Source organism: Saccopteryx leptura, chromosome 3 (assembly GCF_036850995.1).
Source record: "Saccopteryx leptura isolate mSacLep1 chromosome 3, mSacLep1_pri_phased_curated, whole genome shotgun sequence".
Taxonomy (NCBI): Eukaryota; Metazoa; Chordata; class Mammalia; order Chiroptera; family Emballonuridae; genus Saccopteryx; species Saccopteryx leptura.
The window spans coordinates 309,572,887-309,717,065 of NC_089505.1; the positions used below are offsets into that span (position 1 = coordinate 309,572,887).

A 144,179-nucleotide genomic window follows, 5' to 3' on the forward strand; every position below is an offset into this window, starting at 1 on the left:
CAAGGCACATATGGGAGTTGATGCTTCCAGCTCCTCCCCCCCCGTCTCTCTCTCCTCTCTCTCTCTTTCTCTCTCCTCTCTAAAATGAGTAAATAAAAAAAATTTTAAAAAAAAAAGCATCTCTACAGCTCGACAGACCTGGGTTTGGGTCTTTTGTCACTTATTAGCTGTGGGTCCTTGAGCAAGTTACCTAATCTTTTGAGTGGCTTCCTAACCTGTAAAATGCATTTCTTAAAAGTAAAATAACGTATTAACACATAAGTGCTGAATCAACAACCTGATTCATTTTCTCATAATCTGTCTTGTATGAACTGCTCAATTGCACTTATTTGAGCTCCAGTTACCAAATGCCCCTCCCTGTCCAGGTTCCCTGTACAGATTCCTGAGGGAGACTGATTGGACCAGCTTAACAAGGCTGTGTCCTTGGTCACTGACCAGTCTGCATTCCCTTGCTGCAGGGAAGGCAGAGGTTCCGGTGCTGGGCAGTTTGCTGTCAAGTTGGGTGAAGGAGGGAGTATACATCCTGACCCCCAAGATTAGGCTCATGTACTCCCCTGCTGTGTGGGTGACACAAACATTTCAGAAGACATCCCAGCCAGAGTCTAGCTCTCACTCATTTTCAGCCTTTGAGAAAAAGCATGACTGGCCAATGAATAGGGATGGCCATTAGGCAACAGAAACAGCAGACTTTTCATACCTCCAGTAAAAATCCTGTTACGAAGAGTTTGGCCCTTCTCCCACATTAAGGCTTCTCCAGCTATGCCCTCTAAACAGCCGTAGTTGATTGGGGTGAAATGGGAGATGCTATCTGGGTCATCTTATTCACCCTTCTGAGATGGTCCGAATTACACTCCTGTTCCACTCTGACCTGATAGAAAGAGCTCTCCGTGACCTTTAAAAGAGGCTGGAGAATCTACGGAAGAGAAAAGTTTGGAAAGCTCCAGCTGTAGAACATGAAGGTATCTAGCACATCTGAAGTGGATTAAGGAAGAAAGTCTTAGAGAGAAACATACATGATTTCTGGATCCTTATTAGCCATCCTATTTTTATTATCTTGTCTGTTCTCAAGTGATTGCACTAGTACCAACAAAGAACTAACCTGCTTGCCTAGCCTGTGGTGGCACGTCGACCTGGAACGCTGAGGTCACCAGTTCAAAACCCTGGGCTTGCCTGGTCAAAGCACATATCAGAGTTGATGCTTCCTTCCTCCCTTCTCTCTCTCCCTCCCTCCCCACCCTCTCTAAAAGAATGAATAAACAAAATTATTTTTTAAAAAAAGCCTGCTTACAAGGTTTACATGGAAAATCTAAACATTTTAAAGAAATGGTTCAGTGGGGTAGCTCAGAAGAATGTTGACTCTAGGATGAGAAGGGGAAAGGACTCAGAAATGGCTGAAAGCTCATGAGAAATGTTGTGACAACAGACATAATTGATACTTCATTAAACCTCGTGTTGTTCTGCCTGACAATCCCAGAGCTAACTATTGGGTTAACTCCTGCAAGTTTAAACTTCATCAGCCAGATTCTGACCCAGAGAGAACATCTGTTTTTGGGTAAGTTACCAGATGGATGATTTTCCTCAAGTATTTGTTTTTGGTAGTTGTTACCTGGTGTTGTCTTCTTTACCACTTATTCATAACAATTCTTAATACAGCAAGAGGGCAGGATTCTTCCACAGAAGAGACCCTGAGTGGGGAGACAACCAGAACTAAAGACTGAGTTCTGCTGCTCCACCCCAAGCCTGTGATGGTGCCAGGGACCCAACCACATTATCACAGGAGAAATTAAGTGTAGTGGAAACTACAGTGACCTCATATAAAATGATATAACTTAGTTCTTACTCTCCTATTCGTAGAATGCGTTCAAAATCATTATTTCATTTAATCTTTAACAATTTTTTTGAGCTGAGCATTATTGCTGTTTTAAATAGAGGTGAGACTTGCCAGGATCACATACATGGTCCATGCACAACTCCAAATCTCGTGTTCTGACTCACATTACGTGTGTATAGCGAGCCCCTGGATTAGTTAGAATCAGAGTAGACAAAACATTATATAAGTTACTTAACTTTTTAAGCCTTAACTATAAAATGCAGTTAAACTACTCAAGATCTTTCACTTCAGGTATTGTGTTGGGAAGCGAGAAGCAGAAACTGAATGAGATGAGTATGGAGGAAGACAGGTGTCACCAATCCTAGCAGCAGGTGACAGGCGTGAACACTGAGGCAAGTCATCCACGGACTGCCCTTCTGAGTTAGTGCCGAAATCCTTCTAAGGGAAAGGTGAATGACACAACATGATTTCTTTTGAGGAATAGACATTTTGACTTGAAAAATGTACAAAACAAATTACTCTTGAAGAAGCTACATGTATAATATAAAAGAATCTTACCCATTGTAAAAAAAAAAAAAAAAAAAAAAAAAAAATTTTTATATATATATATATATATATATATATATATATATATATATATAGAGAGAGAGAGAGAGAGAGAGAGAGAGAGAGAGAGAGAGACGCTTTATGGTCCAAAGAAAATAAGTTTGCTTTATTCCAAAACAGTAACTTCCATTGGCGCACTGGCCAAAATTCAATAGACACAAATGTAAATTTTTTAGGAGATCATAATATGTGTGTGTCAGGTGAACTTTCTGAATTTCTCTTAAAGGCAGAATTTTTAAACCATATAAAACAAACAATGCATGTCAACATGTGTAAAATAAGCCACAGTTCAGATTTAAGCTGGATAACCAAATTGTGTAAATTACCTCAACTCATTTGCTAACACCTAGAATATTGCACATTTTCAATAACTTAAAAGTTAAGGTCTATCTACTACTTATGCCCCACCCCTCAGAGGAAATAAAACTTTTTAAAATTAGACTTAAATAATACAACTGTTGACTCATGGTAGGAGGTTCTGGCTGCAAGTCCTCCTTATTATTAACTTAGCTAAGTTTAACAAATAAAGATAATTATGAGGACTTATCAAGTATAGTATTTAAAAATGAAAATGACCACTTAAAGCAATTCATGAGACGCCCGAGACGAGAAGGCAGCTCTGCACTTTCTAACAGCAGCTCGTGTTCGTGTCGCATAACGCAATTCTGCAGACACATTCTGACCAATGATGAACTCCATGGAGGAAATCTTTTCACCTATTCAGTGTTTCGTTTTAAAGGTACTATTTTGACCAATAATTAAAATTTTAAACTCCATCATACTGACAATTTCCAACAGTGTTAACTTAGCAACAAGTCCCTTTTATGATGCCATTTATTAAACAGAGAAAGATGGTACATTCTGGTTTTTACTTAAAAAGATTTAATTCAATACTTTGATTCCTCCTTATTTGAAAACTGCATTTTCTTCCTCAGACTGGACTTCCCTTTTTAAAGGACAGCATCATGAAATTTTAGTGAGCATTACCCAGCTCCTACTCAACTCCCATCTCTAAGAAAATGTGAGAGAAAAATCTTAAAGTTCGGTTTGAGGTAAGAAGATTCCAATCTCAAATACTTCATTCCATCAAACTGCTAGGCCAGCTCTTCTGTCAGTCACTGAGTAGAAAATGCTTGCTGAAAGCATGACAGCACCCTCACCATTTTACAGACTTCTTCATATCCAAGTATATGCACATAGAGCATTTACACAGATAAATTAGTGTTGAGAATGCCCATCTACAAATGTCCATTCTTCCTTTTGAAATCTATATTATTTTTTTCAAAACTGGAACATGTTATATCAGAAAGTAAGTATGTTCTGGAAAACTTCAGAACTGCCTTCTGATACAGCAAACACAGACTTAGAGTGCTTTTGCTACTGCTTATTCCTCTAGCTGATTTAAAAGGAGACTACTTACATAAACTTCAGGTATTTACTAAATACAGCATTGATGTGTCTACTTAGGCAAACAGACCTAACAAACCAATGTGTCTTTCTCAGGTCCTTGTCTATTAGGAATTTGAAACGTTTTCAATTAAGGCCTTCATTTTTCCTGTAGACTTCAACATGTGTGGCCCAAACTAGAAAAGAAAGAAACAAAAGGTATAAAGATAGATATTGGTTCCCAGTCATGGATCAGAGGGCTGGTATATATGAAAACCAAGCAGCCATATATTAACCACATTGCTTCCTAGAAAACTGTGATCACCTTAGCAAAGACCTGGCTTAGTCCAACTACTTCTGTGAGTACAAGTACCACAGTTTCCCTTTCAATGTCTAAAGAGTTTCAAAGATGATAGAATTTGTAAGCTATCTGTCTCTCTGGAGTAGAAGGGCACATAGCCTCCCATGCCAGTAACTTGAATAGAGGGAGTGTATGCGTTAGGAACAGAACAGATTCCAGGGAAGCTCCTGTCTCCACCTGTGACATGGTGCATGTCTGCAAGGCCAGTGCAGAACTCTCCCTGCTCAGAAGACTTTAATAGGGTGCCCTAAGAGAAATTGATCTTTCTTTACTTTGAATTTCTATATCACAACATATAGTCCTAAAATAGAAAATTATAATTTTTTTTAGGTGAAAGGAGGGGAAACAGTGAGGCATGCACTCTGACCAGGATCCACCTGGCAACCTAGTCTGTGGCTGATGCTCAAGTACGGAGCTATTTTTAGCACTTGAGGCTGATGCGTTCCAGTGGAGCTATCCTAAGCACCTGGGACATGCTGGCACCAATCAAACTAGTGGATGTGGGAGGGGAAGAAGGAGAAGCAGATGGTCACCTCTTCTGTGTTCCCTGACTAGGAATTGAACTGGGGACATCCACACATTAGATTGAAGCTCTACCACTGAGCCACCAGCCAGGTCCAATAATAATAAATTTGACTTCATTATTCTTAAATATAAATAAAACACAGCATGAAAAAATTACCATGGGAGATGTCAAGTAGTATACACCAGGGGTTAACTTTTGCTTCCTCCTCTACACTCCTCTGTAAGCAATCTGCTTGTATGTGAGGACTACCTGAATCTTGCAGAGGACAGAGCTGCCTGCCTCCTACAGCAGAGGTGCTCAGCAGTGGTGTGCACCACCACGCTGCACCGGGACAGGAAGCTGGCCTTGTACTCACCAGCACCGTTTCTGAGGTGGCCTCTGACGCAGACTTTGGAAGCCCCTTTTCAGCCTCACCTTGGCTATCACTGCGGTACCGGTAAGCAAATTTCTTTTTCAGAGCCTCTGCTATGAGGGCAGCAGGGTCAGTAGCATCCACAGGTTTAGGCTTCATATCTTGTTCTGACCTTAGAAAAGTGAGCAGAAACCAAGGGAACAGTTGAGTATGTTGTCCTCCCTCCAGGAAGAGCTCTGTGTGCCTGCTGAAGAGCCACCCTTCTCCAGAAGCCTGGTCACAACCACAGTGGGTACACACATAGCTTTACTGACAAAGAAGACCTCTCATGAAAGGGCTTTAAATGCAATGGGAGAAAAAAAAAATAATCTGAAAGTGTTTATTAGTTCACTGTGTGTAGAAGCCACCAGGGCCCATCTTCTGTAAATAAGAAACTTGGAATTGTTCATGGTGAGAAGGAAAGGAAATGGACCCTCACCTCTTTACTGACCGAAGTTTCACCCTGTTCATGTCCTTAAGGATCTCAAGCATGTTGGGCACGTCAGGTTTCCTCGGGCTGTGCTTCTCCAGCACCTCCCCGGCACTGGCTTTTCTCTCCCTTCGCGCTCTGATCAGATCCAGAGCAGATGCACTTTGGTGGAGCGCCGGTGGGGGGAGGGGCGGGGGAGGGGGCGGTGGCGGGACAGGGGGTGGCGCTGTGTTAACAGATGTGGTAGAATCTAAAACACCTGCAGAAATAAGGGGAAAATCAGTTTTAATCCTGATGGTAACAGGCAAATAAAAACTTTTAATCATGTTAAGGACTTCTGTATACCTGAAAACAGTATCCTTAAAAAGAATCTCAGTTATGTAAGCAGAAAGAAAGTTTCAGTTACTCGGTTGAAATCTAAATGCCTGAATCTCAGTCACTATCATTTAATCCCAAACTCTCCAGATGGAAAAGTTCCATTTAATTTAACAGGAGTGTTTTTGTGGTATCAAATGCTCAAGGCTGACTGTGGCACAGTTTGGAATGACCTTTAGATAAAATATAGTCTGTACTGCATAAATAACTACCGTACTACCCCATGTATAAGACACACCCCTTTTCAAAAAATTTAGTGTCTAAAAACTGGGTGCGTCTTATACAGTGGCTGTAGTTTTTTACCTGCATTTCCTGCTTTTTCATGCTTGTTGAGGAGTATGAATTTTAGTATGAATTTTATAGTTAATAAAACTATAAAATTTTTTTACTATAAACTAAAATTTATAGTAGTATGAATTTTATAATTAATAAAACTTGAGTTCAATAATGCTTTTGGGGGGGCTCCAAAGGTTGCGTCTTATACACGGGAGCATCTTATACATGAGGAAATACGGTATCTTCATTATATACAGTTAGATAATTTAGTATATAACTTTGAAAAACTATTGGGTAAATTTGTGGTTTAAGTATAATTCGTCACAAAAATGATTTTATATGCCCTGGCCAGGTAGCTCAGTTGGTTAGAGCCTTATCCCACCCAATACACCAAGATTGCGGGTTCAATCTCCAGTCAGGGCACATACAAGAGTCAACCAATGAATCCATAAATTAGAGGAACAACAAATTCATGTTTCTCTCTCTCTAAAAATTAATGAATAAAAATTAAAAGTAATTTCTTTTTTGAATTATATGCCTGCATTGAAAGAAAAGGTTTAGATTTATTGAACAAATTTCTGGAAGAAAAAAAATGCTATACTTAATTTCCAGAGCGAAAGCTTAACTAAATAAGGACCTAAAAATTCATCTCTCTGCATAACCAGAGGTTAGAGAGTTTTCTGTGGGTGAACTACACTGATTAGGGGATGTCAAAGTTTTACTTAAGGATTTAGATTACAAACAGAACACCGGCCATAAATCCCCCAGTTATGTCACTATTTATGGTACTTCCTAGTCAAAAGAGAACTGCAACTTAGAAGAAAAGGGCAGGACTTTGGTTTTTTAAAGTTATAAATGTCTTTTAATAAGCAATGATGATTCCTCAAGCATTTAGTGCCCAGAGTGTGTCCCCCCACCCCCTGTGGTGCACCCAGGTTGGATGTAGGTCACATAAACTCAGGAACAACACTAGGAAAAACAACTGCTACCTGCCAGCAGGTTAATGGACTAGGATTTCAAGGCTGTGGTTTCTTCACCAAAGTGTCAATGCCACACAAACAAAAGCAACAGTACTAGACCAGGAGACAGAGGACCTGAATTCAGGTTCTACTCTAGGCAAGAGAAAAGGACTGAAGCAACTCGTATATGCTGAAGGCATTTTATGTCATTTATTCCGACAATAACTCTATAACAGTAGTACTTTTAGTTCCATTTCAAAGCAGGAAAGGGAGGTAGAAAGGCCAAGATCTTGTCTCGAGTCTTGCAGGTAAGTACTGTATATAGTGCTCAACCTTGTCAGGACTGTTTTGAGACAGACAACCTCATGTCTAATGGGACTGGTGCAATTAAGCTCTCATAGCATTCACCTATGTTCAAGTGCAGGAATTTGTGTTTTCCAAATATACTCATCTGTCATCCTCTCTGATAGCACCAAAACAAAACCAGTTAAACTTGACTGGATTCTGGATTAGACTATGCTGAGAGTCTTAATTTTGACTTGGTTTTCTAACCACAATAGCTGTTAACTTGCTATTTTATTTTATTTTTATTTTTTTAGTTGAGAGGAGGACACGTAGAGACAGACTCTCGCATGCACTCCGACTAGGATCCACCTGGCAAGCCCACTAGGGAGGCGATGCTCTGCCAATCTTGGGCCCTTACTCCTCTGCAACTGGAGCCATTTCTTAGCACCTGAGGCAGAAGCCATGGAGCTATCCTCAGCGCCTGGGCCAACTCGCTCTAGTAGAGCCATGGTTGAAGGAAGGGAGGAGGAGAGAAAAAAGTGAGAGGGGGAGGGGTGGAGAAGCAGATGGGCGCTTCCCCTGTGTGCCCTGACTAGGAATCAACCTATGACATCCACAGTCTGGGCTGACGCTCTACCACTGAGCCAACTGGCCAGGGTCATTACTTGCTTATTTAAAAATTAGTGACATTCATCTCATTTCCAGTTTGCTGGTTAAAACAAATGTTGGACTTACAGACCTGAAGTGAGACTTTGCTGTTCTTGCAGGGTCACAATTTTGGCAATTTGAGCTCGGAGAGCAGCAAGTTCATTTTCAAGTGCACAGATCTTCTGCAGTGCTTCCTCATTGGCCAGTGGTGTCTTGGGTTGAGGTCCCTCTGGAGAGAGGTTTGGTAAGGAAAACTGCCTGCTTGGAGGCTTCTCAAAGAAAGGAAGATCATGAGGGGGCTGCCTTGACCTGACCTCTGTCCTGCAAGGAAGACATAAGATTGGCTGTCACCAGCTTTGTAAGAATATATAACAAAACATTGTCAATCACTCAGAAAGTATCAGGTCACATCATCCGAGAGCCAGTCTTCAGGCTAATCTCACATAATAAAATACTGGTCAACCTACCAGTAGACACATACCAGGCCTAGACTTGTTGCCATCGTTCTTCTGAATCGCCAGATAATATGCACAAGGCACCACAGATTCCAATTAATGTTTTTGTTTGCTTTTTGACAGAGACAGAGAGAGGTATAGATTGGGACAGACAGGAAGAGAGATGAGAAGCATCAATTTTTCGTTGTGGCACCTTAGTTGTTCATTGATTGCTTTCTTATATGTGCCTTGACCATGGGGCTACAGCAGACCGAGTAACCCCTTGCTCGAGCCAGCAACCTTGGGTCCAAGCTGGTGAGCTTTGCTCAAACCAGATGAGCCCGCGCTCAAGCTGGTGACCTCGGGGTCTCGAACCTAGGTCCTCCGCATCCCAGTCCGATGCTCTATCCACTGCGCCACCGCCCGGTCAGGCCAATTAATGTTTTGATTTGAACTAAGTGAAGACACATTTTAATGCTCTTAAAAGTAGTTAACTACTAGTTGTATTTGACAAAATAAAATCAGTAACGTATTAGCCCTTCCTCGGGGGTCTTGGCTTTTGCATGTCAATGTATTTTCTGTGTATGATAGAATACATCAAATTCCAAGATATGTTGTAACAATATGGGCCAAACACAGCATCAGAAACTGAAAAGGAGAAAATAAAATTATTTTAATTGAATTATTTAATTGAATCCATTCAGTAACTAATAATCACCTGAGTGTAAAAAATTCAATGTGCACTACTCCACAGCTCCAAATGGAAGTCTTGGGGTTAAGAATAAAATTCAGATTTCTTTTGAACTGTCAATTTATATACTTATCCATTTTTTCCTATTTGCTACAATCAGGTTTTCCTGGCCACTAAGCCCCTATTTCCCCCACCCCCACCCCTTTATTGAGGTATAATTGACAACTAAATAGTGTTCATATTTAAGGTGATTTGATATGTGTATACATTTTGAAATAATCACCACAATCCAGTTAATTAACATATCTCAGCTTCCCTCAAAGTGTCATGCAGTCATATTCTGGCTGATAAGATGTAGGCAGACTGTTGTGAGCCATCTAGGAAGGCTAAAAAGGTCCTTTCATCTCTAGCCTGACCCCTTCATTGAGTGCAAGGTGAGGACTGAGATGGAGTCAAAGAGGGCCAGAAGCTAACCTTGACACGGAAGCCGATACTAAGGCCTGCAGAGAACCTAGCTGGGTCCCTGAGGACACGGTGGAACCACTGTCAGCCCCAGACTAGCTATTTTGATTGTCTGTAAGAGAGAAACAAACTACATGGAGAGAAAAATGAACTCCTATTCTGCTGAAGTCACTATTATTTTCGGCTTCTATGTTACATGTAGTCAAAGTAAATCCTAACTGTTATACAATATATAACATTAAATTGTTTTAGTTTTCTTTTAACTGGATATTGGTATTTTATTTCTGCTTGAGAGCTGTGATAATTCATTCTACCTATATTTTGGATTCTTAGCTTTTGGTATTATGCACTGAATTCAGGTGTTTAATCTAATTTTGTTTATGCTCTATTAACTACCATGCACAGGGGATGCTTGGAGATTGTGTTTCACCTGTAACATTATCAAATCTTGCCTAGTAACCAATTTTAGTAATACTAACTTTATTAACTTTATTTGGAATATGTGTGGGATAGGGAAATGTGTTTGACTTGCAAAGCGTCATTGCCACTTTCTATACCTACCAGGGGAGAAACAGGTGGTAACACTTCTAAAAACAGTACATGAAGAACCTGACTAATGGTGGTGTTGTGGATAAAGTGTCGACCAGGAACTCTGAAGTCATAGTTCAAAACCCCAAGGTCACTGGCTTGATCAGAGGATCATCCACACGAACCCAAGGCTTGGGGGCTTGGCTTAAGCCCAAGGTCTGATCCCTGATCCAGGCATGTACGAGAAGCAGTCAATGTCAAACTAAAGTTAAAGCAACTACGAATTGTAGCTTCTTTCTCTCCAAAATAAATAAGTACATAAGGATTAAGTACAGAAGGAATAAGTATAAGTACATAAGTATAAGGAATGGTACGAAAGCTCTGTTAAATATCTGTTCTTTGAAAGATATCAATCTTTCAAATAAAGAAATTTTAATAAGATTAAAATTTTGAAAAAAAAGTGTGGCTCTTTGTTGATGCAATAAGTTAAATTCTGATTTCTACCTACCTTTCATAGGGTAGGTCAGATAATTTTGTTGAACAGCTCTATACAATAACTATATTAAGTTATAAGTCAGTCTATTAAAGTTCTGGGATATATACATGGAGTATATATTTAATATCAAATATTCAATGTTTCCTCAACTATATTCTTTTTTTTTTTTTTTGCATTTTTCTGAAGCCGGAAACGGGAAGAGACAGTCAGACAGGCGCCCAACTGGGATCCACCCGGCATGCCCACCGGGGGCAATGCTCTGCCCACCAGGGGGCGATGCTCTGCCACGACCAGAGCCAATCTAGCGCCTGGGGCAGAGGCCAAGGAGTCATCCCCAGCACCCAGGCCATCTTTGCTCCAATGGAGCCTTGGCTGCGGGAGGGGAAGAGAGAGACAGAGAGGAAGGAGGGGGTGGGGGTGGAGAAGCAAATGGGTGCTTCTCCTATGTGCCCTGGCCGGGAATCGAACCCGGGTCCCCCGCACGCCAGGCCGACGCTCTACCGCTGAGCCAACCGGCCAGGGCCCTCAACTATATTCTTGATAACAAAACTGAACACCATAATGATTTTTTAAAAATAATTCTTTGAAAGAACCAGGGGAAGTGTGGGTAGATAGGATAGTGGTGGTGACAATTCCAGGCATAAGAACAATCTAGGTAAAGTATACAAATCACAAATGCAGAATTAAAGTATGCTTATTCGAAATAACAGTGCTGAGGAGTAGTCGTAACTGAGCCTGAATTTAGAGGAAGACACCAGTCAAAAGCAGAGCTCTCAGGACAGAGGAGGGACACCACCACCATGGGCCTCGGGTGAGGGCACGTGACGGCTGACAGCGGGATGGAAGTGGGCCTGCGCAGGGAGGAGAAACACAGGACCTACAGACAGGCTCCTTCCTTTCTATCCACTCTTCATTTCCACACACCTAAACTAATATATTCCTATCTGAGGGTGGAAGTGAGATGATGGTTTGTTTTTAACAAATAAAGTGAAGTTTGGGTACTAGAATCTACAGTTCTACTAAATGGAAGTTATAATTCTGTTTATTCAAGAATTAGTGGTCACTTGAGTAGAGAGCTTTTCCCCACCTACAATTCTCCAGGACGTCACTGGGACCAAAGTTAATAAAGGCCGGTAAGTCTGTTTTTAACTTATCATTGAAGTAAGGTGATTTTCATATCCCATTATGAACATTCACTCAGAGATACCCAAAAATGGAATTTGGATGAAGATCAACTTCAGGGCATGTTTGAACATCTTTATCTTTTACCCAAAATAAAAAAGTAATAAATAATGAACATAATTACAATGTTTTAAAAAAAATAATCTTTATCTTCCTATAACATTTACAGGTGAATTTTATCCTTTTGTTTTTCCATCTACTGAAAATTAAGGACAAAGCAACTCATTAATCTTGAATATCAAGAAAAAAAGCTTAGGGCATTGAGCAAAGTGATTTAAGCAACAGTGTCAGATCACCTGTTTTTACATGTATGCTATTTTTATAACTTTATGTATTATGCATTTCTCTATGTTAATACTGTTGATGGTTATAAGTTCAAAAAAAAGTTATAAATAAGGTATAAGTTTAAATGTGGATTTTTATAAGCTGAAAAAGGAAAGCAATCCTGAAATGATCGCTTCTTCTCAGAGACACAAAGAAATCAACATCTCCAGGAGCCTGAGAACCAAAAATGAACAGAAATAAGAGTTGCCCTGTAACAGTCTTCCTTGTAATGGAAGAAATTTAGAATTTTATGAAAATTAACACACGTGCCCCTTGCTTTAAAAACATACACACCCCTTTCCCACAGACATCTGTTTGTTTTTAAGACAGTCAATTCATTCTCAGAACCAATCTGTTTTGCCATCCTTCAGAGAGCTAGTAAGAGCTAGACTGACTACAAGAGGGACAAATATAAGGTGACAGAAAATGATTTGACTTGAAGTGATTGGCATATAACACAATCGACTGTTCAAATGCTGTGGAGATGTTCACCTGAAATCTGTGTACTCTTGTTGATCAATGTTGCCCTGTTAAATTTAATTTTCTAATTTTTTAAAATTCATTTTAGAGAGGGGAGAGAGAGTGAGCAAGAGAGAGAAGGGGGAGGAGCAGGAAGCATCAACTCCCATATGTGCCTTGACCAGGCAAGTTCAGGGTTTTGAAAATTTTAATTTTCTAAAAAAAAAACAAAACAAAACTTGGACTCCAGAGGCAGAATTAATCTAAACTAAGAGAAATGCTCTTTAAATTCTTTTGTGTGTGTAATTCAGACAAATTTTAATAAATAACAAAAAACAAAAAGAGGTTTCGAGTATGCATGTCCCCAAAGCAGAAGACAAACAGCCAAAACATGATTGTTTTTTAAAACCATTTTCTTCATAACAACTTTTTTTTAAAATGGTGTTGCTAATGCTAAGGTTTTTTTTAAATTATTTTTTTAATTTATTCATTTTAGAGAAGAGAGACAGAGAGAGATGGAGAAGGGGGGGAGGAGCAAGAAGCATCAACACCCATATGTGCCTTGGTCCGGCAAGCCCAGGTCTTCGAACCGGCGACCCCAGCATTCCAGGTCCATGCCCGATCCATTGCGCCACCACAGGTCAGGGTCATACCAACTTTTTTTATTTTTTTTATTTATTCCTTTTTAGAGAGGAGAGAGAGAGAGAGAAACAGAGAGAGAGAAGAGGGAGAAACAGGAAGCATCAACTCCCATATGTGCCTTGACTAGGCAAGCCCAGGGTTTCGAACCAGCGACCTCAGCATTTCCAGGTCGACGCTTTATCCACTGCGCCACCACAGGTAAGGCAGGTCATACCAACTTCTAATGAGATTTCTATTTTTTTTTTTTTTTGTCTGATTTTGGCTCCAAGTGCTTACAGTAGAACAGTACAGGCTCCTATTCAGAGTGCTGTTACACACAATTGATCAAGCTCTCATCTTTTTTTTTTTTTTTTTTTTTTTTTTTTACAGAGACAGAGAGTCAGAGAGAGGGATAGACAGGGACAGACAAACAGGAAGGAGAGAGATGAGAAGCATCAATCATTAGTTTTTCATTGTGCCTTGCCTGTGGGCCTTCAGCAGACTAAGTAACCCCTTGCTCAAGCCAGCGACCTTGGGTCCAAGTTGATGAGCTTTTGCTCAAACCAGAAGAGCCCGCCTGCGCTCAAGCTGGCGACCTTGGGGTCTTGAACCTGGGTTCTCGGCATCCCAGTCCACTGCGCCACCGCCTGGTCAGGCTCTTATCTTTTCAATGTTAGTATCAAGAACTGCCTCTTCTGGAATACAATTTTCATAAACAAGACTTTTTTTTTAAGCTCCAATGATCATTTCAAAAAAATTCTAAATTAAGTATACTGCACCTCTAGGGTCCTTTCCCCTTATCTCATGGTTAATGAAAACTCAAACTATGAGAATGTTTTAAATTAGCCCAGTGTCATAGGAAAAGTGGATTCCCAAAATGATTTTTAGTTTAGAGAATAGAAAGGTATAAAAATATACCATGTTAACAGGATCCAATTAGTTCCCTACAAACATGAGCTGGGTAGAAAACCAACAATCTTTCCAAAGTGAGCAACATGACTGGGGACATTTCCATGAAAGGACTTATATAGGGGAGTTGGCAGGACTGTTGAGGCAACTGACCCAAAGCACTAGTGGAATTTGTTATATCAGCTGTTCTAGGCTTTGTTCAGCAAGTCTCTTGTATTTTAAAAGCCAGATCTTACTAAAAATGACATTTCTACCTTGAATGCAATATTCTATTGATATAAATGATCAGTTATGTCTAGTGTCAAGTAATTGCAATTAAAATGAGAACTAACACCTGCTGTTTGCTGTGAGTAGGAAACTCTTGCTCTGATCCACTGGGCCAGTCTCCAGGTCCACACTCACACCTACTGAACTGTGGTGAGCCTGCCTGCTTGCTGAATCATTTCCTTTGGAGTCTAGTTACTCACTGTCATGCTTTCCGAGGTTGGGGTTCTTCCCCAACACTCCGTGAAAAACAGCACATTCCATTTCATATTTAATATTCAATTTGAAATATTAAAAGCTGCTTATCTTAAAGTCCTTATCTCAACCTTAGTCACTAGCCTTATATTACAGGTTATGTAAATATGTTCCATCTTAGCAATTAGATTACAAACATTCTGGTGTAAGAAAAAGGGCTATCTGTAATACTTTCAATCCTATGAATCTATAAACGTTTATTACAAAAGTTACTCAAATATTCATGACAATATCTATCATGTCTACTAGAAGCCGCATTGATTTATAGTATCATCTTTAAGTTCATCATACTTAGTGCAAGTATGCTGTGTATATATATCAAAAGATTATACATTCCCCTTAGGCTTCTATTATGAAATAGAATAAATTAATTATCTTAGATAAGATTATCAGTTTTATCAATTCTTTCAAGGAATTTCAATGCTTCTTATAAAAAGTTAGATTTCTAATTCTGGGGCCATTCTGTTAATTCAAAGGGAAATGAAAATGTGCCTTTTCATTTCACACACACACGTGCCTTACTGTGCGCATACTACTTTGCTAAGATTTTTCTTAGGCAATCTTTAAAAATTCTGCATTCAAGGTAGGGATTAATAGTTACAATTTAGAGATGAAAAGACTGAACTTCAATGCATTTGAAAACAAAGATTCATATATATGCATATTTTCCCAGAGACGGAATACTATGACTTTCATATCACAGTGACAGATACTCAAATTACTTGGTAATATAGTACTAGTATTCAGTAATTGTCAAGACAAAATGCCATCAACTCTCACCTTTCTTTCTACTTTGTCCTATTTTAAATATATAGTAAATTTGCCACCTCTTCAATCTGTACAATATAAAATATTTTCTGGCCCTGGCCAGATAGCTCAGTTGCTTTAGAGCAGGGGTAGTCAACCTTTTTATACCTACCGCCCACTTTTGTATCTCTGTTAGTAGTAAAATTTTCTTTTTTTTTTTTTTTTTTTTTTTTTTTTAGTAGTAAAATTTTCTAACCGCCCACCGGTTCCATGGTAATGGTGATTTATAAAGTATGGAAGTAATTTCACTTTATAAAATTTATAAAGCAGAGTTATAGCAACTTAAAGCATATAATAATAATTACTTACCAAGTACTTTATGTCGGATTTTCGCTAAGTTTGGCAGAATAAATCTTTATAAAACAACTTACTATAGTTAAATCTTTTTATTTATATTTTGGTTGCTCCGCTACTGCCCACCATGAAAGCTGGAATGCCCACTAGAGGGCGGTAGGGACCAGGTTGACTACCACTAGGTTAGAGCATCATCCTGAAGAGCACAGGTTGCCAGTTTGATCCCTGGTTAGGGCACATATAGGAACAGATGCTCCTATCTCTTTCCTGCTCTCTCCCTTTCTCTCAAATCAGTAAAATAAACATTAAAAAATTTTTTTCTGGTATGTAAAACCAATAAAATAGAGCTTTCTTAAACTCCTTTCCATGGAACTTAGAGGTATCAGTCTGTCTACTGGGTGTTCGCCAGAGGGGAAATATACTGAGAGCACCATTCCCAGTCACCTAGATTTATGTGTTTCTACAGTTCAATACAATCAATGCAAAGAGTAATATACCATCATGCTGTAGAAGAGAAAGTCTCCCCAATTTTTCTAATCACATGTGCCATGTCACTAACCTTGGAACTCTGGGGAACCTGACCTGTCAACTCTCCTGCAGAGCACCACTCAGATGCAACTGTGTCTCCTGTTTCCTTCTCACTTGGCTCATGTTCAGATTATCTTTACCTAGGGTACTTCCAGGCACCTTTTCAAAGACTGCCTCAGCCAATTATTTTTGACATCACAGACACAATCCATTATCCAGAGCCATTATGCCAACTCAATTACTCTATAATCGGTCCCCATGACAACTCCATGATGTCATATCCAGTGTACACATGGCATTTGTGTTAAAAACCCTTTAGATACTTATTTCTCCAGGAAGATGAAGATGTTCTGTTACATCTAACTATTTTAACTCCCTGCTAACTATAAAAATACTGGACATTTTATATAAAATATAAGACTGAAAGGTAGAGAAGACAGACTTGGCTAGAACCTTGGAAACCGAAAAAATAACATAGGAGTGTACTCTCTGAGTTTTCCTTTTGCCTCATATATCCCAAGCTGGGTGCAAGAGTCACTCACAAGCCAAAAATGCCAGTGGGTGTGGGGGCAGGGGAAGCCCCAACAAAGCCTGCTCTCTCAAGGTAAAGGACCAAGAAAGGAGCAGCCTTCATAGATAGATAATTCCAGCCAATATCACAGGAAATACTGTGGCCCCCACTCTACCAACGCAGCAAAGGCCAACTTCCACCCTTTCTAGACTATAACGGGCCTCAGACCCTGGAGGGTTGCGTCAGAGAAGACAGGGAGCAGGGACTTGAACAAGGCACCTCACCCCCCTGTGCTATCAGTGAACACAGTTGGAGCCTGGAATTCTATCCCACTCAGTGGTAACAAGGCACACTTCTCCCACTGGTCCGGTGTCACAGGAGGCCTGTGGGGAGCCAGAGTTCCCACCTGCCCAGCAGTAATAAGGAGCTTGCCAGAGGGGGTGAAAAGAGGCCAAGTGAGAAACCTGGACTTCTGCTCCCTCCTGGAAATAACATGAGTCCACTCTTCTCCAACAAGAGTGCTATCAGAGAAAGCCAGCTGAAAGAAAAGGCTTAAGAGGCAGTTTCACATTTCCAAAATATCTAGGTTTCAATTAAATCAAGAATCAGAACTGGGACTTCCGGTTAAGATGGCACACTAGGTAAATTCTGAACTACCTTATGACCCAGCAGTTCCACTTCTGGGTATGTATCTGAAGTAATCCAGAACATCAATTTGGAAAGATATGTGCGCCCCTATGTTTACTACAGCATTATGTACAAAAGCCAAGATATGGAAAGAACTCAAGTGTCCATCAATAGATAAATGGATAAAGATGTGGTTCGTATGTATACAATAGAATATCACCCATAAAAAAGAATGAAATCTTACCATTTGCAACAATAAGAATGGGCCTAGGGGTAATTATGCTAAGTGAAGTCAGACAAGGAAAGACAAATATTGTATGATTTCACCTACCTGTGGAACAAACAAAATAAACAAAAACAAACTCACAGATACAGAGAAAATATGATGGTCCCCAGATGGGAGGGGAATGGGTGAAAAAGTGAAAGAAATTAAACAAGTACAAATTAATTACCAGTTATAAAAACAGTCACGGAGATGGAAAGTACAGCATAGGGAATGTAGTAAATAATACTGTAATAACTGCATATGATGTCAGTTGGGTACTAGTTTTTTTGGGGGTGATCACTTATTAAGGTGTATAAGTATCTAATCACTATGTTTGTACACCTGAAACTAATATTGTATGTCAAGTGTGAAAAAAACTTAATGTATATATTATTGTTTAGGAAAAAACTGAAGGCCCTGGCTTAGCAGTAGAGTGTCAGCCTGGCGTGTGGAAGTCCCAGGTACGATTCCTGGTCAGGGCACACAGAAGCAATCATCTGCTTCTTCACCCCCCCCCCCCCCACTCTCTTCCCCTCCTGCAGCAATGGCTCAAATGGTATGAGCAAGTTAGCCTTGGGTGCTAAAGATAGCTCCATGGTCATACCACAGGTGCTGAAATAGCTCAGTTGCCAAGCAACAGAGCATCGCCCCCTAGTGGGCTTGCCAGGTCAGGGCCCACATGCCACATGCAGGAAGTCTGTCTCTCAGCCTCCCCACCTCTCACTTAAAAAAAAAAAAATAGAAAAAGATAATCAATACATGCGAATTCTGGGATTACAGAGATGTTAGAATTATCTGAGAGATTTCAGAGCAATATGATAAAAAGAATTCAAAGAGCAATGACCATCACTTTTCAAGTTAATGAAAAAAGTCTCAGTAAAGAAACAGACACTGTAAAGGACAACCAAAGTATTTTCAAACTGAAAAGTAATAAATGAGCCTTACCAGGCACTGGCGCAGTGGATAGAGCATTAGACTGGGACACACAGGACGAGGTTGCTGGCTTGAGCACAGGGTCGCTGGCTTGAAGCCAAGGCCACAAAGGGTCACTTGCTCTGCCGGAGCCCCCCAGTCAAGGCACATATGAGAAAGCAATCAATGAACAACTAAGGTGCTGCAACAAAGAATTGATGCTTCTCAAAAAAAAAGTTATAACTGAGATAACACAATAGATGGGATAAGAAGTAGAATGGAGAAGACAGTAAAGAATCAGTGAATCTGGACATAGAGCAACAGAAATTACCCATTCTAAAAAACAGAAAGCAAAGAGACCAGGGAAAAATTAATCGTAGTGACCGGTGGGACAATAGCAGATCTAGTATTTGTGTCATCTGGGATCCCAGAAGGTAAGGAGAAAGAGGACAAGAAAGCGGGCAAGACTGAGAAATACAGGCAGGATCAACCCAAAGAATTCCATGTTGAGATACATAGACTTTTCAAAACTAAAGACAAAGAAAAATTTGAAGAATCTAGAGAGAAAGGATACCTTATCTATAGTGGAAATCTATTTGAATGACAGGATTTCTTATCTGAAACATGAAGGCTTGCAGAAACTGATACATTTTTAAAGTGCTAAGGAACAAATTATGAACTCATAACCTTATATCCTGCAAAAATATCTCTTAAAATTTGGGAAGTCAAGAATTCTCAGCCCTGGCCAGTTGGCTCAGTGGTAGAGCACTGGCCAAGTGTGTGATGTCCCGGGGTTCCATTCCGGTCAGGGCACACAGAAGAAGCATCCATCTGCTTCTCCACCCTTCCCCTCTCACTTCCCCCTGCAGGCATGGCTTGATTGGAGCATGTTGGCCCTGGGCACTAAGGATAGCTCCATGGCCTCTGCCTCAGGTGTTAATAAGAGCTCAGTTCCTGAGCAATGGAGCAACAACCCCAGATGAACAGAGCATCTCCCCCTAGTGGGTTTTCTGGGTGGATCCTGGTTGGGGCACATGTGGAAGTCTGTCCTCTGCCTCCCCTCCTCTCACTGAATTAAAAAAATAATTTTCAAATGAGAAAAACTAAAAGAATTTATTGTCAGGAGACTCAATCTAATACAATGAGTAAAGGAAACTAAACAGAAAGACAGAAAAAAAAAAAAAAGGAACCTTATATCAGAAGAAAAAACATAGCAAAAATATGGGTAAACACTTTCTCCTCTTGAGTTTTCTAAATTGTTTGATGACTGAAGCAAATATTTTACTGTTGTCTGATATGATTCTAAATGTCTGTAGAAAATTATTCAGGAAATTATATTATAAAAAGGAGGGTACAGGGACATAAAGGAAGACAAACTGCTAAAAAGACACCACCAATAGAATGTGGCAAGTTATGTGTATACAGTGGAACTCACTAAGTCCTCACTTAAAGTCCTTGATAGATTCTGTGATTTTAAGTGAAATGACATATAATTAAACCAATTTTACCACAGGCTAATTGGTATAAAAAGTTAAGTACCTATGGCATCTTAACCACCTATAATGAAACAATGTTATACAAAGCCATGTTATCTGAGGACCTGCTATTCCTAGATTAACAACCAAAAAACCTATACAGGCCCTGGCCAGTTGTCTCAGCGGTAGAGCGTCGGCCTGGCGTGCGGGGGACCAGGGTTCGATTTCTGGCCAGGGCACATAGGAGAAGCGCCCATTTGCTTCTCCACCCCCCCCTTCCTCTCTGTCTCTCTCTTCCCCTCCTGCAGCCAAGGCTCCATTGGAGCAAAGATGGCCCAGGCGCTGGGGATGGCTCCTTGGCCTCTGCCCCAGGCGCTAGAATGGCTCTGGTTGCAACAGAGCAACGCCCCAGATGGGCAGAGCGTCGCCCCCTGGTGGGCGTGCTGGGTGGATCCCGGCCGGGCGCATGCGGGAGTCTGTCTGACTGTCTCTCCCCGTTTCCAGCTTCAGAAAAATACAAAAAAAAAAAAAAAACTATACAAAGATACCTCAAAACAGATAAATCAACATGAAAGTCCAAAAAAATGTTTAAGTATCCCACAGGAAAGCAGGAAAAAAGAAAACAGGCCTGGCCTGTGATGGCACAGTAGATAGAGTGTCAACCTGGAACACTGAGGTCTCTGGTTCAAAATCCTGGGCTTGCCCAGTCAAGACACATACAACAAGCAATCAATAAACAACTAAAAGTGAAGCAACTATGAGTTGATACTTCTTGTTCTCTACCCCCTGGAAAATCAATAAAAATCTTAGAAAAAAAGAAAATGGAACACAGGGAAAAGCCAGACTGAAGCCCTAACATAATTACATAATATAGTTTACATTTATCAATTAACAGACAGACTGCCAAAGTGGATTAAAAAATATGACCCAACAATATGCTGTCTAGAAAAATCTCAGTTTAAATGTAATATAAGCAGGATGAAAGTAAAAAGAACTAAAAAAAGATATTGTACAAATGCTAACCAAAAGACAACTGTGACTATAATAATTTAGATAAAGTAGACTTGAGAACCAAGAAAATTATCAGGAAGGGACCTTGTATAAAAGTAAAACAATAAAAAAAAAAAAAAAAAGTAAAACGATAAAAGAGAAATACTAAATGTGTATGCACTAAACAACAGACCTCCAAAATATGAAAAGCAGAAACTGGTAGAACAGAAAGGAAAAAGACACAGATCTACATAATACAGTTGAAGACCTTAACAACCCTCTTTTCAACAGTATTGAAAGTAGAAAATCAGGAAGAACATAGAATTCAACAACAGCATCAACCAATGGGATCTAATACTTGATATGTATTAAAACATTCCATTCACAACAGAAAATACATTCTTTTCAAGCACCCACATTATAGATATTAAAATGTCCCATATCTGGGCCAATAAAAAAACACCAATAAATTTAAAAGAATGGAAATATACAGTGTGTGTTCTCCAACCACAACAGAACCAAACAGGAAATCAGTAACAGAAAGGTAATAAGAAAATTTTCAAACATTTAGAAACCAAACCACAAACTTCTAAATTATGCATGGGTCAAAGAAGATGTCAAGGGAAATTTAAAAATACAATTAACTGAATCAAAATAAAAATACAACAATATCAAAATTCATGGGACATAGCTAAAGTAGTGTTGAGAGGAAAATTATAGTACTAAGTACTTAAAGTAGAAAAAAGGTCTCAAATAATATAATTTCCCACCTAAAAATCCTAGATAAAGAAGAGCAAAATAAACTCTAGTCAAGTAAAAGGGGAAAAAAGCAGAAATCTGTAACACTGAACAGAGAGACAATAAAAAAATGAAATAGAAAATGGCTCTTCAAAAAAACTTAATAAAACTGACATAAAAAAGAAAAAAGAAGACAAATTACTAGTATCAGGTAGAAACAAATATCACTATGCACCTTCCAGTCATCAAAAAGGACAGTAAGAGAATACTGTAAGTTATCATTTAATGTCCTCAATGGGTTTTGGAAACTGCAGCTTTAAGCAAAAGGCCATATAATGAAACCTATTTTTACCACAGGCTTATTGACATAAATAAGAGTTAAGTTCTTTTTTTTTTCCCCCACACCAGATTTATTGATTTTAGTGAGAGAGAGGAGGAAGGGGAATAGAGAAGAAAGAGAGAGAGAAAGAGTCAGGAACAATGAGCTGTTCACACTGTGTGTGCCCTGACCGGTGATCAAAATGGCAACTCTGATGTAAGAGTTAAGTTCTTAATAGCATATTTCTTGTCCCAAAAACATCACCAAACTTCTAAATAAAGACCCCAAACACTTCTAATATTAAACACGGGAATAAATGCAAGGTATATATATATATTTAAGAAAGATTGATAAACAAGTAAAATAACTATTTCCCAACCTGCTTATCCCAGTTCATGGTCGAGAGGACTGAAACCTGTCTCGGCAGCTCAGGAACAGGGCAGAAAGCAACCCTGGCCAGCGTGCTATTCCACTGCAGGGCACACTCACACTCACCTCACTCATAATGGTACAATTGAGACACACCTCACCTGACATGCACATCTTTGGGATGAGTGAAGAACCCGGAGTACCTGGAGGAAACGCATGAAGACATGGGGAGGATGTGCAAACTACACACAGACAATGGCCCTGCTGGGAATTGATTTTTTTTTTCTCATCAATGTTATAACAAAACGATATCATCTGAGGACCTGCTGTACTAAGAACATTAATATACACATAAATCTCACCATCTAGGAGAAATGGACCAATTCCATCTTCAAAGCAGAAACTACAAAATAGTCAAATAACTTTATTAAGGAAATTGAACTCATAATTTTAACCCTCTCCCCCAAAAATCTCCAGGCCCATATGGTTTCACTGGAGAATTCTACCAAATGTTTACAGAACACCAGTTCTACACAAGCTGTTCAGAAAATAGAAAAGGGACACCTTCCAATTCATTTTATGAAGCTAATATTACCCTGACAACAAAAGCAATAACTATTAAAGGAAAAATTGATAAAGTGGATTTATTGAAGTAAAAAATGTTCTGTGAACGACCCTGTTAAATAGATGAAAAGACAAGATACAAAGTGGGAGAAAATATTTACAAACCTCATATCTGAAAAGGATTCATATCTAGAACAAAGAACTCCTAAGAAAAAAGAGTGACAATACAAATGTGAGTGAGAATGCAAGAAAACCAATCAGCCCCACACTGCTGTTGGGATTGTAAAATGGTACAGCCATTCTGGAAAACGGTCAGTTTCTTCAAATCTAAACATGCAACTACCTTATGACTCATATGACCCAAAAAATGTATTTAGCACAGAGACATGAAAACTTATGTTCACTCAAAAACCTGTATGCAAATGTTTCTAGCAACTTTATTCCAAAAATGAGAAACAAGCCAGATCTCCATCAGCTGCTGCATGTTAAACAAACTGGTCCCTCCATACCCAGGAATACCGAGTTCCAGTTCAAGATGGCAACATAGGAAGAATAGGAAATCCTGAACTCACCTGCTCCCACGAACACATCAAATCTACTGCTACAAGTGGAATAATTTCCTCTGGAAAATAAACCAAAACCTAGCTGAGCGATGACTATACATCAAAAGAAAAAAAGCACACTGAAGATGGAGCAGCTGAGACACAGTCTTGTCATAAACCCCACCCCAGGCACAGTGGCCCACTCTTGGGAGGGAACTCAAAACTCAGAGCTTTTTCTTGTGGAGCCAAGTCTGAATACATTGGGTACCCCATCATTTAAGACCTGTATCTCAGAGATGAGCACCCAATACATCTAGCCATGAAAACCATCAGGGCTCTCATCCAAGAGACCCACAAGGCTCTAGTGATCTGAGAAACAGCTCTCAAAGGTGCTCTCCCGCTGAGGCTCATGACCCAGTGTCTGGCACAGAAGCAGCTGATCCTGCCCAGACTTCATGTAAGAGTCTCATTTGCTAATTTTAAAGCATAAACCTGAGGGGCATGCATCTAACTTACCCATCAAGGGGGCTGCTGGGATAAATTTTGGGGATAGACGCTGGTAGATGCCAACTTTAAGTGCTATCTTTTTTCCTTCAAAACTCTAGGCCTAGTCTACGGCCATACCACCCTGAACACGCCCGATCTTGTCTGATCTCGGAAGCTAAGCAGGGTCGGGCCTGGTTAGTACTTGGATGGGAAAACTCTAGGCCTTCTGGGGAGGGGGTGGAAGAAAAGGTGTAAAGAGGGACAAATATGGCCAGGGGAATAGCAAGGTTACCAAGAATAATTTGCAGGTTGCCAAGGACTTTGTTTTAAATGTTTTCAAGTCTGACCAAGCACTCTGACATTTAGAAAAAAAAAAAAGAGGGACAAATAGGTGATTGAAAATGATCTGACTTTGGGTGATGGGTATACAACATAATAAACAGTTCAAATGCTACAGAAATGTTTACCTGAAACCTATGTACTCTTATTGACAATGTCACCCTGTTAAATTTAATTTCCTTAAAACACACACACACACACACACAAATTCTAGGCCTTCAACCCCACCTACTCTCACAGGCACCATCTTTACCCTCTGCCTTGCTCCAGGGCACCAGTATCTTCCAGAAGGGACCTTTCACATGTATCTGCACCCCCAGTTTTTATGTCTGGTGCCCCAATTCTTGTGGCTGCACCCCCAGTTTTTATGTCTGGTGCCCCAATTCTTGTGGCTGCCACTCAGGGGACAACCCTTCATCACGTGGCACTGAATGCAAGGAAGTTTTGCATTCCTGGTTCCCATGGGGCTGTGACAAAGAGACAGTTCTTGGCAGACTACCACCCCCAGAGCACTTGCACAGAGACTGAATTCCCTTGCCTTTCTGAGAAGAGCTGTTTGCTCACCCAGGAGCTTTGGTCTGAGGGGCAGGCTTTAGGTCTGGCACACTTCTAGAGGTCTACACATAGACCCTTAGGGAACAGAGGCCAGCAGAGACAGTCTTTGCACTTCTCCTCTGCCTCGCTTCAGCTAGTTGGAATCTCATCCAAAAGCTGTGGATACTTTTGCCAGGCACCCTGATTTTTGAGCTGCCACCAGGGGACACTTGCACACCACCTTGCTCTATTGACCAGTGATACTTACACTCACGGGTCCCAAAGGAGTAGAACCAAAAGAGAAAGAGTTCTAAATAACTACCATTCTCAGGGCATAGCAAGAGGCAACAGCCCCAGGAACTCAATATTTCTGTGAAAAGAGGCCTCTATTAGTTTATCATTGTAGCTGCAGTCTGAAGGGCAGGATTCTAAATGCAATCCCCCTGCTGCTCTCCCTCTGCCACACCCAGAACATCAGGGTCTCTGAGGAGAGCTTTAACAAGTGTCGGCGCTCTGGTTTTTGAGGCTGTGCCCCTTGATTCCCTAACTCTGGAGGCAAGGGAGGCCTGCACTACAGGTCCCACAGGAATGTTGTAATAGCCTGAGAAACAGTTCTAGGCAGGCTATTCCTCCCATCACGTGACAGCAGACTGAACTACACCCCCACGTGTTCTGTGAAAAAGGCCTATATGTGCTTGTCCTGGAGCTCTGACCTGAGTGGCAGACTTCAGGCTGGTCTACAGTGCTCTGACGGGAATGCAGGCTGGAGGCCAGCATCTTTGCACTCCCCCTTTGTCTCACCACAGCTCACCGGTGTCTCCTAGAAAGCTTCCACACTCACCTGAAGCCCCAGTTTCTGTGACTGCTACCCAGGGATATTTACAGATTGTCTGGCTCTGGCGGCCAGCAGGGCTTCTACTTGGGGTCCCACAAGATTGTACATAGTTATCTACTTTAGAAGTGCTGCCTTAGGCCCTGGCCGGTTGGCTCAGCGGTAGAGTGTTGGCCTGGCGTGCGGGGGACCCGGGTTCGATTCCCGGCCAGGGCACATAGGAGAAGCGCCCATTTGCTTCTCCACCCCCCCTCCTCCTTCCTCTCTGTCTCTCTCTTCCCCTCCCGCAGCCAAGGCTCCATTGAAGCAAAGATGGCCCGGGCGCTGGGGATGGCTCCTTGGCCTCTGCCCCAGGCGCTAGAGTGGCTCTGGTCACGGCAGAGCGACGCCCCGGAGGGGCAGAGCATCGCCCCCTGGTGGGCAGAGCGTCGCCCCTGGTGGGCATGCCGGGTAGATCCCGGTCGGGCGCATGCGGGAGTCTGTCTGACTGTCTCTCCCCATTTCCAACTTCAGAAAAATACAAAAAAAAAAAAAAAGTGCTGCCTTAGGGTTTGGCCTTAATCTAGGTGCTAAGATCTTCCCCTTTAGAACCCTGACAAGTCTTAGCTCACCCTCAACTATTGGGAACTATTAAAAATAAAATAGGCTGCTTGGACAATCACAGAAGTTTGAGGAACAACCAAGGCTAGGCCAGGGTTGAATGAGAAGGTTCATCTCCTACACAAGGCTACTCCTTCAACACTGGGAGAGGTGGCTGTTTCATCTAATGCACAAAAACTAACACAGAGAGTCAATAAAATGAAAAAATAAAAGACACTATTTGCAGGGGAATTTTACTAAAATACAGATATAATAATACTATAGTGCAGTGGTTCTCAACCTGTGGGTCGCAACCCCGGCAGGGGTCAAACGACCAAAACACAGGGGTCGCCTAAAGCCTTTGGACCCTGTGTGTTTTGCTCGTTCGACCCCCACCGGGGTCGCGACCCACAGGTTGAGAACCGCTGCTATAGTGCTTAAAAATCTTCCAGGGCTAGCTACACAGTGCTTTCAGGAAAAAGTCTATAAATTTTTAGCCTAACACGTATAACCTTTAAACCTCTACCTATTTTGTAATCATCCTGTACAGCTTAAACTTCTCTGCTACTCCCTAGCCTCACTGAGCCATTTGAAGTTCCCTAAACATGTCATGTGGCCTCCTAATTAGTACCTTTAAACATATTGTTCACTTTTCCTGGAATACAGATTTCCTATTTAATTGGCTCCTTCTGACCAACCTTATCACTCAGCTCTAACAACTCCTGCTTGGAGAAGCCTTGCCAAACTCCTCTCATCTACAGCAGCCTTCTGTATTTACTTAGTAGACTTTATAGTATCAGTATCATTGATTTCCTCTAGCACACCAAGTATTCCTAGAAAGCTGAGACCATATATATATATAAAATTTTTTTTTGACAGTTGGAGAGAGGGACCAATAGGGACAAACAGATAGGAAGGAAGAGAGATGAGAAGCATCAATTCTTAGTTGCAGCACCTTAGTTGTTCATTGATTGTTTTCTCATATATGCCTTGACCAGGGGGCTACAGCAGAGCGAGTGACCAGTGACCTTGGGCTTCAAGCCAGCAACCTGGGGTCATGTCTATGATCCCACGCTCAAGCCAGATGAGCCCACACTCAAACCAGCGACCTCAGGGTTTCGAACCTGGGTCCTCTGTATCCCAGTCCAATGCTCTATCCACTGTGCCACTGCCTGGTAGGGCTGAAACTATATTTTATTTTATCTCTGCATACTTGATGCGTAATAGGAACGAAGAGTTGAATAACTGTTTATTAGATCGAGGCATAGTAATAATTTATTCAGGTTCTTTCAAATAATTGGGAGTACCTCTCTAACTCTTACATATTACTACTGCCTTTGAATCACAACCCACCTTTACTCAGAATTTTTAGGAATCATTCTCTAGTGATTACACAAACTCCCTAATCCATACTGATTTTTCTACTCCAATAAGACCATTTTAATATTATACTAATATAAATATATTTATGACAGTTCTTTCTGGTATCTCATATTAGAACTTCTAAAAGGCAAGGAATTCTGTAACTTTTTAAAAGATTTTATTCATTTTAGAGAGAAGGGAGAGGGAGAGAGAGAGAGAAGGAAGGGAGGAGGAGCAGGAAGCATCAACTCCCATATGTGCCTTGACCTGGCAAGACCAGGATTTTGAACTGGTGACCTCAGCATTCACGGTCAATGCTTTATCCACTGTGCCACCAGAGGTCAGGGTGAATTCTGAAATTCTTCAGTCTAACACTCTCCCAACTAAGTTATTTCAGCAGCTGCTAAAATTCTATAATTCTTACGGACATAGTAGTTATATGTTTCTAGGAACTTTATAAATACTAGCTGCATATTTAAAATAAACAGTAAAGAAAACTGCTAAAAAAAATACCTCAGTTACTAGAGATCAAATTCAGCTGTTAAAAGGAATACTACACAAAGGTAATGACTATATCTCAGCTCTGTAGGCTTCCAGACTAACCTTCGTCTTGTTGAGCATTCTCCTTCTTCCTGGTCTACCCATCCAACGTCGGCAAAAGATGCCACTGAATCCTCTCCGGGATGACTGGGGCTCCATTCTGTGGCAGGGCTGGTAAGCTGTACATTACAAATAGGGGAAGTTTGTCATCTGGCACCAAAATATTAGAATATAACTTTTTAAAATCAAAATGAAAATCATCAGCTTTAGTGTTATAAACATATGGGTAGTTTTTGATATTTCCATGAAAGGTCCCCATGAAAGGGACCATTAGTTATGTCATATGTCACCTAATAATGTATGACAATCTCTGAACTATAATTTAACTTTATTCAATTTTTATTTACAGGTCAAATGAGACTGGTTTAAAAAAAAAAAAGCTAGTCATCCTAAAACACTAAGAAAATTTTTATATTTTAAGCATTAAAATATCAATTTTCTTGAAAAGATCTAGTTTAAAAAAAAAGTATAGGAACAAGAACAAACAACTGACCAATCTGTGCAAAATCTAGGAATACTTTTACATGGATATTTATAGATATGCTGTTATAATGTTGAAAATACATTTAATTTAAAAATCCTTAAATTTCAAAAAAAATCCTTAAATTTCTTGACTTTCATATAAGAGTACTATATTAATGCCAACCTAGCAGTAGAGCAGAATTCTCTAAGCTTAAATACACAAAGGAACAAAACATTTTTACAACAAAGAAATAAATACAACAAAGAAAAAGCATGAGTGTTCTGAAATTTACCTTGAAAATCAAGAGAAATATAATTTAATGAATTATATTTAAATTATAGTATAATGGCTCAGAGCCAGATGGTCAATGAATAATTAAAAAATAAGATGGAATAAGGTTTAAGCAAAAAATAAATAAATAACTTTTTAGATGAAGAAAATAATCTAAAAGGCCAAAGAGATTTACTTAATGTGTACCCATGCTTTGTTTGAACCTTAACATTATCATTGCCAGATCAAGCTCCTGGAAGCTACATTTAAAATACTTCTTCCTCAAATGTAAAACATACCAGGCAAACACATAATGCTAGTAAAGTTATAAATTTAAAATACCTTTATTATGAATAAAATTTTAACATATCAGCTGCTGGTATGTATACCCATTATGTAATATAATTACCTAACACTATCAACTTAATAAAGCAGCATTAGAAAACTGACATTTGGCCCTGACTGGTTTGCTCAGTGATAGAGCATCGGCCTGGCATGCGGATGTCCTGGGTTCGATTCCCAATCAGGGCAAACAGGAGAAGCCTCCATCTGCTTCTCTACCCTTCCACCCCTCACTTCTCTTTTTCTCTCTTCCCCTCCTCCATCAATGGCTCAATTGGGGTGAGTTGGCCCCAGGCACTGAGGATGGCTCTATGGCCTCTGCCTCAGGTGCTAAGAAAAGCTCAGTTGCTGAGCAATGAAGCAGTGCCCCAGATGGGCAGAGCATCACCCCCTAGTGGGCTTATTAGATGGATCTCAGTAGGGGCGCATGCAGGAGTCTATTTCTCTGCCTCCCCTCCTCTCACTGAATAAAAATTTTTAAAAACCTGACATTTTAACAATAATAAACTAAGAACATCAAGTATATAAAATGCCTTACCCCTTTGAGTAGAACGAACGTTCATGTATGTCCTCGTGCCTCCTGACCACCCAGAGTACGATTGATTTATTTTAAAAATGTGTGAAGCAACATTTAAAAAAAGGCAAATGTATGTTCTTCTTGTTTCCATAAACTGATTATCAAACAAACATGATTTTAAGTTACTAAAACTGTAGCCCTGGCCGGTTGGCTCGGTGGTAGAGCGTCGGCCTGGTGTGCAGGAGTCCCGGGTTCGATTCCTGGCCAAGGCACACAAGAGAAGCGCTCATCTGCTTCTCCATCCCTCCCCCTCTCCTTCCTCTCTGTCTCTCTCTTCCCCTCCTGCAGCCAAGGCTCCATTGGAGCAAAGTTGGCCCGGGCACTGGGGATGGCTCTATGGCCTCTGCCTCAGGAGCTAGAATGGCTCTGGATGCAACAGAGCAACGCCCCAGATGAGCAGAGCATTGCCCCCTGGTGGGCATGCCGGGTGGATCCTGGTCGGGCGCATGCAGGAGTCTGTCTGACTGCCTCCCCGTTTCCCACTTCAGAAAAATAGCCCCCCCCCCAAAAAAAAGGAAGCAAAATGATACTTAAGTAATAACTGCTATGGTGCACATCTAAAACTAATAAAAAATAATACTGGATGTAAAATGTAATTGAAAAATGAAATTTAAATTTAATAATAAGCACTTAGAAAAGTTAACCCATTTTGTGATAGCTTTTCATAGTATTTTACAACATAGAGATCAAACATCTCTCAAATTAATATCTGTAATATATATTAAACATGAAAAGTTTATTACAAAAACTTTAAAATTACCAAAAACAGTTCTCTATTACTAGATTATAATTTTTATAATTAATTGTATCTGGATATACAATGATTTAAATTTGTTTACGGAAACAAAGTTCATTGATTTTTAAAAAATAATTAAGTCTATTTTACAAAATGAATCATGAAAATGATAAAAGTAGTTTCTGCTTTTTTTAATGTGAATTTAATCTAAGACTCTAGGTTTTATGATTTTCCAATTTTAGAAGATTTTCTACTCATATAGCTCTATAATAGAATTATTGCTTATAAACAGTATTTGTTTTAAACTACTTTATTAAAATTATATTCTGTTAAGTGTTAACTTTTCATGCAGGAAAACAATGTGATGTTGGCTACATTGTAAGTGACCATACAAGATTACATATCTCTGTGGTCATTACACTGTGACAAGTATGTTATTCATGAAATGATCAGGGTATCACATGAAAGTGTACAAACTGTTGTAAATGGTATTTCCTCATATAAGCTATATTATTATGAAAAAGATGTGGCAATTATAGTAACATAAAATTGTTAGAGATCTAATGTAAAATAGAATTAGTTTAAAATATACTGATGGCTGATTTTAATACACTTGAAAATGGATATAACTTGACCAAAACAATAAATACAAATATTGCCACAAGACGCAGTTTTTACAGTGCTAAAATGTCATTAAACATGTAGATATATGCTTCAAAAGCCTACTGAGCTGCCTGACCAGTGGTAGCTCAGTGGATAGAGCATCGACTTGGATGCCAAGGTCGCCATCTTGAGGTTGGGGTCGCCTACATGATCCCAAGGTTGCTGGTTCAGTTGCCAGCTGGATCCCTGGCGAAGGCACACATGAGAAGCCTGCTGAGCTGATAAACCCCATCATCCACTGGTTTGTCCCTGGGGTATATGCTTATGGCTTCTATTCAGATACATTAATAACTAGCAAAGATTAAAGAAAAAAAAGGCCGTATCAGTTGATGCTGAAATGTTCACTAAGTAACATAAGCATGGAATGGGAAGGACAACTCAATTAGTAAAGTGCCAGTTAAGATGAAGTCAGTGCAGGCACAGGGGCTGACAATATGGAATTCCTGAAGTACCATTTAGATGCTACTACTGACATGCATGGTGACATGCACGATGGGAAGTTTGAAAAAGAAAAGGCCAACTTACTGAAGGTTCCAGCAAGGTCCTTTTGCTACCATGGCTATTTTTTAGTAGAGGAAAAAAATAAAACAAACCAGTGAAAGAAACAGACTCTTTTTTAATTAAGGGTATTATAAAATTTAAGTATCCAAATTCCTTTCAGAAAGTGTGGAAAAGCATTTCATTCAGAGCAAAAATTCAGTATTAGTATTACATTTTTATATTTTAAGTAGTTCAACTGAACATTTAATTCAACTTAAATCATCTAAAATTCAATTATATTTCGAGAATTTTACTAAAGTAAGTTCAGATAATTTAAAATACTCTATAGTGTAAAACTACACCAAAGAAATTAATTCACTTAATAAAATAAAAATACAAAGTTATGTACAAAAGTTGAAATACTTAGAATGAAATATTAAAAGAGGAAACTTTATCATCATGTGAACTTGTCATTCCACTGGTACTAGGATGGTCTCTGTTTCTTGCCAAAAAGGCTATAATAGTAAATAGACTCAGTCTATTTTATACCATTTGTTTATAGGCAAATACAAAACATGTATTCTTAAAATCAACACAGTGCAACAATTATCTCTAGCTTTTTTTCTTACAGACTTAATTATTCCTTTTCCTATCATAGTAAGGAAAACTGAAACTAGAATTTCTGTATTTTGATAATGACCTTTAGTGACACTAGCAGGCCAGGGGTAGACCTGTGTCAAGAACACGAATCTGACGGATGAAACAATTAAACATTCTAGCTGGGACTCAGGTACTAATGTTCCTGAATAGCAATGCTTTCTATTCATAACACTCCTAGAAAGGGGGTTGGGCGGAGGGGGGGAGGAGAAAAGAGGAGAAGGAAAGGGACCAGAGAGACAAGAGAGGAAAATGTGTGTCTCTCAAAATAACCTAGGAAGGTAAGAAACAGTACCCTTGGATCCAACTGTGGTTCCCAGTTCCAGACTTTCTGTAGTAGTATTTACTCATGTTGCACTCCTAGACAGTTCAAACACGTTCCATATCAATCAACCGCCCCCACCAAATAAGCCATAAAAATAGCAAAAATGCATTTTCAATTTCTTTTTTTTTTTTTTAATATTTTATTTATTGATTTTTAGAGAGGGGAGAGGGAGAGAGAGCGAGAGAGAGAGAGAGAGAGAGAAAGGGGAGGAGCAGGAAGCATCAACTCCCATATGTGCCTTGACCAGGCAAGCCCAGGGTTTCGAACCAGCAACCTCAGTGTTCCAGGTCGATGCTTTATCCCACTGCGCCACCACAGGTCAGGCCAGCATTTTCAATTTCATTACTCTAAACTGTACCCTTTACATTTTTGAAGACTCTACATTTTTAATATTTCTGATAGCTGTATAAAAAAACTAGAAGATACAGTGTAAAACTAGCAGATTTTAAATCCAAGTAACAGTTAAAATACCCACTTTAATACTGATGTTGAATTTGAAAAGACTCAGTATGCTACAAAACTGCCTGGAAGTAAAAGTCTTACTATAAACTAGTCTTTTATCCTCCATAAGTGACCAACATTTCTCTCAGTTTACTGCTCTCCTTTATGTTAATCCATCTCTTTTCAAATGCAGCTCCTGTACTAAATCTGTGCTTCAGACGATGTTACTAGGCCAGGGTTCCTGTACTAAATCTAATAGTCTTATTTTGCTCATACACTTTTAAGTGACTAATGACACTGAGAAAGAGAATCCTTCCAAGGAAATGTACTTGACTGTAGTACTTCAGCCTAGTGACGGCCAAGGTAGATTTGAGTTGCTACCAAATGCTGGCTTATATCCATGTCCTGTTACATGTTACTAGCTACCTGAACACAAATGTTAAAGCAAGTTCTTCTCTAGCTTAAGTAGATAAATAGATAAAAGATTTTAATGGAACTGAGCAAACCAGAAAAAAAAAGTTAAGGTTTTATTAACACAACAGTTATTTGAAGGAAGTTGGCCAATCAGTTATTTGTGTCTAAATGAACTCTATTCTCTCAGAAATTATGTGGGAGAGACTATCACAGATTTATTCATTTTGATTATTTTTTAAAGCCTATAGTTTGATGAAAATGACTCAGACCAGGGGTCGGGAACCTATGGCTCGTGAGCCAGATGTGGCTCTTTTGATGGCTGCATCTGGCTCGCAGACAAATCTTTAATAAAAAAATAATAACGTTAAAAATATAAAACATTCTCATGTATTACAATCCATTCATTTCCTACCACTCATGTTCATGGTTGCGGGTGGCTGGAGCCAATCACAGCTGTCGTCCAGGACACCAAATTTTTATTGGATAATGCGTAATGTACACGGGTCGTTGTATGGCTCTCATGGAATTACATTTTAAAATATGTGGCGTTCATGACTCTCTCAGCCAAAAAGGTTCCCGACCCCTGCCTTAGACCGTTCTAATCTGTCAATTTCTAATTTGAGGCACAAAGGTTTGGCAGTCAATTTGTAGAGGGAATATAAGCACAACGATGAGTAGCCTGTTAGTCAAACTGAACAAACACGAATTGCTACCACTTACTTAGGAACAGATTTTTTTTTACCTCTCTCTACCAGGAAGAGTAATTTATGATAATAACAGATAAGCTCACAGAGGAAGTTCTGAATTATGAGTTAAATGTATCTTCCACATTTTACATGCTAATCTATTATTTTAAATTGGTTTAGGTATCTGCTGAACTTTATATTCTTAAATGGATTAAAACATTTTATGTATAACTCTTATATAGAATTAATGAACAAGAACAAAGCTATATGAGGCATATCAAACACTATTAACAGCAATAAGGAACAAAAAGCCCAAATCAAGAAAATAGTAATTTATCTCCAAGCAAAAGGTAGAGTTGCCCCCGATTTGGTGCTAGAAGTGAATAGTAAGACCTGAGTATTCAAAAGTATTCCTAATTCAGGGTTTGATTATCATCTCATTCAGAGAACCACAATTACCTCTTTGTCTTAACACTGTTGTTACCAAGGCCAATAGTTCCCATAATGAATGCTAAGCTTTAATCCAAAGATGGAAAAAGCAACTTACATGGCATGGACAGAGACATCTAAAAATAAACTAGGGGAACACAGTGGCTGTCCAAAGAGGAAGGTGTAATAACTAAAGGAAATAATGTTGGTACCTGAAGCTTCTAAGGAAATATAGGCCTACGTTTGAGGTCACCCAGGAATTAACAAACTCTTGACTTATTACGTGCTTCTAAATCCTCACAAATGTATTCTTAAGAAGGATAAATGTCTTCAAGACTCTGAATAATCAACTTTGCAGAGGAACTAAGATTAGAAAGACTTTATTATGGTTTTTATCCTCTTTTATTTTATTGATAGTGGCATTAATAAGTTTCAAAAAATACTATTTAAGCTGTTCTGCCTATATTCCCAGTACACACATTAATTCAAAATTTTGATATATACAGTACCTGAAACTGAACTCTTGGACACTGGATTAGAGATAAATTGGTACCAATTTTCCTTACGATACTTCGAGATGAACCATATGGCTTCCCAGACCAAAGTACCTGAGAAAACAGAAAAAAGCAAAAATTTAATTACCTGGCTTATAATGTATAATGCTGTTAATACAAACCACTGGACCATTAATTGCATAACATGCTGACACATTAATTAGGAGATCAGAATGTCTAATTGTTTTGGGAAATGAGCTAACATTTCTCAATTTAGAAATTATTGAAAAATTGTAATTATAAAATATTACTATATTTGAAGTAAAAAGGCTATTTTCATTAGGTTTTCATATTATTCTGCAAAGAAAACACTATTTTATTCTACTATATTTTTAGCTTTAGAATTTTATATACACATAATTTTTTTTAAAGATTTTATTGATTTTACAGAGAGAGGGGAGAGAAAGGTGGAGTGAGAAGTACTGACTCATAGTTGCTTCATTTTAGTTGTTCATTGCTTGCTTGTTGCATGTGCCATGACCAGGCAAGCCCGCGGCTCTGAACTGGTGATCTCAGTGTTCCAGGTTGACGTTCTATTCACTACGCCACCACAGGCCAGGCACACATAAATATTTTAAAAACTATGAACTACTTTTTGTTATAATGGACTTCTCAAAGCAATTCCGAATCAGAATCTGAATTTGTACCATGTAGAGTAATGAATTTTGTTTGCTACACAAAAACACATGGCCAAGGGTGAAGAGGTGCCAAAGTTCAGTTGCAGTGCATTTTCTTGTGAGGCCTTGTCCCCAACGCCTTTTTCTTTCTTTTTTTTTTTTAAGACTTTATTCATTTTAGACAGGGGAGAGAGAGAGAGAGAGAGGGAGAGAGAGAGAGAGAATGAGAGAGAGAGAGAGAGAGAGAGAGAAGGGAGGAGCAGGAAGCATCAACTCCCATATGTGCCTTGACCAGGCAAGCCCAGGGTTTTGAACCGGCGACCTCAGCATTCCAGGTCTTTATCTACTGCACCACCACAGGTCAGGCCAATGCCTTTTTCTTAATTTACATAAAGGTACTAAATGGGCTAGTGGTGGCCCTAATGAGCCAAATTTCCCAGATGAAGTCATAATACACAGAGGACATTAAGGTATGATTAAAACAAAAACAACCCCCCCCAGAGCAAAAAGCAAACAAACAAACAAAAAACCACACATGTAGAATGTTAAACCATTACAAATTGTACCTTGAAACTTCTCCCCAAGTATATGCTCTTTCCTTAAAGAGAAAAACTATCCGTTTTGAGTGCTATACTTGAAAGCCTAGACAGAAGAGGAGGTAAAGAGAGGTAGTATGCTATTAAAAGCAATCTTAAAAGAAAGAATAAGATTGATATGACCATTATACTTCATTCATTAAACTTTAACATTCAATTATATCCTAAAGCAAAATATATAGTACCAACTCAGCTAAAATGTACTCTGAGCAATGTATACTGACCCCTTTATTAAAGTCACTCCATGGACAGTCTAATTTAAAGAATGAAATTAATATAAACAGTATGACCAAGCAATAAATGTTACTGTAAACAGTGATGCCTCCAACCGATAACTCAAAGTAGACATTTATATCATTGTAAAAGTATGTACAATTCATAGAACGAGCACAGAAGTGATCTGACTTCTTAGATTTTAGCAACCAAATCCAATTTAGGGATAACAGTATAAGTTAAAGTGAGGATCATGGAGGAATATATATAATACTTCTGGCATCTGCCTCAGCTGTTACATAATTTTCTCTTCATCATGTTCAAAGTTTCACTGACTGTTACCTGGGAAGGTTCCTATAACCTATGACTGGATACTATAAACAACAAAAACTATAACCCTAGTTTTAGAAATATATAAATTAAAAAGATGGTACAAACTGAAAACTGGTCGGTAGAAAGATAAGAAGACATCAATATTGAAATATGAATATTAAAGGATATATGAAGCAAAGTTACTCGGATGTTTAGAAAGGGATTACCTTTATTTAGTTCAGACACTCAGATTGTGCCTATTAATGTTCACACAGAGGATTATCACACGAATAGTGTTAATAACACATGAGGACTAAGAGAAGGAAAAACATCGCACTTAAAGGTCAATGGGAAGCATCCTGGTTTTATCAAGTTAACATAAGAGGTAAAAAATAATATAAAAATAAAATATGGGAAAGTAGTTCTAAAACAGTACTTAAACTTTTTACTTTATACATGGTAGTAGGTCTTGATCTTTTAAAAACAGATCCACAGGGCAATAGTATCTATAGCCTTCAGTCTTTCTCAAGTCTTCCATATAGCGACAAGTCAAAACTCCAGACATAGGAGTAGAACACTATTTATGCATCACAATGTAACAACTACATAGCCTAGAATGAATCTCCTGTTCTTCTATATAGTAAGCAAAGATCTTAACTGGAGATGAAGAGGACAAAAATTTCATAAAGAAAAAGTTAGAAAGGATTTGCCAAGGTCAGGAGCTAATTGTTCTACTGGCTTTAAGCATGCCTTGCTATTCATGCTTCAGGGCTGTTTCAACTATTACCTTCACATCTGCTTTTAATATAAGAAGGAAAGAAAACCGGGTGCCTTCCACAGAGAAGATGAACAAAGACTGACTGTTTCCTTATAAATAAGGAGAGTATTTCATGAAGATGAACAAAGACTGACTGTTTACTTATAAATAAGGAGAGTATTTAATAAATATTAAGTCTTCTTCCCCTTATTTTATAAGAAGTAGCTAAATATACCAAAACGAGGAAGGATTTTAGAATCAGAATTGGGTTCATATTACAGCTCTGCCACTTATTAGGTAACTTTGATCAAGTCAGTTAAATACTCTGAAACTCTGGTTCTTCATCTGTTAGGAAAAAAAGTGTTCTAATAAACATAATATATATAAAAGAACTGGGTACAATAAGCCAATCGTGATAGTTATTATGGTGGTGCTGATGTGTAGAATAAAATACAAAAAAACTAATAAGCACCAGTTGGCCTAATGGCAAAAACAAATCTCTGATATCAAAGCTTGTACTTTTTATTTTGAGAGAGAGAGAGAGAAAGGAAGAGAGAGGGGAGAAAAGAGGGGACGGGAGAGAGAAAAAGGGAGGGGGACAGGAAGGGGAAAGGGAAGAAAGGGGGAGGAGAGAGAAAGGGGGAGGAGAAAAAAGGGAGGAGGTAAGGGGGAGAGGGGGAGAGAGTGGGGAGAGAGAGCACACAGGGGGAGGGAGGGAGATAAACATCTACTCACTGTTCCACTTAGTTGTGTACCCACTGATTGCTTCTCATATGTGCCCTGACTGGGGCTTGAATTTGTGACCTCAGGGTGCCCTTGGGAATCAAGCCTGTGGACCCCCTGAGATGACACTATCCATTGCACCACTGGCCAGGGCACTTGCACATTTTTAAATTTTTTATTATTTTTTAATTTTTTTTTTTACTTTATTCATTTTAGAAAGGGGGGAGAGAGGGAGGGAGAGGGAGAGGGAAAGAGAGAAAAGAGGGGGAGGAACAGGAAACATCAACTCCCATATGTGCTTGACCAGGCAAGCCCAGGGTTTTGAACTAGCGACCTCAGCGTTCCAGGTAGACGTTTTATCCACTGAGTCACCACAGGTCACACGGCACATTTTTTTTTTAAGCAAAGAAAGTATGTAAAGAATGAAGGTAGTTTCTTCTCTTGGAATACTTTCAAACATAGTATTAAGTTCACTTATCTATTAAACCACTGAGAAAATACATATTTATCACTGAAAGGTAAAGCTAAAAGGTAGGTTTTTAAATTATTATTATTATTTTCAGATGCCCAAAGGTGGAATCTTGATAGACTATACCTTTTTAACTCTTTGACAGCAGGCTAAGAGATCTTGGACACTATGGCAGAAAATAACTCCAAAGGAGCAAAATGCTTTTCTTAGAAGAAAACTGAAAAGTCTGTGTAAAACAAGTTAACTGATTAAAAGTTGGTGATTATTTGTTACAGAAAAACATGATTTTGTTCATCTGCTAATAGTGGAAAGAGGCCGCAACTATGATTACAATATTGGGGGCAAGTTAATACTCTCTTACCTGGTCGATTCTTTGACAAAAAGCGTCTGTTTTACAGCTCAGAATGAACAAAGCTAAATAAACGAAACAGCTAATGTGTGTTATCTATTCCTGAAACATAATCCTGTATTTTGGCCTCAATCAGCACTAGTCACATTCACTTCACTTGGGGCAGGAGGATGACAGAGCAAAACCATAAGAAACTAACCATTTTTAAATGTACCTACGCTAGATAGAAGCCTCTGTGCTGGGTGTTTTACGTACACTGTCATTTCATCTACAGGCTAACTCTGCTATAGTTCTTCTTACTTGCAATTCATAGATTAAAAAAAAATAACTGGCAAAGATAAAAAATAGACTCAGGTTTGTCTGAGTCTAGGACCTATACATTCTCTCCACTAAACTATACTTCTTACTAAAATTGCAAATAAATAAATGGTATAGCTTCACTTTGGGCAGTCATAAATAACAGAAGTTTCACTTCTTTCTGAAATCCAAATAAATTATTTTGGTGTCAGTACTAAAATGTTCATCTACCCTATGCAGCCAAATAGTAACTAATAATAAATAAGTGGTAGAGCTCCATTAGGTGAAGTCCAGAACATAGAAAGATGCAACTGAAAAAGATGAAAACACTATTCACTTTACAAACCATTTTCTTATGGCTACTCTTCAAGATAATAATCTCAAAATAATATAGTTATAAAAAGGTGAGTTTATTTGGTTCTTTGATTTTTATCTCCAAAGAAAAAAGATGTAACTTTTGGGGAAAAGGGGGATTGGTATTTAGGGGGATTTCCAAGTTCAACTTTCTCTTAAGATATGAAAATACCCAAAACAAAAACAAAAAACTAAAAATAGTACATTAAAAAGTATAACATTCAAATTATGTTCCTTGTCTATATCTTTTCTTTTTATTTTTTTTATTTTAATTTTATTTTTTTTGTATTTTTCTGAAGCTGGAAACGGGGAGAGACAGACAGACTCCCGCATGCGCCCAACCAGGATCCACCCGACACGCCCACCAGGGGGCGACGCTCTGCCCACCAGGGGGCGATGCTCTGCCCCTCAGGGGCGTCGCTCTGTTGCGACCAGAGCCACTCTAGCGCCTGGGGCAGTGGCCAAGGAGCCATCCCTAGCGCCCGGGCCATCTTTGCTCCAATGGAGCCTTGGCTGCGGGAGGGGACGAGAGAGACAGAGAGGAAGGAGAGGGGAAGGGGTGGAGAAGCAAATGGGCGCTTCTCCTGTGTGCCCTGGCCGGGAATTGAACCCGGGACCTCTGCACGCCAGGCCGACGCTCTACCACTGAACCAACCGGCCAGGGCCACTTTTTATTTATTTTTTAACAGCAACAGAGAGAGAGAGAGAGGGATAGACAGATAGAAAGGGAAAGATGAGAAGCATCAATTGTTCATTGTGGCACCTTAGTTGTTCATTGATTGCTTTCTCATATGTGCCTTGACCAGGAGGCTTCAGAAGACCGAGTGACCCCTTGCTCAAGCCAGCGACCTTGGGCTCAAGCTGGTGACCTCGGGGTCTCGAACCTGGGTCCTCCAAATCCCAGTCCGACGCTCTATCCACTGCGCCACCACCCGGTCAGGTGCTTATATCTTTAATAAAACTTAATTCCATTTCACCTATAACAAAACACTGAATTTGAAAATGGAAAACAAATATTCCATAAAATTTACTTGGCACAACTATAGCTCTAACTTTACACAAAATCTTAATTATGTTAAAAAAAAAATGGACAAGATTGTGGTGGTTGGGGGGGGAGGGAAGAAGGGAGAGGGGGCGGGGGAGAAGAAGAGGGAGGGGCACAAAGAAAACTAGATAGAAGGTGACAGAGGACAATCTGACTTTGGGTGATGGGTATGCAACATAATTGAATGACAATATAACCTGGACATGTTTTCTTTGAATATATGTACCCTGATTTATTGATGTCACCCCATTAAAATTAATAAAAATTTATTTATAAAAAAAAAAAAGAACAGCCAGAGCAGTCAACTAAAACACTGATGTATAAACTTACCAAAGTATTCTTTGTTCATTGATACAATATTCTACTCACAAAACTATTACAACAGTATCTAAAAATAAAGTATTTTTTCTGGGGGAAAAAAAAAACACTTAAAAGTGTCAAGATAAGATTTAACATCTTTGGCATAGAATATCCATATTATACTAACTTTTTTCTTCATCTTTATAGTTGTTACATTACAGGAGGCATGACTTCCCTTTTAAATAGTTGTGTTATAAACTACACTATAATAGCATTCAATAATAATTCTACAACACTGAGTTGTCATGTATTAGTCAAACATATTCAATAATTTCTATATATACTTAATCCTTTTCCTCCCTTAATAACAAATGCATTGCTTTCAATAGTCAAATGAATATTGGTAACTTTTCAATGTACCCAGTAAATTAGTCCCTTACTTAGGATGCTAAGTAAAAATTCTCTTCTATCATTTAAATAGTGCATAAACATATTAAATTCAAAATGTTGGTTGTATAGATTCATTTTACTTTCTAAATGTCTACATTTTAAAATGAATTTTGAACGTTTACCGATTGCATGCTTACTCCAGCCTGCTGAAAGACCATCCTAATTAGGCGCTTAATCCAGCCAAGCATTTAGATGTCAAAGTCTCTCCAAATTTGTATTTCAAGTACTTCAGGCATACATAGCAGCACATGGTCCATTAAAAACTCTAAAATATTAAAAAATAAATATTAAAATGAAATTATTATTTAGAATATACACTGTAACATGTCTCACAAAATAAATCTAGTCCAGTGGTTCTCAAATTTTTTGAAGTCCAGGCGCATTATAAATCCTACAAATAACTATAGGTGCACTATAGACAAATTTCTGAGAAATATGTATAATAATTAAGTCAAATATTAAAGAAAAAATATAAAGTCTAAATGTTCTTTTATGGTAATTAAATGAAATAAATATAACAAAATTAAAATTTTGACATTAAAAAATATTTTTAGTTACATTTTTTGTTATGCTTTTTAGAATTCGTAAAAAAGAGGGGTTAACTGGCAAAGACAACACAAAGAAAGAAAATTATAGGCCAATATCCCTGATGAATTTAGATGCTAAAATCCTCAACAAAATATTAGCAAACCAGATCCAGCAACATATGAAAAAAACCATACACCATGATCAAGTGGGATTTATTCTTGTGAGGCAAGGCTGATACAATATTCGCAAATCAATCCATGTGATTCATCACATAAACAAAAGGAAGGAGAAAAACCACATGATAATTTCAATAGATGCAGAAAAAGCATTTGATAAAATCCAGCACCCATTCATGATCAAAACTCTCAGCCAAGTTGGAATACAGGGAACATACCTCAACATGATAAAGGCCGTCTATGACAACCCCACAGCTAAAATATCAATGGGCAAAAATTAAAAGCAATCCCCTTAAGATCAAGAACAAGGCAGGGGTGCCCCCATTCACCACTCTTATTCAACATAGTTCTGGAAGTCCTAGCCACAGCAATCAGAAAAGAAGAAGAAATAAAAGGCATCCAAATTGTAAAAGAAGAAGTAAAGCTATCATTATTTGCAGATGATATGATATTGTATATAGGAAACCCTAAAGTCTCAGTCAAAAAACTACTGGACCTGATAAATGAATTCAGCAAAGTGGCAGGATATAAAATTAATACTCAGAAGTCAGAGGCATTTTTATACACTAACAATGAACTGTCAGAAAGAGAAATTAAGGAAGCAATTCCCTTCACCATTGCAACAAAAAAAATAAAGTACCTAGGAATAAATTTAACAAGGGAGATTAAAGACTTGTACTCGGAAAATTATAAATCATTGATAAAAGAAATCAGGGAAGATACAAACAAGTGGAAGCATATACCGTGCTCATGGTTAGGAAGAATAAACATCATTAAAATGTCTATATTACCCAAAGCAGTTTATAAATTCAATGCAATACCGATTAAAATACCAATGACTTACTTCAAAGATATAGAACACATATTCCAAAAATTTATATGGAACCAAAAGAGAACACGAATAGCTTCAGCAATCTTGAAAAGGAAGAATAAAGAGGGAGATCTCACACTTTCGGATATCAAGTTATACTACACGGCCATTGTACTCAAAACAGTCTGGTACTGGCATAAGAACAGGCATATAGATCAATGGAACAGAACTGAAAACCCAGAAATAAACCCACACTTTCATGGACAACTGATATTTGACAAAGGAGGTAAGAGCATACATTGGAGTAAAGACAGCCTCTTCAACAAATGGCGTTGGGAAAATTGGACATCTACCTGCAAAAAAATGAAACCAGACCACCAACTTACACCATTCACAAAATAAACTCAAAATGGATAAAAGACTTCAATGTAAGCTGTAAAACCATAAGCATTTTAGAAGAAAACATAGGCAGTAAGCTCTCCAACATCTCTCGCAGCAATATATTTGCTGATTTATCTCCATGGGCAAGTGAAATAAAAGACAGGATAAACAAATGGGACTATATCAAACTAAAAAGCTTCTGCACAGATAAAGACAATAAGAACAGAATAAAAAGACAAACTACACAATGGGAGAACATATTCAACAATACATCTGATAAGGGGTTAATAACCAAAATTTATAAAGAACTTGTAAAACTCAACACCAGGAAGACAAACAATCCAATAAAAAAATAGACAAAAGAAATGAATAGACATTTCTCCAAAGAGGATATACAGATGGCCAATAGGCATATGATAAAATGCTCAACATCACTAATCATTAGAGAAATGCAAATTAAAACCACAATGAGATATCACCTCACATCAGTCAGAATGGCGCTCATCAACAAAACAACACAGAATAAGTGCCGGCGAGAATGTAGAGAAAAGGTGACCCTCCTGCATTGCTGGTGGGAATGCAGACTGGTGCAGCTACTGTGGAAAACAGTGTGGAGATTCCTCAAAAAATTAAAAATCGAACTGTCTTTTGACCCAGCTATCTCACTTTTCAGAATATACCCCAAGAACACCATAGCACTGTTTCAAAAGGAGGAATGCACCCTCATGTTTATGGCAGCACTGTTCACAATAGCAAAGATCTGGAAACAGCCCAAGTGTCCGTCAGTGGACAAGTGGATTAAAAAGCTTTGGTACATATATACTATGGAATACTACTAAGCCATAAGAAATGATGACATTAGTTGATTGGACGGTGGCGCAGTGGATAGAGCATCGGACTGGGATGCGGAAGACCCAGGTTCAAGACCCCGAAGTTGCCAGCTTGAGCGAGGGCTTATCTGGTTTGAGCAAAAAGCTCACCAGCTTGAGCCCAAGGTCGCTGGCTCGAGCAAGGGGTTACTCGGTCTGCTGAAGGCCTGTGGTCAAGGCATGTATGAGAAGGCAATCAATGAACAATTAAGGTGTTGCAATGCACAACGAAAAACTAATGACTGATGCTTCTCATCTCTCCGTTTCTGTCTGTCCCTGTTTATCCCTCTCTCTGACTCTCTGTCTCTGTAAAAAAAATATATATATATATATATATATATGACATTGGATCATTTACAACAACATGATGGACCTTGATAACATTATACTGAGTGAAATAAGTAAATCAGAAAAAACTAAGAACTATATGATTCCATACTTAGGTGGGACATAAAAATGAGACTCAGGCCCTGGCCGGTTGGCTCAGCGGTAGAGCGTCGGCCTGGCGTGCGGGGGACCCGGGTTCGATTCCGGCCAGGGCACATAGGAGAAGCGCCCATTTGCTTCTCCACCCCCCCCCTTCCTCTCTGTCTCTCTCTTCCCCTCCTGCAGCCAAGGCTCCATTGGAGCAAAGATGGCCTGGGCGCTGGGAATGGCTCCTTGGCCTCTGCCCCAGGCGCTAGAATGGCTCTGGTTGCTCACGGTAGAGCAACGCCCCGGAGGGGCAGAGCATCGCCCCCTGGTGGGCAGAGAGTCGCCCCTGGTGGGCGTGCCAGGTGGATCCCGGTCGGGCGCATGCAGGAGTCTGTCTGACTGTCTCTCCCTGTTTCCAGCTTCGGAAAAATACAAAAAAAAAAAAAAAAAAAAAGACTCAGCGACATGGACAAGAGGGTGGTGGTTCCTGGGGGGGAGCAGGTGAGGCGGTTGGGGAAGGGGCACAAAGAAAACCAGATAGAAGGTGATGGAAGACAATTTGACTTTGGGTGATGGGTATGCAACATAATCAAATGTCAAAATAGCAGATTGGGAAATCCTGTCCAAGGGGTCCTATACTGCCCCTTCATTTGGAGTTAACCCTCAAGGACCCCTACCAGGACAACTTTGGCAGATGGATGTTACTCATATACCTTCATTTGGCAAACAGTCGTATGTCCACAGTATAGTGGATACATATTCCGGATCTATAGTAACCTCTGTCAGAACAGGAGAGGCTACTAAGCATGTTATAGCTCATTGTCTGTATGCATTGTTCTATTATTGGATTTCCTAAACTGGCTAAACTGAAAATGCTCCTGCATATGGAGCAAAAGCTTTTACTATATTTTGTCATGCTTACAATCTTTAAAGTTAAGGTATTATTAAAGTGTACTCAGCAAACATTTTAAGGTCAATTTAAAAAAAAAAATTTAAAAGGGGGTAGTCATATCCTGGAACTCCTACGTGTCTACCATATCATGCTTCTTACTTTAAAAAAAAAAAAATTTACATTTCTTTTGAATGCTGATGAACAGGAGACACCAAAGCTTTTTCGCCTGCAAACTACTACCTTCTTTATTAGATCCAGCTAATAACACTGTTTTGTCTTTTTCCAAACAGCTCCAGATATATGGAAAAGATTTATATAGGCGGATGGGGATCCTCAAACCCCTCAGCAAGATCTTCTGCGCATGGCTTTTAAAATACCTAGAGGCAGAAAAAGCCCAATAGAGATCAGGGAAACTGCCAGCTTTTAGGATACACCCTTAAAGGCTCCAACGCCCCAAAGGGGTCTCATAGGATGCCATCTGGGTCCTGCTTCAATAGTGGAATAAAGCCTGCCAGGCTTACATGCCTCTGCTGTGAGGAAACAGGGACACTGGAAGGTAGGCTTCCCCCTCGCTCCTCTAACGGAGGGTTCAGTCTCTTCCAGCCCTGCTCCAGCCACCTATGACCTAACCTTGCCCAGAATGCTGGGGCTAGCCACTGAAGGCTGAAGGTGCCCAGGGCCGTCGGCCCCATGTACGACACTGTGGACGAGCCTAGGCTATTTCTTCCAAGAAGCAGGTAAACTGATCTCATTTGCACAAGGGCCACTTAACTATGTTTTGCCTGAATAGTCAGGTTTTTTATTCTTCCCTCAGAGATCTCTGTTGTGGGTGTTGATAGCCCTATTTTCTGCTGCTTTGCTTAATATATAGTGTTGCCTTTATCCCTCCTACCTCAATGCCCTACTCATATTTCAGGCTGGGACCTACTCCTAATTTAGAGCTCTCTTTCCCCCTTTTGCCAACTTCTATTATGAATCTACCTTTGCCACCCAGCTTAGTGTATCCTAAGGTTCTCTTTACCATGCTACAGTCGCAGAGCTCCAGGGAAAAGCTACCTGGTCTCATCTCTCCAGGCAGAGGAGAACAGAAGCTCCATATCCACGCATGCTGCAAATGGCTTTTCCAGTCTACCTGAGTTATTACCAGCTAGAAGCAGCGGTCATTGGGACTTGGACATGAGCTGCAAAGTATAGAATGGTGACAACAATTCCAGTGCCATGAGGACTTTTCCTGGATGTGGACTTTTCCTGAACTCCTGCTCCCTGTGACAGCTCCTAACAGACTGAACTGTGGTTGGGTTGCATTTTTCACGAATTTGGCATGGTGATGGGGCCAACTTGGACTTGGTGAACATGTTAAGGACACTACTCTTCTATGGATTCTTGCTGTATTGGCCAAGAGTTTGCTTAAAGGCTTTTAATCACTGTAAAAAAAAAATAGAAGACTGGATAAAGAAGATGGGGCACATATACACCATGGTATACTATTCAGCTAGAAGAAATGATGACATCGGATCACTTACAGCAGAATGGTGGAATCTTGATAACATTATGCGGAGTGAAATGAGTGATTCAGAAAAAAACAAGAACTGCAGGATTCCATACAATGGTGGGACATAAAAATGAGACTAAGAGACATGGACAGGCGTGGGGTGGTTACAGGGGGTGGGGGGGAGGGGAGGAGGGAGAGGGGGAGGGGGAGGAGTACAAAGAAAACTGGATAGAGGGTGATGGAGGACGATCTCTCTTTGGGTGATGGGTATGCAACAGAACTAAATGACAAGATAACCTGGAAATGTTTTCTTTGAATATAGGTACCCTGATTTATTGATGTCACCTCATTAAAATAAAAATTTATTTATAAAAAAAAATGTCAAAATAACCTGGAGATGTTGTCACTGAACATATGTACCCTGATTTATCAATGTCACCCCATTAAAAATAATAATAAAAAAAAACAATCCAGTACCACAGCTTAACAGCCTTTTGCAACCTAATCAGGCAAGTGAGGTGGGGGTTGGGCAGACTGTAAGCTCATAGCCAGTTCCCCACACCTCTGTCCCCCAAAAATCTAAACTCCAAAAACCCTGTTGTTTTTTGGTCCCCAACAGGCACATATTTCTCTGGAATACCATACGGCGCACCTGGAAATCTTAAGGGCACACACTTTGAGAACCACTGGTCTAGTCTGTGTGTAAATTTAAGAGAAAACAAATTTTGCTGATAATAAACTTTGAATAAACTAATGTTACAATGTTTTTAAGGATTTTTTTTTTCAGTCCAGGTTTGTATTTGTGGCTATGTAGGAAACATATTTATGAAAAGATATCTAGTAGATTATAATCTTACCAGAACCTAACTTACAGGACATCGCCAGGAAAGACATCCAAAACTGCAGCAGCATTGGTCCTGCGAAGACACACTGCTACTGAGACCCCTGATATAACAGAAGCTAGCATGTCCTGCTTTCCTGTCTCACTGGTTCTTGAGTTGCTGTCCATACTGGTGGCATTTGCTTGGCTATATCTACCCAGCTACATTTATAGTTCTGCCACCCACCAAAAATCATGAAGGAATTCCAGAAATATGGAAAAAGAAATCAGATGCCAGGAGATCAAAAATAATGACAAAAGTCCTTTCACACTCACTTGAGCACTATAACCCCTCCCATTCATCCTCTTCCTGTCAATATACTGTCTGTCTAATAGAATTAAGTTGTTAATTTATAAGGTATAAACCAGTTTACTGAGTGTTTGTTTGGAATGAGAGAAGAAGTTCACACCAGAATATAAATCAATTCACTCCTTCCCTGTCAAGGTGGTCTTGCTTATTGCTTAAAACAAAAACGAAAAAATAGTTGAACAGTATATTTAGTGATATAAAGAGCTTGTGGTCTAGCCTGACTGGGCGGTGGCGCAGTGGATGGAGCGTTGGACTGGGATGTGGAGGAACCAGGTTCGAAACCCTGAGGTCGCCAGCTTGAGCGCGGGCTCATCTGGTTTGAGCAAAGCTCACCAGCTTGGACCCAAGATTGCTGGCTCAAGCAAGGGGTTACTAGGTCTGCTGAAGGCCCGCGGTCAAGGCACATGTGAGAAAGCAATCAATGAACAACTAAGGTGTCACAACGCAAAACGAAAAACTGATGATTGATGCTTCTCATCTCTCCGTTCCTGTCTGTCTGTCCCTGTCTATCCCTCTGACTCTCTGTCTCTGTAAAAAAAAAAAAAAAAAAAAGAGCTTGTGGTCTACACTTTGAGAAGAACTTTATGAACAATTACGGAGGATGGAGGGGAAAAATAAAGGTGCTACAAAGACACTAGACAGGTGAAACATGAACTGAAAATAGCCTGGACCTAATGACAGATGGTATGTAACAGATTCTAAACACTGGTAAGCATATACAATTTAGTGATAACTATAAAATGGTCATTAACAGAATTCTAGAGATATTTTAATGTTACCAACATCTATTATTGCCTAGAAAAATGAATACTCTCTATGAGAGTTAATGGGAATAAAAAGAGTAAAGAGCTAAAAATAATATCAAGGATAAAAGTCAGTGACAAAAGAATGGGTCAGAGAAAAAGAATGACTTTATGTGGAATTTGAAAACCTACTGTATTTTTCATTGAGATACAACTTAAACTGCACAAATTTAAGTGTCCAGCTAGATGAATATTTATATGTGTATAAACCTGTATAGCCACCACCCACAATCAAGATATAAAACATCTGTAGAATCTCAAAAGTGCCCTTGGAACTTTACGCAGTGGATATTCACACTTCACCTATCTAACCACATAAGCATGTATTAGATTCTTTTGTGGGGCTGATAAACTATAAATTAGAAATAGTCAAAGTTCTTCATCCAGCACCAAAACATTAAAATAGAACTTTATAATCACCTAAATTAGGAAAAGCATCAGTTTTTTCTTTTCTTTTTTTTTTAGTAAGAGAGAGATGGAGGAACAGATAGGAAGAGAGAGAGAGATGAGAAGCATCAACTCATAGTTGCAGCATCTTAGTTGTTCATTGATTGCTTTCTCATATGTGCCTTGACTGAGGGACTGCAGCTGAGCCAGTGAGCCCTTGCTCAAGCCAGCGAGCGACCTTGGGCTCAAGCCAGCAACCTTGGGCTCAAGCCAGCAACCTTGGGCTCAAACCAGAGACCATGGGGTCATAGACATGGTCAAACAGAAAGTCATCAGATCTTAAAGGGTTCCTGCATAAACTCACTTGCTCCACGCTCTCACACAGAGGCAGTAGATTAAGAAGCACTTGGACCATGCCTAACCAGGCAGTGGCACATTGGATAGAACACTGATCTGGGATGCTGAGGACTCAGGGTCAAAAACCTGAGTTCACTGGCTTGAGCACGCCCCTCCGCCCCTTGAGCACAGGCCTCACCAGCTTGAGCGTGGGATCACAGACCTGACACCATGGTCACTGGCTTGATTGAGCCCAAGGCCGCTGGCTAGAGCAAAAGGTTATTAGCTCATCTGGAGTACCCCCCCTTCAAGACATGTATAAGAAAGCAATCAACGAAAAGCTTAAGTGCCACAATTATGAGTTGACGCTTCTCATCTCTCTCCCTTCCTGTCTATCCCTCTCCCTCTTCCTCCCTCTCTCTCTCTTGAGCATGCACTTAAAAAAAAAGAAAAGAAAGAAAAAAGGAAGCAGGACCATATGAGGAATTAAGTAACTTCAGGGCAAGGGCTGGAAGGGCAGGGATTGGTATAAACTTTCTCAGGGGACAGAAGTGCTGTTGGATGCCACTGTCCCCCTTGTTGAGTTCTCCTCTCACCTAGCTGGCCCAGCACAGGCAGGCACAAAATGTCACTCATATCACAAAGAAACCAGCTAGCACCAGTTGCCCTGCTCTGGCTTTTCCCTGAGACTCCTCCCAAACCCATTCTAATTGCTGGGCTAAGCCTCTTTCAGCAGCTCCGGACACCACATAAGCAGCTTTGGATACACACTGGAGTCTCTCACAAATACCCTCAAGTCCAACACAAGCAGTGACCAGCTTCTGCTTGCATACTAGCTCTGACAAAGAGGCCACAAGCCTGGTACAAGTGATAGCTAGCCTTGGCTTGCATCATAGCCCTTCCCAAGCACTTCTAGGCCCTATACAAACAGTGACCAGCCACAGCCTGCACCATCACTCCTACCAAGTGGCCCCAATCCTGGTCTCGGCCAGCATCAGCAGGCCTCAGCCTACATCACAGCCCCGTCCATGCCCAGCACTGTAGCAGCAGGCCTTGGCCAGCCTCAGGCCCTCCTAAGAGGCTCCAATCCAGACATGCCTGGCTTGGAACCAAACCAGAGCCCCACCTAAATCTCTACATGACTTACCAACCTGACAGACTGCCCCAGCTGGCCCAGAGCCCCACTAACGCAACTCCCTCACAACAGTTTGTCCATTGTAGTCATGGCCCATGCTCACAACCAGTTGGTCTAAAGGTGATCTCCATCCAAGTATGTGCCCAGAACAATCTCAGCACAACTATAATAGGAGGGTATATGCAACCCACATGGGCACATCCCTGGAACTCTGGTGAACAGGGGGACTGTACTCCTGGGCTCCACAGGACACTTTCAACATAAGGCCACTCTTTCAAGATTGGAATACAGAGCAGATCTACCTAATACACAAAAACAAACAGAGAGCCAAAATGAGAAGACACAGAAATAGATTCCAAATGAAATAACAGGACAAAACTCCAGAAAAAGAGCAGGACAAAATGGAGACAAGCCTCCTATCAGATAAAGAGTTCAAACAATGGTTATAAGAATGCCCAGCACTGTAGCAGCAGGCCTTGGCCAGCCTCAGGCCCTCCAACAAATTCAGGAGAAGGATAGGTGGACTGAGTGAGAACTTCAGCAGAGACAGAAAATATAAAAAAAAACAAAAAAACTCTGAATACAATAACTCAGTGTTTGTCAACTAGTGTGCCGCGAGACATGGTCAGGTGTACCGTGGGGAAATTAAACATGGGTCCCCAAACTACGGCCCACCGCCAGCCACCTCCATCTGAACATAAACATTCCCCTCACAATCCCTCCAGCTATCAGCGACAGGAAGAGTGGAGGCACAGGGAACACTCACTGACCAATCACCTTCTAGGATTCATCCTGACCACTAGCGATGAACCAATAGTAGGCCGCCTCTCATCCACACCCAGGAAAGTCCCCGCTCGGGCTGCCGCACACTTGTCATTGTGTGGCCACGGCGAGTAATTGAAGCTGCTACTCCTCCCCATGGTCCCGATTTCTAATCCTGGTCAGGACTGGAGGCAAATGTTGCCACCACTAGATGAAGCCTCAGCCTCAGCTGGTTATGTCTATCCTGATGGTGTATATAGATATTTAACCTTTTTCTTTTTAAAAGAGGCCCCCGCAGAGGGTGATATACAATGCATCACAATGTTATCTATATTGTATATGGCCTCCTGAAGGGTCATCTTCTTAAAGAGCTCAAATCTCTATATACACCATCAAAACAGACAGAACCAAGGCCCCTGCACCCAGCTGACCATGGGATTTGAACCCACAACCTCAAGGAGAACTCCATTTATCAGAATCCTTACCTAGAAAGCAAACTTCTCAATCTGACAGTAGAGATGCTCTGAGGACTTATGATGTTACATAAGCACCCAACATTTTCTAAAATTGATTTTGTCCAGTCTCTATATAGAGAGAGTATTTGCCAAATTGATTTGAACCCACAACCTTGATGAAAGCTCCAGTATCTATTAGTGGGACTGTATATATGAGGGGATACATGGGACTGTATATGAGGGGTTACATGGGACTGTATATATGAGGTTACATTGTATATGAGGGGATGTTACGTGGGACTGTATTTATAAGGGGATGTTACGTGGGACTGTATTTATAAGGGGATGTTACATGGGACTGTATATATGAGGGATGTTACATGGGACTGTATATATGAGGGGGGTATCCTTTTTTATTTAACTTTTTTTTTTCAATAAATGTAATTTATTTAAAGGACCTCTGCCAGGCATATTTCACTCTTGTGACAGTTTGGGATCTCAGCAAGACGAGCAAGTGACAGTGATGGAGAAGTTTTTGAGAAGGAAAAATGCAAATGCCGAACAGGGCCCTGGACAAAATTCTGACCCAGATGAAGGCCCTAGTATGAGTGGTCAACAAAAGAAAAAAGACAAGACAGTGAGCTCAAGGCAATACAGAGAAAGCTATCTTTCATTTGGATTTACTTTCACCGGGGATGAGACAGCACCGACTCCGCTGTGCTTGGTGTGTGGTGAGAAGCTTAATAGCGCCATGGTGCCAAGCAAGCTTAAACGCCATCTCCAAACGAAACACCCTTCCGTTCAAAACAAGCCGATGGACTATTTTTGTACGCTTATGTACAAACAATGAGAAACAGGCAACTTTTTTGAGAAAAACCACAAAGGTAAACGAGAAAGCCCTCAAAGCTAGCTACCTTGTTGCTGAACTCGTAGCTATAATAAATCAAAAAAGTCCCAAACTGTGGCAGAAACATTAATACTGCCAGCTTGTAAAGCCATTGTAAATGAGATGCTTGGCCCTACGCGGCCAAAGAGATAGCTAAAGTACCTCTCTCAGATAACACAATTGCCAGACATATTGATGACATGTCTGCGGACATTGAAACTGTTGTTTTGGAAAAGGTGCGCATCAGTAAGAAATTTGCCTTGCAACTTGATGAGTCGACGGATATTAGTGGACACTGTCAGCTCTTGGCCAACGTGCGTTTTGTGGATGGAGAAACCATTAGAGAAAACTTCCTATTTTGCAAGGCACTGCCAGAAAAATCAACAGGAGAGGAAATATTTTGGGTCACGTCGGAATATCTTGATAAAAGCTGGCTTACGTGGGAAAACTGCACAGGTGTCTGCACTGATGGAGCCACAGCCATGGTCGGGCGCATCAAAGGTTTTGTAAGTAGGGTCAAAGAAAGAAACCCAAATGTTATTGTTACGCACTGTTTTTTGCATCGTGAGGCCCTCATTGCAAAGACCTTACCAGCAGATCCAGCTCCTGTGTTGGATGATGTTGTGAGCATAGTGAACTTTGTGAAGACACATCTCAGAGGTGCTTATTTGCATCTTTGTGTAAAGAAATGGGAGCGGAACATAAAATCTTATTGCTCCACACGGAGGTCCGGTGGCTGTTGCGGCAAAGTGCTGGCCCGTGTGTATGAGTTGCGAGAGGAACTTAAAGTATTTCTGACAAACGAGAGGTCCGATTACTCGAAGCTGCTTGCAAGTGATGAGTGGTGTGCAAAGCTGGCATACCTGGCTGATATATTTCATTATCTGAATGAACTGAACACATGGATGCAAGGCCGAAATAAAAACCTGCTTACAAGCACTGATAAAATGAACGGATTCTGTTTAAAGGTGCAGCTCTCGCAACATGTACAGCGTGGCAACCTTGAGATGTTCCTGCTCACCGAGAAATAGCATGATGGCAACACTGCTGTAATGTGTGAGGTGATTGGCAGACATTTGAAAACTCTTGAGAAGACGTTGTCATTTTATTTCTCTTCAGCCTTCACAGAATGCCTTGACTGGGTTAGGGACCCATACAGCTCAGTATCCGTTGCTGGAAAGGGCATGACTTTAAAGGAGCAAGAGGAACTCATTGAACTGAAACAAGATCGTGGTTTAAAGCTAAAGTTTGCTGATCTTCCTTTGGACAGTTTTTGGTTATCTGTTGCCAAGGAGTTCCCCATTCTGGCCAACAAAGCTATTTTGACATTGCTCCCATTTTCAACCACATATCTATGTGAGCTGAGCTTCTCAAGCTTGACTGCGATAAAAACTAAAAACAGAGAGAGACTGAGAACTGCTGAGGAAGAGCTTCATGTGTGTCTTTCTACCATTCCTGCCAGGATATCCCTTTTGTGTTCATCGAAACAGGCCCATGTTTCACACTGAGTATAAATACATTTAGAAACTATATTATTAACTATATGTATAATATGTACTGTGTTAGAGTGTCATTTTGGTAGGTGGTGTGCCCCAGGATTTTGTAAATGTAAAAAATGTGCCGCAGCTCAAAAAAGGTTGAAAATCACTGCAATAACTAAAATGAAAAAAAATTAGAGAAATTAAGAGCAAATTAGATGATGCAGAAAAACTTCAGAATTCTGGAAAACAAGGTAGTAGAAATCACCCAGTATGCACAGCAAAAAGAAAACAGAATCCAAATAAAAGAGCATAGTTTAAGGACCATCTGGGACATCAAGTGCACCAATGTTCGCATCATAGGGGTCACAGAGGCAGAAGAAAGATAGTAGGGGAAAAAAACCTACTGCAAGCAAAAAAAGTTGGAAAACTTCCCTAATCTAATGAAGGAAATAGACATAAGAGTCCAGGAAGCACAGAATCCCAAACAAAATGAACTCAAATAGGTTCACACCAACATCATAATTTAAATACCAAAAGTTAAAGAGGAAATATTAAAAGTAGCAAGAGAAATTCAGCTAGTTACAAACAAGGGTGTCCCCATAAGAGGCAGATTTATCATCAGAAATTTTGCAGAGCAGAGGGAATGACAGAATATATTCAAAGTGATGAAATGAAAATACCTACACTTGGCCCTGGCTGGATAGCTCAGTTGGTTAGAGTATCGATCTGAAGTGAAGAAAATACCTACACCCAATAATACTCTACCCAGCAAGGTTATTATTCAGAATATAAAGAGAGATAGTTTCCCACACAAGCAAAGGCTAAAAGGAGTTTATCACAACTAAACTGTTATGTTAAAAGGTCTCCTTTAAGGTGAAAAGAAAAGTTCAAAATTAAAAATACGAAAATACAGGAAAGAAAAAAAATCTCACTGACAAAAGGCATTTAGTAAAAGTAGTATATTAATCAATTATAAAGCTAATAGGAAGGTTAAAATACAAATGTAGTATGATCATGTATAAATACAATAATAAATTAAGGGATACAGACACACACAAGATGTAAAATATGATGATAAAAACAAATGAGAGGAGGGTAAGTAAAAAAAAAAATGTAGTGCTTTAAAAACACACTTGAGCTTAAGCAACCATCAACTTAAAATACACTGCCAAAATATAGCTTGATATATACTGTTCACAAAAAGTAGGGGGTACTTTATCACTTCATATTCATTTTGAAATATCCTCTAATTTTTGTGAGCAGTATATATATCTATCTCATTGTAACCAAAAAACAGAAACCTATAACAGATATGCAAAAAATAAAGAGAAAGGACTCCTAACAAACCACTATAGAAAGTCATCAATGTACAAGAAAGCAAAAGAAGGAACAGAAGAACAAAACCAGAAAACAACAAAATGGCAGTAACTACATAACTATCCATAATTACTCTAAATGTAAATGGAGTAAAGCAGGGGTCAGAAACCTTTTTGGCTGAGAGAGCCATGAACGCCACATATTTTTTTGTTTTGTTTTTTACAGAGACAGAGAGAGAGTCAGAGAGGGATAGATAGGGACAGATAGACAGGAACGGAGAGAGATGAGAAGCATCAATCATTAGTTTTCCGTTGTGACACCTCAGTTTTTCATTGATTGCTTTCTCATATGTGCCTTGACCAGGGGCCTTCAGCAGACAGAGTAACCCCTTGCTCAAGCCAGCGACCCTGGGTCCAAGCTGGTGAGCTTTGCTCAAACCAGATGAGCCAGCGCTCAAGCTGGCGACCTCTGGGGTCTCGAACCTGGGTCCTTCCACATCCCAGTCTGATGATCTATCCACTGCGCCACCGCCTGGTCAGGCGAACACCACATATTTTAAAATGTAATTCTGTGAGAGCCATACAACGACCCGTGTACTTTACCCATTATCCAATAAAAATTTGGTGTTGTCCCAGAGGACAGCTGTGATTGGCTCCAGCCACCTGCAACCATGAACATGAGCGGTAGGAAATGAATGGATTGTAATACATGAGAATGTTTTATATTTTTAACGTTATTATTTTTTTATTAAAGATTTGTCTGCGAGCCAAATGCAGCCATCAAAAGAGCCACATTTGGCTCGCAAGCCATAGGTTCCCGACGCCTGGAGTAAAGGCTGATAGAGCATCAGCCCGACAAATGGACATTCTGGGTTCAATTCCCGGTCAGTTCACACAAGAGAAGCAACCATCTGCTTCTCTTCCCCTTCTCTATCTCTTCCCCTCCCATAGCCAGTAGCTCATTGGTTCGAGCGTCAGCCCCGGCACTGAGGATAGCTCATTGGTCCAAGCATCAGTCTTAAGTACTAAAAATAGCTTGGCTGATTTGAGCATTGGTCCAAGATGGGAGTTGCTGGGTAGATCCTGGTCAAGGCACATATGGGAGTCTATCTCTCCTGTTCTCCACTTAAAAAAACAACAACAAAAGACACAGGGTGGCTGATGGATTAAACAACAAAACAACAACACCTGTATATATCATGTCCACAAAAGACTCATTTCAGATCAAAAAGACACACAGACTGAAAGTGAAGAAATGGAAAAAGGTATTTCATGTAAATGGAAACAAACAAAAAAGCTGTAGTAGCAACCTTTATATAACACAAAAATAGACTTTAAAACAAAGGTTGTAACGAGAGGAAAGGAAGGTTATTACATAATGATAAAGGGACCAATCCAACAACAGAATATAACTCTTGTAAACATCAGAACTCAATGTAGAAGCACTTACACCCATAAAAAAAACATTAACAGACATAAGGGAAAGACTGATAGTAATACACAGTAATAGTAGGGGACTTTAATACCCTACTGACATCAATGACACATCATCCAGGCAGAAACTCAACAAGGAAACAGTGATCTTAGATTAGATGGACCAAACAGACACTTGCAGAACATCCCACCCCAGAACAGCAGAATATACATTCTTCTCAACATCAACTGAAACATCTTCAGGAGACAATGTTAGGCCACAAAACAAGTCTCAAATTTAAGAAGACTGAAGTCATATCAAGCATCCTTTTCAACAACAAAGATATGAAATGAGAAATCAATTGGAAGAGAAAAAAAAAAGAGTGCAAATAAAATAAGAGAAATGGAAGTGACAACTGACACCACAGAAATAAAAAGATAATACCATGAACTAGTAGTATATGCCAACAAACTGGACAACCTAGAAGAAATGGACCGATTCCTAGACACATACAATCTTCCAAGACTGAAACAGGATTAAAACAAAATCTGAACAGATTACTACTAATGCAATAGAATCAATAATCAAAAAATGGCAAAGAAACAAAAGTCCTGGGTCAGACGGGTTCACATGCTGAAGGGGGGATAAATATCTGAGTATCCATCAACCTGGATAACAACACCAACAACATTAACAATCATCCAGGTGATTCCTTGAAACCTGCCCCACCCAACTTTGCTACCACTCACTCAAGCTGTTTCCAGTGGCTTTTCCATATGAATGGCCTGTCTTAGTTCATAATTCAGACTTGCCTAAACTCCCTCAAACAAGCAGCATCTGGCCTCTGAGTGCCCTGTACCTCTCACTAAGTGTCCCCAGGCCTGTCACTAGCAAGACCCAGCCTTGGTTTGAAGCTTGCGTTCTCCTGGGAACCTCCAAGGCCAGCTCAAGTAGCAGCCATCTGCAGATCACTTTGTGTCTCATGCCTGGTGAAGGAAGTAGACATACAAGTCCAGGAAGCACAAAGAGTCCTAAACAAGATAAACCCAAAGAGGCCCATACCGAGACACATCATAATTAAAATGAAAAAGATTAAATACAAAGAGAGAATCTTAAAAAGCAGCAAAAGCAAAGCAGTTAGTTACCAACAAGGAAGCTCAAAATGACTGTCAGCTGATTTCTCAACAAAAACTTTGAGGGCCAGAAGAGACTGGCAAGAAATGTTCATTGTGATGGAAAACAAGGGCCTACCACCAAGATTGCTCCACCCAGCAAAGCTATCATTTAGAGTCAAAGGACATATAAAGAGCTTCCAAGAGCCCTGGCCAGATAGCTAGGTTGGTTAGAGCGTTGTCTCATAGCACAGAGGTTGCCGGTTCAATCCCTGGTCAGGGCACATACAGGAACATCAATCCTGTCTCCCTTTCTTTTCCTCTCTCTCTTGCTAAAACTAATAAATTAAAATTTTTTTTAAAAAAAGAGCTTTCAAGAATAAAAAAAGCTAAAGGAATTCACCACCACCAAATTAGTATTACATAAGATGTTGAAGGGTCTTCTTTAAGAAGCAAAAATAGAAAAAAAGAAAAAAAAAGATAAAAACATATGACTAAATAGCAATAAATATGTATCAACAATAGAATCTAAAAATCAAAACAAACAAACAGGCAGAGCAGAAAGAGACTCAAAAATAAAGAGAACATTTTGATGGTTGCCAGATGGAAGGGAAGTTGGGAGGATTGGTAAAAAAGGTGAATGTAATTGGAAAACAATTATAAATAAATAAATAAAATGTCCATATTACCCAAAACAATCTACAGATTCAATACAATCTCTATCAAAATACAAATTTTGATACATACATTTTCCACATAACTAAAACAAATAATCCTGAAATTTATATGGAACTAGAAAGACCCTGAATAAACAAGGCAATCTTGAGAAAAAACAACAAAGTTGAGGGAAGTAAAGACAAATATAAATAAATGGGATTATATCAAACTAAAAAGCTTCTACACAGCAAAAGAACCTGACAACAAAACAAATAGGAAGTCAACTAAATGGGAGATGATATTTGCAAATATTAGCTCCAATACGGGGTTAATATCTACAATAGAATATACAAAGAACTCACAAAGCTCAGTGACAAGCAAACAATCCAATTAAAAATTGGGGCGAGAATCTGAACAGATAATTCTCCCAAAAGGACATACAAATGACCAACAGATATATGAAAAGATGCTCATATTCACTATCTACTTGAGAAATGTATATCAAAACTACAATGAGATACCACCTCATACCTGTTAGACTGGCTATTATCAACAAGACAAGTAATAACATGTGGGTAAGGATGTGGAGAAAAAGGAACCCTCATTCACTGCTGGTGGGAATGCAAATTAGTACAACCATTATGGAAGAAAGTATGGTGGTTCCTCAAGAAATTAAGAATAGAACTACCATATGACCCAGCAATCCCTCTACTGGGAATCTACTCCCAAAACTCAAAAACATCTGTATATAAAGACCCATGCACCCCCATTTTCATCACAGTATTATTCACAGTGGCCAAGACATGAAAACAACCAAAGTGTCCCTAAATAGAGGATTGGATAAAGAAGATATGGTACTATATACAATGGAATACTACTCAGCCATAAGAAATGATGACATCGGATCATTTACAACAACATGGATGGACCTTAAGTACATTATACTGAGTGAAATAAGTAAATCAGAAAAAGCTAAGAACTGTATGACTTCACACACAGGTTGTGGGGTATAAAACTGAAACTCATGGACATAGATCAAAGTGAAATGGTTACCTGGGGAAGGGAGATGTGGGGGAAGGGACCAGGAAGGGTGTAAAGAGGAACATATGCATGGTGACAAAAAATGATTTGACTTTGGGTGATGGGTATACAACATAATCAATAGTTCAAATGCTACAGAAATGTTCGCCTGAAACCTATGCATTCTTTTTTTTTTAATTAATTTTAATGAGGTGACATTGATAAATCAGGGTACATATGTTCAGAGAAAACATCTCTAGGTTATTTTGACATTTGATTATGCTGCATTCCCATCACCCAAAGTCCAATTGTCTTCCATTACCTTCTAACTGGTTTTCTTTGTGCCCCTCCCCTCCCCCAACCCCCTCCCTCTGCTCCCCCCCACCCCGTAACCCCCACACTCTTGTCCATGTCTCTGAGTCTCATTTTTATGTCCCACCTCTGTATGGAATCATACAGTTCTTAGTTTTTTTGATTGACTTATTTCGCTCAGTATAATGTTATCAAGGTCCATCATGTTGTTGTAAATGATCCAATGTCATCATTTCTTATGGCTGAGTAGTATTCCATAGTATATATGTACCAAAGCTTTTTAATCCACTCATCCACTGACGGACACTTAGGCTGTTTCCAGATCTTCACTATTGTGAACAATGCTGCCATAAACATGGGGGTGCATTTCTTCTTTTCAAACAGTGCTCTGGTGTTCTTGGGGTATATTCCGAAAAGTGGAATAGCTGGGTCAAAAGGCAGTTCGATTTTTAATTTCTTGAGAAATCTCCATACTGTTTTCCACAGTGGCTGCACCAGTCTGCATTCCCACCAGCAGTGCAGGAAGGTTCCCTTTTCTCCACATCCTCGCCAGCACTTATTCTGTGTTGTTTTGTTGATGAGTGCCATTCTGACTGATGTGAGGTGATATCTCATTGTGAAACCTATGTATTCTTATTGATCAATGTCAACTTATTAAATTTAATTTTCTAAATAAAATTTAAAAAGAAAAAACAAATACAAAAGTTGGAGGTACCACACTATCTGGTTTCAAACTATACTGCAAAGCTATAGTAACCCAAAGTATAGTACTGACACAAAAAAAGAAGACACACAGATCTACGGAATAGATGAAAGCCCAAAAACAAACTCACACTTACATGATCTATTAATCTACTACAAAGGAGGAAAGAATACACATGGAGTAAAGACAATTTCATCGATGAATGGTGTTGGGAAAACTGGACGGGTAAAAACAAACACATGAAACCAAGTGACTTTCTTACACAATATATGAAATGAAACTCAAAATGGATTAAACACTTTTTGAAGTACACAAACTACAGTATGGTGATTACCAGAGGAAAAGGAGGGCGGAAAAAGGTAGAAGAGGGTAAAAGGAGTATAAATGGTAATGGAAAGAAACTTGACTTGGGGTGGTGAACACACAATATACAGATGATACGTTAATAGAACTGTATACCTGAAACCTACATTTGTGTGTGTGTGTGTGTGTGTGTGTGTGTGTGTGACAGAGAGAGGGATAGATAGGGATAGACAGACAGAAGAGAGAGGAGAAGCATCAATTCTTTGTTGTGGCACTTTAGTTGTTCATGGATTGCTTTCTCATATGTTCCTTGACTGAGGGGCTACAGTAGACCAAGTGACGCCTTGCTCAAGCCAGTGACTTTGGGCTCAAGCTGGTGAGCCTTGCTCAAACCATATGAGCCCATGCTCAAGCCAACAACCTCAGGGTTTCGAACCTGGGTCCTCCGCGTCCCAGCCTGACACTCCATCCCTTGCACCACCGCCTGATCAGGCTGAAACCTATATAATTTTATTAACCAATGTCTCCACAATTAATTCATTAAAACTTTTAAAAAGACTGCTTTTTTTTTTGGCTATGTCTTCTAGGTCAAAGACAACAAAAACAAAAATAAACAAATGGGACTACATCAAGTAAAAAGCTTTTGCACTACAAAGGAAACCATCCACAAAACAAAAAGGCAACCACTGAATGGGAGAAGATACTTGCAAATGATATAGCCAATAAAGGGTTAATATCCAAAGTATACTGCTCACAAAAATTAGGGGATATTTTATCGCTTCATACTCATTTTGAAATATCCCCTAATTTTTGTGAGTATATATAAAAAACTCATACAGTTCAACATTAAAAAGATAAATCAATAAAACAATTCAATTAAAAAAATGGGCAAACTGACCTGTGATGATGCAGTGGATCAAGTGTCAACCTGGAATGCTGAACACCAGTTCTAAACCCTGGGCTTGCCCAGTCAAGGCACATACGAGAAGCAACTACTATGAGTTGATGCTTCTTGCTCCTCCCCTGCCCCACCTCTCTCTCTCTCCTCTCTCTAAAATCAATAAATAAAATCTTAAAAAAAAAATCTAGAGCCAGACTGGTGGTGGCACAGAGGATACAGCATCGACCTGGGACACTAAGGTTCCAGGTTTGAAACCCTGAGCTTGCTGGCTTGAGCATGGTCTCATCTGGCTTGAGCGCAGGCTCGCCAGTTTGAGCACGGGGTTACCAGCTTGAGTGTGGGATCGTTAACATGATCCCGTAGTCACTGGCTTGAGCCCAAAGGTTACTGGCTTGAAGCTCAAGGTCGCTGGCTTGAGATGCCCACCCTGGTCAAGGCACATATGAGAAGCAATCAATGAACAACTAAACTGATGCAACTATGAGTTGATGCTTCTCATCTCTCTCCCTTACTCTTTCTCCCCCCCTACCCTCACTAGAAGAAAAAAAATGTAGAAGATAAAAATATCAAATATCTTACCTTCTAACTTTTTCTCAGATACTCTTCTGATCTACTCCGTGATTATATCGAGACCTTCAGTCAGTCTTTTCTCCCCTGTAATTTTTATGAACCTAATCAATCCCTTCCCACCTTCACTTTCTTCTACCCCATAGAGTTAAAAATTACTTGAACCACTGCTTTGTCAATATTTTCAATTCCTTGTTCTACTGTCTTATTTATTCTAAAAGCCTGAACTTGATGAATTGAGTAACCTACATTTCCTACAATTGGGTTGCAGAAAAATTACTGATTTTGGTGTTGCTACAAATGTACTTCCCCCAATCTCAATGGGGCCCTCATTGCATTCTAGAAAAATCTTATCTTCTTACTCTTCTTTCTTTTCCATTCTCCAGGGCAGCTATTTCGAACATTCCCCTAGCTATCCAAATCTCTCCAACCTTTCTTCCATCGTTTCACAGAAGATGACAAAGCACAGTACTTCAAATACAGAAGTCATCTGAGAGGAAACCCCTCAACATCCTGCCATTCCACATGCCATATACACTTATCTGCACCTATTCTGACCCCATTATCTCCTGTCCCTCTTTCCAACTACCGTATTTTTCGCTCCATAAAATGCACTTTTTTCCTCCAAAAGTGGAGGGGAAAATGCCTGTGTGCCTTATGGAATGAATGTTCATTTTTTTAGCTGCTGCAGGTACCTGGACAACTAGAAGAGTATTTGAACATTAAAGTCTCTTCTCATTTGTTAATAACAGTGCTAACGGTTGTTAATACTGCTGTTGAGTTTACATTACTGAAATATTATTGTGGTGTATTTTATTAAATATTTTAATACACTATTTGGTTCAGAATATTTTTTTCTTATTTTCCTCCTTAAAACCCTAGGTGCATCTTATGATCAGGTATGTCTTATGGAGCGAAAAATACGGTAAGTCCTTAGGATTACTGCCCCCACACACACTTGTCTCTTTACATCAACTCCACCCTCTATTACATAAATTTTCTTTTTTCTTGTTAATTTCAATTACATGCCATCTTCTGGTTTCTACCATCTGTATTTAAACCAAAGAAACTCAAAACTGAACGCCTTAATGTTCCTCCTCAATTTTGTTCAAATGTGTTCCCTACCTCAGAATATGGCATCAGTAATAGTTATTCCTTCTCTTTAATTATATACATTGAGTCAAATTCTATTTTTCTTCTAAATATATCAGATTCCATTGTCCTTACTGATATCCTAAGCCTGCACTATCATAAAATCTATCAACCAGACTAGTTCCTCCTCCCACTATCCCTTTCCCTTTTTTATTACATTTTTTAAAAGATTTTATTTATTGATTTTACAGGGGGGTGGAAGGGGGGAGATGTATCAATTCAGAGTTGCTTTGCTTTAGTTATTCATTATTTGCTGTTGCATGTGCCTTGACCCAGCAAGCCCTGGGTTTTGAAATGACCACCCCAGTGTTCCAAGTGGATGCTTTATTTACTGTGCCACCACAGGTCAGGCCCTCTCCACTTTCTATTCATTCTCAATATTGAAGTACCATATTTCCCCATGTATAAGACGCACCTTTTTTCGAAAAATTTGGGATCTAAAAACTAGATGGATTTGAGGACGAAGCAATATATGAAGACAGTGGTTCGTCATCAGACACAGATGAAGATAAGCTAATGGATGGGAGTTTTGACAGTGATAAGGAGTTCTATGAATTTTATGATGAATAAAACCTGAGTTCAATAACTTTATGTAATAATTTTTTTTCTTCAAAGTTAGGGCCCCAAAATTAAGGTGCATCTTATACATGGGAGCATCTTATACATAGGGAAATATGGTAGGTCTTTTATAATCTAGTCTCTGTTCTTTCCTATCTTCCACATCTTTCACACTCTACTCGTTGATGATCCAGTCATACAAATCATTCTAGAAATTCAATGCTGTCCTGACTTTTCTTTTATTCAGTATTCCACCTCCCTACTGTACCCCTATACCAAGCTAGCTTCTATTAATCCTGCATTTCAATTTAGCTATCACCACCTTCAAGAAGTCTTTCCTGATCAATCAAAATTAGGACTGTTTACTATGATTTCCCCTATCTAGCACATTAAAAGTATTCAAACCCTCTTAATGTGGGTGAGCACTTGGGTTGGATAAATGGAGAGAGGTGCATAATAACATAGTTCTCACCTTTGACGGTTAAAAAGGAATGTTGTCAATAATTACTATAGTTTGTATAATCAGACTAGAGACTACAAATGGCTTCCCTTTATAAACTGCTATCGTTTAACTGCTATTGTTTCTATTTGGCTCAAAGAAATGTACAGATAACCTTTTAAAATATATGCTAGGCCTGACCTGTGGTGGCGCAGTGGATAAAGCGTCGACCTGGAAATGCTGAGGTCGCCGGTTCGAAACCCTGGGCTTGCCTGGTCAAGGCACATATGGGAGTTGATGCTTCCAGCTCCTCCCCCCTTCTCTCTCTCTGTCTCTCTCTCCTCTCTGTCTCTCTCTCCTCTCTAAAAATGAATAAATAAAATAAAAAAATATTTAAAAAAAAAAAAATATATGCTAGGTACACCTTCTCAGCATATGAAAATATTTTAAATCTGATAAAAAATATTTTTTTTTAATGTACCAAACTACTTACCTCCTCCGCTGCACTTTAATCACCTAAAAGCAAAAACTCTTATTTGATTTATCACACTGATCCCAGCACCTAGGACAGTATATGAGATATAACTATTGCTCAATTCATATTTGAATATTAGACAAAAGGCATCTAAACCCCAAGCCAGTACCTGTTCTACACTATCTCAATTGTAAGCAAATATATAAGAGGAATTTTGCTTCCATTTATAGGTTAACTGGGTAATTTCAGACATTAAAATGTTCCTCTCATTGAGGACAAATGAGCTAGCTGGACAAATCATTTATTTAAAAGCATCAAAGAACCAAGACACAGACGCACAATCAGGCCAAAAGTTCATTCCTGGAAAAGACTAACAAAAAGGACTGAACTCAGCTCTGGCCGGAGCAAACTCAACTTTGCTCAGTGGATAGAACATAACTCCTATATTCTGAGGTCATAGGCTCAATCCCCAGTCAGGGCACATGTGAGAAGCACCAATGAGTGCACAACAAAATAGAACAATGGGTCAATGCTTCTCTCTCTCTCTCTTCCTCTCCCCTTCCTTTCTCTCAAATCAATGGAAAATTTTAAAAATTAAAAAAAAAAATTTAAAAAGGGTGGGGCTGACATCTAATGGGCCTTATCAAGAAAAGAGAAGGCACATACCACCAGTATCAAGAATGAAAAAGGGGGGTATCACTACAGATATCCTTTTCTTACAGGCATTAAGAAAAGCATAAAAGACCTAATCAGGCAGTAGTGCAGTGAATAGAGCATCGGCCTGGGATGCTGAGGATCCAGGCCCTGAGGTCACTGGCTTCAGTGCGGCCTCACCAGCTTGAGCATGTGGTCACTGGCTTGAGTGTGGGATAATAGACATGACCCCATGGTCACTGGCTCAGCTGGAGTCCCCTCCCCCCCATCAAGGAAAATATGAGAAAGCAATCAATGAACAACTAAGGTGCCACAACTATGAGTTGTTCCTGTCTGTCTGCCCTCCCCTTTAAAAAATAAGTAAAAAGCATAAAAGGCAAAAAAAAAACCTTATAGTTATGAAGGTACAAGAATCTAAGATGGCATCAGAGTAGGTGGAAGTTACACTTACCTTCTCCCAGGACCAAACTGAAATTATAACTAAAATATAAAACAATCAACCTGAGTAACCAACTGAAGACTGGCTGAACAGAAGTCATAACCAAAAATTCAGAGAGGAAACCATATTGAGAATGGAAGAAAGAGAAGGAATGTAAAAAGAGCTGGCCCCATAACCACATGCAGTGGCTGAAAATCTAGAGGGATATCTTGGTTGCATAGGTTCCTCCTAAGGAGCGAGGGATCTCAACCCCAAACTGGGTTTCCCAGCCCAGAGCCGGAAGAGGAGCCCATGTAACATCTGGCTGTGAAAATCTCTGGGGATTCTGTCCACCAGGGACAGAGTCAGCTAGAATCCCAGGTACCCTCTTAAAGGGCCAGCACAAAAAAAATCTCATTTGTAGCACCTTTCCCTGGGCTCTTCAGGAGGGAGGGCAGCTCGGAGAAGAACAGAGAGATGAGGTTGTGAGACTCCATGGAGAGCTGAAGGGACAGCCACCAGGGTCCCAGTGGTTAGTCCCTCTCCCATACCAGAGGTGCCATCTTTCTTGGGTGGGGCATCCCCCTTCATATGCATCAAGCTGGGGGACTGCAATAGCCCCACCCTCCCTGACTCCCCGTTTTTCAGCCCTGTGGAGAAGTCAGGAGGTGCCAGAGACTGAGGTGTGGCTCTGAGGTTGGAGGCATTCCCCCCATCTTCCGCAAGCTGGACCGGCACCAACCTCCAAACAAAAAATCTACTAGACCCACCCTTCCTCTCCCAGTGGTCTGCCCTGCTGAGCTTGAGCTCTCTAGGATGTCTGGGCAGGTTCCTGGACGGTTGTGTAGTTCTAGGAGAGAAGCCATTTTTCCCTCGCATGCACTGTTGCTATAGAGCCCTCCCTTCAGATGGACACATCTTGGTCTGTTTGGGCCTGATAAACTCTGCTGGCTTCCCCCTGATGACTCCCTGAAACCCCACCCCACCACAAAGGTCTGCGGGCACCCAGCATGTGGCATAGCCTTGGTGTATCCCAGGACTTTTGTTTAGTGGACTCAGACCCAGCACTGTCATCAAGTCTGAATCTGTATCAGTGTGTGGAATACCATTCACCCCTACCTGGTGACTCACTAAGAATCTACTTCAGGTAACTTATGTACCACCAGAGGGTCTTTCAGTGACTAAACTTCACAGGTAGATGGCAGGTAGAGGCAGGTGGAGGTGAATCTCAGGGTGCCTTGGGCCTTTTGCTGGCCTGCCTCTGGGTTTGGTGATGGTATAAACCAGCCTTGGTGCACATCCTGGCCCTTCCCACAAGCTTCCAGGCCCAGAAGAGGCAGTCACAAACTGAGGATCACTTGATAGTTCCCAACAGGTTGCCCAGGGCCAGTTACAGGCAGTATCTAATATTGACTTGCACTGGAGTAGTACCTCCCAAGAGACCTCAGAACCAACAGACCCAGTGACGAGATTCAGACAACATCAGAGCAGAATCCATGCTTGCTTCAACAGCACATATACTAAAATTGGAACGATACAGAGATTAGCATGGCCCCTGCACAAGGATGAAATGCAAATTCATGAAAAGCAGAATCCAATTAGCTCCACAAGTGGCATATCCAAAGGGTGATGTTGGCAGGCACAAGATCTTGCTGAGGCCAATTCCCTTTTTGTGGTCAGCACCTAACAGCAGCTTGTACAATATGGTTGGGGTTGATACTCATATTCAACCGGCCTGAGGATTCACCCAATGCACAAACAGGCCAACACTAATCAGACTCAACTACAACAGAAGGGCTCACATAACCCACACAAGGAGCACCCAGTTCAAGTGATTAGAGACTGCGCCACTGAGTCCTATAGGACACCTAAGGCCATCTTACCAAGATTGGGAGACACAGCAGATCTACCTAATATACAGAAACAAACATAGAGAGGCAGCCAAAATGGGGAGGATGTGGAGAAAAGGGAACTCTCGGGGCCTGTTAGTGGGAATGCAGATTGGTGTAGCCAGTGGAAAGGAATACAGAATTACCTCAAAAAATTAAAAATGGCCCTGGCTGGTGGTGCAGTGAATAGAGCACTGCCCCAGCATGCTGACGTCACCAGCTTGAGCACATGGTCACTGGCTCAAGCCAAGGGTCAATGGCCCGACCCCAAGGTCACCAGCTCAATCTCAAGACTGCAAGCTTGATCCAGAGAGCACCAGCTCAACCCCTCAAGGTCGCCAGTTTGGGCCCTGGCCAGGGCACATATGAGAAACAATCAATGGCACAACTAGGTGAAATGAGTTGATGCTTCTCTCTTCCTTTCTCTTTCTCTCTCCTTCCTTCCCTCTCTCCTTCCCTCCTCTCTAAAACAAAAAATGTTAAACTGGAACTGCCTTATGACCCAGTGACTTCATTTCTCGGTAAACATCAAAAAAAAATCTGAAACACTAATTCAAAAATATATATGCATGCCTATGTTCACTGCAGCATTACTTATAATAGCCAAGCTAAAGAAGCAACCCCAGTGCCCATAAATATATGAGTACATAAAAAAACCTTGGGCCTGACCAGGTGGTGGCGCAGCGGATAGAGCGTTGGACTGGGATGCGGAGGACCCAGGTTCGAGACCAACAAGGTCACCAACTTGAGCGCGGGCTCATCTGGTTTGAGCAAAAGCTCACCAGCTTGGACCCAAGGTCACTGGCTTGAGCAAGAGGTTACTCAGTCTGCTGAAGGCCTACGGTCAAGGCACATATGAGAAAGCAATCAATGAACAACTAAGGTGTCGCAATGCGCAACGAAAAACTAATGATTGATGCTTCTCATTTCTCTGTTCCTGTCTGTCTGTCCCTATCTATCCCTCTCTCTGACTCTCTCTCTGACTCTCTCTCTCTGCCTCTGTAAAAAAAAACAAAAAAAACCCTTGGTGCATACATATAATGTAATATTACTAGGTCATAAAAAATAAAATCTTACCATTTGCTACAGCATGAATGGACATAGAGGGTATTATGCTAAGTGAGATAAGTCAGTCAGAGAACAACAAATACTATATGATTTAATTTATATGTTATAGCTAAAGAATATAAGCAAACAAATAAAACAGAAATTTACAAGTACTGAGAAGAGACTGATGGCTATGAGAATAGAGGGAGGTTGGGGGAAAGGGTGAAAAAGGTAAAGGTAATGACTGGTAGTTATAAAATAGTCATGGGATGTAAAGAACAGCAGTTAAGTAGTCAATAATATTGTAATAACCTTGTATGGTGCCACGTGGGTACTGGAAATATCAGAGTGACCACTTCGTAAAGTATATAATTGTCTAACCGCTATGCTGTACACCTCAAACTAATACAGAATAACACTAAATGTAAACTTTAAATTAAAATAAAATTAAATAAAAAATAAGTTAAAATGGGTGATAGAAGGGAGTGTAAAGGAGTTTTCTGGAGTGCAAACAACTATTCCTTAACTTTGGTAGTCATTACATAGAAGTTTGCTTTGTGATGTTATTGTGCTGTACATTTAATTGTGCATTTTTCTGTTTTACATTGTGTTTTACTTCAGAATAAAAAAGATTTTTAAAAAGGTTCTAACAACCCATACGCATTTTGTTTCTTTGATTCTGCAGGACTATGCATATAACTTCTAAAAACTTTATAATGGTATAGGCTTATAGTCTGTACTCTAGCATAGGCTATAAAAAATAGTAAATTATTAATACTTTTTGTGGGCAGGAGTGGTTGACAGAGAAGAAAAACTAATACTAAATGAGAAATAGATCAACTCTGAAAACTGACTTTTCCTCCACAAATACCTTGAAAATATATCTAGTGTAGTTAGACCCATTACAGTTTAGAGCAATCAAAAAAAAAAAGATAATATAAAATACAGTAGTCCCTCCTTATTCATGATTTTGCTTTCTGGGACTTGTTACCCACAGTCAACTGTGCTTTGAGAACATTAAATGAAGAATTCCAGAAATAAACAATTCCTAAGTTTTAAATTATGCACCCTTCTGAGTAGTGTGATATAATCTTGCACTGACCCATTCCATCCCAGGAGAGTCATAAATCATCCCTTTGTCCAGTGGTATCCCATGCTATATCCACTACCCATCCAATTGCCATGGTATCCTAGAGCTTGTGTTCAAGTAACCTTAACAGTAGCCTAATGCTACATCACAATGTCTTCATGATTCAGCTGTCATCTCATCACGCAAGCACTGTATCATTTCACATCACAAGAAGAAGGGTAAGTATGGTACAATATGATATTTTGAGAGAAGCTACATTCATGTAAATTCCATTACAGTATATTGTTATAATTGTTCTATTATTAGCTGTTGTTGTTAATCTCTTATTGTGCTTACTTTATAAGTTAAACTTTACCACAGGTATGTATGTATAGGAAAAAAGATAGTACCTATAGGGTTCAGTGCTATCTGTGGTTTTAGGCATCTATGGGGTAAGGATCTTAGAACTTTCCCTCAAGGATTAGGGGGAATTACTGCAATACTACTTACAACTAATGCAATGTAGATTTTTTAGGTAGTCACAATAATTTAAGTCAGTATAGTTTCACAATAACTCTGTTGGCAGCAATGACAGTTGTCATTAAATTTAAGTGCCAGAAACTTGAAAAGCTAAACTACACTGGGTCTTATTTTTAAAAGGTATTTGGGAACTATTCAAAGAAATGACCATTTAATTATATTCACAATGAGAGAGGAATGTGATCATTTTCTAGGGAAGTCTAAGAAGCTTAACAGACCATTCTTAATTATTCAGTAGGCTAAATTATTAGAATGAAATTTCCTGTTCTCAGACTAATAAGAGATTAGATACACCGTATCAGTGCATCACAAATGACAGTCTACATTCTGGTGTCAAACAATGAAAGAAAAATAAGGACAATAAAGTTAAAAACAAAAACTTATTCAAAAAGTTAGCCCTGGCCGGTTGGCTCAGTGGTAGAGCGTCAGCCTGGCGTGCAGGAGTCCAGGGTTCGATTCCTGGCCAGGGCACACAGGAGAAGCGTCCATCTGCTTCTCCACCCCACCTCCTCTCCTTCCTCTCTGTCTCTCTCTTCCCCTCCCGCAGCCAAGGCTCCATCAGAGCAAACATGCCGGGTGGATCCTGATAGGGCACATGCGGGAGTCTGTCTGACTGCCTCCCAGTTTCCAACTTGAGAAAAATACAAAAAAAAAAAAAAAAAGATTGAAAAAAAAAAATTTTAAAAATTAAAATAAAATAAAAAAGTTATCAACCCTATGTCGATACCCTATGCTACTCTCTGGAATTAAACTTGAAATTCAAGTCTAGTGGCCACTGCTACATATCAGTGCGGTTGAGACTTTAGGTCACCACATTTCACCATACTGTAAAACAATGATACAGTATTCAACCTATGGGTAAATTTATTGGCAATAATTTAGAATTGGTATTCTCTACTATTCATGCAAAATTAGGCACACTGAGGCCCTGGCCGGTTGGCTCAGTGGTGGAGCGTAGGCCTGGCGTGAGGAAGTCCCAGGTTCGATTCCCAGCCAGGGCACACAGGAGAAGCGCCCATCTGCTTCTCCACCCCTCCCCCTCTCCTTCCTCTCTGTCTCTCTCTTCCCCTCCTGCAGCCAAGGCTCCATTGGAGCAAAGTTGGCCCAGGCGCTGAGGATGGCTATGTGGCCTGTGCCTCAGGTGCTAGAGTGGCTCTGGTTGCAAGAGAGCGACGCCCCAGAGGGGCAGAGCATCGCCCCCTGGTGGGCGTGCTGGGTGGATCCCGGTCGGGCGCATACGGGAGTCTGTCTGACTGCCTCCCCTTTTCCAGCCTCAGAAAAATACAAAATAAATAAATAAATTAATTAATTAAGTACACTGATAAAATCTCACACCACCTAGTATAGAATATGACACACAATGTCATTTTTCAGTGCCCAAATGAATAAATCTCATGACCTATACTACATCTTTCAACAAAAATCTGTTTAGATAAGTCTAAGAACACAAGCTAATTAAAACTTGATGAAAATTCTTTCAAGTTAATGTTTTCAGATATGAAACTAAACTCCTGAAGAACATTTTCTGTAACATTTTTACAGGTCAATTTTCTCTCTATGAAATAAAAGAGATTAAAGGTAGTTATATTTCCACTCGAACTGAAGGTCTAACAATTTCAGGTAAGAATCTCTGAACTCTAACCTTACAGTGAATGATATCAGTATTTTCTTCTTAAAGTAGTATTTTTATTTTAAGCATTCCCATGCAAGTGAATGTAGTACTCTGGCATCATTTTTTTTTTTTTAAAGAGAACTATTTATTTATTTATTTATTTATTTATTTATTTTACAGAGACAGAGAGTCAGAGAGAGGGATAGATAGGGACAGACAGACAGGAACAGAGAGAGATGAGAAGCATCAATCATCAGTTTTTCGTTGCAACACCTTAGTTGTTCATTGATTGCTTTCTCATATGTGCCTTGACCGCGGGCCTTCAGCAGACTGAGTAACCCCTTGCTCAAGCCAGCGACCTTGGGTCCTAAGCTGGTGAGCTTTTTGCTCAAGCCAGATGAGCAGCGCTGAAGCTGGTGACCTCAGAGTCTCGAACCTGGGTCCTCTGTGTCCCGGTCCAACACTCTATCCACTGCGCCACCTCCTGGTCAGGCTTTTTTTTTTTTTTTTTTAATTTAGTGAGGAGGGGAGCAGAGAGACAGACTCCCACATGCGCCTGGACCGGAATCTACCTGGCAAGCCTACTAGGGAGCAATGCTCTGCTCATCTGGTAGGTTGCTCCATTGATAGGCAACCAAGCTCTTTTTAGCACCTGAGGTGGAGGCCATGGAGCCATCCTCAGTACCTGGGGCCAAGTTGCTTCAATTGAGCCATGGCAGCAGGAGTGGGAGGGGGGAGAGAAGTGAGAAGGGGAGGGGTGGAGAAGCAGATGGGTGCTTTTCCTGTATGTCCTGACCAGATTCGAACCCAGGACATCTACATGCCAGGCTGATGCTCTACTACTGAGCCAACCAGCCAGGGTCACTGGCATCAATTTTAAATCTTTTAAAAAGACTGTTTAAATATTGTAAGTGACCCTGGATATCAGTAGAAATAAACACACATACTATTTAGAAGTCAATAATATTTTGCAGTGACTAAAAGTGCTGTGCTTGGCTCCAGTCAAGTGATGAAAATTTACTATCAAGGTGAAAATTTACTACAAATGTATTCTCTCTCCTGAATATTAGGTGTGTAAAAACTGTCTTACTGGCAAGACTCACTACATTATGCCTTTACAAATTAAAATGTCTGGTTTTTAAAAGCTGATAAGGATATTTGCCATTACTGAAGCATTATTTGTAAAAGAACCTCTAAAGGCAGATTAAGGGTCCATCAATAAGAAAATAATTAAATTCAGTATATCTACCCATTCAAGTTTATAGCCATTAAAACAAAAAGATAAAGCTATACATGATAAAATGTTAAATAAAGAAGTCACAAGCTAACATATACACGTGATTCCATTTTTTCAAAAGTAAGTCATAGAAATAGTGGTAAAATAGATATTTTAGATATACACACCAAGAAAAAGATTTGAGAAGATACTAAAGCTTAATGTTGGCTCAGACTGAGGCTTTGTGATGGAATCCTCCACTTTTTCTTTTTCACACTTATATACTTCTAAACGGTTTATAATGGTTTTTAACAAAATAAAATACAGCAACAAAAATGATATACTACTTCATGTAATTTTTAAAGACTAATAATTTTTTAAACTAAGTAAATGAAATATAATTAAGTGGAGATGTAAAAATTATTCAAACTTTAGACAATATGAATAAAATTAGCAATATATACTTGGGGGAAACACTAAATTTACTAATTTCAGACATTATGAATTATAATTTTTGTCAGATCTTAATGCTTTTAATAATTTAATTTAGGCCCTGGCCAGTTGGCTCAGTGGTAGAGCGTCGGCCTGGCGTGCAGGAGTCCCGGGTTCAATTCCCGGCCAGGGCACACAGGAGAAGCGCCCATCTGCTTCTCCACCCTTCCCCCTCTCCTTCCTCTCTGTCTCTCTCTTCCCCTCCTGCAGCCAAGGCTCCACTGGAGCAAAGTTGGCCCAGGCGCTGAGGATGGCTATGTGGCCTCTGCCTCAGGCGCTAGAATGGCTCTGGTTACAACAGAGCAACGCCCCAGATGGGCAGAGCATCGCCCCCTGGTGGGCATGCCGGTGGATCCCAGTTGGGCGCAAGCGGGAGTCTGTCTGACTGCCTCCTCGTTTCCAACTTCGGAAAAAATCCAAAAAAAAAAAAAAATAGTTTAAATTAAGTCACTTTTTAAAAAATTAAATAAACTTAACCTCATCCCAAGCAATAATATCTATGTAATCAAGGCTTGCTATTTCAGAATATTTTTCTCAATACACTTTAAAAATCTTAACCATAAGTTGCACTCTCTGAGTTCAAACAGATTGGGATTAAAAGAGATATCTTGGCTAAAGTAAATACAAAGTCGATTCCTGTTCCACCTAAAATCATCTCTCTAGGATACTAGCTTATTACCCTAATGTAAGTACACATTATATATCACATTAATACTTACAGTATACTGCCTGACCTGTGGTGGCGCAGTGGATCAAGTGTCGACCTGGAATGCTGAGGTCGCTGGTTCAAAACCCTGGGCTTGCCTGGTCAAGGCACATATGAGAGTTGATGCTTCCTGCTCCTCCCCCCCTTCTCTCTCTCTCTCTCTCTCTCTCTCTCTCTCTCTCTCTGTGTCTCTTCTCTTTAAAAAAATGAATAAAATAAAAAGAAACATACAATTGCTCACTTATAGAAAAAATCTGTGTAAAAAAAAATACTTAGAGTATACCTAATAGAATTCTACTTCAAAAAGTCAATAAAATTTTTCTAGAAAATAAACTTAGTTATACTATTTTAAATATTCATGTATTTACACATTAAAAATAAATTAGAATTACTTTTTTCAGTAATGGAGATTTAACTCCCTACTTCTGTGTCTTTTTACATTTTAATGTATAACCAATTCATACTAGTCACATCCAGGAGTATAGTTTGTTAAATAATGTCAACTTATACAATACAATTTATTTGGTAATAATGACTTGCATATTGACTGGCTGGCAACAACTTCAGTATCATTAATAAAGGATTTCAGAGATGGCATGTGCTGGTCCCCAAAACTGCAGTCCTGAGTGCTCTCCTAGCTGATACACATATTTCATTTTATTAGCCATTATGTAGTGTTTAAGAGAGAATACATAAGTGATGGAGAAATCCGTTTGCCACTTGCATATAAAAAATGATTACTATCCTAATGAATATAAAGTTCTTGCAATCAACTAGATCAGAGCCCCATAGAAAAAGGAAAAGAGTAGGCATTTTTTAAGTGGAAACACAAATGGAGAATAAATATGAAAATATGTTTAGTAATCTCATTACTAACCAAACAAATGTTAATTAAAACTGTTATCTCTTTTTTCCCCATCAGACTGGCAAAGATGAAAAGGGAGATGACCCAATATTGGTAAAGGCTTGGACAAAGCACAACCTTTCTGATGGCCAACCTAGCAATATGAACATAAAAGCAGTTTCACTTGTAGAAATTTGTTCTAAAGAAATAATCTGAAAAAAAAATAAAAGTACAAAAAAAAGAGAAAAAAAACAAAAAATCAAAAAGAATCTGACACAAAAAAATTGAAGTAAGCTGTCCTCTTAAGTATTATGAATAACTGTTCAGCCTGACCTGTGGTGGCGCAGTGGATAAAGCGTTGACCTGGAAATGCTGAGGTCGCCGGTTCGAAACCCTGGGCTTGCCTGGTTAAGGCACATATGGGAGTTGATGCTTCCAGCTCCTCCCCCCCCTTCTGTCTCTCCTCTGTCTCTCCCTCTCCAAAATGAATTTAAAAAAAAGAAAAAAAAATAATTGTTCAAAAATTGGAAAAGAAGCCTGACCAGTGATGGCACAGTGAATAAAGCTTTGACTTGGAATGCTGAAGTCGCTTAAAACCTCGGGGCTTGCCGGGTCAAGGCACATAAAAGAAACAACTACTACAAGTTGATAGTTCCCACTCCTTCCCCACCCTTCCCTTTTTCTTTCTTTCTCTCTCTCTTCTATCTGAAAAAAAAAAAAAAGTATATAAAAAGAAAGGACCGTTTTACACACTTGTACCTCATGCATACCAGAGTCTAACCTTGCTTCTAGACTTTTGAATTACTCCCCTACAATAAAAATCCTATATACCGATTTACAGATCTTCTCTACTGGCCTCTGAATAAATGCCACTGATTCTAGTTCCTTAATCCTCTAATAGTGTTGGATGAAGATTCTTAGTAATGTAAGACTGGGGAAATGAGGGATGCAGATGAAAGACTAAGCAAAACTTAACAAAATAATAGTTTAAGTCTAAAAAACAGTGGTTAATACATAATCTAGATTACAAAATACTGTTTATAATCTCATTTTTGTAAAAAAGATACAGAAAGAAAAAGAAAGAAAAAAAAAAAAAGAAAGAACAATGTGTAGAGGCGCATCCATTAAAAAGGTCCAGAACAGGGCTTGGCACTTTTCCTGTTATGGGCCAAATAATAAACATTTTATTTGTGGGTCACAGGGTCTCTGTCACAACTTACTCAACTTTGCCCCTGTAATTAAAAGTAGCAATAGACCACATGGGGTAAAAAAAAATTAACACTTAGGACTTACTGAACTATACTTATATAAGTTGCTCCTAACTTTAAATTCAATTGTAATAACGTTTTACAGTTTCCAAAAAACAAAAATACCTATACTACTATTGTACTCAAGTAAATTTCCAGGCTCCCTCCCTCCTTATTATGGATTTGTATAGCACAATAGAAATAATTCTCCAGTTACATTTACTCCACAATTCTTAGGACATTCAATTATGGTTAAAAGAGCAAGCAAGGACTTTGGCATGACCTGTGGTGGCACAGTGGATAGAGTTGAACCTGGAATGCTGAGGTCGCTGGTTTCAAACCCCTGGGCTTGCCCAGTGCAAGGCACACAGGCAAAGCCAACTACGAATTGATGCTCCTCACTCCTCCTCCACCCCGCCTTTCTCTTTCCTCTCTCTAAAACAGCTGTTCTCAACCTGTGGGTCGTGACCCCGGCAGGGGTAGAAGACCAAAACACAGGGGTCGCCTAAAGCCATCGGATTCTTAAAAAAAAAAGGACTTTGTTTGCAGTGACCAGGATTAGCATACTAAATTCCAGTTATGCCCCCCACATCATTGTGAACCTTCCTAGGCAAACTGCTTAACCTCTCTAAGCCTCTTTCCTTTAAAATGAGACAACTGCCCTGGCCGGTTGGCTCAGTGGTAGAGCATCAGCCTGGCGTGCAGGAGTCCTGGGTTCGATTCCTGGCCAGGGCACAGAGGAGAAGCGCCCATCTGCTTCTCCACCCCTCCCCCTCTCCTTCCTCTCTGTCTTTCTCTTCCCCTTCTGCAACCGAGGCTCCATTGGAGCAAAGTTGGCCAGGGTGCTCAGGATGGCTCTGTGGCCTCTGCCTCAGGCGCTAGAATGGCTCTGGTTGCAACAGAGCAATGCCCCAGATGGGCAGAGCATCGCCCCCTGGTGGGCATGCCAGTGGATCCCGGTTGGGCGCATGCGGGAGTCTGTCTGACTGCCTCCCCGTTTCCAACTTCAGAAAAATACAAAAAAAAAAAAAGAGAGAGATAGCTACTTAACCCAGCTGTTGTTAAACTTAAGTGAAAAGGTGGAAACAATTTCAGAGTGCCTCATTCATATTAAGAGCTCCATAATAGAAATTATCAGTACAGGTATTGATCGACCTAGGACCTATGCAACTTACAACCATTCAACTTTACGACCACAATCGCTAGCCACGACTGCTCCACGTCTGGCAGCACAAGCGTTGCTCAGCTGGACCTACACAGTGCTGGCCAATAAAATATTTCGTACATGTTTATATATTTTGATATGTTTTACAATTGGGAAAATGTTTCCTATGGTATTTTTTACACCTGTATTTTGTATTTTTGTATGCACCTGTATTTTGTAATTTTGTATGTTTTGCAAATATTAAACCAGTTGTACTGGTAATGCAGTGTTCTACTTAACCTGACAAATGTAAAAATAAGAAACAAAATGGTGTAGAGATGATACCAATGGCATAAAATGAATAAAATTATGATATATAACAATAATGAAAGAAAATGAGAAAATATGACTTGAAGATTTTTATAACATCGTTTCACAGTACTGTACATATAGCCTACTCAACTTACGACCAAATCGTGTTACGACAGGTCTGTCAGACCCAACCGTGGTCGTAAGTCGAGCACTAGCTGTACTATTCTTTACCGTTCTAAATTGGATACCTTTGTTTTCACTGATTTTGAAATCCTGCGCAGAGAGTAAACTGCCCACATTCATGCTGTTGCAGAAGGTGGTAAGATTTCCTTCTTTTTCCCTGCTGAGTAGTATTCCATTGTGTACCACAGCTTTTTTATCCACTCATCCACTGATGGACACTTAGGCTGCTCCCAAACCTTGGCTATTGGTGCACTGGGAACGGTTCAGTCCTCCAGGCCCGGGTCCTGAGGTCTGGCTCTGGAAACCTTGGAACTACGGGAAAGCAGCATCCTGGACCCCAGAATAGCGCCCTGGAGAGGCCGCTGCCGCCATGCCTGGGGCCTCGCCCTAGGGATTCGCCTCACCTGCGCTCCCTTAACGTGGGCTTCACTTTACACAACCACTTTAGAAACAAAAGACTGGAAAAGAAGCATGCTCACTGATCACAGCCAGCCGTAGAAATATGTAAATGTGTAAAACAGTTAAAATATGTCCGGGATTTACATCAAATTAACCTGGGGCGGAGGGGCAGGTCACATATTGGTAATTGATGAAACTGGGTGACGGCAGGCCGAGTTCTTTATACTATCCTTTCACGCTCTGCACAGTTTGAAGGGTTCCATAATAAAATGTGTTTTTACATGTCCAAAGGTCGATCATCTCTTTGGGGCTTAATACAAATCCTGGTCATGGTCAGGAAGTTCTGGAAGGCTAAAGTTAAACCGCAACACACGCCAGGTGAGGCTAGTTCAACTCCCAGGCGGACCAGAAGCGTGCCCCTCCCGCAGCCGGAATCCCCGCGGCCCGCCCGCCGGGTCCCGGGAAAGAGCGCCACACCCCGGGGAGTCGCTGCGAGCGGCGGCCCTCCGACCCCGCCGCCTGGCTGCCGGCGCGCCAACGGTGGGCTCCGACGGCCGCGGAGGGGGCAGACAGGGCGGTGAACGGGTGCGTGGGTGAGGCCCAGCCTTCAGGGCAATTCCGCCGACTTCCCTCCGCTCCGCCAAAGCTCCAATCCCGCCCCGGCTGCCCGAGCACCTCCCCGCCTCGCTTCAGCCGCGGCGCAGCTACCCAACCCGCCAACGGAGACAGCCGGTCTCCCCGCAAGCCCGAACCCGGCTCCTTCAGCTCCTGCCCTGACAGTTGTTCGAGTTTCCCACTGCCGTGAGGCCCGGGAACGCCACCTCCATCCCACGCCAAACGCTTCCCCGAGTCCCCAGCCCCAGTTACCTCAGCCGCGAGGCAGCGAGGTGTCTTCCTCACCTACTCCGGCTTCCAGCTTGGCGGTCCCGAGACGTTGGTGCCAATCACCCAATATCCCCAACCCGCGGCCAGACTGACCAATCAACGGCTTCCTCCGACCTGGAGGCGGGCCCAGAGCCGAGAGCAAAGGCTAGAGGACCGCCCACGTGCCGGTGGCAGTCTTTCGTCGCCAATGTGCGCACGCGCGGGGCTCGGTGTGGTTCGTGTGCTTTCTCTTGGAACTTGCTTTGTGGCTGCCCAGCTCCGTCCTGGGAAGTACTTTTTTGTTTGTAAACGTAAGGCCCTAGGTGTGCAGGACGACCCACATTCTGAATGTAGCCTAAAGTGTGTATTATCTTGAAAGAAGCTATGAGTTTTAAGCCCTTATTAACCTAACATATGTTGAACCCTTTCATCCCACGCAGTGCACACTGATGTTCACACAGCAGATCTTTTGCATAGGAGGACCTCACATCTGGATGCGTTTGTATTTAGGGGGAGAGAGGGTTCGGGGTCGTACAAAGTGCCTGATGAGGATTTTACTTTACTGTCTTAAGTTCCAGCATCTGTTTACTTTGATTCATTGGGACACGTGCTTTTTAATAGTTTACTAGTGTAGGACACACTGGATTTCAAAAAATTTTGTCATGAAAATATGATAATTATGTTTATAGTTAACATTTATAGCATAGTCATGTATGAAGACCTGATAAAAAATTCATATGTAGGTGAGAAATCTATCAGTATTTCTCCATGGCGTTTCAAGAGGCTGTTGCTGATTGGCTGCCTCACTTACCGCCCATTGTAATTGTCCCAGAGGTCACTGGGCAGGCACCAGAGCTCTGGTGTTGTGATACCGGTTGCCCAAGTCCCCCTGGCGAAGGCTTCCCTTCTTCAGCAAAAGCATTAATTCATTTACTCAGTAAGGGCTTTTGGGGGCCAACTATAACTACAAAAATTTAAAGCCTTGAACCAAACCCTCCGTGAGCCTACAGGCTAACAGGGAGATAGAAATACAATTTAACATATGTCACCAAACGTTATCATGAAGGTATGGAGGGAGCCTGGAAGCTAAGCCTGCGTGGGGGCTCAGGGCACACATCACAAAGGAGTGAGTGCCAGGTCTAGGCATTGGGTGTACTTGTTGCTACTGGGGTGTCATTGAATCTATTCTCTCAGCAGACAGAGCTAGAAAATACATTACCAAATCGTTTTATCATTCTTTGTTTATGTTTCTGTGACAGACAGCCTCTATGATGGCCGCCAAAGATCCCTGCTTCTAGTATTCATGCCCTTATGTAATCCCCTCTCCTTGAGGATGGGTTGGACCTAGCGATTTCCTTCTGAGGAATAGCAAGTATGATAGGATGTCATTCTAAGATTAGGTTACAAAAATAACTGTGGCTATTTAAAAAAAAAATTTTTTTATTGATTGATTTTACAGGAGGGGTGGGTGTGGGTGACAAGAAGTAGTTGCTTTATTCTAGCTGTTCATTGGTTGCTTGTTGAAGTGCCTTGACTGGGCAAGTCCAGGGTTTTGAACCAGTGACCTCAGCATTCCAGGTCAGCACTCTATCCACTGCGCCACCACAGGTCAGGCATGACTTTTATTTTATTTTTTTAAAGATTTTATTTGTTTTAGAGAGGGGGAGGGGGCAGAGAAGAGGAGCAGGAAGCATCAATTCATAGTTGATTTAAACTATGTACCTTGACCCCACAAGCTTAGGGTTTCAAACCAGGACCTCAGCATTTCAGAAAGGTAGACACTTCATCCACTGCGCCACCACAGGTCAGGCAAAGGATTTTGGATTTCATCTTGCTTGTTCTCTTTTAGTCTTTCCTTCACTTGCTCTGGCATATGCCAGCCATCATATTGTGAGCTACCCATTGGAGAGGCCTACCCAGCAAGGAACTGGGGGAGGCCTCTGGCCAATAGCCAACAAAGAACTAAGACCCTATGTCCACCAGTCTGTGAGAAATTAAATCCTGCTAACAACCATGTGAGTGAAGTTGGAAAAAGATCTTCTCCCGTGCCTGACCTGTGGTGGCGCAGCGGGATAAAGCATCAACCTGGAACACTGAGGTCGCTGGTTCGAAACCCTGGGCTTGCCTGGTCAAGGCACATATGGGAGTTGATGCTTCCTGCTCCCCCCCTTCTCTTTCGCCCCCTCTCCTCTCTGAAAAAAAATTGAATAAATAAAGTCTTTAAAAAAAAAAGCAAGCCTGCGGGACATCAACCTTTGAAAAAAAACAACAACAAAAAAAGATCTTCTCGCACTTGAACCTTCAAATGGCTGCAGCCTGACTGACACCTTGATGCAGTAGTGTAATAGACCCTGAGCCAGTGACATCCAGCTAGGCTGAGCACAGATTCCTCACACACAGATTTGAGGTGATAAATGATTGTGGCAAACTACTACGTTTTTTAGTACTTTGTTAGGAAACAATGAATAACTAATATAATTTCTGTCTCTGCCACAAGGTCAATGGTTCTTAAATTTACTTTGGAGCATATTTAAAAATACATATGCCCAAGCCCCTTCCCAGAATTTTAGGTGCTTGTTCTGCATAGTTAACTTTGGAAACTATTGTAGAAAGCTACAGGCTAACCATTTGGGAGTTTTAGAAGAATATATATATTTTTTTCTTTTTAGTGTATTTGATCCTGGAGTTCTTTACCTAAATTAATGACTCAGATTTCTTGGCAGAATCCAGGATGGCTGTAACTTAATCTTCTGGTTGGAGTATTTATGAAATAGAAGAGAAGAATTAGAGCTTTCACTCGCTTTGTGGCCTTGGAAAAAACACCTTGACCTTTCCATGCTTCCAATTGCTAACAGGAAATTAAAGAATTATAATGCCATTATTTAAGCAAAATATTCATTCACTATTAAGTGATATTAGGATGGTATATGAGGTGATCAAGGCCCTTGTGGGTCAGCTTCTTTGTAAAAAGGTCAGGCTCCATTTGTTCATGTTGGTAGACAGTGAAGCATAATTCTGTTGTAGAAAGAATGCGGGCTTCTAAGTCAGACAGACCCATATTCAAAATATGCCTCTGCTACTTACCAGCTCTGTGGCCTTGGGAAAACCAATCAGACTCCCTTGGTCTCAGTTTCCTGATGTGCGCAGTGGGGAAAATAGCCACCTCAAAGCGTAGTCTGAGGACTGGTATAAAATACTAAAGGCAATACCTGACTTATATCACAGGTCCCTGTAAATAATAGCCATAGGGAGATACAGTCAGATCATGCGGTTGTGATCCAATGGTAGTAAAGTAGAGGACAGACAAATGTCCACAAGTGTCTATCAGCCTGTTTCTCATGTTAGGTTTAAGGACAGTCCCACTTGGTAATAATCTGCAAGTCTTACACAGTATCTTCCTTGGAAATCCAGACCCTTTCTTTCTAGTTCTGTTTTCCCTCCAGCTCTGATTTCCTGTCTATAGGAAATATAACACACTGGAATGGGCCTCAAGTGGTCCTGAGTTAGAATCCAGGAAATCCTACCCGGTAAAAGACCATTGGGTAGAACAGTGAAGTGCCCATGTGAGGGGTGCTTTAAGACAAGGGGCGACTGAATGTGTCTGGGAGAGGTTCAACTACAGGACAACTGGTCAAAACTAATTGGTGGGCCAACTTCATTTCACATGAAGTGAAAATTCAGAGATGCAGCTAAATGCCTAGTCATTCAGATTCATTGGTTTCAGACTGATCACTATTAAAGGCAGATATTGGGGGAGATAACGTTCAAAATCCTGTTCAAATCTACTTTAGTCATATAAATCTCAGTGCAAATGGATGCTTTTACCGTAGTGCCCAGTGAAAAATTACTGAGTTATTTTGATTTAATCATACAGTATTGGGTATGTTTGGTTGTTCTGAACCGTGAAGCTATTTTTTTTCTTCTCAGATCAGCGTACAAAGGGATCTGATGTATATCCAAAAAGATGTATATCCAAATAAGTGAAAATATCAGTGCCTTCCAGCGATTGTGACATTTCTTTCCATAAACCAGTTCTTGGGATATACTCTGACTTGCAGAACTCTTTTTTTTCTAAATGCTTTAAAATTAGGTTTTATTAATTTTTTTAATTTTTATTAATTTTAATTTATTGTGTTTACATGGATTCAAGTATCCCACTGAATATAACACCCTCACCCCCCACCTCATGTCCCTATTTATACCCCTTTGCCCCCTCCCCCTAACTTTCTCCCCCTTTTCCTTTGGGATTTGCTGTCCTGTTATCTACATCTCTGTGTTATGTATCTATATATATAATTTCACTAATCCCTTCACCTTCTCTGATCCAACCCCTCATCCCCCTTCCTTCTGACAGCTGTCCCTCTGCTCCCTGTGACCCTGCCTCTGCCTCTATTCCATCCCTCAGTTCATTATATTCCATATATAAGTGAGATCATATGATATTTCTCTTTCTCTGCCTGGCTTATTTCACTTAGCATAATAATCTCCAGGTTCATCCATGCTGTCATAAAAGGTAAGATTTCCTTATTTTTCATGGCTGCATAGTATTCCATAAGTTTTATTTTTGAAATTGTAAGTATGGAAAATGTCAAACACACTAAAGATAAAAAGCATATTCAATGAATCCTTATATATCCATCATACATCTTCAACAATCATTAACTCATAGCTACCGGTTTTATCCATGCCCTTTCCAGGCCTCTTTGATTCTCCTTGTTGGTTTTGGAGATGCTGGGGAGTGAACCAAGGGGCCTCATACAGGTAAGCTCTTTGATTCTTTTGAAGCCAATCTCAGGCATGTCAATTCAACCATAAGTATTTCAGCATGTATCACTAAAAGTTAAAGAGTCTTTAAAAAAAAACATAACCATAATGGCATTATCAGGCCTAAAACATTGATTATTATTAATATTTCTTAATATCATCAATTCAGAGTTCAAATTTACCTGGTGTCTCATTTGTTTTTTACAGTTGATTTCTTTGAATCAGAATCTTTAAAAGAGCCTCATATGACATTTGGTGAATATGTATCTGAAATATATTTAACTCCACATAACCCACCCCTACATTTTTGTTTTGTTTTGTTTTGGAGAAGAAACTGAAATTTTTGTCCTGTATAAATTTCTGCTGATTACATTCCTAAAGTGACATTTAACAAATTCCTTTTTCTCCTTTTCTTTTCTGTAAACTGGTAGTTAGATATAAAGTTAGATATTCAGGTTCAATTTCTGACTAGACTACTCCATAGCTAGTGGTATGTGCTTCCCTCAAAAGCTACACAATGTTCATGTATTTCTCTTCTTTGTAACATTAATGGCTATTTGTGATCATTGCCTACATCCATGATTTCATTTAAGGTTTTGCAAAATGGGGACAGTCTATCATTCTTATTAGCTAATTGGTTACCTTGAAGAATATAAAGAAAAGCAGGTTGAGGTCTTGTTTTTTAATATATATCAGCTTTCAGAATTATCTCCTATCAACTATTTTGTTTCCCTGAAGTGTAGCACATATAAGAAAAATAAGTTTGTTTGGTTTAATTTGTTTTACCAGTTTTCAGGAAGATGAGTTGGTTCCTTCAAATTATCTAAAGATAATCTTTTCTTTATTTTCCCCCAGGTTCAGTAAGCAACTTATATATTTTAGCATCATAGCCTGGCCAGGCAGTGGTGCAGTGGATAGAGTGTCAGACTGGCACACAGAGGACCAAGGTTCGTAACCCCGAGTTTGCCGACTTGAGTGCAGGCTCACCCAGCTTGAGCATGGGATTATAGACATGACCTCATGGTTGCTGGCTTGAGCAAGGGGTCACTCAATCTGTTGTAGCCCCCCCCTCCTGTCAAGGCACATATGAGAAAGCTATCAATGAACAACTAAGGAGCCACAATGAAGAATTGAGGCTTTCATCTCTTTCCCTTCCTGCCTGTCTGTCCCTATGTGTCCCTCTCTCTGTCTCTCTCACAAAAATAAATAAATAAATTTTAGCATTATAAATTAGCTTTTATCAGCTCTTTCCTCGTAGCAGATTCTTATACAGAGAGACATGGAACTAAATATATATTTATGGACTATCTTCTAGGCACTGGGCTAGGTGCTCTTACACTATTTTATTTTTTTAAATTCCTACAGCAGTCCTGGAAGGCAGGTACCATGGTCTCTTCATTAGAAGAGACTGAGGTCCTCAGCAGCAAAGTGACTAGTACAGAGTCATACAGCCAGCAGTGGTCAAACTCAGACTTGTCTGACCCACGTGGCACCATGTAGCTGTTTTGAATGAGGTCCCACAGACACTGAGTCACTACGTAGGGCTCACTGGTTACCCTGCCAGCTTCCTATCTTACCTCTTATGTTATATCCTCTTGGGGCATTACTGTTTCATGACTCCAAGTTTGTCACTCTCATACTTGAAAAGCAGTTCCCTGATCCTGCTAAATACCCCTCTGCCTTATAGCTTAACACATAGATTTTTGTTGAATGAATTTTATTACATTCACATAAATGATTTTACTTAATTTGAATTTATCATATTATGTATAAAACTATATTTATACCACCCAGTAAAGTTAATTTATTTTTAACTTTTCTTTGTGTGGTGGGCTCCTAGTCTCTCAGGTCCTATCCTACACATTCAGGTAATATATGCTGAAAACTTAAGAGTGTATCTTTATATATTCCATATTCATACAATCCCATGTAAAGTCATATCCTTACTTAAATTTGTGTAAGATGTGATTTGTTATTGTTTTTAAAAATCAGATCATAACATACCAGTACATACTTTTAAGCACCTTACTTTTATCACTCAACACTGGAAATTCCTCAATGTCTCTTCCTATAGCTCTAATTTCCTTTTCTTTTTTTTTTTCTTTTTTTTTTTTTAATTCATTTTAGAGAGGAGAGAGAGAGAGAGAGAGAGACGGAGGGAGGAGCTGGAAGCATCAACTCCCATATGTGCCTTGACCAGGCAAGCCCAGGGTTTTGAACCGGCGACCTCAGCATTTCCAGGTCGACGCTTTATCCACTGCGCCACCACAGGTCAGGCTTTTTGTCTTTTCTAACAGAGAGAGAGAGAGAGAAGGAGAGAGGGACAGATAGGAACAAGCAGGAAGGGAGAGAGATTAGAAGCATCAATTTTTCATTGTGGCTCTTTAGTCTCCTTAGTTGTTCAGTGATTGCTTTCTCATATGTGCCTTGACCAGAGGGCTGCCAACAGATTAAGTGAACCCTTGCTCAAGCCAGAGACGTTGGGTTCAAGCCAAAGACCTTGGACTTCAAGCCAGTAACCTTTGGGCTCAAGCCAGCGACCACTGGGTCATGTTTATGACCCCATGCTCAAGCCAGCTACCCTGCACTCAAGCTGGTGAGCCCATGCTCAAGCTGGCGACCTTGGGGTTTTGAACCTGGGTCCTCTGCATTCCAGTCTGATGCTCTATTCATTGGACCACTAACTTGCTTTTCTTAATGGCTTTCTAGTATACTTTTCATAGTGGTCTGTGGCCTCTAGATACATCATCATTTATTAAAACATTCCACTATTGCTATGATTATTTAATGTTGGTTTTTGTTGTTGTTGGGGTTTTTAGTTTGTTTGCCAATATGAAAAATGCTGCAATAAACATCTCTATTCTTATTTTTTATATAAACTGGTGCTTTTTATGTCTATGTTTTAGATGATTGAGAATGGGATTTCTGGGACAAAAGATATATTTTTTATAATAGATTTTGCTGGATTTCTAAAAGGTTGTAATACTTTACATTTCCTAAGCAATATCTGAGGATTCTCATTCTACTCATTATTTCTGCCAGCAACCTTGTACCATATTGATTTTTGCTAGTCTGATCAGCATCAAGTGATTATTCTCAGTGTTATATTAATTTACATTCCTTATTACAAGTGAGTTTAAGTGTCTTTTCATGTTTATTGGCCATATGGATTTTCTCTTGATTAAATACCAATTTATATTTTTTGCCCAATTTCTATAGGGTTATTTCCTTCTTGATAATTTGTAATTGATCTTTGAATGTTACTTTACCAACAGAGCACAAAGAATAAGGAGGCTTTGGCTAAAAGTAAGTGATAAAGATTTATTTAAGTGTTTTAGGATTTGCAAATCATAAACACAACTAGAAAATACCCAGAATGTTTTGAAGAAGTAAGGAAAGCTGAGAGTTCTTATAATAAAAAGTACATTCTTGAGAAGACTCAGTCCTGCATTCTAAGCCCCTAGATAGGTCTGACATGGAAGACCAGGGGTTTAGTTAATGGATATGAGGCACTCTAGATGTGTAAACATACTTTCCTATATTCTTTGAAGGATTATCAGAGGGCTATTTATAGGATATATATAAAATCTGCCTAAAGTTAGAATCATTTCCACATGACTCAGTCTATTTGGTTTTAGTAATTTAGCAGGTTGACAATAGTGACTCTATTTTATTCTTCACTCTTTTCTTCACTTTTTATCTACCCACTGAGTTGCAGATTTACCTCAAACCCACTTTCTTTTTTTTTCAAACCCACTTTCTATTGACATTGCTTATACATTTTTTTTGCCATACCTCCCCCCAAAATGCTTTGAAACAAGTCAGATATGCACATTTATTTATTTTTTTTAACTTCTGCATTTCCAGTCTTGTTTAAGGTCTCCCCTACTTCTTGTAGTGTGTAGTAACCAAGATTTTCTGAAAGGATTTTTTTTAAAAAAAATTATTTATTGATTTGAGAGAATGAAAGAGAGAAACATCAATTTGTTGTTTCACTTATTTATGCATTCATTGGTTGATTCTTGTATGTGTCCTGACCAGGGATCAAATCTGCAACCTTGGCATATCTGGACATGCTCTAACCCAGTGGTCGGCAAATTCATTAGTCAACAGAGCCAAATATCAATAGTACAACGATTGAAATTTCTTTTGAGAGCCAAAAATTTTAAATTTAAACTATATAGGTATGTACATTGTTATTAACTTAATTAGGGTACTCCTAAACTGGCCTTTGCTAAACAGTCAAAGGGCCAAAGAGTTACATGTGGCTTGCGAACCGTGGTTTGCTGACCAAGGTTCTAACTAACTGAGCTACCTACCTGGCCAGCACTGAAAGGATCTTTTATATTTTATTTTTTACACTTGAGTTTTTAATCCATCTGGAATTTATTTGGTAAATGATGGACATGAATACAATTTTTTCATCCATGTGAATAGCCAGGGCTTCTATTTATAATTATTTCTTGTCCTTTAAAAATTTATATTTTGATGTATTTTTTTGTTTTGTTTTGGTTTTTTTGTATATTTTGTTTTGTTTTTTTGTATATTTCTGAAGTTGGAAACAGGAAGGCAGTCAGACAGACTCCCGCATGCGCCCAACCAGGATCTCCACCCAGCATGCCCACTAGGGGGCAATGCTCTGCTCATCTGGGGCGTTGCTCTGTTAGCGACCAGAGCCATTCTAGTGCCTGAGGCAGAGGCCATGGAGCCATCCTCAGCGCCCGGGCCAATTTTGCTCCAATGGAGCCTCAGCTGCAGGAGGGGAAGCGAGAGACAGAGAGGAAGGAGAGGGGAAGGGGTGGAGAAGCAGATGGGCGCTTCTCCTGTGTGCCCTGGCTGGGAATAGAACCTGGGACTCCTGCATGCCGGGTCGACGGTCTACCACTGAGCCAACTGGCCAGGGCCTGTGTTTTTAAGTATTAAAATGATGGTATAGGTATAGAGTTTATGAATAAATAAATATATATACATATATCAGAGCTAAATGTGCAAAAATCTTTTACGCTGAAAGTAGTTTTATTTATTTATTTATTTATTATTTTTTTTTCTGAAGCTGGAAACGGGGAGAGACAGTCAGACAGACTCCTGCATGTGCCCGACCGGGATCCACCTGGCACGCCCACCAGGGGGCGACGCTCTGCCCACGAGGGGGGATGCTCTGCCCCTCCGGGGCATCGCTCTGTTGCGACCAGAGCCACTCTAGCACCTGGGGCAGAGGCCAAGGAGCCATCCCCAGCGCCCGGGCCATCTTTGCTCCAATGGAGCCTTGGCTGCGGGAGGGGAAGAGAGAGACTGAGAGGAAGGAGAGGGGGACGGGTGGAGAAGCAGATGGGCGCTTCTCCTGTGTGCCCTGGCCAGGAATAGAACCTGGGACTTCTGCACGCCAGGCTGACGCTCTACCACTGAGCCAACTGGCCAGGGCCTGAAAGTAGTTCTTGATAAAAAAATTTTGGAAACCATTGCACTAGACCATGAGCTCCTTGAGGGTAGTAATTATGGTTTATCTTATCTTTGAATTCATTGCTAAGGCTGTCTCTGGCACATGGTGTTTCAAAAATGGTTGTTAGATAATTGAATGAATGAAACTGCCATTATCTGATTCATGAGTCTTAAGCAACAGTCACTGAAAAACTTGACATTCCAGCTCTGTCCTGTGGCAAGATATCTGAGGCTAAGAATGAGCAATGACTCATAATGGCGAGTAGTATAACTTCACTGGTATCAAGTTCATGAAGTTTTAATCTGAGACTGTAAATCCTAAAACCTTAAAGACTTCCCTGTGGTTTATAATCCATAGATGCTTATGAAACTGGTAATTACTTGTTTGTAACTACATCCCCTGCTTTTCAATGGCAGTCATTTACTCTCTATAATGGCAGTTGGCTAGGAAAAATATCTATACTTTGATGATAAAAATGTGATTAAATTTTAGATTGTGAGCTTCTAAAAGACAAAAACTCTATTGCACATATATTCTGGACAGTGCCACAAATCTAAGTCATCAATTAGTTGTTGGGAAAATACCAAATGTTTTTTCTCTTTCTAATGTACAAATTAATCTTCACAAAAATAGCAAGTTTACTTTCTTGAGTTAATAAGTTGTTTTCAATAACAATACTGAATGAACTTTCATTTACTTAATGAAATGGGTTTTGTTTCATCTGACTGTACCCTTTGGACTTGTACTTTTTACAGCTTTCTACACTTATGATTTCCTTTTCCTTTTTTTTTTTTTTTTTTTTTTGCAGTTCCAGGAGTTGGTTAACAAATGAAGCTGGTATTTCTATTGCTGTGTATTATGCATTGTCTCTTTTTTCTTTGTAGTTTAGACTCAGTGTTCACTTACAACCACTCCCTCTTGTGATTTTGGGAAACAGAAACCATGTCAGACTTGTTTTTGCTATTGGTCAAATAGTGTAAAAGAGACCTTTTCTACCTTATTTTGCTCCTATTTACTTCTCGAGTTTATTAGAAGGGGGAGAAGGATAATCAAGAATTAGGGAAGGCAAGGAAATCTGAGCAAAAATAAATGTTTGGGTTTCTTTTAATTGAATTATTGGAGTGACACTAGTTAACAAAATTATACAGGTTTCAGATGCCCAATTGTACACCGTATTGTGTATTCACTGCCCTTCAAGTCAAGTTTTCCACCATCACCATTTATCCCCCATATACTCACCTCGATCTTACACCCCACCCCATTTTTAAAATTCACTTACAGACAAATTAAAGCACTCTGTGGACATGGCGCTGCTAGGAAGACAGTGGACATTAGCAAGAAATGAACAAAATTCAAGAACTGTCTAATATAGTGCTAATGTTATAGGAAAAAACAATTTTTTTTAAAGATTATGAATTAAGACTCACAGAAGATGCTTTGGCCTGATAGCTTGGTTTGTTAAGAGAATCATCTTGATACACTAAGGTTGTGGGTTGATCCCCAGTCAGGGCACATGCAGGAACAGATCAATGTTTCTGTCTCTCTCTCTCTTTTCCTCTCCCTCAAATCAATAAATAATTAAAAAGAAAAAGACTCACAGAAGCGAATCAGACATTATTAAACTGCTTTATTAGAACTGAAAGTTGCTACAGGGGGGAAGCATTCAATTTGAATTTCTTTTTTTAGGTTTGTACATATTTTATTTTTTATTTATTGAATTTATTGGGGTGACGTTGGTTAATAAAATTATATAGGTATAATTATATAGTACATCATTGTGTGTGTATGTGTGTGTGTACATATGACCAACTTTTTAACAATGAAAAAGACAAAAATAAATTGAACAATATTGTAAATAAAAGAAACATTTTATTCATTGCAACAATAATACACTATAGTATGATAAATGCATAACAAAAACAGTATTTTATATTATAATTATGCTTACATGCCTATTAATTTTTAATAGTAATTGTAAGAAAAAGTACTCATTTAGATACAAATATGTCACATCACACGTAATGGATAGACTCTGCATTGATGGAATACGGACATTTACAGATCAGTCTGCCAATATAAGAAAGGAGGACACAGCCTGACCAGGGGGTGGTGCAGTGGATAGAGCATCGGACTGGGATGCAGAGGACCCAGGTTCGAGACCCTAAGGTCACCAGCTTCAGCGTGGGCTCATCTGGTTTGAGCAAAAGCTCACCAGCTTGAACCCAAGGTCGCTGGCTCGAGCAAGGGGTTAGTCGGTCTGTTGTAGCCCCAGGGTCAAGGCACATATGAGAAAGCAATCAATGAACAACTAAGGTGTCACAACTAAAAACTGATGATTGATGCTTCTCATCTCTCTCCATTCCTGTCTGTCTGTCCCTATCTATCCCTCTCTCTGACTCTGTTAAAAAAAAAAAAAGTACACGTAGGACACTTTTCGAGGGAGGACGGAACTTACAAAAGGACTGTCCTCCCTAAAGGAGGATGATTGGTCACGTTTATTGATTTTAGAGAGGAAGGGAGACATTAATCAGTTTCTGTTTGTGCCGTGACCTGGGATAGAACCAGCAACCTTTGCGTTTCCTACCATACTTTAACGAACAAAGCTATCCGGCCAGGTCCCATCATCTGAATATTTTATTATGTGTTCATCAAGCAAAGTCAAGTATCCTTCCGTTACCATTTATGCCCCCTTACCTTCTTCTGCGTGAATTTCAAGCGGGAAGTTCCTCCAGCACTGGAACTCTGGGAATTGTAGTCGCCAAAGGAGGAAGATTTCTCAGTTGGAATCAAGTTTCTTGTGCTTAGCGAAACGAGAGGCGTTTAGTCCCATCCAGGTTCCTGGGTTCTCATTGGATCCTTCCGTTCAACACTTAGAGTATTTCCTTAGGTCACCAATGAACGATTTAATACAAGAAAGCCTTCGCGGATTGGATATTTTATCCTCGCGTTGCAATGGTATCCAGCCAATCAGAGTACAGTACCGTCAGAGGTGTCAGGGTCATGGGGGTGAATGTGTAGAACCTTTTTCAGCTGGCGCCCTCGCTCTTTGCCTCCGAGAGTAAGGCTGGTGGTTTGCTGTCTCCGAGGCCGCGGCTGCGGTCGGAGGACCTGCTCTGCGCCTCGGGGTCCTTCTGCCTCATCCGTCGGCGTGGCCCTGATGGTGCGGCAGGCCCCGGTCTCCTGAAGCTCTGCAGCGGTATGTAGGTCCTGGGGCCGCAGACAAAGCAGTGGAGCCGGGAAGGGCGCCGAGGGCGGACCCTGCACCCAGTCGGCGAATGGGCCTGGGCCGGGGCGTTCTGCTCGCCTTCTTTCCAGTCCCGGTAGTGCGTCCCACCGGACTTATGAAAGTGCCTGCTCCTGTGTGTTCTGGGGAAATGTTAGCTTTATTCATTTCCTCTCCGTCCCCCCGCGTGTCCGATTTTTACGAACCCTTCCATTATTAATGAATGTTATCTCACTTCATCTCACCAGGTGGTTCTTTGGTAACTTTCTATTAGTTTTGTGCATCTGCATGTCTACACTAAGCAGAATGACGTGGTTGTGTTTTGTGTCTTTCCAGAGAGACCAGTGTTCACATCTGTGTATTTAAAAAACCGTTCTTGGGGGCATTTGTGCTGTTAGCAACTCCTTTCGAGGTACTGTACTGATATGTGAGGGTGCTTTCAGGAAATGACCCCCAAACTGACTGAATAGAAGCCCCCCAGCATCGAGCATTGTTTTTGTTTGGTAGTTGCTGGTACTCTATTACGTCATCTTAAGTTTTTATTTTCTTTGACCTATTCTATGAAGAAGCTGAGGATTGAAGGAGGTAACCCAATTTAAAAAAAATTGTTAAAATTTATTGATTGATTTTAGGGAGAGGGAGAGAAACATCGATTTGTTTTTCCACTCAACTATGCATTCATTGGTTGATTCTGGTATGTGCCCTGACCTGGGATGGAACCTGCAACCGTGGCATGTGGGGAGGATGCTCTAACCGAGCTAGGGCACCCAATAGTTATTTGGTAGTAAGGGGAAAGCCAGATCTGATCTCAGTGTTTATGTTGTTTTTTAAAAACTCGCCTAATCGACTAGGTTGTGTGTGTGCCTTCAGTAGCTCTTAGTATATAAGAGCTTAATAATTCTTTGAGTCATACTGTAAATCTTGGCTGAAAGAAAAAAAATCAGAAATCTGCCCGGCTGGCTGGGTAGTGCAGTTGGTTAGCGCATCCTCCAGATACACCAAGGTTGCAGGTTTGACCCCTGGTCAAGGCACATACAGGAGTCAACCAAAGAATGCATAACTAAGTGGAACAACAAATCCATGTTTCTCTCCCTTCCTCTCCCTCTAATATCAATATATTAAAAAAAAATTATCTGCCCAATTACAGGTGTTTCACATCTATCACCTAACTCCTAGCTTCTCGAAGTGTGGTTTCCTGACCAGCATAGCCTTACCCTGGGTGCTTGTTGAAAATGCAGTCTTTCAGGCCTCACCCCACCTACTAAATCAGAAACTGCTTTTTAACAAGATCTCTCAGGTGATCAGAGTACTTGTTAAAGTTTGAGGTGTATCCATTGTCTTATAATGATTTGCCCAAATTGAACCAGAAAGCGAAAATAAAGGGTATGCTGTTTGTCCATTTGTATTCTTTTTTTTTTTTTTCTCTTTTTCTTTTTTTCTGAAGCTGGAAACAGGGAGAGACAGTCAGACAGACTCCCGCATGCGCCCGACCAGGATCCACCCGGCACGCCCACCAGGGGCGACGCTCTGCCCACCAGGGGGCGGTGCTCTGCCCATCCTGGGCGTCGCCATATTGCGACCAGAGCCACTCTAGCGCCTGAGGCAGAGGCCACAGAGCTATGCCCAGCGCCCGGGCCATCTTTGCTCCAATGGAGCCTTGGCTGCGGGAGGGGAAGAGAGAGACAGAGAGGAAAGCGCGGCGGAGGGGTGGAGAAGCAAATGGGCGCTTCTCCTATGTGCCCTGGCAGGGAATCAAACCCGGGTCCTCCGCACGCTAGGCCGACGCTCTACCGCTGAGCCAACCGGCCAGGGCCCATTTGTATTCTAATAAGACTGTACTCATAAAGAGTTTCGTTTTGTTTTTACATTTTTATCACTTGCTAGTGAGGATATCATTTAAATTTTTTTAAAAAATTATTGATTTTAGAGCAAAAGGAAGGGGAAAGAGAGAACGGGAGAAAGAGATTGAAAGAAAGAGAGAAACATCAATTTGTTGTTCCACTTTTTTTTTCTTTTGTATTTTTCTGAAATAAGAGACGGGAAGGCAGAGAGACAGACTCTCCTGCATGCGCCCGACCAGGATCCACCAGGCAAGCCCACTAGGGGGCAATGCCATGCCCATCTGGGGCATTGCTCTGTTGCAACTGGAGCCATTCTAGCGCCTGAGGCGGAGGCCACGGAGCCATCCTCAGCTCCCGGGCCAACTTTGTTGCAATGGAGCCTTGGCTGCGGGAGGGGAAGAGAGAGATAGAGAGGGTGGAGAAGGGGAAGGGTGGAGAAGCAGATGGGTGCTTCTGTGTGCCCTGGCCAGGAATTGAACCCAGGACTTCCATATGCCAGGCTGATGCTCTAACACTGAGCCAACCAGCCAGGGCTTCCACTTCTTTATGTATTCATTGGTTGACTCTGTATGTGTCCTGACTGTAGATTGAACCCTCAACCTTGGTGTATCGGGACAACACACTAATCAACTGAGCTATCCACCAGGGCAGGATACGATTTTTTTTTTTTTTTTTTAAATATGTCTGGGCCTGACCTGTAGTGGCACAGTGGATAAAGCGTCGACCTGGAAATGCTGAGGTTGCCGGTTCAAAACCCTGGGCTTGCCTGGTCAAGGCACATATGGGAGTTGATGCTTCCAGCTCCTCCCCACCTCTCTCTCTCTGTCTCTCTCTCTCTCTTTCCCTTTCTCTCTCCTCTCTAAATGAATAAATTAAAAAAAAATTAAAAAATGTCTGTATTAGCAATTTTAGCTTTGCATCCAGAAATCTTAAAATATACATGAATATTTAAATAGTAATTCAAAACTAACTTGTAAGACACCAAGTGTTGGTCCTAAAGATAAAAAAGCTGAGACAAGAAATGTTAAATACTGCTGCTGACAGTTAAATAAAATTTCAAGAACTTTCTGTTTACCAACACACAATCTGTGCACTAATTTCCCACCATAATTTCCACAATTTTGTTTCATTGGTTAAGAGCTTCCAATCAGGGTTTTTTTGGAAGGAGGGGATAGATTTCCTACTGTTGGTGATTTTTCCAGGTTATTTTGGTTATTTGGTAATAAAACCGAAGCCTACTGGACAGAGACTTGACTTGGAGTAAACACAGAATACAGTGTAAATACAGTGTGTAGTAGATATGTTATAGGATTGTGCACCTGAAACCTGTATAATTTTGTTAACCAGTGTCACCCCAATAAATTCAATTAAAATAAAAAAAGAAAAGAACTAAGGTATGAAAACTCAGCAATCTATTATCCAATCAAGTATCCAACCAGTGATCTAAGTATCTAAGCCAGAGTTACTTTACAATTACTTTTAACCAGTTTTCCCTCCAATTAGGGAAAAACAAAGAAACAAAATCTAGTTCCAAATTTCCTTATCTTCATATTGCTTAGTAATTAAAATATCTGTAGAGTTTTTTTGTTTGTTTGTTTGTTTTTCTGAAGTTGGAAACGGGGAGGCAGTCAGACAGACTCCCGTGTGCGCCCGACCGGGATCCACTCCGCACGCCCACCAGGGGGCGATGCTCTGCCCATCTGGGGCATTGTTCTGTTGCAACCAGAGCCATTCTAGCGCCTTAGGCAGAGGCCACAGAGCCATCCTCAGCACCCGGGCCATCTTTGCTCCAATGGAGCCTTGGCTGCGGGAGGGGAAGAGAGAGACAGAGAGGAAGGAGAGGGGGAGGGGTGGAGAAGCAGATGGGCGCATCTCCTGTGTGCCCCGGCTGGGAATCGAACCCAGGACTCCAGCACACCAGGCCAATGCTCAACCACCGAGCCAACCGGCCAGGGCCTGTCTGTAGAGTTTTAATGTTTGGGTGTTTTTCAGATGTTCATAGTGATGAAAAAGATGGCATTTGTGGACCAACATAAAGTTTTTTGGGTTTTTTCCTAGCGAGAGAGAGAGACAGACAGGGATAGATAGAGAGGAAGGGAGAGAGATGAGAAGTATCAACTCATAGTTGTGACACCTTAGTTGTTCATTGGTTGCTTTCTCATATGTTCCTTGACCCAGGGGCTCAAGCCAGCGACCATGAGGTCATGTCAATGATCCCTCACTCAAGCTGGTGGGCCCGCACTTAAGCCGGTGGTGACCGCAGGGCTTTGAACCTGGGTCCTCAGCATCCCAGGTCAACAACACTCTATCCACTGCTCCCCAACCTGGTCAGGCACACCAAGATAAAGTTTTAGTATGTCTTATTTGCACCAGGAATCATCTGGTGTGCTTATTAAGATAAGTTTTGGATTGTACCTTTAAAGATTCTTTTTTAGGTCTGAAGTTGGACCTTGAAATCTGTATTTTAATAATCCCAGTTTATTCTGTTGTAGGCTATCCAGGTCAACACCTTGGTGTTCATCTTTTAGATGAAAAATGTAACTAGGAGGGAAGCTTATTTTCTTTCTTTCTTCCTTTCTTTCTTTCTTTCTTTCTTTCTTTCCTTTTTTTTTTTTTTTTTTTGTTAAAACAACTCAGCAAAATAAAATTCCGGTTTATTGTTGGACAACATTGTTTCACACATACATCAAACAGGCCAAAAAAAAAAAATAAATAAACAGCAACTTCATAGACAAAAAAAAACGAAAAAAAAAAACACCTTTTATCTTTGGCCTTTTTAACCATCTCATACCAACCAACTACTTATAGTACAGCTAAGTACATACACAAAAAGTTATTGGAATGCTCGGAATAAGATTGGTTTTTTTGTTGTTGTTTTTGCTTTTTTTACAAGGTTTTTTTTCTCCTTTGAGATTATAATGAACATGGTCACACCACAAGTAAAGTCGGAAGTAGGACAGACAATGCTCCAAAGGCTGGTTTGGTCATCCCGAGATCATTTAAAATGGCTGACCCCTAACAATATGTACAAAAATATAAAATGTAAATAAAAAATACAAACAAATTTTTCCTTTTTAAAGTACTTTTAAGAAAAAAAGCAGGGCCTTGGAAGTTTTGGTTTTTTCCTCCCCTGTTGCAAATTCACGTTGTGGTTTTGGTTGGGTGGTGGCAAGCGCGTGTCATCTGTGGTGGCGCTGCCCAAGTTGGGTGAGTGGTAGGGTGGGATTCTCTACTTGAAGGTGACCACGTTTAGATTCTGAGACGGGAAGTGGAGGGTGAATAGGTCACGGTGGCCTTTTTTTTTTTTAAGTTTAACCTTTCCTTTTTTGCTGTCTAGTCATCCTCATCAGTCTTCTGCTTCTTGGTGTCAACATTATTATCCTCATCGTCCTCAGCTGCCCGTTTGCCCATAGCTGCCTCAGCTTCCTCATCTTCATCGCCATCCTCTTCCTCACCATCACCTTCCTCTTCCTCCTCCTCCTCCCCTCCTTCTTCCTCTTCTTCATCTACCTCATTGTCAGCCTCCTGCTCCCCGTTTTCCTCATTAGCATTCCCATTAGCAGGTGCATCTCTTCCATTCTCTGCCTCCTCCACAACTTCCTTCTTCTCTTTCAAGTCCTTGGTGGTGATCTCAGAGCTGGTGTCCACGGCTGCGTCTGACATGGTGGGGCACGCTGGTGATTCGGTGCAGCGGATTTAAAAAACAAACAAACAAAAAAACAAAAACCAAGAGTTCAAAGACTGGCGAAAAAGCTGCCGGAATTTGCGTCGGTGGAGGAGGCGCGCAGCGAAGGTGGCTGCAGCGAGCAGAGAGGTGGACGCAGGAACAATGCAAAGATGGCTTTTCAGAGCAGCCAGTGGGGCTCTTTCTTTCCTTTTATTATGGATTATTTGCTATAAAATTGTTTAGTTCAGTGAAGTTATTACTATTTTTTTAAGTGAAAGGAGAGGAGATAGTGAGACAGACTCTTGTATGCGCCCTGACTGTGATCCACCAGGCAACCCCCATCTGGGGCTGATGCTTGAATCAACTGAGCTATTTTTAGCATCTGAGGCTGCTGGGACCAACTGAGCCATCCTCAATGTCCAGGGCCAATGTAAACCAGTTGAGCCGCTGGTTGCTAGAGGGGAAGAGAGAGAGAAGGGGGAAGGGAGGAAGAGAAGCAGATGGTTGCTTCTCACGTGTGCCCTGACGTGGAGTTGAACCTGGGATGTCCTCACACTGGGCTGTTGTTCTATCAATTGAGCCAACCAGCCAGCGCCAGTTCAGTGAAATTAAAAAAAATGCTTCCATTGATTTGAGAGAGAGCGAAGCATCAATGCATTGTTCTTCTTAGTTCCATTTTCTTGTGCACTCATTTGTTGCTTCTCATAGGTGCCCTGACTGGGGCTTGAACCTGTTACCTTAGTACACTAGGTCACTGCTGTATCCACTGACCTAGCCAGGGCCCAGTTAAGTGTTTAGAAGGTTATTTAAAAATTATTTTGAGGTCTGCCAAATTTGGAATAAGAGAGGGTAGGATAGAATGAATGCCAAAATACATTGTTTAAAAACATCTTTTCTCCCTGGCTGGAGTGCTGGGGTTGTTGGCTTGAGCATAGCGTCACTGGCTTAAACCTGGGGTCATCGATCAAACCAAGGGCACCTGCTTGACCCTAAGGTAGCTGGTTGGAGCCCTGGTCAGGTCAAATATGAGAAGTGATCAGTGATACAACTAAGGGGAACAATGGGTTGATGCTTCTCTCTCCCTTCCTCTCTCAAAAAGTTTTTTTTTTCTATGAAAGGTAACATTTTTATCGGACAACTTGAGTATTTGTATGACATTGATAGAATTAATACAGAATCACTAAGTGGACCTAACACATGAATTGGGATTAAAGCTCTAATTTTTGCATATCTTTTTATTTTCTTGGCTGTTCTGTAGCTGTCTTATAAAATCTGCTATGTAAACTGTAGTACACAGAAATTTCACTTAACAGGATTCAGGCAATTCTAACAGTAATGCTATCAAGAATAATAAAATAAGAATAATGAACTCTTAACACTGAGAAGTTCTCTTCTGAAGTCATATAAAAACTTGTGTAATTATGAGGAACAAATCCCAGCTCTGTCCGATTATCTTGCCTTCATTTACATGCCATAGGAAATTCAGTGCTTGACCACAGGTTGGGCCTCTGCTTGTTGTGCTTAGGTAGTTGATGCCTTGTATTCCTGATCTTTTCCTATGCTGTTTCTAATTTGAACTCTCTCATCACTGGGCTTTGAGGATTTGAAGTTTTAATTATTTTGACATGTTCATCTCAAAGGAACATGAAGGCTGTTAGTTTTTCAGAATCCTTCCCATTGAATAATTAATTCTCTAAAGACTCCTTAGATGAGAATGGAACTTTCTAGTTCCAAGGCCAATATTATATATATGCAAAAACCATAACCCATAGTATTTGGTTCTTCAGGGTTTATGTTGATGACAGTGCATAAAACTTATGCGTAAGCTGGTTTGTAAAAGAGATATTCAGGCTGTTGATAATAGAAGCACCTAAGAGGTGACATGCCCCCAAACCTGTCTTATCCCTGTGTATTCAGTCTATTGTTTTTCTTTAAATCTTTTTTTATTTTTTAATTTTATTTTATTTTTTCTCATTTTTCTGAAGCTGGAAACAGGGAGAGACAGACAGACAGACTCCCGCATGCGCCCGACCTGGATCCACCTGGTACGCCCACCAAGGGTGATGCTTTCTGCCCACCAGGGGGGCGATGCTCTGCCCATCCTGGGCGTCGCCATGTTGCGGCCAGAGCAACTCTAGCGCCTGAGGCAGAGGCCAAGGAGCCATCCCCAGCGCCCGGGCCATCTTTGCTCCAATGGAGCCTTGGCTGCGAGAGGGGAAGAGAGAGACAGAGAGGAAAGCGCGGCGGAGGGGTGGAGAAGCAAATGGGCGCCTCTCCTGTGTGCCCTGGCCGGGAATTGAACCTGGGTCCTCCACACACTAGGCCGACGCTCTACCGCTGAGCCAACCGGCCAGGGCCTAAATCTTTTTTTAAATAGCCCAGTAACTATATTTTCATTTTCAGAAAATTACTTGCCAAATATTGTCTTGATAAAGCCCTGTTTTCTCTGAGTCCGTTATTTTGCATTTGCTTGCAGACTTAAAAACAATAAGTGTAATGTATTTTGTCTGAAATATAATTTTTTTTTTTTTGTATTTTTCTGAAGCTGGAAACGGGGAGGCAGTCAGACAGACTCCCGCATGTGCCCAACCAGGATCCACCCGGCACACCCACCAGGGGGCGATGCTCTGCCCATCCTGGCCGTTGCTCTGCCCGGACCAGAGCCACTCTAGCACCTGGGGCAGAGGCCAAGGAGCTATCCCCAGTGCCCGGCTATCCTTTGCCCCAATGGAGCCTCAGCTGCGGGAGGGGAAGAGAGAGACAGAGAGGAAGGAGAGGGGGAGGGGTGGAGAAGCAGATGGACGCCTCTCCTGTGTGCCCTAGCCGGGAATCGAACCTGGGATTTCTGCACACCAGGCCGACGCTCTACCACTGAGCCAACCGGCCAGGGCTTGAAATATGATTTTTTTGAATGTGGTATGAGTTAAAGATTCTTAGTGGTTTTAAAGTTGCTTAGAAATCATTCCAATTTATTGTATAATCTTAGTGTTTTTCATTGATTTTTGACTCCATGTAGCTTTTAACTATCTTTTACTGAGCATTTAACGATGTACCAGGCACCAGTCTAAGCCCCTTATATGTATTTTTATTTAATTTGGACAGTACACCATTTGGTAGCTACTTTAACCCCATTTTACAGATTAAGAGACAGATAAAGAGTTTAAGTGATTTGCCTAAACTCAGTTACCAAGTGGTATGGCTTGGATCTGACTCTGTGAGCTTTCTTTCTTTCTTTTTTTAATACATAAATTTTTATTAATTTTAATGGGGTGACATCAATAAGTCAGGGTACATATATTCAAAGAAAACATGTCCAGGTTATCTTGTCATTCAGTTATGTTGCATACCCATCACCCAAAGTCAGATTGTCCTCCGTCACCTTCTATCTAGTTTTCTTTGTGCCACTCCCCCTCCCCCTCCCCCTTCCCCTCTCCCTCCTTCCCTCCCCCCACCCCCCATAACCACCACACTCTTGTCCATGTCTCTTAGTCTCGTTTTTACGTCCCACTGATGTATGGAATCATGCAGTTCTTGGTTTTTTCTGATTTACTTATTTAACCCTGTAGAACGTTATCAAGATCCCACCATTTTGTTGTAGATGATCCGATGTCATCATTTCTTATGGCTGAGTAGTATTCCATAGTGTATATGTGCCACATCTTCTTTATCCAGTCCCCCCCCGTCTCTCTCTCTCTCTCTCTCTCTCTCTCTGTATATATATATATATATATATATATATATATATATATATATATTTTTTTTTTTTTTTTTAAAACAGTGATTAAAGCCTTTAAGCAAACTCTTGGCCAATACAACAAGAATCCATAAAAGAGTATGTGAGCTTTCTTTCTTATATTGAATGTTTAAATAGCTTTCCTCAAGTAGTATCTTTATCTCTTTATCTCTGTCTACCCCCACCCCAGGCCTGCTGCTTTATTTTATTTTATTTTTTTTTTAAGATTTTATTTACTGATTTCGGAGAGAGAGAAGAGAAAGACAGAAAGGTGGGGAGAAGCAGGAAGCATCAAATCGTAGTAGTTGCTTTAGGTGTGTGCCTTGACTAGGCAAGCTGGCGTTTCAAACAGGCAACCTCAGCGTTCCAGGTCAACGCTTTCTCCACTGCGCCACCACAGGTCAGGACCTCCTGCTTTACTCTTACTGACTGTAAATTTAAATACATGGTAGAGCCAGCTCTACTTTATTACCTTCTTCTCAGCCTTTCTAGAGTTATATTTTTGTTTCCAACATCCTCCCCCAGTTGGCAATGTTATGGAAATTAGCATTAAACTTATTAATTTGTGGGAAGTATTTACACTTTTATATTCTTCCTAATAAGGAGTACATTGTGTAAGTTGGTTAATAGGAAGTTACTATTTTTAACTTTCTGCTTATATGAAGATTATTTTGAAATATTTTGTTCCTTTGGCTTTTGTGTATTTAGCATGTTACATTTCTAAAATACCCTGTTCACTTTTATGGGAAAGGTGTATACTGAATTTACTAGAATTGTATGGGAAGTGGAAGGTCTGTTGACCAGTTTGGGAGATAGTAAATTTAACCCCATTCTATACTATACTAACTTTTGTTACCTGGGACAAATTATTTAACTTCTCTGTGATTGTTTACTTATCTGTCAAATGAATCACCCAAATTCTGTTTCATTCTTTTGAAGGTGGCACACTCAGAAACTGACAGGTGTGCTTAGATTTAGTTCAGATTCACTATGACCTCCCAAACTCCACTGACCTGAGGCCCAGGGTGAGAATCCCTTCTTGGTTTCTTTGTTCACAGCCTTCTTTGACTCTTTCCTTTTTCCTAGGGGATTTTATCTTTTTTTTTTAACAGAAAGAGTCAGAGAGGGATAGACAGGGACAGACAGACAGGAACGGAGAGATGAGAAGCATCAATTATTAGTTTTTCGTTGTGCATTGCGACACCTTAGTTGTTCATTGATTGCTTTCTCATATGTGCCTTGACTGCGGGCCTTCAGCGGATGGAGTAACCCCTTGCTCAAGCCAGCGACCTTGGGTCCAAGCTGGTGAGCTTTTGCTCAAACCAGATGAGCCCGCGCTCAAGCTGGCAACCTCGGGGTCTCGAACCTCGGTCCTTCCACATCCCAGTCTGACACTCTATCGACTGCGCCACCGCCTGGTTAGGCTGATTTTATCTTTTTTTTGTATTTTTCTGAAGCTGGAAACGGGGAGAGACAGTCAGACAGACTCCCGCATGCACCCGACTGGGATCTACCCGGCACGCCCACCAGGGGCGATGCTCTGCCCCTCCGGGGCGTCGCTCTGCCACGACCAGAGCCACTCTAGCGCCCGGGGCAGAGGCCAAGGAGCCATCCCCAGCGCCTGGGCCATCTTTGCTCCAATGGAGCCTTGGCTGTGGGAGGGGAAGAGAGAGACAGAGAGGAAGGAGGGGGGGGGAGTGGAGAAGCAAATGGGCGCTTCTCCTATGTGCCCTGGCCGGGAATCGAACCCGGGTTCCCCGCACGCCAGGCCGACGCTCTACCGCTGAGCCAACCGGCCATGGCCTGATTTTATCTTTTGTAGACTCAGTTGTCTGGGTTTTGTTCTTTGAAAATAAGAAAAAAACCTGTCAGCTAGCCCCATTTTCCTAAAGTGGGACTTAGGCTCCAGAAATGTCCTAGAGAAAAAAAACCTGACAGTGGTCCAGTTTGAGAATGTAGCGAAGGTTACAAGCTTGACCTATAAAGATCTTGTTCATTGTGGCACTTTAGTGTTAAAATAGGTATTGCTGAAAGGAATTGATTGGCATATTAAAGATGGCATTTGTTCTTTAACCCTTTGAGTAGTACGAACATTCATGTACGTCCTCACTCAAAGCGCTAACAAAAAACTCACTATTCAAAGGATTAAACATTGTGCACAGCCCTGGTCGGTTGGCTCAGTGGTGGAGCGTCGGCCTGGTGTGCGGAAGTCCCGGGTTCAATTCCCGGCCAGGGCACACAGGAGGGGCGCCCATCTGCTTCTCCACCCCTCCCCCTCTCCTTCCTCTCTGTCTCTCTCTTCCCCTCCCGCAGCTAAGGCTCCATTGGAGCAAAAGATGGCCCGGTGTTGGGGATGGCTCCTTGGCCTCTGCCCTGGGCGCTAGAGTGGCTCTGGTTGCCACAGAGTGACGCCCCAGATGGACAGAGCATCGCCCCCTGGTGGGTGTGCCGGGTGGATCCTGGCCGGGCGCATGCGGGAGTCTGACTGCCTCCCGGTTTCCAGCTTCAGAAAAATACTAAATAAATAAATAAATAAATAAATACATTGTGTACACATAAATAAATTTATTTTTTTTACTTTTTATTGAATTTATTGGAGTGATAATGGTTAATAAAATTATATAGGTTTCAGTTGTACAATTCTATTTAATTTTTTCTTAGCTTATGTTTATTTTACTTAAACTATCGAGTGATCAATTCTTTTTTGTGATTTAGATTCATCTGTTTCTTCCTATTGGTGTTATAGTCTTGATTATTTAACAAATGCCATCATTCATGTACTTCAGCAGCCTAGAACTAATTTTGTAAACTGTTTCTACAGAATTTAAGAAGATTTTGTGTATGTGCATGGCCTAGAAGATGAATTCTTCATCTTCCACCATGAATGAAGAACCTGATGCTCTATCAGTAGTTAACCAGCTACGGGACCTAGCGGCAGATCCATTAAATAGAAGAGCCATTGTCCAGGATCAGGGATGTCTGCCTGGCCTTATTTTATTTATGGACCATCCCAACCCCCCTGTCGTCCACTCAGCTTTACTCGTAAGTTGCCTTTAGTAGTCTCAGTCTTCATGTTCTAATTTTGCAATTGGGAATTTGAAGAGATGTTAGATGACATGATAAAAAATTAAAAGTGCCAGTAGAGCAAATAATAGTAAATCTTTATTTCTGTATGTGCATAAACATATATGTATGTGACTTTTCCTTTGACTCAAATGGTAGCATACTATATGTATGCATTATATGATACCAGTGCAGAAAGACAATCAAAAAGGCATTTAATTGTTTTGTAATAGTTTTATTAAGATCTAAATCACACCATACAGTTTACCTATTTAAAGTGTACAATTCAGTAGATTTCAGTATGTTCATAGAGTTGTGTACCCATAACCACAATCAATTTTAGAACATTTTCATCACCTCAGAAAGAAACTTGACTCTACCTGTTCCCCAGGTCCCCACCTTCCTTTCCTAAGTGGCCACTACTTTCTATCTTCCTGTGTTTGCCTCTTTCAGCAAAAATGCCTATATATATAATATATATATATTTCAGATTTTATTTATTGACTTTAGAGAGAGAAAGGGGTAGGGGTAGGAGAGGGAAACATAAATGCATAGTAGTTGCTTCTTGTCTGTGTCTTGACTAGGCAAGCCCAGGGTTTCAAACTTGCGACCTCATCATTTCAGGTTAATGCGCCATCCACTGCATCACCACAGGTCAGGCAATTCCTTTTTTTTAAAAAATATATTTTTTTCCTTTTTTGAGAGAGGAAGGGAGAGAAATGAGAAGCATCAACTAATAGTTGCGACACCTTAGTTGTTCATTGACTGCTTCTCATATGTGCCTTGACTGAGGGTCTCAAGCCGAGCCAGTGACCCCTTGCTCGAGCCAGTGACCTTGGATCATTTCAATGATTCTATGCTCAAGCCGGTGACCCTGTGCTCAGGCTGGTGAGCCTGCACTCAAGCTGGCGACCTTGGGGTTTTGAACCTGGGTGCTCAGTGTCCCAGGTTAATGCACTATCCACTGTGCCACCGCTGATCAGGCAATTCCTATATATTTTTAGTATAGATTTTTATAATATGTGGTCTTTGTGACTGGTTTCTTTCACTGAGCATAATGTTTTCAAGGTTCATCTACACTGCAGCATGTATCAGTACTTTATTCCTGTTTATGGCTGGATAGTATGTCATTGTAGGGATATGCCGCATTCTGTTGGCATAAATGATGAATAGATGTATTCATCTCTAAGATGGGAAGAAAAGTTAAGGAAAGGAGAGGATAAGAAAATTATAAGGATCAGAGCTAATAATACAGAAGGAACTACTATGTTATAAAAAATTTGGGGGCTAGAGAAACATGTTAAAGAACAACACAAGGCAATCAGACAAATCCAGAATGTGATCATTTCTGCAGGACAAATAACCAGGTTCCATAAACAATAGATGGCATTAAAAGGAATGCCAGGTGGGGTAGAGGAGGGGGATAGCAGCAACTACAGTATTAAATATTAAAAAAAAAAAAAGATTCAGAGACTTAAGGGGCTTATCAGCCCAGTGTAATATGTGGACCTGATTTGGATCCTGATTTGAATAGATCAACTGTAAACATAATTTTAAATTGCTTGAAATAAATATGGATCAGATAGTAGATGATATTAAAGAACCATCAATACTTTTGCAGGTTATAATAGTATAATTATTAAGTTAGTAAAAACCCCATTACCTTCTTAGGTATATACCGATTATTTACAAATGAAATTGTATGTGCATTGCCAAGTGGGTGATAATTGTTGAATCTGAATGATGGCTACATGGAGGTCATCACACATTTTCTCTCTACTATTTTGGCTTCTAAAATTTTCTTTTTTTCCCTTTTTAAAAAAATTTTAGGGAGGAAGAGAGAGAGAAACATCGATTTGTCGTTACACTCATTTATGCATTCATTGATTGATTCTTGTATGTGCCCAGACTGGGGATTGAACCCACAATCTTGGTGTACCAGGACAATGCTCTAACCCACTGAGCTACCTGACCAGGGTGTTTTCCTGTGTTATATACCTGGTAATTTTTTTTTTTAATTGAGGGACAGGAGAGGAAAGAGTTGAGAAGCATCAACTCATAGTTGTGGCACCTTAGTTGTTCAATGATTACTTTCTCCTATGTGCCTTGACTGGGGGCTCCAGCTGAGCCAGTGACCTTGGGCTTTAAGCCAGGGACATTTTGGGCTCAAGCCAGCTACTATGGGGTCATGTTTATAATCCCACACTCAAGCTGGCAACTGCACACTCAAGTCGGGTCACTCAAGCCAGATGAGCCATGCTCAAGCCAGTGACCTCTGGGTTTTGAGCGTAGGTCCTCAGCATTCCAGGCCAATACTCTGTCCGTTGCACCACCACCTGGTCAAGTTATACCTGGTCATTTTTTTTTTTTTTTTGCATCTTCCTCTGAAGCTGGAAACGGGGAGAGACAGCCAGACAGACTCCCGCATGCGCCCGACCGGGATCCACCCGGCACGCCCACCAGGGGCGACGCCCTGCCCCTCCGGGGCGTTGCTCTGTTGTGACCAGAGCCACTCCAGCGCCTGGGGCAGAGGCCAAGGAGCCATCCCCAGCGCCCGGGCCATCCCCGCTCCAATGGAGCCTTGCTGCAGGAGGGGAAGAGAGAGACAGAGAGGAAGGAGAGGGGGAGGGGTGGAGAAGCAGATGCCCCCCGCCCCCCCCCCCGCCCCCCCGTGCGCCCTGGCCGAGAATCGAACCCAGGTCCCCCGCACGCCAGGCCGACGCTCTACCGCTGAGCCAACCGGCCAGGGCCATACCTGGTCATTTTTAACCATGATCAGCCATTACAAATATTATGGTTTTGTGGTTTTGGATTTTTTTTTTCTGGTATCCCTATAAACATGTACTTTGGTTGCAGTTAAATTACTTGGAATGAGTTTGATCCTTTCAAGAATTGTTTTGAAGCTTTGTAGAGTGAGTCCAAAGCTGCCTGTATTCAGATATCACCACTACTAAGGAGAGGCTCTTCTGAGAATTTCCTGATTTCTCAATACATGTGAGGTCTTTCACCTCTGGCTGGTGGTATCACAAACTTCCCCGCCAGTGTGAGCTTCAGGCATTGTTTTTCCTACTTTCTGGCTGGCTTTTACCCCTAAGCCTGTGCAAGCTAGTATTCTGCTGAAGATTCTTGGAGGTCCCGTCAAGAGATCTTTGGAGCTAGTGCTCTTGCTGTGAAGATCCCTCCTCTCTGTTACTTTGCTTTGCAAATTCTAGCTGCCTGTGGTGTTTTCTGATACCAGCCAATTCTCTGATCTTTTGTGGACTCCAGCTAGGTGGTCAAAAACTTAATTCAATTTAGACACTAACTACCTGGAGCTATTACTCCCAGGTTTAAGGCTCAGTCCCACAAGACTGCCCTCCCTTCAAAGGCCAGTTGCAAGTATCAGGTCACCTGTATTTCTAATTTAGCAGGTATAAATTGGATGTTACAGTGATCCCTCCTCAGGCTTGATAATTTACTAGAATGGCGTATAGAACTCAGGAAGCCACTTTCTTACGTTTACTAATTTATTATAAAGAATATACATGAACAGGGAGTAGGTTAAGGTCTGGAGGGTCCTGAGCACAGGAACGTCTGTCCCTGCGGAGTTGGAGTCCGCCACCCTCCTGGCAGGTGGATGTATTCAATTCAGAAACTCTGAATCTCCTTCCTTGTTCAAGAGTTTTTGTAGAGTTCAGTCTCCTCTTTATGAATAACAAGACACTCCTGCCACCAGAAAATTACAAGGGTCTTAGGAGCTTTGTGCCAGGAACCATACAGAGATTCGATATTTATTTCTTATTCTATATATTTCACCACCACAACCTCCTCAACTCTGATCTCTGCCTCACTAACTCAGCAAGACCAGTGGGCTCCACTTGGGTTCCCTGTCCCTGTGCAGAGTCTGGAAACTGCCTTCAAAGCAGTAAGATGGGGCAGTTTTAGGGCTCACTTTGTCATTCCTCTTCCCTCGGGGATTACAATTCTATGTTGCCTCTTGTCCTGGTTATTTGCTTTTGCGGAGGGGCAGCAGTTCCCAAGGCAGTTAATCCTTTATGGACAGAAGTGAAAATCAAGGTAGGAGAAGGTGCAGAAAGGACAGGAGATTGCCGTCAGAAAGGTTGTTGAATTCGTCCTTCCATAGATGCTGTCATGTTCAGTAAAGACTAGGCACTTTGAAAACGGAGTGTAGAGGACCAGTAGAAAGTGTAAGTCAGTGGGCTGTGATGTCAGAGTTTTGGATGGTGTGGTTCACACAGGTATTCTCCTGAAAATCATGCACCAAAGTCGTTGATGAATCTTACAGAGTAGGAGGTCTGCAGAACAGCTAATGAAACCCCTAAAGAGTCAGCATGTGTAGGGAATACTTGCAGAATGTACTTTAAATTTCAAGAGAAAAGCACCCTAGAAAAATTGACTTCAGAAAGTAGAAATTAAAAAAAAAAAAAAAAGCAGAAATTTGTGAGGTGAGTTTATCTTTTGCTTTTCATTAAAAAAAAGTCATTTAAAAGGTGAATTTTTAAACCACAAGCAGTTGATTCCATTAAGGTGGCTTTATGTTTCGTCCTTCTCAGCAGTTTAATTCATATGTGAAAAGCATTAGAGAAATGATGGCTATAAGGACTGCTCCCTGAAATTAATAAATGGAGTAGAGTTCCTTGTATCCTTGACGAGATTAAGTGGTGAAAATAAAACCAGAACAACCTAATTTTGACCTTGCAGAGATAAGTTAGGAGAGCAGAATCAGCTACCTCAGCTCAAAGGATCATTTTCCCTGAGGGGACTGCTCAGATGATCACATTTACAGCTTTGGTTTTTTTTTGTTGTTGTTTTTTACAGAGACAGAGAGTCAGAGAGAGGGATAGACAGGGACAGACAGACAGGAACGGAGAGAGATGAGAAGCATCAATCCTTAGTTTTTCATTGCGCGTTGCAACACCTTAGTTGTTCATTGATTGCTTTCTCATATGTGCTTGACCGCAGGCCTTCAGCAGACCGAGTAACCCCTTGCTGGAGCCAGCGACCTTGGGTTCTAGCTGGTGGGCTTTTGCTCAAACCAGATGAGCCTGCGCTCAAATTGGCAACCTCGGGGTCTCGAATCTGGGTCCTCTGCATCCCAGTCCGACGCTGTATCCACTGCACCACCGCCTGATCAGGCCAGATGATCACATTTAAAGAAGAGTTAGTTCTAAACACTTCAAAACCAGTTGATTCTAAAAACAAAAAGCTGTTTTCCTCTTGTAGTAAGTTAGTAGTGGGTTTAATTTTGAATAGTCTGGACACGTGCATTAATGTATTACTGTTTCTTTTTGTAGGCTCTTCGGTACTTGGCAGAATGCCGTGCTAACAGAGAAAAGATGAAGGGAGAACTGGGTATGATGTTAAGCTTGCAAAACGTTATACAGAAGTAAGTAGAAAAGTGTCTCCCAGCACAGTAAAGACATGGATCTTCTTGCTAAATGTGTACTGATTGTTTTTTTTTCCTTTCTGATTGTTAATATATATAATTTTACTGAAACTTTTATTTTAATATGGATTATATGTCCAAAAATGTTCTTATGGTCAATATTCTTATTATTCTTAAACATTTGTTTTAACAATAGTCCTTATGAAAATGTTCAAATTTTATTTAAAATATCGACTTGTACTTACAAATAGTTTTTAAAAAGAGAAAACCATACCTTATGTGAAGTTTTGTAAATTGATTTGCTAGCAGAGCAACACAGGTGACTAATCACATCTGAAAATACAGTGTTAATAAGATAGAACAAAATTCTTTTACTTCATCCCGGTCTTACTGGAAAGAACCTTTATCAGTATCATGGCAAAAGGGGGGTTTTGGTGAGATTTTCCTGAACATCTTTGAGAGGGCTCTCAGAGACCTTGAGCTGTTTAATTTGAATATTAGCTAATGGGTGGTTTCTAATTGTACCTATCATCTTACTAAGATTTTCAAATCTGTTGTCTAATTTTGTTATTTACAACTTTTTTTTTTCCCCTGTATTTTTCTGAAGCTAGAAACGGGGAGAGACAGTCAGAAAGACTCCCGCATGCGCCCGACCAGGATCCACCCGGCACGCCCACCAGGGGGCGATGCTCTGCCCCTCCGGGGTGTTGCTCTGCCGCGACCAGAGCCACTCTAGCGCCTGGGGCAGAGGCCAAGGAGCCATCCCCAGCGCCTGGGCCATCTTTGCTCCAATGGAGCCTCGGCTGCGGGAGGGGAAGAGAGAGAAAAGAGAGGAAGGAGAGGGGGAGGGGTGGAGAAGCAGATGGGTGCTTCTCCTATGTGCCCTGGCCGGGAATTAAACCTGGGACTCCTGCACGCCAGGCCGACACTCTACCACTGAGCCATACAGCCAGGGCAGTAATAATTCTTACGTACACTTTGCGGCTCATTTGGCTTTTGGCCAAATCTCAGATTTGAAGGTTGCCTTTCAAGCTTTTAAAATGTCACCTCTGTTTACTATAATAATCATCTTAGAAATTTGTATGTCTGAATGCTAAAAGTGTGTGCTTTGGCTTGTAAACTATAAGAATATATTAGAATCAGGCCCTGGCATTCCCCTCCCCCTTTTTTTTAAGCAGGAGAGAGAGCGACAGAGATAGATAGGAAGGGAGAAAGATGAGAAGCATCAACTTGGAGTGGTTGCACTTTTGTTGTTTATTGATTGCTTCTCATACGTGCTTTGAATGGTGTGTGTGTGGGGCTCCTGCTGAGTCAGTGACCCCTTGCTCAAGTCAGGGACCTTGGGCTCAAGCCAGCGACCGTAGGGTTATGTGTATGCTCAAGCTGGTGAGCCTGCATTCAAGCTGGAAACCTTGGGGTTTGAACCTGGGTCCTCAGTGTCCCAAATCAATGCTCTGTCTACTGTGCCACCATCTGCTCAGGCTTTCTTCTTCTTTTTCTTTCTTTTTAAGTTTTCATCATTTTAAAAAGATTTTATTAATTGGATTTAGAGAGAGGGGAGAAAAGGAGAGAAGTGAGAAGAATCAACTTGTAGTAGTTGCTTCTCGCCTTGCCCAGGCAAGCCTGGGTTTTTAAACTGGCAGTACTCTGATTTTCTTCTATGTGGCTGTTCCTGACGACCAGCCAGTCAGGATGGGATTCCTACATGATCTCTCTATTTAAGAGTACTGAATTAGATGGAGATAGAGCTCTGATTCTAGGGAATGATGCAACTAAGAATGTATAAGAAATCTGTTGTGAAGGGATACTGCTTTGACTGAAGAGAAACTTTCCATCTGACAGTGATCCAAGGGGAAACCAAAGATCAGAAATAGGTAGAGTAGAGGTTATTCTTCATGTGGTAAGCAGAGAAGAGTGTTTGATTAAAAATATGGAAAGTTCTGCATGTTAAAATTGTTGACCTTTAGACCTGTGGTGGCGCAGTGGATAAAGCGTCAACCTGGAATGCTGAGGTTGCCGGTTCAAAACCCTGGGCTTGCCTGGTCAGGGCACATATGGGAGTTGATGCTTCCTGCTCCTTTCCCCCTTCTCTCTCTCTGTCTCTCTCTCCCCCCTCTCTATAATGAATAAATAAAATCTTTTAAAAAAACAACAAAAAAACATGCTCACAAAATTGTTGACCTTTAATCATCACATTATATTTTGCTACAGAATGTGTAGCAGGAGTCAAGGGGGACAAAGACGCCCAGATAATTTGATGAAGGAAGTAGGATTTATTAGCCAGCAGAGCAGCGTGAACCCAAAAGGGACATCAAAAAAAAAAAGCTCTCCTAAGTTAGATTTCTTACATCTTATATACCTTTACAGCTTTAGCTTTCACATGACAAATGCCTGATTTCTATGACTTCTTTGCAGACCTGCGTGACTTCTGTGTCTCTGGGAGGGAGAGCGGGGAGAGGAGGCTGGAAGGTCTGTTCTTGACTATCAGTCATTCTCTGGAACTGCGAGTTCGTTTCAGGGAACTGTTAACAAGCAAGGACCACAGCTGTGGTTTGTTATGTTTCAGACTTTCTGTCTGCCCTTGCTCCCTCAGTCCTAAACACTGAGGTCACTTGAGGGTAAGATCCCAGATATTGCAGGCCCTTGTCTTCTGCATTCTTCTGGTTTCTCCTCCCTCAGATTTTTGCTGAGATTTTTAACATGTTCTTCAACAGCAGGTTTTACTTGTGTTGAGGTGAAATTGGTGCTTACAGATTAACACTTAGATTGGCTTCAAAGTCACTATTACTTTGGGTTCCTTAATTGTGAAGAAAATTTGAAGTTCCTTGTCACTCAGAATGAACCTGGCATTATGTCCTAATTTTAATCTTTTTCATAAATAAAGTCTTGTGTTTAGAGGTAAGAACCTTTTTACATTTTATTTTTAGTTCGGATTCCTATGTGAAGAGAATTTTCAAAGTGTCTACTTAGGAGAACATTGAACCCACTTTAAGACATTTGTTAATTGGCATTTCAATAGTAATACTTATGATATAAGATGCATTTTATAAAAGTATTTGTGAATATCTAACATGTAGTATATACTATAAGTAATAAAAACTTTAATAAAATATGGTATCGCAACTTTAAAATATCTTATTTCATCTGGAGAACTTCCTAAAATTCTAAATTTTGAAACAGTGTCATAATAAATGGTGGTCTAGTCTTGTTAAAATCTTGAATGAAAAATGTGTGCTTTCATTTCTTTATGCCTTTTTTTCTGTGTTCTTTTACTTTAGAAAATGTCACTTTAAAATCTTATTACAAGTAGGCCCTGACCAGTTGGCTCAGTAGTGGAGCATCAGTCCTGCGTGTGGATGTCCCAGGCTCAGTGCCCGGTTAGGGTACACAGGAGAAGTGCCCATCTGCTTCTCCACTCCTCCCTCTCTCGCTTCTCTCTCTCTCTCTCTCTCTCTCTCTTTCTCTTTTCTCCTCCCCTCCTGCAGCCATGGCTTGATTAGAGTGAGTTGACCTGAACACTGAGGATGGTTCCATGGCCTCCGCCTCAGGCACTAAAAAATGGCTCAGGTTGCAACAGAGCAAGGGCCCCAGATGGGCAGAGCATTGCCCCCTAGTGGGCTTGCCAGTTGGATCCTGGTCAGGGTGCATGTGAGACTCTTGTCTCTGCCTCCCATCATCTCACTAAATAAATAAAAAAAATCTTATTACAAGTAAGCAGCATGTGGTTTATTGGTAAAATAAAAAAATACAAAAAAGGAAGAAAATCCATAATGCCATTTTCTTTTCATTTACATATATGGTATCAGACTTACAGAAAAGTTGTAAAAACAGTACAACTATACCTAAATACCCTACATCTATACTCCCCAAATTTTGAAATCTTAACATTTGCTTTACCATTAAACTTTATTATTTTCTTTTGATATATGATGTTATTTAGTACATCTATATTCATTATATATTTATATAATTATATATAGTCATACAATAATATATATATTCATATATTATATATATATATATAATCATTGTGAAGTATGTCTTTTAGGATTTAAAGAAATGTCCTTTATCATATTTACTGCTTGGATTTGGGGCTGGAATTCTGTTTTGTTTGATATCAGTATACAACCCCTGTTCTCATTGTTTCTACATTTGCCCATTTCTTTATTTCTGAATTGCTTTGTTTGAACTGTGTCTTGTTTTGTGAGCCAAATTGAAAATCTTTTTCCTTTAGTTGGAGAGCTAAGTCCATTTATATTTATTGACTGATATATATCATTTTAACCCATATCATTTTAACCCATTTTCGTTATACTTACCATATATATTATGTTATAGTAGTTGTCTTTTCTGTGTGTTTTCTTCTTTTATTTTGAAAATTCCTTTTGATACTTAGATTTATCTTATTGTTATAGTGGTTGCCTTTATACTTTAAAAATCTTCTCTGTTAACTGTTTTCTTAAACTTACACTGTCTTGCTTGTTAGTTTTTAATTGTAATTTTTTGACTCCCACCTATTGTGTTCCATAGTCATTGAGCTTTTCCTACTTTTCTCTTTTCTTCTCCCTTTTGCTTTCTTTTTAAAGTTGCATTATTTCTATTTTGTCAGAAACTTTGTATATTCTTTCATTCTCTTTTCCACCTTTGTCTTAAACTTAAAGCTATAGTTAAATATACAAAATGTTCATTATTAGTCCCTTTGCTAAAGTCCTCCCATCATTTCTTGGTTGGTTGAAGCTCATTCTCTAGAACATTGCTCAAGAAAGGCTCAAATCTCCCTTGGTTTCTTTCAAATTTAAAATTCTTTCTATAACCTTGATACTTAAAGGATAACTAGGCTGGTTCTGTGGCTTACCTTTTGTTTTCTTGAGATTCTTGAAAATGAATTTCTCTTTTGCCTTGATTTTTACATTTTGAGAATTTTGAAGTCAACCTATCACATAAGAGACAGACCATATGTATGGCCATTCACATGCAGGTCCTCAATGATTCGGGTAGACGGTAAAGAAATGGCAGAGTCGGAGAATGGTAGGCCATTCTGTTTATTGGTGTCTCACCAAGACAGGCAAGCCATAAGAAAAGCCAAGGGAAAAGCAGAAAACCTGCTCTTCCCATAGAGGGCAAGGGATCAGGGAGGCCTCTGCAATGGTGACAGCAGGAACCAACAGCATGAAAACCCCTGATCTGGCCCATTTTATAGTGTAGAAATCAAAACCTTTAAGCCAATATACAAATAGGAAGTTTCTGATACAAAGCCACTTATCTGAGGCATAAATGGGATTCCTCATAAGAGTACACCACCTCACATCATGCAACAGTCAAGGATGTGGGGAAAAGCTTAGTTTTGAGAAGACCTTGGTATTAGAAGGGAAGAAAAGGCTTAGTCTTAAAACTAAGCCTTAGGCTATAATGACTTTGCCAGCTTACAACCTGTCTCCCACACCCAAAGTGAGCAAACATATACATCATATTTACAAATTTATTTGACCAACACCATATTAGTACAGTAAAATTGGTGTAACAACTTTTTTTACCTTAGGCTAATTTATATATTTTAGTACATGTGCTGCCCAAGCCAGCACAGGCTAATTGATATAAACAAGAGTTAAGTTACTACAGCATCTCACCAACATTATAACAAAACAACATTGAATGAAACACTGGTGTTTGAGGGTTTAAGGCCAGTAGCCATGGCCACCATCACAACTGCCTGGCCCATGCAGGTTTGCACTTGATTCAGACAGATGGTAATGAAACAACGGAGCCAAGAACTGGTGGGTCATCATCTTTAATCCCAGCTTGCACCCGGTGGGCAAGAAATGCACACAGTGGGAAAACACTTCCCTTCCTATTCAGGGCTCCCAAAGCCACTGACTCTTCCAAGTATTCCTAGAATCAAAGGTTTCTACCTCACCAGCCTTATTCACCTCTGTTCCCCATCTCCTCCTCTCTGCATAAACTCTGCACAAACTGGCTTCTCCTTCAGCAGTCTACCATCTTGGCTGCCTCTCCTCCGCAATGCTGATGGCAGGAACCAAGGGAGAGCGAGAGCCCCCGGTCTGCTTCATTTTATAGTGTAGAAAATTAAAGCCTTTAAGCCAATTACAAATAAGGAAGTCTCTGATACAAAGCCACTTATCTGAGGCATAAATGGGATTCCTTATAAGAGTGCACCACCCCACATCATGCAACAGTCAAGGGTGTGGGGAAAAGTTTAGTTTTGAGAAGATCTTAGAAGGATGTTGAAAAGATCTTAGTATTAAAAGGGTAGGGAAGGCTTAGTCTTAAAACTAAGCCTTAGGTTATGAGGACCCTACCTGCTTACAGCCTGTCTACCACACCCAATGCAAACTATAAGCGAGCAAACATACATCATATTTGCAAACTTACTTGACTGAGGGCTTGCTGTAATTCACATAATATATCAGAAGCACTCTTCCATATAACCATTTTCTTGCAACATCCTTCTAAATGGCTGCAGTTATATTCCACATCCCTTGTAGTTTTTTTCAATGTCTTTTTTTGGGGGTAATTATTTAGAATAGAGGTTGGCAGATGTTTTCTGTAAAAGGGCAGATAGTAAATATTTTTGGCTTTGGTTGGACAGTCTCTGTTGCAACTACTTTGCCCTTGTGGGTCAAAGCAGTCATAGATAATATGTAAATTAATGGGCTTTGGCTCAAGGATCATCATTTCCCTGCCTTGGACTAAATTGTTAGCTAAACAGAGCTGCTGACTTCCTTGAAGAAGCAAGGAGAGGAGCCTAGGCGGGGCTGCTGTCAGCTCACTGAAAAGTCAGAGAAAAGGGGACCTTGGGGACAGGTTCCGGGGGTTAGCCTGGGACGAGCTGTCACTGACTATTGCTCCCCTGGTTGCAAGTTCGTGGGGACCCTTAGAGTTTAAAGAAAGAAATTCACTTGAAAAGGAGATTTGAGTGGGCATGCCCCAAAGACGGTGCCAGCTGCCTTTGTCTTGAGGGGTTTTATCTGCTTTCCACAGGTGGGGGATTTTAGGGGCGGCCTCAGGGTAGATCTCAATAGCATATTCATCGGCTTTTTCAGAGTCATAGTCTCCATTGATTGGTCGGCGCCAAGGAGGTCATTAGTCATTGCAGCTGGTCCTGGTGTGCCTGCCTGGTTTTGCTGCTTTTCTGGGCCTGGAGCTGAAATACCTGAGGCCTGAATGTTACCTGTAGGGAGGAAAGGTCAGGGGCATCTAAACTGCATGGCCAGCCACAATCTAGGGGAGGAAAGTTCACTTTTGGGCGAGGTCCGGCACCAGTTTTGCCAGTTGCTAGGCACCCCAGGCTCTCTGCCCTCGTGACCTGTGTCTGGCTGTAAATTGCTCAGCCAGTTTGTTTAGCTTACCTCAGTTTCCCCACTTGTCAAGGAATTTTCCTAGCTTCTTAACTGTCCTGCCTCATCATGAAGTATAGTGTGGGGTAACTGTTAGGCTTGCTCGCTGGGTTACCAGTTGCAAGCACTTTGCCTGATTGGTACGTGAGTGTGTTACTGTGCCACGTGTATATGGCCTATATAAGGCTGTGGGTGCTTGTGCTCGAGAGAGATGGGGGTTGTGGATGCACAGATTGCCTGCCCGCCACTGTGAGGACCATTTTGATGTTGGTTTGCCTGAGAGGTGGTTTCCCCTTCCTGTGTGCTTGTCCACCGTTGTGAGACTTTATTAAACAGAATGGCCCAACTCTTTCTGGCTCTGTAGTTTTTCTGCCATCTGTGCAAATCCAGTATGAACCTGCCTGGTCTCGGCCACCAGCATTGCAATATGGAAGGTCTTAACTGCGCTTTATGGGCAATATAAAATGTTAGAAGCATCTAGAATTAGAATGACTTACTGTTTATCACTAATAAGGAAATATTATACTTACTTGAAATGAAAATTATTTTTGCTATATAATAAGATCAGAGTTCACCTTTTAGTTGTGTTTTAGGAATAATGTTTTGAACCTTTTCAATATAGATAAACTAGAAAAAGTGGTGAGGAATCAATATACTTCATTATGAAATAGTAAATTAACTTTTATTATTTTTTAAAATAATTTTTTATTGATTGATTTTAGAGAGAGGAAGAGAGAAAGGGGGAGGACTGGGAAGCATCAACTCATAGTAGTTGCCTCTGGTATGTGCCTTGACAGGCAAGCCTGGGGCCCCGAACCACCGACCTCAGCATTTCAGGTTGATGCTTCATCTGCTGAGCCAGGGTGGAATAATGAATTATTGAGAGCAAAATGCCAATTAGATGAAGGAGACTGTTAAGATAGTCTTTTTTTCTGCTGTCAGATTTTAAAGACTGAACTAAATCCTGGACATTAATCAGCTCTCAATTTTCACTTGCCTAGGAAGAATAGGGCAATTAATACTTGTTTAATTATACATTCTCTCTAACATTTATGGCCAAATGCACCATATAACTCTAGACTTTTTTCTACTTGAATGTTTTGAATCATAGTATTTGAATAGTAATTTTGGTTTATTTAAATAAAAGTACAAGATAGCTTTTCACTCTATAAACGCTCTTGGATTTTTCTTTTAGGCTTTAGAATCTTTTTTTTTTTTTTTTTTTCTTTTTTTTTTTCTTTCATTTTTCTGAAGCTGGAAACAGGGAGAGACAGTCAGACAGACTCCCGCATGCGCCCGACCGGGATCCACCCGGCACGCCCATCAGGGGCGATGCTCTGCCCACCAGGGGGCGATGCTCTGCCCATCCTGGGCGTCGCCATGTTGTGACCAGAGCCACTCTAGCACCTGAGGCAGAGGCCACAGAGCCATCCCCAGCGCCCGGGCCATCTTTGCTCCAATGGGCCTTGGCTGCCGGAGGGGAAGAGAGAGACAGAGAGGAAAGCGCGGCGGAGGGGTGGAGAAGCAAATGGGCGCTTCTCCTGTGTGCCCTGGCCGGGAATCGAACCCGGGTCCTCCGCACGCTAGGCCGACGCTCTACCGCTGAGCCAACCGGCCAGGGCTAGAATCATATTTTTAAAATAAGAAAATAAGGCCCTGGCCGGTTGGCTCGGTGGTAGAGCATCGGCCTGTTGTGCAGGAGTCCCGGGTTCGATTCCCAGCCAGGGCACACAGGAGAAGCGCCCATCTGCTTCTCCACCCTTCCCTCTCTCCTTCCTCTCTGTCTCTCTCTTCCCCTCCTGCAGCCAAGGCTCCATTGGAGCAAAGTTGGCTCGGGCGCTGAGGATGACTCTATGGCCTCTGCCTCAGGTGCTAAAATGGCTCTGGTTGCAACAGAGCAATGCCCCAGATGGGCAGAGCATCACCCCCTGGTGGGCATGCCAGGTGGATCCCAGTCGAGCGCATGCGGGAATCTGTCTGACTGCCTCCCCATTTCCGGCTTCAGAAAAGAAAAAAAAAAAACAAAAGAAAATAATTATAACTGGTTGATCAGCAATATGCATAGATATTTGTAATACTTCATATAGTATACAGATCAAGAAGTAACTTGGTTTGTAATTCTATTTTGCTAATATCACTTTTTTTTTTAAATTAAGTGAGAGGCAGGGAGGCAGAGACTCCTGCATGTGCCTGACCAGGATCCACCTGGCAAGCCCTGTACTGGGTGATGCTCTGCCCATCTGGGGCTGCTGCTCCGTTGCACAGCAGCCAAGCTATTTTAGTGCCAGAAGTGAGGCCATGAAGCCATCCTCAGCGCCTGGGGCCAACTTGCTCCAACTGAGCTGTGGCTACGAGAAGGGAAGAGAGAGATAGAGAGAACAGGAAGGGTGGAGAAGCAGATCGTCACTTCTCCTGTGTACCCTGACTGTGAATCGAACCTGGGACTTTCACATGCCAGGCCTATGGTCTACTGCTGAGCCAACTGGCCAGGGCCTGCTAATACCATTTTATAAATTTTGTTTTGCCTAGGACAAAACTTTACTTAGTTTTAAGAGAGATCTAGGTCTATAAATAGTTATTTCCTTAACTGTTTCATAGAAATGGTAGCAATAAAATTGAGTCCTATAAGATACTATACCAGATGAACATATTTAAAATAATAAGACCATAATGTTTATTTGATTATGTTATCTGTTAAAATCATTTGGTTTTAATAGATATTGAAAATCTTTTAGAATGATTTTATTCTATGAAATGATGAAACTTTGGAACTGTGAAATAAGGAAGTTAAAAACTAAAAACGGTGGTGGTGGGAGTATTTATTTTTGCTAATCTCTCCTCTGTAACTTCTGTGTTTATCTAAGTAGGCCTTGCTTGTATGACTATAAAATATATTGTTGTGTAAATCCTTAGCTTTCTATTGTAATTTGAAGTTGGTTTGAGTAGCCTCCTTAGCTGCACAGGCAGTCATGAATGCACATGTATCACCTTTACAAATTGTTTTTATTAACAAATGGCACTTTCTCCCCTCATTCTGTTGCTAACACAATGGAAACCACTAGAACAGGTTTTATGAGAGATTTAAGCCCAAAAGCCTAAGGAATACATTAGATGTACAGATACCTTTTTTTCTGTGAATCTGGAATGGTTCTAGCTCTATACCATCCTTGGGAGAATTGAGAGAATAGTCACTCAGGTAGTTTTTTTTCTCTTAAATTCATGAGTGCCTCTAGCCTTTAACTCTTTACAACTTATAGTTGTCTAATATTTAAAATATCTCGGAACTGCAGTGACACTTTCGTGTAAGTACCACGTGCTAACCGATTGCACCACTGGAGCCCCTGCAATTACCTTTTCAATAAACTCTAAAACAGCTATCAGAAAAGTGCTGAGGCATCTCCTAAAATAATAGTCTTTTTCATAGCTTCCTACATTACAGAGCCATAATCATTCAAAGTAATTGATAGCTGTGGTCAGCAGTGGCTCAAAAAGCACAAAGTATAATAAATATATTGAGGGCCCAGAAAATTGCCAGATTAGCACCTCTGGATTGAAGGTCTTTATAGCTAGAATGTATACAGTCTGTATGTTAGAAAGCTCATTCAATAAACAAATGGAGCCCTGGCCAGTTGGCTCAGTGGTAGAGCGTCGGCCTGGTGTGCAGAAGTCCCGGGTTCGATTCCCTGCCAGGGCACACAGGAGAAGCGCCCATCTGCTTCTCCACCCCTCCCCTTCTCCTTCCTCTCTGTCTCTCTCTTCCCCTCCCGCAGCCAAGGCTCCATTGGAGCAAAGATGGCCCGGGCGCTGGGGATGGCTCCTTGGCCTCTGCCCCAGGCACTAGAGTGGCTCTGGTCGCAACAGAGCGACGCCCCAGAGGGCGTTGCCCCCTGGTGGGCGTTCCGGGTGGATCCTGGTCGGGCGCATGCAGGAGTCTGTCTGACTGTCTCTCCCTGTTTCCAGCTTCAGAAAAATACAAAAAAAAATAATAATAATAATTTAAAAATAAATAAATAAACAAATGGATTTCAAAAAAATGTATTAGGCTTTGTGGAAGGTACAGAGAGAATACACCCCCATTCTTAAAGAGGAAGAAATAGAAAATTGAAATCAGTTTAAGTACAAGCAGTACTTTGAAAGCAGCGAAGTATAAAAGGTGTTGGGGTGGGGAGGCTTCATAAAGAAGGTGGTTGAGCTGAGTCTTCAAGGGAGAAATAAGGCTTTGAAGGCTGAGGGAAAGGCATTTATAAAAGGCCACAATGAGCTAGTGTTTGTTGGTAGAGCTCAATTGTTAAAAAGACAGATTTTAAAGGCCTTGAATGTATGTTAAAGAATTTGGACTTAAGCCCATTTATAGGTGAATGAGGATTATTATTATTACTTTTTTTGCAGCTATGTGTACTTATTATTCAATTTAACTAAGAATTATTAGATATACATGGCTCAAAATGGTAGCACTTGTCACATGTGACTATTTAAATTTAATTAAAAGTAAATATAATTCATTTTTTACTTGCACTTGAAAGACATCTCAAGTGCTTAATAGCCACATGTGAGTGGATAGTGCAAGAGCAGAACATTTCTTCAGTATATAAAGTTCTGTTGGATAGCATGGAACTACATGTTTATGTGAGGAGCTATAACAGAATTAAAAGTTTAAGTATGGGAACTTTTGTCTGAATTGTGGTTTTATGATGCATTCACGCTTTGTCAAAGATCCATAAAAATGCAAATTAAGAAACAGAACCAGTTGGAATTTACTCAGAAATTTCTTGAAATAACTAATATGAATGATTTGTTTTCTCCTTTTGGGTTTTAATGTATTTTCTTGAAGGTCAGGGTACTTTGAAGTTGCGAGTTGAATGTTAGTGTTAATCCAGGGACTTGTTATATCCCAATCTTTTTATTTGATTTCCTACTTAATTAATGATTTTGATTAAATGTGCTTTTATACCATTGTAGTGATGGGTTTTGAATCTTAATAAACCATGGGTTTAAAATGAAATGAGAAGACTTTATTATAGACTAGATGCTTTTTCTGCATTACTGATTATTCTAGGATTCACAGGTATTATAAAGTTAACAGATCAGAATGAAGAAAACAAAACTTTGCAAACTTGAGGAATAAAATTACAGAATCAGTAGAAGTGACAGTACTGATTTATTAATTTACATGTTTCTTTTCAAGGACTACGACTCCAGGAGAAACAAAACTGCTGGCGTCTGAAATCTATGACATTCTTCAGTCTTCCAATGTGGCAGATAGTGATAGTTTCAATGAAATGAATTCACGTCGAAGGAAAGCTCAGTTTTTTCTGGGAACTACAAACAAACGTGCCAAAACAGTGGTTTTGCATATAGATGGTCTTGATGATACGGTAAGATTTTTATAAACACATGGTTGATAAAATGGAAAGGAGAATCATGTTAGCTAAATAGTTTCCTCAGTGTCACTTGCTAACCTTCATTAAAAGGAAGTCCCAATATTAGTATTTTATACCTATAAAGGGGAGCATTTTGTGCTTAAAGAGGTTAGGTCCTTCCTCCCTCGCTCCCTTTCTTTGCTCCGTCCTTCCATTTTATATATCTTCAACTATCACATTCTAGACCCCCAGTGGATGCCTGAAGCCACGAATAGTACTGAACCCTATATATGCTGTGTTTTTTCCTGTGCATACATCCCTTTTCACTTGGAGGAAGCACTTTATGGCTTATCTTTGGCATATCCAAATTGCCACTATTCTTTGCTTTGGGACCATTATTGAGTGAAATAAGTGTTACTTGAACATGAGCACTGTGATACTGTAACAGTTGATTTGACAACCAAGAGGACTAGTAAGTAACAGGAAGGTAGTGTTTACAGCATGGGAACACTGGACAAAGGAATGAATTATTTGGGTGTGGGGGGTGAAGGTGCAAAATTACATCACGCTGGTCAGAATGGTATACAATTTAAAACTTATGGATTGTATATTTCTGGAGTTTTCCATTTAATATTTATGGACCACAGTTGACTGGCTAACTGAAATTGCAGAAAGCAGTATCACAGATTGGGGTTGGGAAGGTGCTACTCTTATGTCACACAGGTACTGTATAAGGCATGTATAAGACATAACTATACTTTTGTTTCCCTTACCTCTGCCTTTGTGCTACTGTTATGTTTTATTCCTGCATACATTATGTTATAAGCCCCCAAATACATTGTTATTACATTAAATATTCTTAAAAGATATTTTCAATTTTTTGCTGTAAAATATACATAGCATAAGATTTACCATTTTAACCTTTTTCTTTTAATTTTTTATTCAGTGAGAGGAGGGGAGTCAGAAACAGACTCCCGCATGCACCCTGACCGGGATCCACCCGGCAAGCCCACTAGTGGGCAATGCTCTGCCCATCTGGGACATTGCTCCGTTGCAACCAAGCTCTTAGCTCATGAAGCAGAGGCCATGGAGTCATACTCAGCGCCTGAGGCCAATTCTCTCCAATAGAGCCATGACTGAAGGCAAAGGGGAGAGAGAAGGGGGAGGGATAGAGAAGCAGATGTGCGCTTCTCCTGTGTGCCCTGACTGGGAATCGAACCTAGGACGTCCACACGCCAGGCTGATGCTCTATCACTGAGGCAATCGGGCAGGGCTCATTTTAACCATTTTTAAGTGTACAGTTCAGTGATATTAAATACATTCATAATGTTGTGCCACCATCACCACCATACAACTTTTTATCTTGTAAAACTGAAACTTTGTGCCCATTAAACACTAACTCCCCTGTCTCCCTTCCCTGAAGACCACCACTACTGTACTTTTTGTGAGTTTGAAAGTCAGTCTCTTTTAAAGACATTTAAAAAATAAGAAAGTATTTCTGTCTACCCACATGTTCACCATTTCAGGGCCTCATTATTTTGTACGTAAATCTTGATTTTCATCGATATTTTACTTCCTTTAACATTTTCTTATAGTAATACAAGTCTTCTGGAAATGAATTCTTTCAGGATTTTTTTTTAATTGAAAAAGAATTCAGATACTATAAAATTACCATTTTAAAGTATAAAATTCAGTGGTTTTAGTGTATTTACAAGGTTGTGCAACCATCACCATTGTCTATTCCAGAATATTTAATCACCCGAAATGGAAACCTTGTGCTCATTAGCAATCACCTCCTGAGCCCCTGGCAACCACTAGTCTACTTTCTGTCTGTGGATTTGCCTCTTCTGGGCATTTCATATAAATGGAATCCTATAATATGTGACCGTTTATGTCTACCTTTCCTTAGCATAATGTTTTCAAAGTTCATTTCTGTTGCATTGTGTATCAGTACACGATTTCTCTGAAAATATTTCAGTGTATACCATATACCATATTTTGTTTCTCCATTCATCAATTGATAATTAGTGTAAGTTGTTTCAACTTTTTGGCTATTCTGTATAATTCTGCTGTGAACATTCATGAACAAGTTTTTGTATGGATATACGTTCTCGGTTTTCTTGTGTCTATTCCTAGGGGTAGAATTACTGGGTGATACAGCACCTTTATCTTTAGCTTTTGAGAAACTGTTTTCCACAGTGGCTGTACCAGTTTACATTTTCATCAGCAATATATGAGGGATCTGGTTTCTCTATATGCTTGTCTACATTTGTTGTTTTTCATTAAAAAAAAAATTTAATAGCTTAGTGCCTGTGAAGTAGTATTTTACTGTGGTTTTGATTGGCATTTTTCTAATGACTAATGATGTTGAGTATCTTTTCATGTGGTAATTGGCCTTTTTTTTTTATACAGAGGCAGAGATAGACAGGGACAGACAGACAGGAAGGAGAGAGATGAGAAGCATCAATCATCAGTTTCTCGTTGCGCGTTGCGACTTCTTAGTTGTTCATTGATTGCTTTCTCACATGTGCCTTGACCGCGGGCCTTCAGCAGACCGAGTAACCCCCTGCTGGAGCCAGCGACCTTGGGTCCAAGCTGGTGAGCTCTTTGCTCAAGCCAGATGAGCCCACGCTCAAGCTAGCGACCTCGGGGTCTCGAACCTGGGTCCTTCCACATCCCAGTCCGATGCTCTATCCACTGTGCCCCCACCTGGTCAGGCAATTGGCCATTTTTTAATAGTTCATTGCATAAAGCTTTATCACAGGTTTTCTCTTAAAGAAATGTCTATTCATTCTTTGTTTCTTTTTAAATTGCTTGTTATTTGTGTTTTTATTGTTGAGTTCTATTAATGTTGTGTGAACCATCCTTTCATTCCTAGGGTAAATTTCCATTGGTAATGGTGTATAATCTCTTTAATATGCTTTTGGATTTGATTTTGCTGATATATTGTAGAGGCATTTTGCATCTGTATTCATACAGAATATTAGTTTGTAGGGTTTTTTTCCTGTGCTTTTTCTGGTTTGGTATCAGGGTAATACTAGCTTCATAAAATGACTTGGGAAGTATCTGGATGAATTTATGAAGGAGTGGTGTTAATTCTTTTCTTCACCAGTGAAGCCATTTGGTTCTTGGCTTTTCCTTGTGGGAAGTTTTCTGATTATTAATTCAGTGTCTTGTTATATATATACACACAACACACATATATAAAAATATATATAAATTTTTTAAGAGAGAGAGAGAAGAAGAAAGAAAGGGAGAGTAAGAAGCATCAAGTCTCAGTAGCCTTCACTTCAGTTGTGCATTTATTGCTTCCCTTATGTGCCTTGACTGTGGATCGGATCTCGGGCTCAAGTTGAGCCAGTGTCCCCTTGCTCAAACCAGTGACCTCTGGGCTCAAGCTGGCAACCTTTGGGATAGTGTGGACAATCCCTCTGCTCAAGCCAACGACCCCTCAAGCCAGTGAACCTACATTCAAGCTGGCAATATCGGCTACCTCAATACTCAGGGTTGACTCTATCCACTGTGACACACTGGTCAGGCTATTTATATTTTCTTGAGTCAGTTTTGGTAGTTTTGTCTTTCTAGGAGTTTGTCTTTTTCATTGAGGTTATCAAACTCCTTTCTAGGAGTTTGTCTGTTTCATTGTATGTTATACAATTAATCATAGTGTTAGCTTATAATTCTTTTGTTTTGGTAAGGTTGGTCATAATATGCCCTCTTTTATTCCTGATTTTAGTAATTTGAGTCATCTTTTTCTATTTTTCTTTGTCAATCTAGCTAAAGTTTATCAATTTTGTTGATGTTTTCAAAGAACCTCTTTGTTTCATTGATTTTTCTATTTTTTCTCCCATTCTCTATTATTATCTCCTTCCTTCAGGTTGCTTTGGGTTTATTTACTCTTCTTGTTGTTTCTTAGAATAGAAAGTTTGATCGTTTATTTGAGATTTTCTTCTATTTTATTTATTTTTTTGTGTGACAGAGAGAGTCAGAGAGAGGGACAGATAGGGACAGACAGGAAGGGAGAGAGATGAGAAACATCAATTCTTCGTTGCAGCTCTTTAGTTGTTCATTGATTTCTCATATGTGCCTTGCCTGAGGGAGCTACAGCAGACCGAGTGGCCCCTTGCTTGAGCCAGCAATCTTGGGTCCAAGCTGGTGAGCCTTGCTCAAACCAGATGAGCTCGCGCTCAAGCTGGAGACCTTAGGGTCTCGAACCTGGGTCCTCCACATCCCAGTCCAATGCTCTATCCACTGTGCCACCGCCTGATCAGGCTTTTTCTATTTTAATACAGTTATTACAGCTATAAAGTTTTCTCTAAGGGACTGTTTTCTTTGCATCCCATAAAATTTAATATGTGATGTTTTCATGTTATTCATATCAAAGTATTTTTTAATTTCTCTTGTAATCTCTTTTTTGACTCATTGATTATTTAGGAGTTTGTTGTTTAATATTCATATATTTCTGAATTTTCCAGAAATTCAGATTTCTAACTTCATTTCGTGTATTGTATAATTTTAACCCTTAAAAAAATTTTTTCCCCCCGAGATATATGGAGAAAGAGAAGCAGAGAAAGAGAGACAGAGACATATAGGAAAGGAAAGAGATGAGAAGCATAACTTGTAGTTGTGGCACGTTAGTTGTTTATTGATTGCTTCTCATACATGTCTTGACTTGAGGGCTCAAGCTGAGCCAGTGATCACTTGCTCAAGCCAGCGACCTTTGGGCTTCAAGCCAGTGACCATGGGGTCATTTCTATAATCTCATGTTCAAGTTGGCGACCTCTGGGTTTGGAACCTGGGTCCTCAGTGTCCCAGGTCTACATTCTACCCACTACCACCACCTGGTCAGTCCCTTTTAAATGTATTGAGGCTTGTTTCAGGCCTAACATTGTCTATTCTGGAGAACATTCAGTGAGCACTTGAGAATGTACCGTACTTCCCCATGTATAAGATACACCTTTCCCCCTGAAAAATTTGGGGTCTAAAAACTGGGTTGTAGATTTTTTTTTACTTGCATTTCCCACTTGTTTGTGCGGATGAGGATTTGTATGAATTTTATGATGACTAAAACTTGAGTTTAATAACTTTATGTAATACTTTTTTTTTCCTTCAAATTTTGGGCCCCAAAATTAAAGTGCACCTTATACTTGGGGTCATCTTATACACGGGAAATACGGTATATACTGTTGATTGGAGTATTCTATAATGTCTGTTAGGCTTAGTTGGTTTATTGTGTTGTTTAAGGCTTTTTCCTTGCTATTCTTCAGTCTAGATGTTCTATCCACTTTTGAAAGATATTGAAGTTATACCTCTTTCAGTTTTATATGTTTAAAAGTGATCTTAAATATTTAATGTATTTTTGAAAGGTATTTTCAGTAGGTACAGAGTTTTAGATAAGTTATTTTTCTTATCATACTTTAAGACATTGTCCCACTATCTTCTTCTTTGTATTGTTTTTACTTAGAAGTCTATCAAACTCTTATTTTTGTTCTTATGTATATAATGTCTTTTTTCCCTCTTTTAAAAGTTGCCCTTTCATCACTGCATTTGGTCAGTTTATTTATGATGTGCCTTGGTATAATTTTCTTCAAGTTTATTTATCTTCTTGGATCTCTGGCTTTACAGTTTGCAGCAAATTTGAAACAATTTGTTTCATTGTTTCTTCAACTACTTTTTCTTTTTCCTTTTCCCCTCAGTCTTTCAGGGATTCCTATTTTAAAAATTCAATATCGTGAAGTTATCCCACAGCTCACTGATGTTCTGTTCACTTCTTTCCTTCCTTTCTCTCTCCCTCCCTTCCTTCCTTCTTTCCTTTCTTTTTCTTGAGGAAGGGAGGAGAGAGAGAGATGAGTATCATCTAAGCTCGTAGTTGCATCACTGTTCATTGATTGTTTCATGTATGTGCCTTGGCCTGGGGACTGAAGCTGAGCCGGTGACCCCTCACTCATGCCAGCAGTCTTTGGGCTCAATCTAGCGACCTTGGGATCATGTTGATGATCCCTCACTTAAGCTGACAACCTCAGAGTTTCAAACCCTTTACCTCAGTTTTCCAGGTTAATGCTCTATCCACTGCACCATAACCAGCCAGGCTATTAATTCCTTTTTCAATCTTTTTTTCCTCTCTGTTTTTTTATTTTGGATAGTTTCTATTGCTGTATTTGCTAAATTTTCTGCAGGTGTGTAGTTTGTTGTTAATTTTATTTGGTGTAGTTTTCACCACAGACATTGTTTTATCTTATCTATAGAGTTTGGTTTGGGTCTTTTTTTTATATCTCCTTAACATGTTTACACTTTATCTTTTTGAACATACAGATTATGGTAAGAATAACTGTTTAATGTCCTTGTCTCTACTAATTATCAATGTAGATCGATAATTATAGATTATGTTATCTTGCTGCTTTGCATGCTTGGTAGTTTTTGATTGAATGTTACATGTTGCAGATTTTACATTGTTGGATACAGCATATGTTTGTATGCAAAGCCTTTAAACATTCTGAGTTTGCTGTGGACCACACTTAATTGCAAACAGTTGGCTCTTCATGAGGCTTGCCTTTAAGCTTGTTAGGCAGGAGGACCATGGCACCCTTTCACAGAGGACGGTTTTGCTGCTCTGCTGAGGCAGTACTCTTCAGGGCTCTCTGTCCATACCCATCTATGTCAGAGTGTTTACACTTTTACATATACAAAGTTATACACTCTACATGTAGTATTTAGGGGTGGCAACTGGAGGATTACCTCTTATCTCTCTAGCTGTGCCAGGGAAGTTACATTGGCTTGTCCAGTTTTTCTAGTCATGGTGTTGGGCACTTAGGCTTCAGGATTTAGGGTTCAGTAAGGAAGGATGAGGGGAAGCTATTCCTATGCATATTATTTGTAACATTGCAAGTAAATTAACAACTATCTTATTGAAACTGGGGCCACAAGATCCTGAAAAATTTCTAGAATGCAAGTTCTGGTAAATGTAAATTGATTGAATGGAAGATGTTAAGATAAATATCACCAGTACCATCTGTTTAACTTTTATGAATAAGAATAATACAGTTCATTTTTAAAGCTAGCCCAAACAAAATCTTAAAACCCAGCAAAACACACACAAAAATAAAAGGAATGTAGTCTTGGCCAAGTAGTTCCATTGGTTAGGGCATCATCCCCGTGTGCAGAGGTTGCCAGTTTGATTCCCTGGTCAGGACACATTACAGGAACAGATGGGTGTTTCTGTTTCTCTCTTTTTGTCTCTCCCTTCCCCTCTCTCTCAAATCAATAAATAAAAAAATAAAATAACAGAAAGGTAGATAGGGACTACTAAGGGGTAGGATGGTAGGGTTGCAGTTTTCAATAGGGTGGTTTAGATGAACCTCCTGGAGAAACTGAGATTTCTGTAAGACAGAGCGTGTGAGCCAGTGAGTATCTGGGGAAGAATGCAAGTGCTTGAGAGAGCACCAGAAATGCCAAGGCTGTAACGTCAGCAACCAAGAGTATACCCAACAGTAATACAAGGATGTGTCCTACCAGATCTTAAAATGTGCTGTTAAGTCTCCGTAATTAAAACAATGTGTTCTTGACAAAAAAAAATTGAACGTTCTGAAGCAGACCCTAGACAGGGGTCTCCAAACTTTTTACACAGGGGGCCAGTTCACTGTCCCTCAGACCATTGGAGGGCTGCCAAATACAGTGGTCCTCTCACTGATCACCAATGAAAGAGGTGCCCCTTCCAGAAGTGCAGTGGGGGCTGGATAAATGGCCTCAGGGGGCCGCATTGCGGCCCGCGGGCCGTAGTTTAGGGACGCCTGCGTATATATTAGACATTACCCTAAGAGAACTCATGGGACACCAGTGGTAAAAGGATAGAGTATTCAATAAATGGTGCTAGAAAACTGACAGTTTTGCAGGAATGGTAAAGGAAGTGGGGAAGGAATCTTACAGATACTAAAACTATTAAGTGTACTAAAAAGTTAAGTGTAAAAAAACTATGAAGTTACAGTAATTTAAATGAACATTTAACCGATCGTTTTAGGGACTTTTTAAAGCTTAATGGTGGTTGGAGAAATTGCTTTAGGAAAGCTCTTTAGTTTGACAGTAAAGTTTTTGTTTTATCAAATATAATCTTAAAAGATAAATATAATAAATAAATAAATACGTTAGAAAATATTTGCAATGAATAATTAAGATTCTCTCAACCTAATATTGACCCTGTATTCCAGTCTAGAGGTTATTTGTCCTTTCTGGCTAATTCTTATTCTTGTTTGCTCTATTGAAGAACTCAGGTTTACCTGTAAATGGCCTATCTCTGAGATCAGATGTTGGAATTGAGTTTTCCACCCCTCTTTATCCCCCAGGCTTTGCCTATTGCGAATGTGTTAAAATAAAGATGAATTGGCCTCATGAACCTGGTTTCTCACTGTCACATATAGTTGGAAGTTAGTGTCAGACTCTTGCCAAGACATGGAGACAACCAGAGTATTCTTCAGTAAAGGATTGGATAAAGAAGATGTGATAACGTATAGACAATGGAACACTACTGAGCCATAAGAAAAGATGAAATACTGCCATCTGTGACAACATGGATGGACCTTGAGAATGTTATGCTAATAAAATAGTCAGTTCTTAGCAGAAAAAGCTAAGAACTATATGGCTCACTCATATGTGGGACATAAAATTGAGACGCTTGGACATAGGCAAAGTGAGTTGGTTACCGGGGGTGTGTGAGGAGGTAGTAGGGGTTAAAGGGACCAAGTATATGGTGACAGAGGGTGGTTTGACTTGGGTGATGGGCACACAATGTAGTGTGTAGATCACATGCCACGGAGATGTGCATCTGAAACCTGTGTGATCCTATGGGCCAACAACACATTAAATTTAATTTCTAAGTAAAAAAAATAAAGTTATAAGTAAATACATAATAAAATTATAAGACTTATGCTCAAAAAATAAAATAAAAGATTTTTTGGATATGGAAAAAATAATAAAAAATATAAAATTAGTAATTGGAGCCCTGGCCAGGTAGCTCAGTGGGTAGAGTGTTGTCCCGGCACACCAAGGTTGCAGGTTCCGTCCCCCCTCAGGGCACACACAAGAATCAACCAGTGAGAGCATAAATAAGTGAACAGCAAATTGATGTTTCTCTCAAATCACTAAATAAAAATTAAAAAATAACGGAATCAGAGTAGATGTGTAGTATTTTAACTTTCATGTTGTATATGCTATGCAAACTTTTAAGTTTACCCAGTGTTGAATATGTGAGAGAGAGAAACATGGACCTTTGGGCACCGGTGCCCTGAAGGGGTCTTACAGAGCCCAGGACTCAGCAGAGCAGAGTCCCGAAACAGTGCTCTAGAGATGAGTCCCGGTGGGTCTGTGCGGTGCTGTGCGCCACTACATCCCAGATCCTTGCCTGATGAGTACTGAAATGTAGCAGGGAGCAGTGAAAAAGTGGTTTAAATAGGGAGATAGCGAGGCTGTGAGTTGTTTTGGAGGATGTGGGAATAAGTTGAAGACTGATTTTATTTAGTGGCAGAGAAGAATGAAATGGGTAATTTGAAAGCAGTGCTTCTCAGGGTGTCATCCAGAGGTTTGGGGTGAATTGCAGATTCTTGTCTCCTCTGAAGTACCAAATCAGAACCTGGTCTCTGTACAGAAGTGGGAAAATTAGATGGTGACTTAAAGTGTGTGGAAGTTGGAGGTGGAGGGAGGGATGAGAAGAAACAGTTACATTTTAATCCATCTTCTTTTTTTTTTTTTAATTTTTTTAATGGGGCGACATCAATAAATCAGGATACATATATTCAAAGATCAACAAGTCCAGGTTATCTTGTCTTTCAATTATGTTGCATACCCATTACCCAAAGTCAGATTGTCCTCTGTCATCTTCTATCTAGTTTTCTTTGTGCCCCTCCCCCTCCCCCTTTCCCTCTCCCTTTCCCCCCCTCCCGCTGTAACCACCACACTCTTATCAATGTCTCTTAGTTTCACTTTTATGTCCCACCTACGTATGGAATAATGCAGTTCCTGTTTTTTTCTGATTTATTTCACTTTGTATAATGTTATCAAGATCCCACCATTTTGCTGTAAATGATCCGATGTCATCATTTCTTATGGCTGAGTAGTATTCCATAGTGTATATGTGCCACATCTTCTTTATCCAGTCATCTATTGACGGGCTTTTTGGTTGTTTCCATGTCCTGGCCACTGTGAACAATGCTGCAATGAACATGGGGCTGCATGTGTCTTTACGTATCAATGTTTCTGAGTTTTGGGGGTATATACCCAGTAGAGGGATTGCTGGGTCATAAGGTAGTTCTATTTTCAGTTTTTTGAGGAACCACCATACTTTCTTCCATAATGGTTGTACTACTTTACATTCCCACCAACAGTGTATGAGGGTTCCTTTTTCTCCACAGCCTCTCCAACATTTGCTATTACCTGTCTTGTTAATAATAGCTAATCTAACAGGTGTGAGTTGGTATCTCATTGCAGTTTTGATTTGCATTTCTCTAATAACTAAAGAAGATGAGCATCTTTTCATATATCTGTTGGCCATTTGTACTTCCTCCTGGGAGAAGTGTCTGTTCATGTCCTCTTCCCATTTTTTATTGGTTAATCCATCTTCTCTTTGGATCTTGTGTTTGAAAATGATGACCACTTGATATCTAAGTGGATTATCTGTAGACAAATGAAAATAAAATTATATTGGAATATGCTGTGCTTCTACATGTAAGTGGTGAGAAAAGTCTATTGAGGGTGTGAAGTAGAAAGAGAACCCCTTAGTTTTAGACACTAGACCTTGGAGATAAGACTTGACAGAATTGGAATAATCAGTGGTGTAAGTAGAAAACCATAGTAGTGTATTACCAGGAGTCAAAGAAGCGTTGAAAGGTGTAGTTAAATTGTGCTTTCAGGAAAATGAGAACCCAAAAGAGTATATAGATAACCCTTGAGAATGCCATTAATAAAGGAAGCAGTGATATTTATAAACACTAAGTGTTTTAAAAAATAATATGTCAAACACAGAATGCTCACTAATTCTTAGTTTATTAGAATTTATCCCTAGAGTTTTTTTTTGTTTTTTTTTTTTTGTATTTTTCTGAAGCTGGAAACGGGGAGGCAGTCAGACAGACTCCTGCATGCGCCCGACCGGGATCCACCCAGCACGCCTACCAGGGGGCGATGTTCTGCCCATCCGGGGCGTTGCTCTGTCGTGACCAGAGCCACTCTAGCGCCTGGGGCAGAGGCCAAGGAGCCATCCCCAGCGCCCGGGCCATCTTTTGCTCCAATGGAGCCTCAGCTGTGGGAGGGGAAGAGAGAGACAGAGAGGAAGGAGAGGGGGAGGGGTGGAGAAGCAGATGGGCGCTTCTCCTGTGTGCCCTGGCCGGGAATCGAACCCGGGACTTCTGCACACCAGGCCGATGCTCTACCACTGAGCCAACTGGCCAGGGCCTATCCCTAGAGATTTTTAAGCTACAGCAGGGGTCAGCAAACTCTTCCTTTAAAGGGCCAGAGAGTAAATATATTAGGTTTTGCAGGGCATATGGTCGCTGTTATAATTACTAACTCTGCTGTAGAAGGAAACTAGCCTCAGACATGTAAACACATGGGTGCAGCTGTGTTCCAGTAAAGCTGTTGACAAAAGCTGCTGGTGGACTGTGCCCACCCTTGAGCAAGAGAAACCGCTGCTTTTCAGCGCTTTTTCTTTTTTATTGTAAGATTTAACTTAACTTTGGCTAACTTCTTGTTAAAATTATTAAAACTAAATATTAGTAATGAAACTTGAAAAAATTTACCAGGGAATACTATATTGATCATACAAAATTTAATAAACATGACTGAGCGCCACCCTGCCCGCCCTCACATACGAGATGGTGGGACGGAAATAGGCACTTCTGCTCCCGTGGTGTCATGACTAGCTCAGTGTGGTTTCAGTTGATTTGTTTCCTTTTGTTATTTTGCCAATTTTTAATAACAATTTGCTTTTATTTTTTCAGTCTCGGAGAAATCTATGTGAAGAAGCTTTGTTAAAAATTAAAGGTGTTATTAGCTTTACTTTTCAAATGGCTGTTCAAAGATGTGTGGTGCGAATCCGTTCAGATTTGAAAGCAGAGGTTAGTATTTTAATGGCTGAGTATGCTCGAAGTTTCAGGTAACAGTCAGTGTTAAGATTTGTCCCTTTTTATCCTGGCCTAGGCGTTGGCATCAGCAATAGCATCAACCAAGGTGATGAAGGCTCAACAAGTTGTGAAAAGTGAAAGTGGAGAAGAGGTAAAAGCCTTTATATAGTTTTCTTTGTACCTGACTCTGGGTTGACTTCATGGGTAGCAGATTGCCATTGGTTCTCGACTACTAGTTGCCGGGTATATAGGAATGTGGTTGGGTCAGATGATCTTTAATGTTTCCTGGTGAACAGTTAACTCTTTAAGAAATATATAAAGATCTTTTATGGATTTCAGTCTGTTTTTATATTTTGTGAATTTCAGACTCTTTATTTCAGTGGAGATGTCTTGCTGTTATTATATGGAAATAAAAGAAATGTGGTTTCCTTGCATTGGTATTTAAATACTAACCTCAATTAGTTTCCAAACTAAAAGTCCAGTCCTGCCTTTTGGCAAATACAGTGAATACCTTTGCCTCCTGCTACTCTCCGCTAGCTTTATGATATAGTTATGGCTTCAGCTCATTTGAGTTTTCATAGGAAGGAGGTTCAGGGGCCCTCCAGAAGCCCACAGAGCTAGATACATTTGTCTTATTTTGAAATTAAAAAAAAATTTTTTAAATTATCATTGGCATACAATATTATATTAGTGTCAGGTGTACAACACAGTGATTCAACATTACTTTACAAAGTGATCCCCACCCTAAGTCTAATAACTATCACCATACATAGTTATTGCAATATTATTGACTGTATTCCCTACACTTTACCTTACTTCCCCATGACTTATTTTGTAACTGGAAGTTTGTACTTCTTAACCCCCTTCTTTTTCGACTAACCCCATCATCTCGAAATAGGGGTTACACTTTTATTCTTGTGAGTTCTACCTTTCTGTGCCTACACGGTGCTCAGCAAATGGGCCTACTTTCCTGTAAGAGGAACATTTTCAAAGGAATATAGCCCCTTAGAATAAATGCTGTGGTGATAAGAATGAGAAGAAAATTGACTTCTGACATACATCTATCAATTACATTGATTTTTTCAGTAACTGTTCACATGTTCTCTGTGCCAGATGCTGGTCCCATTCCAGGATATGGCTGTGGAAGTGGAACAGAACACAGAGCTGCCCGACTACCTGCCTGAGGACGAGAGCCCCACGAAGGAGCAGGACAAAGCAGTGTCCCGGGTCGGCTCCCACCCGGAGGGCGGGGCGAGCTGGCTGAGCACAGCCGCAAACTTTTTATCCAGATCGTTTTACTGGTGACTTCAGTTTGGGGTACAAGGACTGTGTGAATGTACAAGGGGCCAGTTTTCCATTGTGGTGGTGAACTGTCAAGTGCAATTTGCAAGAAGTTATGAAAAGTTTTTCAATTACATGATTGCATATGCTGCATTTTACATTTTATTGGACATTTTGCCCCACTAAGTGGTAAAAAGGACAGAGGTTACACAGGGGCGGTTGCTTTGTTTTTGAAGGTATTTTGGTTTGTCCTTTGTTTAATTGCCTCACTTTTTCAAAAACATGGGTCCACAGTTAAAACCAAACATATATATGTGCAGCTTTACATTTTATTTTACATGAAGCACTTGATTAGGAAAACTTATTTTCTCCTCAAGCCTCAGGACCTATCTGAAGAGAAGTGTTTTTAGTTCAAGTCGTGCATGAATTACTGAACATCTTTCTCTGCTTTTCTTCATGAAAGATACTTGCTTTGGTACTCTTTACTGAAAGTTGAAAACTTTTCTCATCCTCCTTCTGTGCCTTTTTTATTTTGCCAACCATGTTTATAGAAAGGTCATTACTAATGACATTATGTGAATTAAAATATATTCATTTTTAATGTAGCAGTCCCCTGAAAATAAAAGTCTACAAAAACTTTGCAATCTTACTTGTTATAATTTTAACAAGATTAATACAAAATTATTCAAGAAGAGGGAAACATTAGCAAGATGCTATTGAGATTGAATATGACCAGATGTAGTGATTGTTCTGTTTGGTTTCTATCAGCTCTTGAGAGTTACATCATATTGGGAGCAGCTGTCAGTGGTCTCTAGGCCTTATTTTGAGATTACACACTATCTCCTGGTAGGAAAAAATAATAATAAAGAACTGACAAACTTGAAAAAAGAAAACAAAAATTGGATGCCTATCATGCCGTAGTGCCATTTGGTAGAGTCTAACCTTAACACACGTATTGCCTGGCAGGTGCCTCTTCTGTAGATGTTTCCTTGTACAGTATTGCCTTTTGTGAATTTATTAGGAACTGGCAGTCATGGTGAATGAAAAAAGACTCAAATTAATATTTATGAAGAAATAAAGCCATCATTGGTCTATTAATCTTGTTTCTCTATGTCCAGCCCGAAAAAAAAGAACTTCAATGAAGGTAAAATAAATAAATATAAATATAAATAGATATATATATTTTTGTAGATAAGAGCTAATTACATATATGTAATGCTTTATTGCATTTCAGAAATATTTGGCAACTAATATTTTCCTTTTGGAAGTCCAAATCAATCCTGATAAATTTTAATGTCAATACAATTAAAAACTAAGAGGAAGAAATTGACGTTGTTTTTCATCCACATTTAGAGCTGCTATTTTACTACTTGGAGAATGTGAAGTGGAAATTGGACCCTGGTGGGTTTTCTTGCTATTTCATCTCTTCTCTTTTAGAGAAAATTAAAAGATCCAGTATTACTGGAGAAAAATTATTGTAAAATGCCTCACCAACAAGAATCTTTTCTTTTTTAACTAAGAAGAGTCTTGAGTTCAGGAGGGAGAGTGTTGAGAATGATACTTTTTTCACATGTCGAGGCTCTGATTCAGGAGACACGCACAAATGAAAATATAAGCTTTCAGGGCATGTATTGCTTTAAATGCATAATACAAATTGCTGCCAGAGCCCAGCGTGTTGAGAAAAGAAAACAAAACCACCTTCTTTCTCTAGCCATTAAAACAAAGTTTACTATTCTGTTTTAACAAGCTTGTGTTTTATTTTGCATTGCCACACATCTGCTTGTTTTAAAAAAAAACTTACATCCCTGTGGTAGCAATGGTTCAGTGCAAGTAGGTATTGTAGACTGGTGTTTGTGTGTCCTAATTCTAAGTGTTCTTTTGTTTCCAGGTCTTATAGAGCAGTTAAGGCAACTGTAATGACATTTTTTGAAATATATTGTAAAATAATAAAAGGTAACATAATTAAAATTGTATGGATATTGCGTTTTGTGGTATAAGCATTATTCATTAATCTTAAGCCTATTTGTACCCACACTGCCTGGCACCTTCCAGCTCCCGGCAGATGCGTTACCGACTAATTCCCATGCGTCTTCCAGTCATCTTCCCAGCACCACACCCGCCTTGCCTGGGCTTTGGATCAGCTACCCCTTTACATATACTCATTGTAGCATTTATTGCATTAGATTGAAATGATGTTTACCAGTGTCTTTCCCTACTTAGCTCTTTGAGAACTGAGAGTCTGTAGCTGCATTCAAGTATCTTTGTAGGAGCCAGGTGGTGGCGCAGTGGATGGAGTGTGGGACTGGGATGCGGAGGACCCAGGTTTAATACCCCGATGTCTCCAGCTTGAGCGCGGGCTCATCTGGCTTGAGCAAAAAACTCACCAGCTTGGACCCAAGGTCGCTGGCTCAAGCAAGGGGTTACTCGGTCTGCTGAAGGCCTGCAGTCAAGGCACATATGAGAAAGCAATCAATGAACAACTAAGGTGTTGCAATGAAAAACTGATTGATGTTTCTCATCTCTCTCTGTTCCTGTCTGTCCCTATCTATCCCTCTCTCTGACTCTCTCTCTGTCCCTGTAAAAAAATAAATAAAAAAAAAATCTTTGTAGGAGAATGAAGAATTTGTTTTACATCACTAAAAATAAATGGAAGGTACTAATTAACGTAGGCACATATGAAAAATGTCAGATTGTACTATTTTTTTCCTGGGCATGTTTATTTCTGATTTATCCACTTTATTGTTTTACTTTGTCATTTGGCTTTTATTTTTTTAAAAAGTGGCAGAGGGCTACTGCTCCATTGAATGAAAGTTAAGATTAATTTAAAATATCCTGATTCTTATAGAATGGTTGTAAGAGAATATTGTATATAGATAGTGGTGGTTTTGATCTCCTATTTTATAATTTGCCTATTTTTATTCTTATGTAATAACTTAATCTCTATAATGTTTTTCTTCATCAGTAAAATGGAGATAATTTTTCTACTTTGTGGGTTATTATTAGAATCCAGTGGGATCATCATAAGTAATATGAAAGCTAAAAGTTTTCAAGTGTAAGATGGAATTATTGTTACTGGAAGTCTGACATGATTCTCATCCTTGATTCTCAAGTGAGACACTGAACCTTTTTAGTCAAACTTTATCTGACTCTTCTTCTCTTGATATCTAGTCAGGGACTTATTTTGAGCCTTAGTTTTCAGCTAGCTGATTTTTATCTAAATGTTGTTCCTTGAAGAATTCCTCTGTTGTCAGGATGTCACTTAGCTTTCAGTTACCCAACTTCTAGATCTCCATTGTACCGTCCTCATCTTTGATGGCTCCCTTTCCTTTGCTGTATCAAATGTAAAGTCTATGAATTTTTATTTCTCTTAGAACTGAGCTCATGGTAGGCATGCTTATATTAAAAAACAAACAAACCGCTAAATCTGTACCAGGTACTGCGTGCTAAGGGCTTTACAAATATTTACTCATTTATATCCCTAAAACCTATGAGGTAGGTACTTATGTATATACTATTATATAGTTGGAGACAAATTAAGTAACTTTTTAGTCCTAGACCACAGAGCTAGTCAGTGGTGAAGCTAGAACTCAAGCCCTGGCAGTCTGGCTTTGTTAACTGCACTCAGGAGTAGCCTGCATGTCAGGTCCTTTGGGTGCGCTCTACCACCACCATTCCTGTCCAGATCTTCCCGCCTGAATAGTGTCTTGTGCCTTAACCAGGCACAGTCTGTTACCAGTCAAAAACTGTCGACCAGGAAAGTTAGATAAAGTGAAAGAAGTAAGTCTGATTTGGCCACAACATAGAAAAACACATGGAAAGTACCCGGCCTGTTGACAGAGGGAAACTGCTTTTCCTCACATGGAGTGGGCTTTTCACAATGTGGAGCGTCTGGACTTTGTGGCTGTTCCAGACCCCAGTTTACTACCTGAGCCACATAAAACATGCCTATGGGCCAGAAATTGGCTGCTATTCTAGGGTAGACCCATTTTAATCTCTCAAATTAATCTTAATAGTATTTTTGTCAATTTCTGCTCTAATATCAACAGAGGCATTTGGATTAGGCTGGACTGGTTTGTCTAGCACCAGAAATGTGAGCCCTTAGCCCACAACCTAGTCCTTCATACATTCTGTAGCATTATTATAAACTTTGGATGAGACACAACCATATATGTCATTTTTGCCAAAAGTGTGCTTCTTTAGCTTGTCTGTTGACTGGCTTAAACATTCTGAATTCATCTCACCCTCCAGATCTTTGCTTGTATTCTTATCTGGAATTTCCTTCTTTACATTCTTATCTCCTTTATTATTAAAATAAGCACAGTATCATAGAAGTGTATAAAGAAAGTATGTTACCTGTCATCCTACAACAGACAGTATCCATAACTAAACATTTTAATTCAGTTCTCAATTAAAAATTTTTTCTTTGCATTGGTAAGAAGTATACACGAGATTTTTAACATGTTGGTATACACTGAACCTTACTCAGCTGGTCATCCTCACCAGGGACAGCCTTTGTTACTATTTTTTTGTTTGTTTGTTTTTGTATTTTTCTGAATCTGGAAATGGGGAGAGACAATCAGACAGACTCCCGCATGCGCCTGACCGGGATCCACCCGGCACGCCCACCAGGGGGTGATGCTCTGCCCCTCCGGGGCGTCACTCTGTCGGGACCAGAGCCACTCTAGCGCCTGGGGCAGAGGCCAAGGAGCCATCCCCAGCACCCGGGCCATTTTTGCTCCAATGGAGCCTCGGCTGCGGGAGGGGAAGAGAGAGACAGAGAGGAAGGAGAGGGGGAGGGGTGGAGAAGCAGATGGGCGCCTCTCCTGTGTGCCCTGGCCGGGAATCGAACCCGGGACTTCTGCACACCAGGCCGACGCTCTACCACTGAGCCAACCGGCCAGGGCCCTTTGTTAGTAATTTTGTGTGCCCGTCCGGAATAACATCCTGGTCACTGAGCTGTTAGTTATAATCCAGGATGGTGAGGCAGAGCAGCCTTTTCCCTTTGGTATATGATTTCTTAGTGATGTTTTATTGTTACCTCCACACAAAAGTTAGGCTACCAATACAACTTTTATATTAGGAAATCTATATTAGAAATTTAAAAAATGAAAGCATTTTCCATGCTTTTTGTGTTATAGCATTTCTAGTTGGTGAAATGCAAGGTAATCAAAGTGATAGAGGAATGCCAACATTATTAACTCATGTTGAGAGTCACAGGCTTCTATCAGTGTAGCTCTTAAGGGTGTTTTTCAGTTGCATCATTATAGTCAGTTACTAAATGTTTAAAAACCTATATTGTCACAGTCATGGTGTTAATTGGTGGAATTATAGACATAATCCTTCACTGGATTCAGTCTAGTGGGAAGGAAGATCTTAGAACAGATAATTATAAATGTGATGTATCAGGAACTAGTACAGGAGGTTTAGGAGACCTGATGTTCGTTGAGAACAGGGTTCAGGGAGTAAGGGTAGGCTTCTTGGAGAAATTAAAGATTAAACTACAACTTGAATGATGAGCAGGAGTTAGCTGGCCAAGTGAGACAAGCAGAATAGTCCAGGCAAAGGAAATAGCTTTGTGTAAGGCAGGTGTGTTGAGTCTAAAAAGAGACCGGAATGTTGTGGAGGCCAGATAAGACTCTGTAGACCCTTTGATTTAGTCCCTGAATGTTCTGTTATTTCTTTTCCTAAATAAGTATTAAGTATTTGTACACTAATCAACTGATAGCCTGACCAGCTGGTGGCACAGTGGATAGAGCACCAATCTGGGATGCTGAGGTCCCAGGTGTGAAACCTCGAGGTTGCCGGCTTGAGCATGGGCTTGTTGGCTTGAGTGCAGGTTTGCCTGCTTGTATGTGAGGTCACTAACTTGAGCATGGGATCACGTCAATGATTATTGTCAATAGGTCATTGGTTTGAGCTCAAAGGTTACTGGGTATGAAGCCCAAGGTCTCTGGCTTGAGCCCAAAGGTCGCTGGCTTCAGCAGGTGTCACGGGCTCTGCTTGAACAACTGGCCCCCAACCCCACCCCATCAAGGCACATTCGAGAAACAATCAATTAACAACTAAAGTGAAGCAACTACGAGTTGATGCTTCTCACTTTCTCCTCCCTCTCTCTCTCCAAAAAATAAAAAATAAAAATAAACTGATAATAGCTACCATTTATTATGCGTCACAGCTGCTAATTACTTTTGTTTAGTACTCATTTTCACAACAATCTATAAAAAAAAGTGGACTTTACATATAAAAAAACCTTAAGGATGGATTTTATAATTTGCCTAAGGGACTATTATTTAGGCTATAATGTGGAGGATGGGCCTGAGAGGAGAAAAGTGGAACTAAGGATACCAGGTTACACATTAGGCTCTTCCTATACTTTTATTACAGGGGCATAGGTGGCTTGGACTCAGGTAAGTAGCAGTGGACATGGAGAGAGGTAAAATGTTTGAGAGTTTTTTAGGCACTATCACAGAACCTGCTGATCGTTCTGAGGGGAGACTCCCAGGATTCTTAG

At 40.4% G+C, this 144,179-nt stretch overlaps 3 protein-coding genes and 2 non-coding genes across 6 annotated transcripts; 3 read left to right on the plus strand and 2 right to left on the minus strand.

Annotated features, from left to right (window-relative positions):
- Positions 1-3,253: 3,253 nt before the first annotated feature.
- Positions 3,254-80,540, minus strand: MTFR1 (mitochondrial fission regulator 1). 2 transcript variants are annotated; one of them, XM_066378964.1, is made up of 8 exons: positions 80,458-80,540; positions 42,014-42,156; positions 35,365-35,463; positions 28,376-28,491; positions 8,166-8,395; positions 5,541-5,790; positions 5,066-5,234; positions 3,254-4,020 (listed from the first exon to the last, which is right to left on the minus strand). In XM_066378964.1, the coding sequence occupies exons 2-8, from the start codon at positions 42,077-42,079 to the stop codon at positions 3,952-3,954; spliced, it is 999 nt and encodes a 332-aa protein (XP_066235061.1). In that variant the 5' UTR covers positions 42,080-42,156; positions 80,458-80,540; the 3' UTR covers positions 3,254-3,951. The 2 variants fall into 2 exon arrangements, with proteins under 2 accessions (XP_066235061.1, XP_066235062.1); XM_066378965.1 differs by lacking the exons at positions 35,365-35,463; positions 42,014-42,156; positions 80,458-80,540 and adding exons at positions 31,949-31,982; positions 32,856-32,928.
- LOC136401960 (U6 spliceosomal RNA) lies at positions 68,387-68,490 on the plus strand. The gene has a single exon (XR_010750881.1). It is a non-coding gene; the product is annotated as a U6 spliceosomal RNA (small nuclear RNA).
- Positions 80,541-93,657: 13,117 nt separating the features above from the next.
- On the plus strand, positions 93,658-139,636 carry ARMC1 (armadillo repeat containing 1). The gene is made up of 7 exons (XM_066378966.1): positions 93,658-93,854; positions 105,944-106,164; positions 111,480-111,571; positions 124,112-124,301; positions 136,265-136,381; positions 136,464-136,538; positions 137,501-139,636. Exons 2-7 carry the CDS (start codon positions 105,982-105,984, stop codon positions 137,690-137,692), a joined length of 849 nt encoding a protein of 282 aa, XP_066235063.1. The 5' UTR covers positions 93,658-93,854; positions 105,944-105,981; the 3' UTR covers positions 137,693-139,636.
- LOC136398007 (prothymosin alpha-like) lies at positions 98,820-99,578 on the minus strand. Its single transcript, XM_066372459.1, has one exon. It carries the CDS (start codon positions 99,383-99,385, stop codon positions 99,056-99,058), a length of 330 nt encoding a protein of 109 aa, XP_066228556.1. The 5' UTR covers positions 99,386-99,578; the 3' UTR covers positions 98,820-99,055.
- TRNAN-GUU (transfer RNA asparagine (anticodon GUU)) lies at positions 120,580-120,655 on the plus strand. The gene has a single exon. It is a non-coding gene; the product is annotated as a tRNA-Asn (tRNA).
- Positions 139,637-144,179: the final 4,543 nt, after the last annotated feature.

Excerpts from the sequence above, each read along its gene's own strand:
- MTFR1 (XM_066378964.1), bottom strand. The coding sequence starts at position 42,079 with ATGCTTGGCTGGATTAAGCGCCTAATTAGGATGGTCTTTCAGCAGGCT. Across the intron at positions 5,791-8,165 it reads ACAGCAAAGTCTCACTTCAG|GTGTTTTAGATTCTACCACA; the intron begins GTCTGTAAGTCC and ends TTATTTCTGCAG. Across the intron at positions 4,021-5,065 it reads CCACCTCAGAAACGGTGCTG|TTTGGGCCACACATGTTGAA; the intron begins GTGAGTACAAGG and ends TTTCTTTTCTAG.
- LOC136398007 (XM_066372459.1), bottom strand. The coding sequence starts at position 99,385 with ATGTCAGACGCAGCCGTGGACACCAGCTCTGAGATCACCACCAAGGAC.
- ARMC1 (XM_066378966.1), top strand. The coding sequence starts at position 105,982 with ATGAATTCTTCATCTTCCACCATGAATGAAGAACCTGATGCTCTATCA. Across the intron at positions 111,572-124,111 it reads TTGCAAAACGTTATACAGAA|GACTACGACTCCAGGAGAAA; the intron begins GTAAGTAGAAAA and ends TTTCTTTTCAAG. Across the intron at positions 136,539-137,500 it reads AAAGTGAAAGTGGAGAAGAG|ATGCTGGTCCCATTCCAGGA; the intron begins GTAAAAGCCTTT and ends TCTCTGTGCCAG.